The 142,808-nt window shown below is 47.5% G+C and overlaps 4 protein-coding genes and 2 pseudogenes across 7 annotated transcripts; 3 read left to right on the forward strand and 3 right to left on the reverse strand.

Annotated features, from left to right (window-relative positions):
• Positions 1-3,548: 3,548 nt before the first annotated feature.
• On the reverse strand, positions 3,549-12,679 carry NFKBIL1 (NFKB inhibitor like 1; the record flags this gene model as incomplete). The annotated part of the gene is made up of 4 exons (XM_084227748.1): positions 3,549-4,138; positions 4,297-4,518; positions 11,943-12,219; positions 12,623-12,679. The coding sequence occupies 4 exons, from the start codon at positions 12,677-12,679 to the stop codon at positions 3,549-3,551; spliced, it is 1,146 nt and encodes a 381-aa protein (XP_084083874.1).
• A 1,028-nt stretch (positions 12,680-13,707) lies between these two features.
• ATP6V1G2 (ATPase H+ transporting V1 subunit G2) lies at positions 13,708-14,919 on the forward strand (the record flags this gene model as incomplete). 2 transcript variants are annotated; one of them, XM_084227749.1, is made up of 3 exons in its annotated part: positions 13,708-13,789; positions 14,078-14,178; positions 14,677-14,919. In XM_084227749.1, the coding sequence occupies 3 exons, from the start codon at positions 13,708-13,710 to the stop codon at positions 14,848-14,850; spliced, it is 357 nt and encodes a 118-aa protein (XP_084083875.1). In that variant the 3' UTR covers positions 14,851-14,919. The 2 variants fall into 2 exon arrangements, with proteins under 2 accessions (XP_084083875.1, XP_084083876.1); XM_084227750.1 differs by lacking the exon at positions 14,078-14,178 and having other exon boundaries at positions 14,705-14,919.
• A 3,982-nt stretch (positions 14,920-18,901) lies between these two features.
• DDX39B (DExD-box helicase 39B) lies at positions 18,902-29,399 on the forward strand. The gene is made up of 10 exons (XM_084228013.1): positions 18,902-19,142; positions 20,180-20,307; positions 20,856-20,948; positions 23,178-23,361; positions 24,353-24,471; positions 26,490-26,621; positions 28,266-28,375; positions 28,476-28,620; positions 28,739-28,886; positions 29,178-29,399. The coding sequence occupies exons 1-10, from the start codon at positions 18,932-18,934 to the stop codon at positions 29,192-29,194; spliced, it is 1,287 nt and encodes a 428-aa protein (XP_084084139.1). The 5' UTR covers positions 18,902-18,931; the 3' UTR covers positions 29,195-29,399.
• A 320-nt stretch (positions 29,400-29,719) lies between these two features.
• MCCD1 (mitochondrial coiled-coil domain 1) lies at positions 29,720-30,563 on the reverse strand (the record flags this gene model as incomplete). Its single annotated transcript, XM_084228640.1, has 2 exons — positions 29,720-29,908; positions 30,390-30,563. 2 exons carry the CDS (start codon positions 30,561-30,563, stop codon positions 29,720-29,722), a joined length of 363 nt encoding a protein of 120 aa, XP_084084766.1.
• An 18,149-nt stretch (positions 30,564-48,712) lies between these two features.
• On the forward strand, positions 48,713-49,917 carry LOC311167410 (NEDD8-conjugating enzyme Ubc12-like; annotated as a pseudogene). Its single transcript has one exon. The product of its transcript is annotated as an NEDD8-conjugating enzyme Ubc12-like (transcript).
• An 11,104-nt stretch (positions 49,918-61,021) lies between these two features.
• On the reverse strand, positions 61,022-93,629 carry LOC311188214 (lathosterol oxidase-like; annotated as a pseudogene). The gene is made up of 3 exons: positions 93,453-93,629; positions 89,988-90,054; positions 61,022-61,778 (listed from the first exon to the last, which is right to left on the reverse strand). The product of its transcript is annotated as a lathosterol oxidase-like (transcript).
• Between the last annotated feature and the right edge of the window lie 49,179 nt (positions 93,630-142,808).

A 142,808-nucleotide genomic window follows, 5' to 3' on the forward strand; every position in this document is an offset into this window, starting at 1 on the left:
TCTGATCGCTACCCCAATCTTCCTCCCTTATTGGTTCCATTTTTTATTATCCTCAGGATTCTTCTGGTCACCCTTTCTTAGGCTTCCTGTCCACTTGGGCTCAACTGCCCCTGGAAGGCAGTGATGCCCAAATCCATCCCTCCAGTCCAAACTTCTCTGTGGAGCTTGACATGATTGCTGGAAATCTCCACCTGAGTGTCATGCTAACACCTCAAAGCCAGCAGGTCTTCTGGGGGCACTTTATTATTCTAAGCAGGTGCACTCCCCCCACCTCATTACTGTGGAGTTATCACTTGCATAGTCTGTTTCACTTGACTGCACGTTCTATGAGGGAAGTTATTTTATTTCATTTATACCCATTGTCTAGCAGAGTGCCAGGGTCCTGCTGAATGCTTAAATAATGCTGAACGCTTAAATTGATAATGCCTGAAATCGAACCCTTTATCTCCCCCTCAGCTATGCACCTCCTTGACTTGGGGACATCATTTTTCCAATCCCTTAGGCTCAAAACTTGGAGGCAGCTAAGATTTCTCCCACCCCCACCATCCCAATAGATGGGTTATCCTAATGACTTACCCTCTCCAAGTTTATAAAATCTGTTCTTTCCTGCAGTGCCATTTGGAGTTATTGGGACCTAAGTAGAAAGTACACAAGTTTTGAAGCAAGATGAGTTTAATGCTAATTCCACTGCTTTTCAGTTGTGTGGGCTTTGGTAAGTTACAGTACGTTTATAAGCCTCCGTTACTTTGTCTGATGATGGACATGTACCCACCCCCACAACGGACAGCTGTTGGCAGGATTACTGATGTTAGGAAAAGGATTTGATACGATTAACACATTGCAGGTGTTGAAAAAGTATGGCACACTTTCTCCTGTTCGCCCTCTTCTCCACAGCTGTCCCCAGTGTCACTGGCCACAGGATAAAGTCCAAATCCCTTACCTTGGCATTCTTGAACACATGGCAATTTCTTCAACACATGCTCACTCATACCTGTGTTTCGTGGACCGTGGGTCACTCAACAAACTCGTTTTCCAACTCCTGCCTTCTGTTCATAACATTTCATTTATGGAGTCCTACCTTTACTGGTAGGAACCTCCCATTCATCAGTGCCAGCTCAAGTGCCCATTGGCATTCACCCCCTCCTTTTCTGTATCTACTGTACTTAACCCCAACATTTACTCCGCATGCCTTGAATCTCAGTTCGATATGGGCCTGCCTCCCTTGTTGAACCGTAAACTTGAAGCAGCTGGAGTTTATCCTTGGGCTACTTCCTGCTCAGATGAACTGTATTAGGAGTCCATCCCAGACCCTTCTTCTGACTTAAATACAGCCAACCCTAATCCCCCAAGTGACTCTTCAATCTCACTAATTTCATTTCTGATCCTGTTTCTTTAATGGACCCCAGCAGAGCCCCAACTGAGAATTGATCCCTTGTTCTAGCTTGACAGCACACACATGCTTACTTGCACCTCCCTGGTGTTACACAGTAGGTACTGAGTCACCCCTTGGGGATCCCTGGGCCCCCTCCCTGCCCCTACCTCGGTGGACAGGATGCCTGCCGCCTGGCACCAAGGGGTCAGAGGAAGCCGGGGCCTCTAGGGCGCATTATTTTTATCAGCCTAGGAAATAAGAGACACAGAAGCGGAAACTGTGTGGTCAGAGAAAGTGAACAGCCTTCATCTCAGGGGAACCCCCAACAGGGCTGGGGGCCAGAGAGCAGGGAAAGGTGTTAAAGAGAGGGAGGTCTGGGGGTGGGGGACAGGTATCAGGACTTATTTTGCTTTGGTTTTATGTAACTCTTGCAATGGGGAAATCACGTGCTTTGAATCACGTGCTTTTTCTTTGGGTGAAAAAGCAAACGAACACATTTTCTGCTGCTGAACTCAACCCCAGTTTAGAGACCCCAAATCCCCCCCGACACCTAACCAGGGCTTTTTGCATGCCACTTCCGAAATCTCCAGCCTGTGAGAGGAACCGGACGCTTGGGTTGCTCACAGCTCTGGCTCTTCTCTGAATCACAGCAGCTTCCTCTCACAGGATCTTTCTCACCAGCCCTTCCTGCTTCTGCCACCAAACATCTGCCCAGCCCTTCGAGGCCTTGGGCCTCTGGGCTCTCAACCTCCTCTGAGGGTCTCACGCCCACCCCACGCTTTCAGAAGCTTCCCGCCCTGTCTGCTACACTCTGCTCCCACCCCGGAACTCCCCGGGGAGATCAGGGCTCCGGGCCTGAAAAACAGTTCCTGGTACATGAGGTTCTCTGAGGCAGACAAGGCGGACAGCCACACGCCAGTACAGGCCTGGGTTCTCCTTTCAGTCCCGCCTTTTCTTGTCACCAAGTTCCCTGCTGTGTGCTGGGCATGAGTGGGGCTTGGTAACATCTACAACTCTCCATCCAGTGCCAGCAAGTTTGAGGGGCAGCTGCATACTAACAGTGGGAGTATCGTGCCCTTCTCCCTCCTCTGTGGGACCCTCTCTGCTACCCCTTAAGACATTTTTTGTCAATCTCAGAAAGACAGATGTTTATCTGGAAAGCCAGGCCTTGGGTGTCCAGAGATAAAGGCCAGATTTGGGATGGAGGTAGAAACTGGATGAGGTGAGGAAAGACCCTCGATAGTACTGGGACCCTCGATAGTACCGAGAAGCGTGTGTGTGTGTGTGTGTGTGTGTGTGTGTTTAAGGAGGGGAGAGGGAGGGAGACACTGAGACTCTTCGGGTGTGGGAGACACTGAGACTCTTCGGATGTGGATCCCTCGTTGCCCAAGAACAGACAACCCGGGTTACATAATTTTGCTCTTTCCACCTCCCTCCTCTGCTCCTAATTTTAGCAACTGAAATTCCACACCCCCACAGGGCTCTGCTTGGTCCATTCTCTTTCTCTCTCCTGCCCTTCCACAACCTCCTCTTGGTCCCCCGGTTCCAGATGCCCCCCACTCAGATCATTCAATGACTCAGCAAAGGGAAAGCCCTGTGTGGGGGGTAGGGAGTGCTAAGTGGGGAGGAGGATGTGGTTCTGGCTGAAGAGCTGGGGAGGGGAGGGAAACCGGCCTTGTTCCCTTTTTTGCCTCTGTTCACATCTCTCTCCAGCTGCTGATGGCAGAGTGGACAGGAGCCCGGCATAGTGGAGTGTGACTGGAGGGCAAAGCGATTTTAGGGCCAACTTTGTGGGTGGGCAAGCAGGGGCTCCTCGTTTCCAGCTGAGGGCACGCATCACTGTGTTCGTGCGTGTCACAGGTGTGTAGGGGCTGTGGCTTTTGGCAGGTGGGCGGGAAAGGCGGTGTCATGGGTGATGAAAACCACAGCAATGGAAAAAGGCAGAGGAGACACCGGGAGTGAGAGATGGAACCAGGTCTTATTAGGAAATGGCGGAGTGGAGGAGCAGTGGATTGGGCCTACCCCCCACCCCTGCTCTTAAAAGTTTCTCTCCCACCTCGTATTCTCTGTCCAGCAGCATCAGCCTCTTCCTTGCCACCCCCTTCCCTGACCTTACCCTCCTGCTGCCCTGCCCCTAAGGCGGTGTTCCCTGCAGTTGCTTGCTCTTTTTCTGGGATCACTTGAGGGCCTCTGCATGGCGATTCAGGGCCTGGGAAAGAGCCGTCACAGCTCCCATCACGCGGCCCAGCTCCCAGGTCTCAATCTGGCTTCGGAATCGCTGCAGGAAGCGGTCAGGGTGCCAGCGGACCTGCTGGACCCTCAAGTACCTCCTCAGAGCCCCCTGCTCCTCCAAGGGGGGGCCCCTGGCCACCAGGGCTGCAGCCATAGCCTCCGGGTCCCCTCCCCCAGGGCAGGGCCAGGGTACATCGCCAAAGCGCCAGAGGTTGCCCCTCCCTGCACCTCTGGGTTGCTCTGCCCTGGGCCCAGCCCTGGTTGGCTCTGGCCCTCGGTCCCCACGAGCCTCCTGTGCCCTCCTGGCTCGGCTCTCACGCAGTTCTTCTTCCTTGGCCCGGGCTCTTTCTCGGAAGAGTCGCTGCTCCTCCTCCTGCTGCCGCCAGCTGTGACTGGAGCCCTCGGCCCGAGGGGGTCGGCAGGCTTCCTCTGCCTCTCGCTGCTGCTGCTGGCGCTTCTGAGCATGTTCCCGGGCCATGCGGTCTGACCAGGCTGAGAAGGACTCGGGTTCCTGGGCCTCATGGGAAGCATCATCTGTTTGGGAGGGTGGAAGAGGAGTGGGAGAAGCTATGAGAAGGTGACAGGCCAGAACGGAGCAAGGGAGCACAGGCGGCTGGTGGGAGCATTCAAGCACTGGGTCCAGGAAAAACAGCCAACGGGAAGGCAGTCGTGGATGGAGATGGATTTCTCACCTTCGAACCTCCCAATGACCTCCTGCCACTCGTCTTCCAGCTCTCCCTGTAGCTTCTGCCTCCATTTCTGTTCCTTGGAGGCCTCATCTTCGTCCTCCTCTTCAGCAGAATCCCAGGGGGGTCCCCAGCCTAGAATCTGCCCGGGGGTCTCCCCATCCTTATTCTTTATTCCCATGGCGGAGGGACAGCGACTCAGCAGTGGCAGGAAGAAGTCTGTGTAGGCTGTTGGAGGGAGAACATCGCGCAGTTGTCAGTTGGGATGCCCAAGTCTTGGCAGGGCTGCCCTCTTGAATCCTGGGTGTCCCTCACTCCCGGGGCTTAGAGCAATGCAAGGGCTGCCTCCTGGGTATTAGGAAACCACTGCCACTGACAAGTACTTACTGATAGTTGACCGCATGTGCAAGTATGGTAGTTTTAAGTATTCTGGCCTGTGCCCTGGTAGGCTAATTTAGTGTCCTGGGAGTCCTAGGACATCAAAAGGCATTTTTTGGTCTGCCTCCTGCCACTGGGCAAGGTCAAAAACATTTGATTATATATCACATTTGACTTGAAAACATAGTCACTTTATACCTTTTATTATGTTTCTCACCCACAGCTATACTGTAGACTGGCAAAATACCTGCATGCTCTTTTCTGTACCATTACAAATATACAAATATATTAATACTTATCTTTTTGCATTACTTTTTAAAGAAGATTTATTTATGCATACAAGAACTGGGGTACAGGCCAGAGGTGTGGGGTTGAGAGGATTCACCAGAGACAGAGTGGGGAGCAGAACAGGCAGACTGACTGAAATACACTGCTGAGGGGAGCAGAGGGCAAGTGAGGAAAGGCCTGCTGCACCATGTGGGTAGCTCCCTGGCTGAGGATTGAACTCATGCAGCAGTGGCTGTGGACAGCTTCATAGTTGTGTCTTAACCCCTTGCGCCACCAGGGAGGCCCTGCATTACTTTTTAATAAACTGAGTAAAATAAGTATTTTCAGAGGATGGGCTCTCAGCCAGCCTTATGCAGGGGATGCTGGGAAGGGGGGGTGGTAAGTAGAGGACCCAGAAGAACAAGTTTGAGTCACAGAAATGTTCCCAACATCAGAGCAAGCTCTTTCCAAATGATTGCTTACCTAGGATAGGAGCAAGGGGGCTGAGGGGTTGGCTGACAGGAGGCTGGGGAAAAACAGGACAGGGACTGACATTCCTGAGCTCCCCTCTTCCTGAGCCCTGACCCCACTGCATCCATTCCAGGGTCAGCTGATTACTATGCTGCTCACATCAGTGCCACCCCAGCACCCAACCCCTGGCCAGAGTCACCTGCGATGGCCACTAAGCCCCTTTTCACTCGCGGGGCAGGGAAAATGAGGCACCCTCCCTTTCTAGGGACCTATTTCCACCCCGCCCCCCAGCCCCAGAGCAGGAGGCTATGGGCTGGCAGTCTTGAAATTTTTATCTTGCAGGGCCTGGCTGGTGGCCTAGAGGTTAAGTCCCAGTACTACCACCATGAAGGCTTGAGTTCAATCTCTAGCCAGGGAGCTACCCACATGGTACAGCAGACCTTTCCTGTCTCTCCCACTGTTCCCCTCAGCAGTATATTTCAGTCAGTCTGCCTGTTCTGCTTCCCACTCAGTCTCTGTTGAATCCTCTCACCACCCTGCACCTCTGGCCTGCACCCCAGTTCTTCTACGCAAAAGTAAATAAAATCTTTTTTTTAAAGATTTATTTATTTATTTATACAAGCACTGGGTACAGTCAGAAGCGCGGGAGGGTGAAAAAATTCACCAGAGCCAGAGTGGGGAACAGAACAGGCAGAGTGATGAAATACACTGCTGAGGGGAGCAGGGGGTGCGGCAGGAGAGGTCTGTTGCGCATTTGGGACCCTTGCCAGTGGCCTGGGACCCCCGCCGGGGGCCGGGGATCGAACAGGTGCTGCGGAGGCTGCGGGCAGCTTCGCAGCCCAGCGCTCAACCGCTGCACCACTGGGGAGACCCAAAAATAAATAAAATCTTAAAAAAAAAATCTTTATCCTGCATTGTCAGAAAGTACGGGCTACCTGCCAAAAATATGGGATAGGGGCCTTCCTGGTGGTGCAAGGGGTTAAGACACAGCACTATGGAGCTGTCTGCAGCCATTGCAGCACGAGTTTGATCCCTGGCCAGGGAGGTGACCCACATGGCACAGCAGACCTCTCCTGATTCACCCACTGTTCCCCTCAGCAGTGTATTTCAGTCAGTCTGCCTGTTTTGCTCCCCACTCTGTCTCTGGTGAATCCTCTCATCCCCCACACCTCTGGCTGCACCCCAGCTCTTGTATGCTTAAATAAATAAATCTTTTAAAAAAAAATATATGGGATAGGGGATTATCCTGTCATTGATGGGAAAACAGGGAGATAGAATGTGCCCAGCCTCAGATGGCTAACACATCCCCCTCACCCCCATCTCTTGGCACACTTGAGTGCCCCCAACCCAAACCACATGAGGAAAGGAAGGAGGCACTTCTCTTTAGCAGACAGGAGGCATCACAAGCCCTCCCAACTTGCCCCACCCAGCAAGTACCTGGTCCTATCTTTCAACTGCTTATTTCCCACCAGCTTCACAGCAGGTGGTGCTTACACTTGATGGGGGCTTTTGTAATGCATAAGTTTTGAGGAAGAAGGCTTCAAATTATAAAACATGGTAAAACACAGTATAGAATATTAAACAGTTGCTAAAAAGGATGCCTGTGTGTGGAAAAACTGGACTCTAAACTATTTAAAAAAAAAAAGAGGCCAAATCTTATGGTTGAAAAAAAATCGACTGGGAGGAAATATGTAAAAATTCTAGTCTCTGGATGGAAGGTCTGTAGCTTTCTTCAGTCTTATTTAGTTGATATTTTAATGTGAAAGGATTTCTAACTAATGTGAAATTTTCCTCTTAATGAAACACAAATTTCTTCTTAATGAAACAAATAATACAGCTTTTATAGCTTTTAACATGAAACACAAAAAAGTTTGCTATGGTCTCCTCCAGTCCTGCATGTACATAAATGCATAGTTTTAATGAATTTTTTTTTTCAGAGATACAAGACTATACTACATGCGTTGTTGGGCAACTTGCTTATTTTTCACTTAATAGCTCAATCACATCTGTATCTTTCCATGGAGGCATGCAGTAGGTGTATGAAACACACAAATCTACCCGACAAACTTTGTTTCTAAAAATGATCGGCTTCACACATACGTCTTTGTGGACACTTCTGCGGGGTAGAGTCTCAAAGGTGGAATTTCTGAGTCAAAAAACGTGTGCTATTTTGCCAGCTGCTTTCAAAGAGTTTGTTCCAACGTGCTTCCCAACAAGAATGTAAGTATTTTTGTTGTCCTTTAACAAAACTGAATATCCAACCCCTTTTTATCTACTAGCCCCTTTAACTTGGCAATCTGAGAGATGAAAACATTTTACTAATTTTTTTTTCATATGCTTTTTGGCTCTTTTGTGAATGAATGGCTCATGTTTTTTGTCTACTTTCCCCCTAGAAATTACACATGTAGATAAGAGAGCACTTTATATAGTATAGATATCAACACTTTGTTACATATGCAGTACATACTGTCTTTCATCTGTCCTTCAAATATTTTACATAATTAAATTTGTATTGATATTTTCTTTTATAGCTTTTGACTTAATTTCTAATTCTTAGAAAGTTTTCTTCTGTCAAAGATTGTAAAAACATTTCTCTTGTGTTCTTTTGCTACTAGATTTTCCTTTTTAGAAATAAAAAAAATTGGGGCCTCCCTGGTGGCTCAAGAGGTTAAAACAGCACTATGAAGCTGTCTGCAGCCACTGCAGCACGAGTTCAATCGCCGGCCAGGGAGGTGACCCACATGGCCCAGCAGACTTCTCCTGACTCACCTGTTGCTCCCCTCAGCAGTGTATTTCAGTTAATCTGCCTGTTCTGTTTCCCACTCTGTTTCTGGTGAATCCTCTCACCCCCCCATACCTCTGACCTGTACCCCAGTTCTTGTATGCATAAATAAATAAATCTTTAAAAAAAAAGAAATAAAAAAAATTCAAGAAAGTACATAGTACAATAAGCATTCCTGTTCCTACCGCAGGGGTTACCGATTTATGGAAATTTTTGCAAATTATTTTAAAGGAATAAATCCATCATAGATTAAGCTAAACATTTGACATTGCCATGCCCCCAAGGGAAAACCCTGCCATGACTTTGGTGAGTATGTTTTCTGTCATATTTAGGTGTTTAGTCTGTTTAGTCAGCTATAACTTAACCTTTTGAGTCAGGACTCAATTTTTCCCCAGATGACCCAAATATCATTAATCATTTATTAAACAGTTCACTCCCCAACCAGTGATTTGTGATGGCAACTTTATCATCCATTTGGCAGGAGAGATCAACTTTTCCAATGTTCTTTCATTAACACATTTTATTTTCACATCAGGACAGATAAATATGAAAAAAAATTTTGTGTAGTAACAAGAACTTTGTTTTAGTGATAGAAGCACGCTCTTCCCCTCCCAAAATTAGGCAATTTCTACCTAAAGGGATGGATGTTCATACTTAACTGGTGAACACATTAAAAAAAAAAAGCCAATATCAGAAGCTTTTACTGAGTGACAACTGACTGAGGCAAGAAATGGTAACAGTGGGTGGGGAGGTTGGTGAGGGCTTCAAGGAGGAGGCATGGCTTATGTTGGGCTGGGAAGGAGGATAATTTAGCAAAGTGGAAATCCAGTGAACAGGAAGGCAACAGCAAAAGACAGACAGGCTTGTGAAAACATGCGTGGGGTCACTAAAGAGAGAGATACGTAGCTGGAGCTGCGGCTTTGTGGGTGTGCCGTGGGAGGCAAGGCTGGAAAGGCAAATGGAACATACACCGGATGGCTCAGCTATCTGTAAAATAGGGCCCTGGCCTACTTCTACGGTGCAGATCAAAGTGGGTAATGGGCGGAAAATGTCGGGTGCTGTGCTGGCAAAGAGCAGAAATGCAGAGAATGTTACATTAAAAATAACAACAAAAAAACACAACAGGCTGGCTTTGGACTTTATTCTTTTTGCAAAGACTGAAAAAAATGACCTGTTTCTTAACATTGTAAATTCTTGCTGTATGACTAAAGTGTGTTTATGCAGGGGTCTCTGACGGCTAAGATCATCCCTCTAGGTGATGGGTCCCCCAAAAGAATTTACCAAAAGCCACAAAGGTAGGGAGCCATTCACAGGTACCTTATTGGGTTTGACAAACCAATCCAGCCAATCCACCATGAACTGGCTTATCCCTCCAATCTGACATGGGAACTGAAGAGGAAGTCACTGGAAGATTCTGGGCCATCTCATGTGTTCAAATACATTAGCATTTTAATGCATAGTGATTTCTAAAGCAGTTACAAGCTGAATGAAGTAGGTCTTTTTACCAAGGAGACAGAAGGCCCCCTGGTGGCAGGGTTGGGGGATGGGGACAAGGAGGAAGTAAGGCCTAGGAGGACACCAGGGCTTGGGAGCCAGTCCCCCTCAGGTCCCCCTCTAGGTTTTGTCATTAATGACCTGTCAGCTGTGAGATTTCAAACAAGTTCTGACCCTTTTGGGCCCTGTTTTCCAGGTCTGGAAATCGTATAATATCAACCTCACATGCTTCTTAGAATTCAACACAATGGAGAGTCTCCTATCATACTGAGGCTTTCTTGTTTTCAAAAAAACTGACTGTAGAAAAACAAAAGACAAAAGAAATCAAAAAGTCTTAACTGAATAAAACAAGAGTCAAAATAATAATACTTATTATCTGGTGATGCACCAACTGCAACTAGCTCTTTCCTGGTCTATGCTCAGAACTTCCGTGTTTGAGAGGCAAATTAAGCTCCCTGTCACACAGTTCCTAAGAGGAAAGCTGGGCTGTGGATGTGGTCTGAGGTCACCTCAGAGTGCTATGCCCTCATGCTCCATCAGCTGTTTAGATGCCTACACTCTGGAAACCGCCTCTTTCTGTTTCTAAATTAAAAAAAAAAATCCAAATATGCCAGCTTATCTCACTACGTTAAGGGGAACTGGAAAAAAAGGAAATTTTTGACTATATGAGGAAGTTTTGGAGGTGAGAAGTGGTTCCTCATATACTTGGAGAGCTGGAGAGATGGTGACAGCCATCAAATTGAGTTCATTTTGGTTCATTCTAAAACTAGAGGATTTCCGATAATGTCCTCATTCACCTTGTTGACTGAGGTGGGCCTACATATGCAGAGCTGCCTCTATTGCCGCTACAGGACCCACACATCCTCATCTGAAACCCTCAGCATCCAAAGTTTTTCAGCACTCAGATGGTTTGGGGATTTGATAGACCTGATCTGAAAGCATTTATGCTGTATACTACTATGTACCCAGGAGGACTTGGGCCACCCCAGCAACCAACATGTGAAATTTTCTGAGGCACAGTGACTATGGACATCACTAGGATAAAAACAAATTTTTTTTTGTTTTGTTTTGATCCTCACTTTAAAGCCTTACTTTAGCTCAGGCTAGGTTTTGTCACTAAATGAGCTTGGTGGCAGACTGATGAGAAATATTTAGTTCTTAGTGTTTTTGAGTTTCAGAATCATGGGTAAAGGAGTCTGGGTTTGTTGATAGCAACAGGAGCAACCGTGGCCAGTATTTACCAAGTGCTTATCGTGTGCCAGGGGCTCTAATTACATACTCTGACAGTTGATTCTCAAAACATGTCTCAGCATGGGTGCTCCGAAGCCGGGCTCTATCCCCGCAGAAGTTTGTAACATCACACAGGATAATGCTGTTGTTAAAGAGCACAGACACGCCCTGGCTAGGCTGCTGGGGCTACTATCCCTGTGTCAATGTGGCAGATTACTTCTGTACTGTTTTTGCATCTGGGAAATGGGGGATAATAACAGTACTCAGAATTTCACAGGGCTGTTGGGAGGATTTTGTGAGAAGTGCCTGGCATATAGCAAAGTTTGTTATTTAATTTTTCTTTTTTTTTTTTTTAAAGATTTATTGTTATTTATTTATACAAGCACTGGGAACAGTCAGAAGCGTGGCAGGGTGAGAGAATTCACCAAAGCAAGAGCGGGGAGCAGAGCAGGCAGACTGAGGTACATTGCTGAGGGGAGCAGCGGGCCACAGGAGGGGTCTGGGCGCCATGTGGGACCCTCCTCCGGTGGCCGGGGAGCAGCCGGGGATCGAACTGGCGCTGCAGAAGCTGCCGGCAGCTTCGCAACCCAGCGCTCAACCGCTGCGCCGCCGGGGAGGCCCTGTTATTTAATTTTTCAAATGTACAAACTGAGCCTAAGGGAAGTTGAGTAACTTGCCCAAGAATATGCTGCTATTAAGTGTGAAGCTGAGATCTGAGCGCAGGCAATTGAACTCCAGAGCCTATAGCTCTCTATCCTACTTTTCGTGCTACTGACAAACCACTAGCGAAGAGACAAAGTAGCAACTTCTAGTAAGACGTGAAATTTGAAGACCAATTGTTTTGGGAGTTTAAGGCTGTTCAGACAATGGGAGTTCAGTAATGTAAAGACATAAACTACAGCCACATGCCAACTTGGTCCACTACCTTCCCAAGCCCGATCACCAAATAACTACCTACTTTTATGTTTGTTGGCCTCGCCTTAGATCCGGTCAGTTGCTTATAACCTTTTCCCCCACTAGGCAGACTCACCATCAGGGCCCTGGCGGGCAGCAGCATGCAGCGCAGTGTCCCCATGGCGGTCCTGGTGGGCAGGGTCAGCCCCAAGCCGAAGAAGCAGGCACAGGGCGGGGGCATCGTGGCGGGCACAGGCCCGGTGCAGTGGTGGGGGCTGCCCGGCATCTACATCAAGGCCTGGGTGTCGCTGAAGGAGGGCCTGGGCCCGGACCAGCCGTCCTGCAGACAGGTAACGACGGAAGCGACGCTCTCGGCGTTGGCGGCGGGAAGCAGAGGCCATGGAACTCTTGGGCTGAGGAAGGAAAAAAAGGCAGCAGTCAGGACCCCAGCCTTGGCTGGTCCCCACCCTCCTCCTCTGACAGTCCTTCTGGTTCCTTCCTTCAGTTCCCTGTTTTCTTCTTACTTCTTCAGCAGAGAGGCCTGTCCTAACCCTCATCCCTTATAAAATAATAAGTTTGGAAAAAAAATTGGGGGGAGGGGCTGGGGTCACTGATTTAATATTTTAATGTAAAATTTGAGAAAATGAGAAATAATTGCTTTGAGGCTCCTTAGCCCAAGTAAATTTAATTTTTACTAAAGGACTTTGAAAAAGACGAATAGAGACTGATGGGGGGAATGTTTATCAGCAGAAATTTTGAATTTTAAAAAGTCACAGATAATTGCAAAAAATGAACTAGAAATTGAATAGAATGTACCCGGCAGACAGACGTAGAGGCTTCTCCCTCTGGGACCTGGGGGGAGGGGTTACTCATCAGACCAGCCCCCCGCCCCCCTAAGTACCCCCTGAGCTGTAGGCCCGAGGCCTGTGTTTAAGACGCTCAGAGGAAGGGAGGCGGGAAGGGCGGAGACACTCCAGGCTGGCGGAAATGGCGCAAGCGGAGACGCAGGAGAAGGGCGGAAATGAATGGGGAGGCGCGTCCCCGGAAGTCGCTCTTCCCCGAGGGGGCGGGGCGCGCGTCCAAGCGCGCGTGTGTGTTTCCGGGTCTGGAGGGGCGGGGCGTGTGTGTCTTAGGTCAGGCTAAGGGAGGAGACTAAGGAAGTCGTGGGGGGCGGTTTGGAGGTTTTCCCGCCCACCACAACTGGGAGGGAAGACGAGATGGTTTAGTGATACATGAAAAGATGAGGAAACATTTCAAAGGAAAACAGGGGAGGTAAAGACGGGATAAAAGTAACAGTGATAATGGAAAACACAGACAAAAGCACAGTGAAGCCAACAACAAGGAGAGATCAAAAAGGAGACCACAGTCATGAAACACAAGGGAAAAAACCGTAGGACAAGACAAGTGAGGTGGACGCCGAAATTTGGACTTGGGAAGATGTAGAAATAGGAGATGGAAGAGGGGGAGGGAGAAAACAGAGAAGAGGAGTTGGAAGACTTCAGAGAAGCCGAGGAATGATGACTTCTTACTTCTCATCTCAGGCTCAACCCGGCGGTGCCTCCTTTCCCAAATACTCCTCGCCTCTCCGCCCCTACCTCAGAGCTGCACCTGCTGTGAGCGTAGCGGTCGCCTTTGACTGGTCTCTGCTACCCCCAAGCGGCCCTTCTGGGTACTGCCAGAGTGAGAAGTAGGAGAGGAGGACCAGCCATCAATGGGAGGATCAGTTTGGGGGAGACACCCAGCGCAGGAGGCTGAGCTAAAAGGGGAGCACTAAGACCCAGGGGTTGTGGAGTACGAGGCAACGAACTGCAGAAGGAGGGGGAGAAGTAGGCGGTAGGGGGTAGGGGTGGAAGCCATCTGGTACCTTGGTTGCATAGCAAGCATCGGCCATAGCGTCAGAAATGGCCAGTCAATCCCAGGGTATACAGCAGCTCCTGCAAGCTGAGAAGCGAGCGGCTGAGAAGGTGGCAGATGCTAGAAAGAGTGAGTCTCTTCCTCTCTCCTTTAGGAATCTGGAAAGGAATTTGGGGTGGGGAGACAGCAAACATTTTTGTCTTTCGGAAAACCTAAGGCTGGTGGAGAGAGCGAGCTGGGGGCTGGGGTGGCTGATTAGGAATGAAGAAATGGGTAGTTGTCAGAATATAGCAGTTGGTTGGCTGAGAGGAAGCAAATCACTTTCTGGAAATGACTGATCCCGACTATTACGTGTTTTTTTTTTTTCTGGGGTGGGGGGGCGCCCAAACCCACTCCCGTTCTTTCTTCTGCCTCCAGGGAAGGCCCGGCGTCTGAAGCAGGCAAAGGAGGAGGCACAGATGGAAGTGGAGCAATATCGCCGAGAGCGAGAGCAGGAATTCCAGAGCAAGCAGCAGGCGGTGAGTGGTGGGGAAGTTGGGATGGACCCCCCCACCCAGGCCCAAGTTGGGGAGTATATGAGGTCAGGTGTGTACAGGCTGATTCTACAAGAAAATAAGGTGATAGATGGCAGAAGGGGACCAAGGTGGGGGCTACGGCATTGGTCAAGCTTTGTGATAAGCATTAGCTTGGGGTTTTGAAGGACTTGTACAGCTTGTAGGGTAGTCTCTGTAGTCTAGTGGAGTGCAATGACACAGTCTAGGCTGTGTTTTATGGTCATAGGAAGTGAGGTGATGGGGTTTTACGCCTGGTATAGGGTGACTTTGCATGTCTGGTCTCAGGGAAATGGGATGGTGTTGCTCTCTTTGTTGTCTGTATATTTACGTGGGGGGGGGGGTGTTGGAGAGGGACTTTCTTTTTGTCCTTGCTCCAGGATCTTCTCTCCACATGCCTGGACCGTTCTTTCTCTGTTTCTGCCTTTTTTCTTTCTCTCTTCTACCCCTTTCCTCAACTCCCAGGCCATGGGCTCCCAGGGGAACCTGTCAGCTGAGGTGGAGCAGGCTACAAGGCGCCAGGTGCAGGGCATGCAGAGCTCCCAGCAGAGAAACCGTGAGCGTGTCCTGGCCCAGCTTCTTGGCATGGTTTGTGACGTCAGGCCCCAGGTCCATCCCAACTACCGAATTGCTGCCTAGAACTCGTCATAAGACCTGACTTCTGACAGTTTCCTCCCTCGAAGAAATCTCCAAAACAAAACAAAGTTACTTCCCACCATAATCCTCTTTTCCTCCCATTCCCCAGAAATTCTAGGAGGCAGGATCCAGTAATTCTGTGAAGTTTATAAATACCTTGCTCAGACCTTGTATACTCCCACGTTACTCCCATCCATGGCCTTTGTGAAATTCGTTGCATGCAGAAGTAGGGATGTTAAAAACATCCTCACCTCTGTCCTCCTCCCCATCCTGCCACTTGCTGGCTGCACAACTGGGACTACGTCATATGTAGCTTCAGTATCCTCCTCTGCAAGACTGTAATAATAATAAATTGATAACAATGGTGATAATGTTGCCTAACTTATGGGGTTGCTGCAATGGTTTAGGAGTCATTCTGTAAAGAGCTTAGTATGGCTTCTCGCATGTAGGAGCTGTACAACCCTGTTATTACCTCTACCTGTCGAAACCTAAACACAGATGTTTCTTCACTTCTGTCCGTGGCTCTCTAATTCTACTCATTTATTCTGTGACCCTAGTAATAGATTTGGTACTTTCCATTTTTTCCCCCAGAGACCTTATGATCCCTGACAAGATGAAATGATGGCCTCATTTAGGCTCTGTACTATGGTTCCAAGAAGATGTTGCATTTCTTTGTATCTCTTGGTCTTTCTCTTTACTGGGTTTCCCTCTTTTGCTGTTTCCCCAAAGACCCATCAGAAACTCACTGCTTCCTGAGATCTAAAATGCTGCTGTTCCCCTGTGTGCACGGCCTTCCTCTCTACATCTTCAACACCTTACTTTTCCCTTGTAACAGTAAAGAAGTGTCAATAAAATAATCATGGGTAAACCAATTGGTGTGTTGAAGCCGCCTCCTTTTGCTTCCTCATTTCTCACTTTCAGTCACTCTTTTGTTCCTTTTTAGGTATTCCCCAAACACCCAAAGGGTTGTCATTTGAACTAGTAGGAGAAACAAAAGTAAATGGTGCAGTATTATTTCTCTAAAGTGAGAAACATGTGGTTGCTTGTTTGGGAACCTGAGAAATATAGATGGCAACTGTAGAGTAAAACTGGGGTGTAGAAACAGCATTCTGCCCTTTGCTTTATTATTTTTTTCATGGCTCTTATCACTACTTGACATTTTTGTATACTTATGTGTTGTCTCCCCATAATGTGAATTCTGTGACAATTAGGCTATTCACTGCAATGCCCCCAGATCCTACCATGGGGTAAGCAATTAATACGGAACCAATTGATACTTAGAGTAGGGGAAAACTGCCCTTTTATGACACCATCCTTGGATCACTGTTATTTCTCTTGGCTACAGAAAAGAAGCCTGCTACACTAGTGAGGTAATCCATAGCTTATTTATTAACCAGACTGTACAGGGAGGCAGGATACAATAGAGAATAAGGTGTTTACAACTTGGTTCTGTCATTTTACCAGCGGTTTTACCTTTTTTTTTTTTTTTTTTTTAAAGATTTATTTATTTATTTACACAAGCACTGGGTACAGTCAGAAGCGCGGGAGGGTGAGGGAATCCACCAGAGTCAGAGCGGGGAGCAGACAGACAGACTGACCAAGTACACTGCTGAGGGGAGCAGCGGGCGGCAGGAGAGGTCTGAGAACCATGTGGGACACTCTCCCCGTGGCCGGGGATCTAACCGCCACTGCAGAGGCTGCGGGCAGCTTCGCAGCCCAGCGCTCAACCGCTGCGCCACCAGGGGAGGCCCTAGCTGTTTTACTTTGGCTACTACATTTTTTTTATTTCCCTGAATTTGTTTACTTGTCTGTAGAATGGACAAGTGTCATTTTATTCGCCTATGAAATGATTCAATCAGGAAAAGATCCAGACTGAACTGTCGGGCTACTGGAGCGGGCTAAAGAACATTCCAGTCAAATTAACAATACGGAATGTTGTGTAACCCTCAAGCCCTACGATAATCTTTAGTATCTAGGATAGAATCTACACTCCGTCTCCCACTCAGTGGTTTGAAAACATCTTGCTGACTCGCCGCCCCTGTCCACTAGCCTCAAGGTCCCTGGGGTATCTCCTACATCGGCCAACTTTATTGCGGATAAATGCCGCTTGCCGTATCCACGGGTGGTGAAAGGTTAGGGCTCAGGATTTCAGAGCCCAGCTGACTATCGCCTCTCGGCTGGGGTCAGACTTTTACGAGCTGCAGCGCCGACGCCCTCAGGTCACCTTGACTACCGGATCAAGGACCCCGTGGGAACGCGCAACCCCCCCGCCATGTATTTCCTCAAGCGCCCACTGAAGAGTGCCCAAAGAGAAGACCTGCGTGGCAAGAACCTGAAGGAAGAGGTGAGGGACTTGGAGACACGTAAGACGAGTGAAAATATATAACATTGAGAGAGGATCCTTTATGCTTTTTTGTTATTGTTAGTAACAGAGCACTTAGAAGTGGCTTAAAAAATTCCACACAGGCATTTTCTAAGGGCAACCCCACAGTGCGCGGAACTAAAGAACAGTGGAAGGCCCCCTTCCGGTCCCTCGCACCTGCGCACTGGAGGTCAAGAAGGCGGGAAGCCGGGTAGAGGGAAGCTGGGGACCGGAAGTGAAGGCAGATTCCCTCCTTCGTCCCTGTTCCCTCCGCCATACGCGCTCGCCTTGCTCAGGTAAGCTCTGGCCTGCGGTACCATCCGTCTCCATCTCCGTTGCCTCGCGGCAATCGTGCTGCGTAGGTTCTTAATATCTTTTCCGTAGGGCACGGTTCGGTCGCTGGCGCCTAGCTGGGTCGTTCTTTCAGTTGCTTGCATCACTTTCGAAAGCAAAGAACTCTTGGGGGGAGGAGGTAGGAAAGCTGGGGGGCCCAATCCAAGATGGTGGCCCCGACGCCATTGTGTTCCCTTTCCTTCCGACTCCCAGGTTGGCCTCCTAGCTTACCGGAGGCTCCCGCGGCCGTGAGAGATGGCTTTAGGCGTTCTCTCCTCCTTGGCTTTTGCAGAGGGCGGGGCTTTTCTCGTCTTCCAAGCTTTGGGTGCTCGCCCGCTCTGGGAATAGGAGAAGCCGGTTTGTAGGCCTAGTTCGACTTTTCTAATCTCTCGATCACCCGTGTGTGGAGTGTTCTCCAGATGTTTGTGAGCGATGGCATGGTGTGTTTCTTGGAAAGCAGGCTCTCCCGAGGAGTAACGCCAGAGACGTGTGGCGCTTGGTAAAGGTTCTGTAAAGGCTGGCGCGAGGGTATCTAGCTGTGTATCAATTATTAACTTCCTTGGTTGTGTGAAGTTAATGCAACCATGCATCATCTTGTATGACGAAGAGGTGAATTTTTTTTGACCGAACCATTTTCTTTAAATTCTCCATTCTCGCCCACTCCCCGGCCCCACCGTTAATTACACAGGGATTTCTTAAGCACCAGAGGAAAGGGTGCTGAGGCGTGGGGGCTGGAGAGTTGTGGGAGGTGGATGGCAGCCAAATGATGTTTCCATTTGGAGAAGTGAGCGCTTTGCGCCATGATGACCTTTATCTATCACCCTGGACTGATGGCTGCTGTGTTAGGGGGCGACACCCCGAGGGTACAGGGAAAGTTCAAGGCGCTCCTTGGAGGATTTTTCAGTACTTTTCATTTCATCATCTCCATCCTTTACTCTTTAAGTTTTTTGTCGTAATCTGTGTTTCATGATCTAGTCTTTATCTTCCCTATTGTTCTATTTGCAGATAAGGAACTTACAAGCTTTTTATTTTTTCCGGCTTCTTGGTTTCTGCTACTTTCCTTGGGAACATGTGTCTTTGTTATCTCCATTGGGAATGACCATTTCACGCTCCATTTTGTATTTGCTCTTTTCTTTTGTTTCTTTATTTTTTCTACATAAAGGTTTTGTAGTTTAGGGAAAGTGCTGAGTGTGGGGATGGAAACAAAGGTGCCTAAGGTTCTGCCCTGTGACTGATAAGTCGTCCATGTTTTTTTCCTAGCTCTTCTGCCAGAAACTTTAGTGTGTCTCTGTTCCTCTACTGTTCCTCAAGCCTCCAGTCTTCCTTGTTTTCACTTACTGAGTGACCCTGCCCAGAGACCCTTCCCCTTCTTCCCCTGCCGACTCAGTTATGGCAGAGAACGATGTGGACAATGAGCTCTTGGACTATGAAGACGATGAGGTGGAGACAGCAGCTGGGGGAGAGGGGGCTGAGGCCCCTGCCAAGAAGGATGTCAAGGGCTCCTATGTCTCCATCCACAGCTCTGGCTTCCGTGACTTTCTGCTCAAGCCAGAGTTGCTCCGAGCCATTGTAGACTGTGGCTTTGAGCATCCGTCAGAAGGTAAATTTTTTATTGTGCATAGACTGCTCATTGGACTCTTTAAGGGTACAAGAAACAGATGTGTTCATGGTTCCTTAGATGGCTGATACAGAGTCATTTTTAAGCTAGACCGGGAAATAAATACCACATAGAAATTTAGCAATAGGAGAGGTTTATATAGATGGATCTTTAATTAATCATAGCGTGAATGTGATCCAAATGCAATTTTTTTAAAAGATTTATTTATTTTTATACAAGAACTGGGGTACAGGCCAGAGGCGTGGGAGGGTGAGAGGATTCACTAGAGAAAGCAGGGAACAGACCAGGCAGACTGACTGAAATACACTGCTGAGGGGAGCAGCGGTCGAGACAGGAGAGATCCTTGGCCAGCCGGGAATCGAACCGGCACTGCAAAGGCTGCAGATTGCTTCACAACGCTGCGCCCAACCTGCTGCGCCACTGGGGAGGCCCCCAAAGGCAATTTAATTTAAAGGTCTGCTATTTGTTCTTGTGGCTGGTTTTTCTCCTCCTCTCTTTGCTTTTAATTTTGTCGCTTTAAGCTCTAGTTTTAAGTTTCCAAGGAGCTGGTTGGACTGTTAACTATTCTGCCAGCTATGGTCTCTAGAAACCTTTATGGGATGATTGGCTTCTGGGTCAGGTACCAAGTCTTTCATTTTGTCCAGGGTTGCAGGGTTATATGACCCAAAGCATGGCAAGCTAAGTAGAAGTGCATGTGGCAGACATTCAAATGTCATGGATGCTTACAGATTAAGGAAAATATAGGACAGCCAGAAGCACCAAAGGTGAGCTTTTTGGTAGGTCCAGGAGGGTTTGTTAGGATTTGGAGGGGCTGGAGCTGATGGTGGCTTAAACTGGCAAGAAATAGATCTGGTTTTGGAATAAATTGGATTGATAGAACAGATAGGTGGAAAAAGTAAAAGTGATTCTTGGACGTTGGCAAGAACTTAAGAATTGAGTGGTGAGAAATGGCTTTGGAGTAGTGAAAAACCTTGTGGGGTTACTTGGGACTGAAGTCTAATATTTTTTTTTCCTTCTAGTTCAGCATGAGTGCATCCCTCAGGCCATTCTGGGCATGGATGTCCTGTGCCAGGCTAAGTCAGGCATGGGAAAGACAGCCGTGTTTGTGCTGGCCACATTGCAACAGCTGGAGCCAGTTACGGGACAGGTACACTTGGGGAGAGTGGTGGGAAAGACTTTTTTTTAAAGATTTATTTGTGTATACAAGAACTGGTGTATAGGCCAGAGTGTGGGGGAGGGTGAGAGGATTCACCAGAGACAGAGTGGGGGCAGAACAGGTGGATCCACTGAAATACACTGCTGAGGAGGGCAGTGAGGGAGACAGGAGAGGTCTGCTGCACCATTTGGGTCAGCTCCCTGGCCGGGGATTGAACTCATGCTGCAGTTGTTGCTGATAGCTTGATAGTGCTGAGGCTTAACCCCTTGCGCCACCAGGGAGACCCCCGACATTTTGGTTAGGAATGTTCAGGAAGGGTGTTTTCTTTCTGAGTTATAAGGAACAATCAGAGTTGTGAGTGCTTATAGGTCAGATGACCTCTACTACCCTTGATTGATGACCGTGGGAAGTGTTTCATAATAGTAACAGGGTTAATGATTGAGATTTCAGGATTGAAATTATTTATAAACCACCAAGTGTGTTTTTGTGAGTCATTTCCCCAAAGTGTGTGTATATTACCATTTCTGTCTCCCCCGCAGGTGTCTGTGCTGGTGATGTGTCACACTCGGGAATTGGCTTTTCAAATCAGCAAGGAGTATGAGCGCTTCTCTAAATACATGCCCAATGTCAAGGTAAGCCGGCGTAAGGAGCCCTAGGAGAGTGAGGGTCTGGGGAGTTGGAGGCATTGAAGACTTGTGTAGATCTGCAGACTTCATTCATGCACGGATGTTAAATATCTATGCATGATCCCCCGTGTGCGCATAGTAAGCTTTTGTAAGCCTTTATGTATGAGAGATTTAATAAAATCTTGGGTTCATTTGGATATATTCTATAATTTGAGGTGTAAGTTATGTCCTGTATTTAAAGAAACTCATTTTGATTTTTAATACATCGTAGGACTAGCCTCTGCAGCATGATTGGGCTGTGGAGGGTGTGCCCATGGCCGCCTTTTTCTTGCTATAACTTACAGTGACTTTGATTACTTCACTGCTTTGGTTGACAGTCTGAGAATTTTGAGGTGTGTGCCAAGAAAATGCTGGAAGCTGAGAAACATCTCCAGTATAGTGTGAATGTTGAGGGCTCTTTTAAATGGTAGGAAATTGAAAGATGTCTGGGAGCCACAAAGAGTGCTGACTTGAGCTGTTTTCCATTATGTAACCTTGACGTCCATGGAATGGTTCCAGACCAGTATTGTCAGCATCATTTGGGAGCCTGTTGGGGACATAGATTATATATATAGCTTCCACTCTGGACCTGTCAAGTGTGGATGTGCTTTCTAACAAGGCCTTCAGGGAATGTGAGAACCACTGATTTATATAACTTACTCACCTTGTTGGGGCGTGGTGAAGAATGGTATTTTCATTCAGATTGTTATAATTTTCCTTTCTACTCATTGCTTTGTGTTTTAAAGGAAGTAGAGGTGTTTAAGTCATACCTCTAAACTAAAAGTAGTTTCTTAGAAACCAGAGTAAATGATGATGTACCTTTGTGTGGTAATATGGAAGGCCTTACAGTAAAGATTTGTGTTCTTCCAGCTAACCCTATTTCATGGAAGATAATCATTTGTTAACTGTTTAATTTTTTAAAAATTTTATGGTTCTGCGAAACCAGGCATTATGCAGTTTTTTAAAAAATTTAACTTTTTGACTTGCTTTCATGAAAGATTTAGTTTTTTTTCTTCCAATACTAAAACATTACAGTAACTCTTATTCCTTAAAAATTATTTGAATGCATTGAATGTGTGTCTATGTTGTGTATATATGTATTTCTGAATTTTTTTAGTCTGTGGGCAATTGTTTTTGCCCAGGTAGTTTTGTCTGTGGGTTGATTATAAAATTGGAAAACTAGGAAACAGTTTCCATTGTTGGATTATGGAAACATTTCTTACAAAGCTCAGTAATGAGCTAAGAGTGCGCTTCCTCCATGGTCTAACTCATCACCCTTGTGCCACTCAGTAAAAGAATGTTCTTGTGTCAGGATCAAATGCACATTTTCATGACATGCTTTTTAAAATTTTGCGCAAAATTAAGCTACAGTGATTTGTTCAAGAGGCTGAGCTAGTTCTACAGAGTATTCTGTCTCTACATTTGTTTGGTTTCCTATGGTGTTCAGCTTTTTCATGTCTCCCTGGATTCCTTATAAACTAAAATTTACATTTGAAAGCTAGTAACCTAACTCAAGTTAAACATTTTTGGTTGGAATTCGTCATAGATGATAATGTTTACTCTTGTTTTGCTCCAAATCTGGTTGTTTCACGCTTGGTAATTGTAAATTTATCATACATAGATTTTATCATAGACAGAATAAGGGTCATGACGGTCCCATCCATTGATATTTTCCTACCAGGAAACTAGAAGTTTCTGGTGTTGATCCTGTAGTAAGGCCCAGTGCTTCAGTAACCGCTCCCCTAGTGAATTTAACAGGAAGTAGTAGTAGTAGTCCTAGCCTCGGTAGTAGTACATCTAGCCTCAGTAATTTCATAGTTTGTGTGGAGGCTTTTAAAAATCTGTGTTTGCTGTGGAAATGTGAGTTGTTTGTGGTCCTTTACATTGATGATTTCTTACTGTTAACCACTCAGTTTTACAATGAATCTCCTGGCCTTAGAGTCATGGGAAAGAGTGTTGCATTAAGTCAGAAGAACTAAATGCTAGTCCTGGCTGCCCAAGTTAGCTGTGTTGCTTTGGACAAGTCACTTTTCTTACTGTAAGCTTTTGGCGGATATAATTTTAGATTAGGTTACTCATAATGTTCCTCTCAATGCTGCAATATCCTAAGAATTGGTTTGTCAGTGTGAAATAATGGGAATTGGGACGACTGGAATCTTTCTTCCTTGTGAGACTTTTTTCCTCCCCGGTTGGCAGGTCGCCGTGTTTTTTGGTGGTCTGTCTATCAAGAAGGATGAAGAGGTGCTGAAGAAGAACTGCCCGCATATCGTCGTGGGGACCCCTGGCCGCATCCTAGCCCTGGCTCGAAATAAGAGCCTCAACCTCAAACACATTAAACACTTTATCTTGGATGAGTGTGATAAGATGCTTGAACAGCTCGGTGAGTGGCACTGCTGGGGCTGGGCTGATCATCTGGGGGCGGCCCTTTGGAGCCAAATGATGTTTATTTGGTATACAGGAGCACTTCGGTGCCAGGACGACTCTTAATCTATCACCCATGACTGATGGCTCTGGCTTCCCTGCTTGGTTTTTGTTGTGCTTTTTGAACAGCTTTGGTGATTGGGGGAAGGGGTGTTACGTTCTTTTTGTGATAAATTTTTCTTTATTTTTGAGAGTAGAGATTTTGCTGATCTTGGACACCAGTCACATTCCTTCTAGATTCTATTCCGGGTATCAGGTGTCATCTAAACTGAAGGAGGAGACGGTCTTGGCATCCTCAGTTCAGCATGTATTAGAATTAATAGTTGACTAGATCTCTAGACTAGAATTCTAGGAATAGTCTGAACAGTGCGTGGTATGGAGTTATGGAAGTAAAATTTTCCGTAAGGAATCTAATTTAGAGCAAGAGTGAAAGTGAACATAATTTTATGCCAGTGGCATCGGTTATGGGGTGGGTTCCAGGTAGAGATTATCATACTTGCCTGGTGGGATAAGAAGTCCAAACCACAGGAAGTTGGAACTCTGGCAGCCAGGATGTAATAGGTGCACTATAGGAGCCGGGGCTTATGGGGAGAGGTGTAGGAAGAATGACCTCATAGAGCATTTTTCGTAGTTACCCTTGTCAGCTTCTGCAGTTGACCTTACTCCCATTTCATAGTTAAACTGGCTTTGGGTTTCATTTTTTTTTTCCTTGATTAGTTAACACCAAAAGCTGTCTGCATTACGTGTTCGTTGCTCCTTCCTGTGTGTTAACTGTTGTGGATCTGGTTTTTATGGTGGTTGGAGAAAACAGAGCCCTGAGGCAAATCTTTCCCTCTAGTAGTTTCTCTTACTCATTTCCAGTAATCCTCACCTCATTTGGGATACCTCTTTGATCTTATCAGATATGCGTTTTTCTTAGTGTATTTCTTCCCCCTCTCACTTTCTTGTAGACATGCGTCGGGATGTCCAGGAAATTTTTCGCATGACCCCCCATGAGAAGCAGGTCATGATGTTCAGTGCCACCTTGAGCAAAGAGATCCGTCCAGTCTGCCGCAAGTTCATGCAAGACGTAAATACCCTTCTACCTTCTCTCCCTCCACTCCCTGCCCGCTGCCTCCTCCCCTGCCGCGCCCTCTTCCTCCAGACTCCCTTGTCCTTCAAGCTCCAAGAAGGGGGCACGTGCCCATCTGAGAGAGATGACTCCTGGAAGAGACACACAGAGGCAGAGACAGTTAGCGTTAGGGTCTGCGCGGGCGCCAGGGAAACTCCGGAAGACTTGGTCGGGTTAACGTGAGAGCGGGTAGTGTTCGACTTTTTTTTTTTTAAATCAGCATTTTTGAACCTCTTCTCTTTGGGGGAGGGCAGGATTTTCTGCCCTACCACCCACCCATTGTCTCCTACATACCCCCTACAGCCACGCACCCTCAAGGTGGCATCAAGCATACAACTGGAGCCTTCTGTGCCCCAAAACTCATAACCTCCCGGTGGCAGGAGAGCAAGAGAGGGACAGAGAGATGGCAGGGCATGTCCAAGAAGAGCAAACAGCGCAAATGAATCCACTCCCTCCCCACCTCCAGGGGTGGGGGCCTTTGGCACCTCAATCCCCATCCCCTACTCCTTCCCATCGTACCTCCTCGCACCCATCTGGAAGCCTCGGTTGATGTGAGACGGCAGCAGAGAAGCACCATGGCGCGGCGGGGGAATGCGGACGGCACCAGCGGTGGATGGCGGCAGCGGAGGCCGCGGGGAAACCTGACCAGGAAGCTGAGGACCCAGCCAGCCTCTTTTTCCGTTCCCGGTTTTTTTCCTGAACCCAAGGCGTGCCGTGCTCCCTGTTTTCCCCAATATGTGTTGGGGGGAGGGGTGTCCTGAATGGGGTGGTAGAATTTTTTCTTTTTTTAAGCATTTTTTAAATACTCAGAAGAGAGGGATATGGAAAAGGTAAAGTGAGGAGCTCCACTTGGGCATGCTCAGGTGGGTCTTAGGGTCTGGAAATTGACAGGGCCTGCAGAGAAACGGCGGGGGTGTGTTCTCTCCCTCCTGGCTCTGTTCCTCTGGGATGAGGAGTCTTATCTTTAGCTGCACTTGGGGCTGAATTAGATGTGAAGGAGGCCATGGAACTTCTCTGGAAAGCCTTTGCTAGCCTGCCTTCTGGGGTTGGGCTGCTGGTTTTCTTCCATCACACACACACGCACACAATCTTGGACCTTGGATCTGCATGTTAACTATCCTCCAGTTAGTGAAGAGTGCTCGGAACTTTGGACTCTGGAGTTGAGTCTTACTGTTAATTTGTTGGTTTTTTTTTTTTTTTTTTTTTTAATGGTACCTTCTTCCCCTTCAAGGGTTTTGTGGGGCTTTTTTTGTTTGTTTTTAAGAGCTGAATACATATTTGTTGCTGTGAATTTGTTTTTTTTTTGTTTTTTTTAGCACTACTTAATACCTCCTTTATAATATTGTAGCTGGCTTGATTTAGGTCAGAGACTAATGTAGAAGTATTCCTTTGTGGTTTGAGGGCAAGTTAAACTCATTTTGAGTAGTTTTTGCTCTCCTATAAGATCCATTGCATTCTGACCTGAACGACATGAACATTCCTAACATGAATGTGATTCTCCTAGTCCAGAGAACCCACATGGAGCAGTCCTGGTCCTCTTCCCCATATACTTATGACCATTTCTGATGGAGTTATTCTGACCTTGAGTCACCATTTTCCAGATGTTTGGCTCATGTGCTCCCTTTGAGAAAAAGCCCCTATTATTTTGGTTCTCTGCCACTTCCATTTGCAGTTAAGGCATCTTGCTGTTGGGTGGTTTCACTGTTCCTTTTCCTATCTGCAAACTTCCTTTTCTATGACAGTTTTCAGCTGGGCAGTCTTACATCTGTGATAGGAAGGGAATTAGATCTAAGGTGGAAGAGACCACATTAAATTGTGGGTGTTTTTGGGGGGTGGGGTGGGGTTTTCAAATTTCTCTTCTCCCCATCCCCCCATGGGGTGTATTGGAGATCAACTTCCTCCACCCCCCCAGGTTTAACCCCCCCACTCTGCCCTCCTCCCGTTCCCCACCCCCTTCCTCCCCCCTCCCCCCCCAGCCAATGGAGATCTTCGTGGATGATGAGACGAAGCTGACGCTGCACGGGTTGCAGCAGTACTACGTGAAACTGAAGGACAACGAGAAGAACCGGAAGCTCTTTGACCTTCTGGATGTCCTTGAGTTCAACCAGGTCAGTTGTTGAAGGTCCAAAAGAGGAATGAGTTGTCTTCAACTGTAGCAGAAACCTATATATTAAGTACCCTTTTTTAAAGTGAAACCACGTATGTGATGTGAGAGGGGTGAAGAAATCCTTCAAGTGAAATTCTTTCAAAACATTTAAGTGTCACTTGGATAAGCACGAACAGGGTGGGAACTGCTTTACCTGGCTGACACAGGGGCTCAATTAAAAAAAACTCAAAATCCTTGAAGGGCTTTTGAATTCAAAGCAACTCATGTATCTTGGATCTGATAGGTTCTTTTTTTTTTTTTTTTTTTTATAGAGGCATGTTTTCTTTCTTTCTTTCTTTCTTTGTTTTGTTTATACATGCACTGGGTACAGTCAGAAGCGCGGGAGGGTGAGAGAATTCACCAGAGCCAGAGCGGGGAGCAGAACAGGCAGAAGGACCAAAGTACACTGCTGAGGGGAGCAGCGGGCGGCAGGAGAGGTCTGCGCGCCATGCGGGACCCTCCTTCGATGGCCGGGAAGCAGCCGGGGATCTAATCGGCGGCGCAGAGGCCGCGCGCAGCTTAGCAACCCAGCGCTCAACCGCTGCGCCACCGGGGAGGCCCCTGATAGGTTCTTTTTTTCCCTTACAGTTTTACATAATGAATTCATTGAGATTCAACTTGCAGACATATAATTCAGCCATTTAAAGTGTAAAATTCGAATGGTTTTAGTGTATTGTGCAGCTATTCACAATAATCATTTTTAGGACATTTTTATCACCTCCAAAATAGACTATGCAGTAGCAGTCACCCTCCAGATTTTCCAGCCCTAGGCAACCACCGTAAAATTTGTCTGTGGATTTGCTTGGATGCTCCATATAAATGAAATACTGCAATATTTCAGTCTTTGTGATTGGCTGGTTTCACTTGGCATAATGTTTTCAAGGTTTGTTGAATTATGTGTATTTAGTACTTCACTTTTCAAGGCCAATTAATGTCTCATTGTATGGATATGCCAGATTCTACTTAACCTATTAGTTTATAGACAGGTTCTCTCCACTTATTTGCTATTGTGAAGTGTTTCTTTGAGCATTTGTATGCACATTTTTCTGTCGACACACGTTTTATTTCTGTTGGGTGTATCCCTAAGAATGAAATTAATCTTTTGAGAAACAACCAGACTTTTTTAAAGCAGCTGTACCATTTTATATTTCCATCAATTAAGTAATAGGGTCTGGAAATTTTTTTAGTACTGAGAAGAAGCATTTCATCACTTTGCCTGTTGTATGGCTTATTTACACTATAAACTATTTTCTAGAATGTGTTGTTTATGTGTGATGTTTTGCTGTATGGGAATACTATAAAATTGACCACTACTATTTGCTATTTTTTCATGAGGTAGCCTTTTCCTTGTCTCCTAACACGTCTGATAATTTTTTTGGTTATTGTTTTGGTTATACATGTGCAGCATGTCTGCTTTCTCTGAAAGGCAGGTTATACTTAGTTACTTTTTAAGAAAGAAGAGGAAATACACAATTGAGGTTAAGAGGAATTTCTTTAGAAGAGTGTGATTATTATAAACTCCCTTTTCCTAATTTTTCTCATATATTTTCATGGACCCATATTCCTGCCAATCTGTTGCACACACGCACATACAACACACACACAGGTGGTGATCTTTGTGAAGTCTGTGCAGCGCTGCATTGCCCTGGCCCAGCTCCTAGTGGAGCAGAACTTCCCAGCCATTGCCATCCACCGTGGGATGCCCCAGGAGGAGAGGTGAGTTGGAGATGGGGAAGATATTTTGTGTCCTTGGGAGGAAAGCACCATTGAGAGAAGAGGAATCACTTACATTTCTCTAATTTCCTTTCTCATAAAGGCTTTCTCGGTATCAGCAGTTTAAAGATTTTCAACGACGAATTCTTGTGGCTACCAACCTGTTTGGTCGAGGCATGGACATTGAGCGGGTGAACATCGCTTTTAACTATGACATGCCTGAGGATTCCGACACCTACCTGCATCGGGTAAGCCCCACACCTAGAATGGTGTTGTCCGTGTCCTCCCATCCCTTCCCATCTTCATCACCTTCCCTTTTGGGAATCTTCCCTTTGGAGTCTTCATCCCTACCCTGTCTCCTTCCAGGTGGCCAGAGCTGGCCGGTTTGGTACCAAAGGCTTGGCCATCACATTTGTGTCTGATGAAAATGATGCCAAGATCCTCAATGATGTGCAGGATCGCTTTGAGGTCAATATTAGTGAGCTGCCTGATGAGATAGACATCTCCTCCTACAGTGAGTATTGGTCCCAGGAAGCTAGTTCCCCCATTTTCCTTGTTCCTTGGTATGTTTGCCTTCCGTCCTATTATACTTAATAGTCACATAGCCTCCCCCGCCAGCTTGATGCTGGTTGGGATGTTTCATTGACCTCTGTGTGGGGTCTCTTTTACTCTTGTCAAATGATTTCTCTTTCCCCATCCCCAGGTCTTATACAGCACCCCACAGACACATCTGCAGGTGTGGGCGTTTGTTTCTGCCAGCCTCCTTTCCTATGTCTTACCTAACCGTGCCTTATTTTCTCTTCAGTTGAACAGACACGGTAGAGGACTCGCCCACCAGTTCTGGAATGTGACCGTCTGTCCCTCTTCAGGAGAGGACACCAGACATGGGGATGAAGGAGACACTACTGCCACCTACCCCTGATACCCCCCAGCCCCTACCTTTGGCTTCCCTCTTTTGCATCACCACCACTCCTAAACCCTCATTTCCTGATTTGTCAAAACTTTTTTTTAACAAAACTAAAAAACACATGCGTCTGTGGTATCTGTAATCGCTTCGTCCCTTTATTGGATTTGGGGTGAGATTAATTTAGGGCATGATCCAGGGTATATTCCTTTAGGGACTGTGTGCCTTGCTGTGATTGCAGGATGATGGGGGGGGGGGGGCGGGGTGTGTGGCTGAAAAGACTGGAGGCCACGGCTCCTAACTACTATCCAGTTCCTTGCCCTCTGGAAGTGTCTTGTGTTTCTTTAGTAGCCTGGGGGACTTGGAGATGTTTCTGGTTGAAGGGCTCAGGGGATGCATGCATAGCATTTCATGTTGGAGGTTGAAATGGAAACTTGAAAAGATTAAGCATCATCTCTCAGGCTCTCACGGTGTCTCCTCATCTGCTCCTTCAGCTTCTGGATTTTGAGCACCAGGGCCTGGGCTTCCCAGGCCCCTTCTTGCCCCTCCAGCATGGCCTGGTACAGCTCCAGCTGCTGCTCCAGCAACTCCTCAGCTTGGGCCAGCTCAGCTGTGGGGCGGGGCCTGGGGCTCTGGAGGGGGGACATGGGGGAGGGAACGTCAGCCAGGGCGGGGCCAAGGCCAGAGGCTCTCCAAGTCTGTTGTACTGCTCCCCAATTTTGTACCCTATTTAAAGTTGGCCGTGCTGCTTGGACATAGGGGCAGTTGAATTTCAGGTGGGGTGGGGGAGAGGGGCTGTAACAATCCTTATACAAGGATCTGGGTCATAGGAAGGAGAGGACAGGCTGTACCTTCGCTCTAGGAAATAATTAACTGTTAAGGGAGGGAAATTCCTTTTCAAGGACTCTCTGGACTTCAGGAAGGGAGGGAGGCAGGCATGAGGGGGAAAGGGAGTCCTGAGGATTGGGATGGAGTGGGGAAGGTGCTGAAGAATTGAGTTGGAGCAAGCTTTGGGGTGTAGGGGGTGGTTTCTGCAGGCTGGTGCAGAGAGAAATTAAAGTCCGCTCCTCCCATACAACTCGTGCCCTCCACCCCGACCCTGGGGCCACTTACCGTCGTCGTCGGAGGTGATCTCATCTTCCCACTCCCTGTGGAGTCAGGTGGCTCTTCTGTGGTTGCACTGGGGCTCTGGGACCAGCACCTCCAGGATCCCTGGAGTGCCAGGGGCCAGGGAGGCTGGAGGAGGTAACGGCTGCATCGGGAGAGCCAGGGCAGAGGAAGGACCATGGCAGGTGAGGCAGAAGCTGTCTGAGCTGCCCCAGCAATCACCAGGAACTGGTTGCCTCCAGGCCTTGGCCTCGCTTCAGTGCCTGGCCCTGCCCCTCCTCTGCTCTGCTGCCCCCACCGCCCTCCCAGCTGGGCCGTGGGTTCTGGAACTCTTGTACCTGATGTGCCAGTGTTCTGGCTGCTCAGACAGGACTTGCTTTAGAGCACTGGTGCCCAGCCTGCCTACCATATGTCTTGTGTCAGTTTTTCTTAACGTGCCCTCTTGCTTCCCCTTGTTCTGCAAGGTAGGAGTTACATTGTGGGTTGTAGGTGAGGAAACTGGGTCAAAGGGTTTCGTTCAGCAGCGATGTTCAGCAAGTGTCTGTGGGGACCTGTGCTGGGCCAGATGTGTTCAAGTTTGCATAGCTGGTTGGAAAAGCCCCGGGGGCTCAGACGCAGGTCTACCTCACTTGAAATCTCGTACCATTGACCTGGCTCAGGTATTGATTTCCCCCTTTGTCTCCCTTCCCTCTTCTTGCTGGCTCAGAGTGGCCTTGTGCCTCTTGCTTGTTGTGCTGTTTGCCTAATCTGGTCCATGGGCAGCATTGAATCACTTGTATCCTGGCTCCCGACAGCATGTGACGCTATCACAGGTTTCAAGCTCTGTTGAAGCAGCGAGCTCTCCCTTCAGCTCCGGTGCTAGAACCAAGGCCCCGTCTGCACCCGCATGTGTGAGCCTTGTACACAGGGCAGGCTTCTGCAGTGTGTCCTGCAGGGGCTGGAGCGCACAGTCACACCGCTGCGGGCAGGGGTGGTGCAGAGGGGGTGGGGGGCTCCAGCTTTGATCGTCTGTGAAAAGGGTGTCATCAGAAAAGCGGGCCTCAGAAGGCAGGATTGCTGGGGCGGGGCAGCTGCTAACCAGCTCGCTGCCTGGGACACGTGCTACAGAATGGGAAGGTGGCTCCTGCCATGGGCTGTGTGTGGGGAGGGGCATCCAGGAACTCAGAGGGTGACCCTCCTGGAGGTCGGTTAGTGCTTCTGTACCCTGGGGGGGGGGGGGCTTGGGGGGGGGGGCTTGGTTTGAAGCTTGTTTAGGTGAGGCCAAGACCTTGTGTTCTCCCACTACCTGATATGTTCCTACTTTTCAGAGGAAAAAGAAGAGGCCTGTAACATTTTTATTTTTTATTTTTTAAAGATTTATCCATTTATTAATACTAGAACTGGGGTACAGCTCAGAAGCGCAGGAGGGTGAAAGAATCCACCAGAGCCAGAGCGGGGAGCAGAACAGGCAGGCGGACTGAAGACACTACTGATGGGAGCAGCGGGCATGGCAGGAGAGGTCTGCCACGCCATGTGGGGTTCTCCCTGGCTCGTGGGGAATTGAACTGGTGCTGTGAAGGCTGCGGACAGCCTTGCAGTGTGGCACTCAACTGCTGCGCCACCGGGGAGGCCCGAGGCCTGTAACATTTAAAAAAAAATTTATTTATTTTGTAGAAGAACTGGGGTATAGGCCAGAGGTGCCAGACTGGGTGGGTGAGAGGACCCACCAGAGACAGAGTGGGGAGCAGAACAGGCAGATTGACTGCTGAGGGGAGCAGTAAGGGAGACAGGAGAGGTCTGTTGTGCCATGTGGGTAGCTCCCTGGCCAGGGATCAAATTTGTGCTGCTCTGGCGGCCCATAGCTGCACAGGGCTGAGACATAAGCCCTTGCACCACCAGAGAGGTCCTCATTTCACTTTTTAAAGTTATTTTTTGAATCACATTAGATTAACAGAAATGTGAAGCTAACACAAAGATCCCTTACACCTTTTACCCAGTTTCTCTTAATGTTAATATCTAACAAAACTATGCTAAGGCCGAGAAGCTAACATGTATAACACCATTAGCTGAACTATAGACCTGTTTTGGATTTCACCCGTTTTTCTACTCATGCCCTTTTTCCATTCCAGGATCCAATCCAGCCACCTCCAGTTGTGTCCCTCTTGTCCCTACAGAAACCAATCTTCTGAGTTTCTAAGTTCTTACTTGTTTCCATGACCTTGAAAGTTGTGAAGAGTACTGGACAGGTAATTTGTACGCTGTCACTTGTTCGAGTGTGTCTGAAATCTTCTCATGATTAGATGGTGGTTGTGAGGTGTGGGGGAGAAAACCAGAGGGGAAGCGCCCTCATCCCATGCCCAGCCCCCTGCAGCGTGATAGCCCCAGGGTCCTCACGGCAGTCATCACCTCCCTGGCCACCCGAGAGAGACTGGAGACTGAGTGAGCTGCCCACCGCAGCTCTCTTCCCCTCCCCCCTCATCTTCCTCACACAGCAATGCCTTCTCCTCCCCAACCCAGGGCTTTTAAGGGCCAGAGCAAGAAGAGGTCCTCACAGCTCCCTGCAGGAGTCTGGCTAACTGAGCCCCTCCATTCCCACCGTAGCCTTAGTGTCTGCCTGGTACAGTCTTGTACACGCAGAGGCAACCCAGGAAGGCGTCCCTGCAAGTCCCTGTGTGCTTCAGTCTCTCCTGCTTCAATTTCTCTCAACTGTCACCCACTGAGGCCCGCCCTGACCACTTTATTTACAAGTGCCCCTCCCATCTGCTTGCCTTGGGTGTCCACCCTGCAGGAGTTTTCCTCTATCTCCTGTCACTTTTTTTTTTTTTTTAAAGATTTATTTATTTATACAAGAACCGGGGTACAGGCCAGATGTATGGGAGGGTGAGAGGATTCACCAGAGACAGAGTGGGGAACAGAACAGGCCGACTGACTGAAATACACTGCTGAGGGGAGCAGTGGGCGAGACAGGAGAGGACTGCTGCGACATGTGGGTATCTCCCCAGCCAGCAGGGATCGAACCCGCAATGTAGAGGCTGCGGACAGATTCACAGTGCTTGCGCTCAACTGCCTGCGCCACCAGGGAGGCCCTCTCCTGCCACTTTCTGACACACTGTACAGGGGCCTTTTCCCAAGACGGGTTCAACAACACCCACCCCACATCCCCTTCCGCAATGTGACGCCACCACCGCCTACCTAGGGGTGTGACCACCTCCCTCCCCTTGATCTTTGAACAGCTTTGGAACAGTGACACTTTTTGAATTCTGAGGTTCTGACACCAGATCCCCTGGGGGGTCTGACTTGTCCACAGGGGACACCCCCTCCTGGAGCCCAGGAGCCAAGGTGGGAACAGCCAAACCATGCAGTTAGCAGCCCCAGTGAGCCCCAGCCCACAGCTTGCACCCCCTGTTGTCCTGGGAGGGATCCTCCTGGATGTTCCAGGGCACTGCACCCCCAGCCTGTGCATGTGGAGCAGAGAAGCTGCCCACTGACCCTGTCACCCCGCAGAAGGGGGAGAATAAAGGATGCTTTTATCTGGGGGATTGTTTGTTACCAAGTGATAGACAAGAACACATATCACATTTTATTCCTCTTGCGATGTTCTCATTGGTTGTCTGTCTTCCTGTCAGATGGAAGCATCAGGAAAGCAGTTTTTTCTCTGATTTCATGAAATGATCACCAGGCCCAGAACCATGCCTGGCTCAGAACAGTCACTGAACATCATGGATGAGAATATACGCTGTGACCAGCTCCGTAAAGCTGGTACGTCTAAGACTGAAAGAGAGAGTTGCCTGGATTTTGCTTTGGAAGTCGCCTTGGTCTGCTCGGGCTGCTGTCACCAAATCCCACACACTAGGGGGCTGAGCAGAAATATGTTTTCTAGCAGTTGGAGGCCAGAAGTCCAAGATCAAAGTGCTAGGAAGTTGGTTGTTGATGAGGGTTCTCTTTCTGACTTGTAGGACTTCACAACATGGTGGTGTTTCCTGTGTGTGTGTGTGTGTGTGTGTGCATGCACACAAGTTGGGGGGAAAGAGATGTCTGATATTTCTCATAACCACCAGTCCTGTCAGATTAGGGCCCCAGGCTTATGACCTCATTTAACCTTAATTATCTTTTCAAAGGCTGTATCTCTAAGTACATTCATATTGAGGGATTCAATATATGAATTTTGGGGGACACAACTGTTCAAAATAGGTGTTTCCTGCGATTTGTGTGTGTTTGCTACTATCATTCCCTCTCCGTTTCCTTAGCCTCTCACCACACAGCAGGGAAGACAGGTGGTGGCGGCCACCAACTGCCTCTGAGGTCTCTTGGGCCAGGAAGTGTGTCCATTTGGTTGGGGGTCACGACACTGTCGTCCAGATGGCAGCTGAGGGGACCCCACAGCACATGGGACTCTGGGGAACAATCTCATGGTTTTTGAACACCTTGTCCGTGTGGGCTATGGTAACAGAATGTCGTAAACTGACATATGCATAACAGAAATATATTTCTCGCAGTCCTAGACTCTAAGAAGTCCAAGATCAAGTCCAGCAAATTCCAGCGCTCTCTTCCCTATTCATAGCCCGCTGCCCTCCCACTGCGCCCTCACATGGTGGACATGGTGAGGAGCTCTCTGGAGTGTCTCTCAAGGACATAATCCCATTCATGAGGCCTCATCACCTAATCATCCCCCAAAGTCCCAAATACCATCACATTGGGGATTCGAATTAAACCTAGGGATTTGGATGGAACACAGTTACTCTCTAGCACCACGCCCCCAAGCCCCGAGTAGGGCTGCAGAGCTCCTAAGCTCAGGGTTTGGGGGTGGCAAGGGGTTGGGGGTGGCAAAGAGTTGGGCCTGAGGACCTAGCCTGCAAGTCTGCATGCAAGGCCCTAGAGAGCAGAGGGAACCCCTTGAGCCACAGCTGTGGAGGGTGTCGGAGCTGCTGCTGGGAAGCGGCTGTGGGGCGCCTGCCCGCTTCTGTCGCTGATGTCTGTAGCCTCAGTGGGGTCAGCGGCTGCTGCAGGTGGGCACAGGTTCTCGGGTCCCTGGCCTGGTTATCACAGAGGAGGAAGGGAAAACTGAGACCATGACAACTAGTTACTGGCGAGGTCTTCCACAGGGCGTGGGACCAGGAGACCCCTGGAATTTGGGCCCTGGGCTGGTCCCTATAAGGGTGGCACAGAATCTCCCCTTTTCTTTCTAGGCCCCAGAACCTGGAGTCCCTCTTCAGACTGCCCACAACTGTCTCCCAGGCGGGCAGTTCTCTTCCCTGACTCCTCCTTTCCCTTCCCGTGACCTCTGCTCCTTTCATGTCCTGATTTCTGTTCTATCCTTACTTTCCCTGGGGTGTCCCCAGGTCGCCCAGGACCTAACACCCTGGGTGGGGGCAGTTCCTCCTTTCCCCATCCATGGTTAGAGACATACTAGACTGAGTCCAACTCCAGAGGCAGCGGCAGGAACAAGGAACAGGGTCTCAGGCGTCTTATGTTCCATCCCAGGTGACTGAGGGCACCCAGTTTGTTTGTGGGGTTCCCCACCTGGACCCAGCTGTAATGACAGATGATCTTATTGCCCTGAGGCAGTCCATGGTGACTCAGTGGGGAGGAAACACTGATATAAGTGTGGGGTTTTGGGAAACACTTTCTACTTCATACCTGACATGGAGTGGGGGCTCCTCTTGTGTTCAAAGCCCTTTTTGTGCTGCTGGGAGCCCAGGGAGCCTGGGGAGGGCCTGGCTGAGCAGGAGAAAGAGCAGCTCTGGTCGCCTGTGCTCAGCCCTGTGGCCACACGGGGGCGCTGCTGCACTGCTCTGGGATTATAATTGAGCAGTTGGGAGGGTCTGGGCTGTGCTTAGTGGGAGGAGGCTGACATGGAGGATGGGCCCGCCATGTGAGGATTCTAGGGAGTCTTGGACTGGTTGTGTCAGAGTGAGGGTGTTACCGAACGCCGGCCTCAGTTTCCCTCAGCCAATAAAAGGAAACTGAGTTTGAGGAAAAGGAAAGCGGTTTTATTTGTCGACAAATGAGGAGGGCGGCAGACTCACGTCCGAAAAACCACCGTCCTGCTCTTTGGCAGTGGGCAGGGGTATTTATACAGGGGGAGATGGGTAGGGGTCTGCGAAGGGGAGGGGGAAGGGGCCGAGGCACAGAGACGGGTGATCGCCAGCTTGTTTTCCTTAGGACGAGGGGGAAGGGTCTGCAGGGAAACCGGTGGGCTCCAGCTTGTTTTTTTTTCTTCCCAAGGGGAGGGGAAGCTGCAACAAATGGGAAAGACAAGTCATCAATCCTGTCAATGCTAAATAAGGGGAATCGCAAGGAATGGGGGAAAGACAAACTTGTTAACTGTATCACAGAGACAAGTGGGCGCCAGCTCAACAGGGAGATGGATGGGTGTCAGCTCATTCATCTTAAGGGAAGGGGAAGGTGTCAAGGCACAGAGACGGGTGATCGCCAGTTTGTTTTCCTTAGGACGAGGGGGAAGGGTCTGAACAAATGGGAAAGACAAGTCATCAATCCTGTCAATGCTAGATAAGGGGAATTGCAAGGAATGGGGGAAAGACAAAGTTGTTAACTGTATCAAGGGGACTGAAGGAGAAGAGGGCTCAGAAGCCCTTGTGCCATCTCTGAGGGTTCCATGTTCTCCCCAGCCTCACCTCTCTCTAGTTCTTTAATGGCAACGTCCCAGAAAATTAAAAACATTTCTTCTACTTCCTATTTCTCAGTTTTTTAAACTCAGGGTTTGTTTTTTTTTAAATATTTATTTATGCATACAGGAATTGGGGTGTAGGCCAGAGGCACAGGGTTAGGGGGGATGAGAAGATTCACCAGAGACAGAGTGGGGAGCAGAACAGGCAGATTGACTGAAATACACTGCTGAGGGGAGCAGCGGGTGAGACAGGAGAGGTCTGCTGTGCCATGTGGGTACCTCCCTGGCTGGGGATTGAACTCAGGCCACAGTGGCTGTTGATAGCTTCATAGTGCTGAGACTTTAACCCCTGCACCACCAGGGAGGCCCTGAAACTCAATTTTTTTTTTTTTTAAGATTTATTTATTTATACAAGCACTGGGTACAGTCAGAAGCACAGGAGGGTGAGAGAATTCACCAGAGCCAAAGCTGGGAACAGAACAGGCAGACTGACGAAATACACTGCTGAGGGGAGCAGCTGGTGCGACAGGAGAGGTCTGTCGCTCCATGTGGAACCCTTGCCGGAGGCCGGGGATCAAAAAGGTGCTGCAGAGGCTGCGGGCAGCTTTGCAGCCCAGCGCTTAACCACTGCGCCACCAGGGGAGGCCCTGAAACTCAATTTTTGAATAAAATCATCTGGAGGTGGAAAGACCATCTCACTGTTTACACAACACTCCAAGGTGTGGATCTGCACACGGACACTGGGACTAAGAGCACAGGTCCCCCAGGCCCACCCTAAGCTTTCAGTTCCCTCAGCAGGGAGGAAGAGGGGCCCAGTGTCAAGGCTCACTGATTAGGGTGCCCTGATGTCACCTCCAACTGCAGGGCCAGGCCGACCTGAGCGCAGGTGTGAGTGTCTCTCTGCCCCCTGGCCTGGAGTGGACTCATGCCCGTCTCTGGGACCCCATCCTCTGTCAGGCACTCTGCCCAGGATCGGAGCCAAGAAAGGGCCCACACCCTAGACCTGACACCTGGCCACCCCAAACCTCCTCATCTCCATCGACTGAGCCCAAGGGAGGCTCCAACCCCTCTCCTCCCATCTTCATCTCTCAGACTCACCCCCACCACTTGCCTGACTAATCTCTCCATGTCCTTTTCCGTTTGTGTCTGTCACCAAGTAGCCTTCACTCTTATCTCCACCAGAGATTAGTGTGTCTGCACACCCCTGTTCTGTCTCCTCTCACACATCTCCTGAACCCCTGAAATCCCCCCCCACCCCCCCACCCCCCACCCCCCTCGCCCACTGTGGTCCCTGGAGTTCTCAGCCAAGAATCGGTAAAATCACCAAAGCCCTCCCTCAGGATGTGCCTTTACTTTGCAGCTCTGATAGAAGCCTGGTTTCCTGAGGACACGGCTCCCTGCAGGGCCTGTGCCCCTGGGTGCTTCCTCCCCCACCACCTTGTACCTGGGGGCTGGCAGGTGGGTGGGGCCTTTGCTTATCACCATCTTCAGGCCTTTCTCCCTCACACCCTCTAAGGTGTCCTCAGATCATGCCCAGCCACCCCCGCTGCTGCTGTTCTCTGGACCCCCAGCCATTCCCCTCTTTCCCGCACATTTCCAGCTTGTGGTGCACCTCACTGTCTCCGCAGTGGCATTTAAAAGCACAGGAAAGATATTTTTTTAAATAAATATGCTAACTGAATAGCCAGTTCTTGAAAAACTTTGTTCCTAGAATTGGCATTTCAGCATTCTGAGGTGACTTCCTGGCCTGTGTGGTTATATTTGTCCTTTGAACTCACAGTGCTTTCTTTTTCTTGTCAGTGTCTACAGCTATTCAGATGGGCCAGCATGTGACCTCCTGTCTTTGGTGAGCTCTCAGTATACCCTCCAACTGAACTGGGCTGTCCCAAATCCCTGGAAATAAGAATTGCTTATCTTATACCCAGAAGTTTAGAAAGCACCCAAAAGTGCAGTTGCTTTGTGCCCGGGCAGACTGCAGGAGTTCCCCTGTGACGCTCAAGTTCTTACGAGGCCGTCAAAAGTGAAAGAACACATCAGCTGGCCTATTCTGGGACTTCTGCTGTGCTGGGTGTGTCTGGACAGGACACCTGTGCTCCCCTTATGAGGAGCAGAAAATCACTGTGAAAGACCTGACAGCACAAACACAGTATCAGAAAGCTAAAAGAAAAAAAAAAAAAAGAAAAATAAGAAAACGTTTTTCAGTTAAAAAATCAGTAAAATCAAAAGGGTAAAACAATTGGCATTTTAGTCAATATTGTTCACAATCTTAACAAACTAACATTGAAATATCTATTTTTTAAAATAGATTTTATTTATTTATTTTTATGTAGAAGAATGTGGTGTAGGCCAGAGATGCAGGGGGCATGAGAGAATTTTACTAGAGACAGAGTGGGGAACAGAACAGGTGGGTTTACTGAAATATACTGCTGAGGGGAGCAGTGGGCGAGACAGGAGAGGTCTGCTGTGCCTTGTGGGTTAGCTCCCTGGCAGGGGATCCAACTCAGGCCTTAGGGGTGATAGTGCTGAGACTTAATCACCAGGCTACCAGGGAGGCCCTGAAACATCTATTTTTTTTTTAAAGATTTATTTATTTATACAAGAACTGGGGTACAGTCAGAGGTGCAGGAGGGTGAGAGGATTCACCAGAGGCAGAGCAGGGAGCAGAACAGGCAGACGGACCAAAAACACTGCTGGAGGGGAGCAGCAGGCAAGACAGGAGAGGTCTGCCGTGCCATGTGGGTATCTCCCTGGCTGGCTGGGAATTGAATCCATGCTGCAGAGGCTGCGAACAGCCTCACAGCGCTGAGCTCAACCTGCTGTGCCTCTGGGGAGGCCCTGAAACATTTATTTTTAATTACATTTTATTCACTTACTATTCCTTTACAAAATTAGATACAATTTCAGGAGCACAGTTTCACACCCCGATATGTATATATTTTCTTCACTCACCTCTTCCCCCACCAAGGTCCTAGTGCTTAACACTATCAATTCACCCCCCTCTACCTCTGCTCCCACCCCTTCCCAATCTCTGGTAACCATCATATTCCACAGAGTTTAAGAGTTCCTTTTAGTGTGTTTTTTCAGTTTGTTTGCTTTGGTTATTTATATTCTGCATATGAACAAAACCATCTGGTAATTGCCTTCCACTCGTTGACTTAAATTTGAAACTTAAGGTCATTTCCTCATGGCACAGGGCTTAAGTCTCAGCACTACGAAGATATCCGCAGTCTCTGCAGCATGAGTTTGATCTCTGGCCAGGGAGCTAACCCATATGGTGCAGCAGACCTCTCTTGTGTCACCCGCTGCTCCCCTCAGCAGTGTATTTCAGTGGATCTACCTCTTCTGCTCCCCACTCTGTCGCTGGTGAATCCTCTCATAGCCCACTACTGCTTCTCTGGCCTGCACTCCAGCTCTCGTATGCGTGAATAAATAAATCTTTTTAAAAATGTGAAACTTGGGCCTGGTGGTGCAGTGGTTGAGTGCTGGGCTGCGAAGCTGCCCGCAGCCTCTGCATTGCCGGTTCAATTCCCGGCCGGCCGCCGGCGAGGGTCCCACATGGCGTGCAGACCTCACCTGCCGCGTCTGCTGCTCCCCTCAGCAGTGTACCTCGTCAGTCTGCCTGTTCTGCTCCCCGCTCTGGCTCTGGTGAATTCTCTCACCCTCCTGCGCTTCTGACTGTACCCAGTGGTTGTATAAATAAATAAAAATCTTAAAAAAAAAGTGAAATTTAAATAAGAAAAGCAACATTATTTTTAAAATTTCTTTTATTTTTATATTCCCCATACAAATGCACCCCTGCCTTATTTTGACCCATATCCCTCCTTTCCCCGCCACCCCGAAAAGCAATATTATTTTAAGACATTATGGTTATGACATCCATGTCTTGAAACTATTTGATCTACCTAATATATGTTTCAACTTTGTGGCAACTGTTTGTAGGGAATGTTAGAGAAGGCAACTGTAAGAAAAACTTACAAGTATTATTGTATTTCCTTGCTCTGTCTCAAACTTTAATTCATTACTTTCTAAAAGTGAAATTTAAAATGTGAAAGACAAATAATTCCATAAAAGAAACATTGATTTAAAAGTCCTGAAACAGGGCCTCCCTGGAGGACAAGGGGTTAAGTCTCAGTGCTAGCACTGCTATAGCCTGAGTTCAATCCCCGGCCAGGGAGCTGACCCACATGGCGCAGCAAACCTCTCCTTGCTCACTCATTGCTCCCCTCAGCAGTGCATTTCAGTAGACCCACCTGTTCTACTCCTCATCTGTCTCTGGTGAATCCTCTCACCCCCACACCTCTGGCCTACCCCCCAGTTCTTGTATGCATAAGTAAATAAAGTAAATCTTAAAAGAAGTTAAACATGTCATTTGGTTTTAAGATATAAGAAGAATTTCCAAGGCTAATAGATGGGACACACTTTCTTGACACAATATTTTCTTGAACTTCAATTTCCAACTGTACCTCAATCAAACACAAAGGACCAACTAGACCACAGTAGGCTGATTCAGCAATAGTCCATGATACCACCCAGTTATTACCTTACTCCCTAGAGGGTAAATGGTTTGATAAATGGTTTCTCAGGCTTTTCTGCCCTCCCACCATTAGGATTGCCCTGCCTGATGGGGCACCTGCAGTTGTTATATTGTCGCAAACTGTCTTGTTTACTTCAAGACAGTGGGCCATGGGAGGAGTATCTGTGGGCCATGGGAGGAGTATTGCCATAGTCACCCAGAGAAGAAGCAGCAGGACAAGAGGCAGGAGAGAGAAGGGGAGAAAAGGAAGCCAGAGAAGCCCAGAGTGAAGACTTGCCAGGACTTGGAGGCCTGGCAGCCTCCTGGCCCCTCCAGCACCCCTGCCTGCCGTTTATCTGGTTGCTGCTCTATATGTAACAATAAAAGCCTGAGAAAACCACCGGGGGCTCCAGGACTATTTCTTTACCTGTCTGCTGGATCAGAAAACCTGCTCAGTGCCCATCCTGCCCCCACACTCCCATTAATTCGATTAAACACCAATGTGGGACACTGCTGAGAGAGGATTTTTGCAATATAAACAGATCCCCCCCCCCCAAGATTCAGATACTTATTAATCAGTGTAACCCTTCTAGCAGCAGGACAGGGACAGAGCTGGTATCTTTATGATTCGAGCATGGCAGACCTGGTAAGGAGAGTCCCGGAGCCCTCGGTGGCTTTTGCAGGCTTTTATTGAGCTGTTACATATACAGCAGCAACCAGGTACACAGCAGGCAGGGGTTCTGGGGGTCCACGAGGCCAGTAGGCCTCCCAGCCCCTGGGAATCTTCACTCTGTTCTGGGCTCTCTGACCTTCTCTCCCTTGCTTCTGCTTCTCTGGGGAATACATCAATACTACAGCCATGGCCCACAGGAGTAAATAATACAACTTACAACAATGTAACAAATGCAGAACCACCATCAGGCAGGGCCATCCTAATGGTGGGAGGGCAGAAGAGCCTGAAAATCACTTACCCTACACCCGCAACACAAAACAACAACTTCATTTTGTTCACTTAAGAGCGAAGTATCTCCTGGTTAAGTGGAAAATTGTGCAGTTGGCTTCTGGACAACTTTCCTCCTAAGTAGCTTTACAGTGAAATGTTCTTTTAGAAGTCTGGGCCTTCTTTCTTCAGGTTGCTGTCATCTACACTCCTGGGTAGAACTTGTATAGATCACTGGAACCCCATTTGTTTCTCGGTCTAGGTGGTGTTTTTTTTTTTTTTTCTGTCCCACCTTGGGTCTGGATTTGTTAGGGGGAAAGGATGACCTGAGCAAACTCCTCACAGGTTTTGTGGATGCCACTCCCATTCCATCAGGACACTGGGATCCCCAAAGGCAGGTTCTGATTATCTAAGGGCGGGGTTAAGCACCCATGTTCTCTCTGGGGATATAACCAGCCATGTGAGGGGTTCTGTAGAGGCAGCAGAGGCACAGAGCAGGTTTTCTATGATCCAGCAGATGGGTAAAGGAGAATCTTGGAGCCCTCGGTGGCTTTCTCAGGCTTTTATTGGGCTTTACATGCATTGCAGCAACCAAGTACATAGCAGTCAGGGGTGCCAGGGGGCCAGGAGGCCAAGAGGCCTCCAAACCCGAGGCCAAGTCTTCACTTTCGGTATCTCTCCTGCTTCTGCTTCTCTTTTCTGCTTCTTTCCTGCCTCTCCTGGTGACTATATCAATACCCCTCCCATGGCCCACAGAAGTAAACAACACAACAATGTAACAACTGCAGGTGCCCCATCAGGCAGGGCAATCCTAATGGTGGGAGGACAGAAAAGCCTGAAAACTATTTACCCTACAGGGTCTTTCTCTTGGCTGCTGCTGTGGGCTGGGGTGGCACTTGGTCAGGTGAGTTATTTGGGATTCCAGGTCAGTGGAAGGGGTAGGACGCATTTAAGAATTTATCTCCCTCTCTTCTCCCTGAGTTGTTCATTTCCTCATTTCCCCTTCCCTTGTAAATAAACCTTTAGTTAGTCTTTTGTGTGTGTCTGCAGTTTAAGTCCCCTTCAAGCGCCCAGGTGAAGACCCACAGTCAGCCAACCGTTTTATATGGGGGTTGCCCTGCAACAGATTGATCAAAGGCAGAGGCATGACACACAGCACTGTTCTAGCTGAAAGGTTCAGAGGTGATGGAAATACAAAGAGAGACAATGTAGGGTAAGGAAAAATGTCAGGCTTTTCTGCCCTCCCGCCATCAGGATAGATGATGGATCCTTGTGGTCCTGAATGCATGCCTGATGGCGGGCACCTGGAATAGGGTGTGGGCATAGGTAGATGGGATTCACCTGGGCTGAGACTGTGCTTTTTGAGGGCGGCGTCACGGGGACGCCAGCAGCAGCAGAAGCCGAAAGAGAAGCTGAGAGAGAAGCAGAGAAGAAGCAGCAGAAGCAGAGAACGCCAGAGAGCCCAGATAGAGTGAGGATTTGCTGGGGCTGGGAGGACTGCCAGCCTCCCGGCCCCCCAGCACTCCTGCCTGCCATATGCCTGGTGAACCCCAATAAAAGACCTGCAGAAACCCACTGAGGACTCTGACTCCTCCTTTACCCGGTCTGCATGGGATCAGGAAACCTGCACTGTGCCGGTTCCTGCCTCTACAGACAACTACCACTAAACCGAAAGCAGGTTTATTGGCTGTGCTCCCGGGTGAGGTTTACTGGTCTTTGGGCAAGGCCAGAAAAGTCGCGCCCGTTACAGGAAGAGGGTCCCCCTTTATAGGGGCCAAGAAGGCAAACAAGGGGGTTGGGTAAGCAGGCCAATATGCAGAACAAGTTGTTTTTCTGCACAGTCTGTTTTTGGCGGTTTTTTGGCTGATTGGTATCAGGTCCAGTTTTGCCAGGTGGAGACATCTGGCTCCAGGAACTGGCACACAGTCTGTTTCCTCCCCAGCGGTTTCAAGGGTCTCCTTGCCACCAGAACCCCTCAGGGCCCCCCCAGGCCGACCTTACACTAGCACCTCTGAGACGGGTCAAGCCAGGATGCTTCCTGGCCTGAGGGTCTGGTAGAGCGTGGTTTCGGGAGAGGCCGTGGGCAGGAAGATGAGAACAAACCTGCAAGGCCCTGGATGAAGTCATTACCAAAGATTTTTTGGTTGTTGCAGAATTTTATACATGTTAATATGGGATTAACCTGGGATGCGCTGCCTTAGTCAGGTTGTAACTGGGTGGCTGAAGCCAAAAGATGTTACAGGTGGTGCCCCTTGGAGGGGGTTGCTGATGAGGATAGATAGCCCCAGGGAAAATGCTAAAAATATTATATTATGGGGTGGGTTGACCGATAAGACATATAAAGGACTGCAGAAGGGGGCATGGAATCATTCAGTCTTCAGGATTTCAGCCGGTTTTGGATCTTCAGCGTTTGAGGTCAGCGGATTTTGGCCCCTACCTTGCCGATCTTCCAGAAGGCTATTGTGGGCCTCTGAAGGTGGAAACCTCCAGCAGCCAACCTCGGAGAGAAAAAGTTTAGAGGCTTTGCACTTAGCCAAGCCACTGAAACTGCTCCCTGTTTCGCTGCTGTTACAGCCTGGCAGAGAACGCAAAGACCCGGAGCTGTGTGAGAGTGACTGTTTGTGGGGTCATTTGGTCACGGAAGCTGCTGTCTTGAGTGTCGTTTGTCTGGTGCTGTGCTGGGGCATCTCGGCAGTTCAAGGAGTCTCCTGTGTGTCTTCTGCTGTCTGTGTGAGTTGGAACCTGGCCTATAGTCTGGCTGCCACATGCCGCGTGCTCGGCAAAGGCAGGAAGATGCCATCTTAGACACGTGGCCTGTTGTTCAGGAGAGGAACTTCTTGTCCTCAGTGGCGGGAAGATGCCGTTTTTGCTACTTTTGCTTAGGACTGATAAACACTGGACACTGCTTTGGGTGAGGTAAAAGCCATTTTTGGCCTCAGTAACTCTTTGTTTTTCCCTGGTTTTTTAAATAAATCCCATTATTGTTGTTCTTTGAGCTTGAGTTGTCTTGCAATTGTGCGCGCTGGTGAAGAACTCAGACAGTGACCAGTAAACTATCTGGGCAGTGTCCTTGGCCACCTTTAGTGCCCCTTGCTGCCCTGTATCAAGGTAAGCCCTTGAAAGGACTGGGTTTTTCCTGAGCAACGTGGTTCAAAGTGTGAGAGGGACTTAATGTGGGATTTTCTCCATTGTGGACTTTGAGAATGAAGGGTCAACCCAGCAAAGAATGCCGAGGCCACCAGGAGTTGGGAGCAGCCCTCCCCCGGCTCCACACTGACAGCTGGTAGGGAATCAGGGACCTCAGTCCTGCAACCACAAGAACTGAATTCACCGGACAATCTCTGCATAAGCCTGGAGGAGGACCTGAGCTCAAGATGAGAACACAACTGTGTGAAAACCTGCACAGAGACCCCACCCACACTAGACCTGGATTTATGATGAAGGAACTGCAAGTAAACAAATGGTTGTTGTTTTGAGCCACAAAGTTGTAGCAACTTGTTATGCAGTGATTGACGCATACACAGAAGCCACTGAGCAACAGATAAGCAGGTGGTATTTTTCCCACTGGAATGAATTTATGAGCTGATTTATATACTGGTTGCATGAGATAAAAATCTTTCCTAACCTTTTTTGGTGGTGTTCACTTAATGATTTTTATGTAATGCAATAATTTTTTTTAAAAAAAGATTTATTTGTGCATACAAGAACTGGGGTACAGGCCAGAGGTGTGGGGCTGGTGGTGAGAGGATTCACCAGAGACATAGTGGGGAACAGAACAGGCATATTGACTGAAATGCACTGCTGAGGCGAGTCAGGAGATGTCTGCTGCACCATGTGGGTAGCTCCATGGCTGGCCAAGGATCAAACTCGTCTGCAGAGGCTGTGGACTGCTACATAGGTTGCGTCTTACCCCTTGCACCACTAGGGAGGCCCGCAATAAAGATTTTAATAAATCATAGCTTACTCGTTCATTCAAACTATTTAATGCCTGCTATGCACTTTTCATGACTATTTATGACTTTTTATGCTGGGAATGCAACTTTGACCTCAGTAACCAACGATCCCTGAGCTTCACAATTCTAGAGCCTCACCAGGAGTGAGGTGCAGCCACTGGAGCATTTTAATGGAGGCAATGGCATGTTCTGACTCACATTAGGAGGGTTGCTGACCCCAGTGAGAGAACAGTCATTGGGTGACAGGGAGGAGGTATAGCTAGTGCCAATATTCAACTGTGAGGGGGTGGTAGAGAGTAAGGGGAGGAGAAAGCCTGGGCTGTGAGAGAGAAAGCGAAGAGCTGGAGAAGCAGGGGTGAGGAAAAGTATAATGCACACAATGAATTCTAGAGAATTCTCAGATTTAATGTATTGTTTTATTGATCTTTGAGAAATAGCATAGCACAGTACTTTTTGCATTTGTTATTTAAAATGCAAATACCAAATGTGGGGGGCCTCCCTGGTGGTGTAAGGGGTTAAGACACAAACTACGAAGCTGTCCGTGGCCACTGCAGTACAAGCTCGACCCCTAGCCAGGGAGCTACCCTCATGGTGCAGCAGACCTCGCCTGATTCACTTGCTGCTCCCCTCAGCAGTGTATTTCAGTCCATTTGCCTGTTCTGTTCCCCACTCTGTCTCTGGTGAATCCTCTCACCGCCCACACCTCTGGTCTATACCTTAGTTCTAGTATGCACAAATAAATAAATCTTAAAGTCTGTGGGACTGCTTAAAAACTAATTGCCTCTTTTGATTAATCTGTTTAAAATAATAGTGATACATTACGGATGGCAAAAATCACAGTAAAATAATGCAACATCAAATTTTCATTCAAACACCAGGAGTAGGTTTGTAGGGCAAGGAAAAATGTCAGGCTTTTCTGCCCTCCCGCCATCAGGATAGATGATGGATCCTTGCAGTCCTGAATGCATGCCTAATGGCGGGCACCTGGAATAGGGTGTGGGCATAGGTAGATGGGATTCACCTGGGCTGAGACTGTGCTTTTAAGAGCAGCGTCACGGGACGCCAGGAGAAGCTAAAAGAAAAGCCAAGAGAGAAGCAGAAGCCGAGAGAAGGCAGGGGAGCCCAGTGAAGACCTGCTGGGGGCTGGGAGGCCTGCCAGCCTATCAGCCCCCCAGCACCCCTGGGGGGGTAAACCCAATAAAAACCTGCAAAGCCACTGAGGACTCTGACTCCTCCTTTACCGGGTCTGCATGGGATCAGAAAACCTGCACTGTGTCCATTCCTGCTGTAGGGTAAAGAAAATATCTGGCTTTTCTGCCCTTCCGCCATCAGGATAGATGATGGATCCTTGTCCTGAATGCATGCCTGATGGCGGGCACCTGGAATAGGGTGTGGGCATAGGTAGATGGGATTCAGCTGAGCTAAGACTGTGCTTTTAAGGGCGGCGTCACGGGGACGCCAGCAGCAGCAGTAGCCGAAAGAGAAGCTGAAGAGAAGCCGAGAGAAAGCCGGAGAGCCCAGATAGACGAAGACCTGCTGGGGGCTGGGAGGCCTGCCAGCCTCCCGGCCCCCCAGCACCCCTGCCTGCCACATACCCGCTGAACCCCAATAAAAACCTGCAAAACCACTGAGGACTCTGACTCCTCCTTTACCTGGTCTGCATGGGATCAGAAACCTGCACTGTGTCCTGTCCTGCCCTTACACCTGCCCTTTACAAGGTGATACAACAATATTGGGGAAAAACTTGCCTAAACCTAACGTGCCCATCTGTTCTCCATCCCCGGGTACCACTTGGAGAAGGCCTAGACCTAAATTGGGTCATCTGTAGATCAACTAACCTTACAGTAAATTCTTTGTTTTCTAACTGGTCCCGAGTAATTGGGGACCTTGAAATTTAGTGGTCCAGGAAACTAACACAGCCTGGAACTGGGCCCTTCCATTCCATTCTTACGGCTACCCTGGCTGGGCCTCATTCAGAGTCAGACGTCACTCCCAGGCGACGGGCCGGGCCGCTGCGGACGTCCGCGCCGACGCCACCGCTGCCGCGAAGCCGAGCCCTGCGGGACCCGCCGCCCCTCCGCGCCGCCGCCGCCACCTCGAGCGCCCTCGCCCAGCGGCGAGAGGACCGGGCACCCCGCGGAGCCGCCGCCGGCCCGGCCGCGTACCCCGAGCGGCGAGGGACGGGCAGCGGCGAGGGGCGGGGCAGGGCCGAGCGTCCCCGAGCGCTTCCGAGCGCGCCCGAGCGGGCCAGGCCGCGGCGGACTACGGGAGCCGGCGAGGGCCGCGCGGTGGGCGCGGAGCGGCGGCGGCGGCCGGATGATCCAGCTGTTCCCGCTGAAGCAGCAGAAGGAGGAGGAGGAGTCCCGGGCGGCACCAAGGGCAGCAGCAAGAAGGCGTCGGCGGCGCAGCTGCGGATCCAGAAGGACATAAACGAGCTGAACCTGCCCAAGACGTGTGACATCAGCTTCTCAGACCCCGACGACCTCCTCAACTTCCAGCTGGTTATCTGTCCTGATGGGGCTTCTACAAGAGCGGGAAGCTTATGTTCAGTTTTAAGGGGGGCCACGGTTACCCCCATGACCTCCCCCCGAAGGTGACCTGTGGGACGATGGTGTATCACCCCAACATTGACCTCGAGGGCAACGTCTGCCTCAACATCCTGAGAGAGGACTGGAAGCCAATCCTTACGATAAACTCCATAATTTATGGCCTGTAGTATCCCTTCTTGGAGCCCAACCCTGAAGACCCACTGAACAAGAAGGCCGCCGAGGTCCTGCAGAACAATCGGCGGCTGTTTGAGCAGAACGTGCAGCGCTCCATGCGGGGCGGCTATATCGGCTCCACCTACTTCGAGCATTGCCTGAATAGGGTTGGCGCACACCCGCCCCTGCCAGGGCCAGCAGCCTGGCATCCCCTGCAAATATCGGGGGCCACAGGTGGGGGGCATGGGGCAGCCGATGGGGGAAGCCCATGCCCTGGCCTGGCCGCCTCTCCTTGCCACCGGCTCATAGTTATTTTTTTTTTTTTTAACCACCATGTGATTAAGGTCGAAGCTGCCTTCCCCAACCCGCTCAGCAATGGGAAATGAATTGGCTTGTCTAGCCCCCTGCTGGGTGCTGTCCAGTCCCCCACTCTGGGCTCTGGGGTGCGGGACTCAGGGGACTGGGTGGCCAGGGCCCCGGCACCACACCCCTCCATCACCACTGGAGGTCCCACCAGGCTATTAAAGGGGAATGTTACTGCAAAAAAAAAAAAAGAAGAAGAAGAAGAAGAATCAGACATCATTCTCAAATGCCTCCCTTAAAATATCATTTTTAGTGCATCGCCTTAAACGTTTCTACCCCCACCCCCAGTGATCCGTTAAGGATCTTATTAAGGCTGGAAGCTTTGTATGGACCAGTAATGACACTATAGCTCAGGTCATGATCTGTGCTTCTAAACCCTAGATTTTTATTATGACCTTCAGAACACCTAACATTACTGTGACTACTTATTCTGCTTCTAGCCAACAAAATGTTAAAGGTTTTAATGTCCCCTTTCATGCCCATGCCACACAGTTAACCCCTTGCATCACTCATCGTAATATCACTAGTCTTAACATTACTCATATGTTCGTTTCAAAACAAAGAGCTGAGGTCTGGCTGCCAGGTAATCTTACCCATGAGGGGACTGGAGAATCTGCTCTTGAACAAATTACAAATGCTTTAGAACATACTCTTTTTGGGTGACCTCATAGCTGCTACTATTGCTGCCACTGCTACGGCCACGGCTGCTGCTACTGCTATAATCGCCCTATCTCACTCCATTCACACTGCACAGCAAATGAATCGATATTTTCAAAATGTTTCCTCTGAACTCCTGACTCAAACCACCATTGATCAGGAAATCTTACAACAATTACATACCCTTGAGGCTGCAGTGTCCTGGTTTGGAGAACATCAACAAGCCCTCAGGACACACACCAGATTTAGTTGTGATGCCCAGTACCACTCAATGCACATTACTCCTGTTCCTTTTACCACCACCTCCCCTTGGGAAGACATCCAATGGCTCCTTCACGGTGCCTTCCGCAATCATCTTGGACGAAATACTCTAGATCTCAGAAACAAACTTCAGCAACAAATGGCTCAACTCTAACAAGAGGCAAAAAATGCCAGCTTCAGCCATCTAAATGATCTAACCCGCTGGGTAAATCCAACAAACTGGTTTTCAGGTCTCAATATCAGAATATGGGTTATGGCCAGAGTGGGTATATTATGTGTTTCATGTTTTCTTTAGTGCTCAGGGCCCACTGTCCCTTGTTCTGGTGGACCGGAAAAGCCGAGGCCAGGCTGACCCTTCAACCATCACATTATCAACCCCTGTCTGTGCCTTCTGCTGCCTCCTCTCCTGATTCTGAACCCCCATAAAACAAAAGGAGAGGAGGGCCTCCCTGGTGGCACAGCGGTTGATTGCTGGGTTGCGAAGCTGCCCGCAGGCTCTGCAGCACCGGTTCAATCCCTGGCCACCAAGGCAAGGGTCCCACATGGTGCGCAGACCTCTCCTGCCACCGCTGCTCCCCTCAGCAGTATATTTGTCAGTCTGCCTGTTCTGCTCCCCAGTCTGTCTTTGGTGAATTCTCTCACCCTCCCATGCTTCTGACTGTACCCAGCGCTTGTATAAAATAAATAAATAAATCTTAAAAAAAAAAACTCATTAAAAAAAAAAGGAGAGGAAACAAGGGAGTTTGGATTATTCTTTGTTCTGACTCATTTGTGCTTCGAAGAGTATGAACAGGGAGAGTTTGAGATAAGGAAACTCTCAGGGCAAAAGTCCGAAGAGTCCTGTTGCAGCAAATGCTGAAAACAGCAGTAGATGTTGTGCTTAGAGTAGCAAACCCCTGACTCTCCCTGATATCCCAGGCTTGGATGGGCCATATGGTTACGAGTCCCCCACACACTTGTGCATTCCCCATTTGCCTGCTGCTTCTTTGGTCTTTTTTTTTTTTTAATTTTTTGTTTGATTCTAATACAAATGAGACTGCCCCGTGAGCTGGGCTGCACCTTCGTGGTGTGGTCCCTCCAGGCTTCTCATTGTCCTACACATGGACTCTGAGCAATCCTTTTTCATGTCACCAGCACGAGTCGTAATGAGACATGAATTCCCTGCTCAGTCTGTGGTATTTGATGAATATTTTCAAGCACACAGAAAAATTGAAGTAACCGTGCAGAACACACCACCTAGATCCCAGCATTAGCATTTGCCACATTTGCTTTATCCCTTATCTTTACCCATGGATCCGTCTCTCTATTCATCCATCTTATTATTCTGATGCATTTCAAAGTTAATTACACATGTCAGTTTCATTTCTCAACATTTGAGCATTCCAATTAACAACTAGAGTTCAAATTGGGTCAAGATTTTTCTTTGAGATAAAACTTTGTTTGGAGAAATGCACAAATCTTCAGCATACAATTAGAGGGGTTTTGACCCATTTCAAGAATATTATGATATATTATTCTTTTCTTCTCTTGGAAACAATGAACATCTAAATAATTGAATGATGTGTCACACTTAATATAATTTTCTCGGTCCCCCCACCTTTTGAGTAATTGTCACAGTCCAGTCTGAAGCCTCCCTGGCCCCTCCGTTCTCAACACATCCCTGTGACCACACTCTCCTTGGAACAGACTCCATGCCTGATTCATCTTCATAGTTATTTATTTTTATTATATTTATTTGGATAACTTTGATTTTTCCACCATATGTACATTTGTAGGGGTTATAGATACAAAACTCCAAAATACATGTTATCACCCCATATAAATATGATGCGTTATTCACCTTTGATCTTTCAACACATAACTTAATCTAATTCTCCTTTTTCCTTTCATCCACAAGATTATTAGTCAATCATAACAGCAGCTTAGCTGTTTTCATACCTTCACAGCCAAATATTACCATATATAGCTATGGTAAATATTTTTATTATCAGTTTCATTAGACAAACTCATATTTACACACAATGCCTGAAGCATCATTTCATTAGAGCAAGAGATGGTCATTTCTTCTAGAAAAATGAATGTCTGAAGTTAGATGAAAGAGAAGGAAATAGGGCCTCCCTCGTGGCCCAGGAGTTAAAGTCTCAGCACTATCAAGCTATCACCAGCCACTGTGGCATGAATTGGATCCCCTGCCAGGGAGCTGATCCACAAGGCACAGGAGACCTCTCCAATCTCACCTGCTGCTCCCCTCAGCAGTGTATTTCAATAGATGCACCTGTTCAGCTCCCCACTCTGTCTCTGGTGAATCTTGTCACCCCCGCCACACACACACACCTCTGGCCTACACCCCAGTTCTTGTTTGCATAAATAAATAAAAATAAATCTTTTTTAAAAGGAGAAGGAAATAATTTCAGTTTATAATTAACCTGTATGCAGTCACCCAAATCACACCAATTCCTTTCTATGAGTACTACTTTAACATTATATAACAAGTTATTAACAGAAAATACACAAGCCAGAAACTTATAGTCTTAAACTTCAAATCATCAACTTTTTTAATATTTGAAGACATAAAAACACAAATCATTTCATATAAGAGCATGCAAACTACATACATTTGTAGAGTGGTGGGACAGTCAAACTATTTCCTAGGTTTTAGCTAAAATGACCATCAAAAGTATGCAGACTGTATCCACCTTGTTTTGGGGCATTTTGCCTTCTTGAGCCTAAGCAGAGGACACTATTAAAATCCATGAATGATCCCCACTGACACTGCAGTGCAAATGGGGATCTGGCTCTTTGGGCCTCAAATGGAAACAAAACACCCTGTGACAATGAGTGATCTCCTTAATCCAATGTTCTCCCTGCAATGTGGGGTCAATCTCCACGAAGTGGGAGGTTCCTCCTTTCTTTTCATGGTTTATTTCTAGTTTGATGCCTTTATGATCGGAGAAGATTGTTGGAATGCTTTTGATCATAATGTTTCTGTTGATGTTTATCTTGTGGACCAATATGTGATTGATTCTAGAGAATGATCCAAGCACACTTGAGAAATATGTGTATTAGGATTATTTGGGGTACAGTGTCCTATAGATGTCTGTTAAACCCATGAGGTCTAGATCTTTATTTAGGGCTCTAGTGTCCTTGTTAATTTTTGTCTCGTTGATCTGTCCATTGGTGAGAGTGGGGTGTTGAAGTCTCCTACTACATATGTATTTTCTCTAATGTCTATTTACAGAGCTGATAATAATTGTCTTATATATGTTGATGCTCCTTCATTTGGTGAGAATACCTGCACCTCTACGTTTATTGCAGCATTATTTACAATAGGTAAGATTTTGAAACAACCCAAATGCCCAAATATAGATGGCTGGACGAAGAAGATGTGGTATATATCCACAATGGAATGCTAGTCAGCAATCCAAAAAGATAAACTCATGCCATTCCCAGCAACATGGATGAAACTAGAAAGGATTACGCTCAGTGAAATAAGTCAGAAGGAAAAAGAAAAATATCGGATGGTTTCACTTATAGGAGGAAAATAGGAGAATCAAATAAGGGATCGGGAAAAAATAACAATGAAAAAATAAAATAAAATAAACAGTCAACTATAAATCCAAGACATTCTGCGGGTGGCGGGGGGGGGGAAGGAGAGGGATCAAAACAAGGGAGGGAAGAGCACAAGGGACTATGGTGATGGTGCACAGGAGAATTGGTGGTGGGAATTCTATGGGGACCAGACCTGAGAAAAGAAAGCAAACATTGCACAAAAATGAACAATGATGCAAAATATATATAAATAAATAACTGATTAAAAATAAACAAACCATTAAGGTGGAGCCTTCCTGGTGGCGCAAGAGTTAAATCTCAGCACTATCAAGCTATGGCCAGCCCTGCAGCAAGAGTTTGATCCCAGGCCAGGGAGCTACCCACATGGTGCTGCAGACCTCTCCTGTCTCACCCACTGCTCCCCTCAGCAGTGTATTTCTGTCACTCTGACTGTTCTGCTCTGCATTCTGTCTCTGGTGAATCCTCTCAGGCCCTGAACCTCTGGCCTGCACCCCAGTTCTTTTATATATAAAAAAAAATAAATCTTTAAAAATAAAAATTACAATAATAATGGTATATCCTGGGTGCCAGAGAAGAAACTGAGGCACAGATCACTGACATGATCTGCTCTAAGTCTACCCTGGGGTAGGCCCTGGGGCTCCTGTTTCTGTCAGTAACTCTCTGACCTCAGTCTCGTCTCTACGGGGAGAGGTCCAGGCAGGAATGCACTTCACTCAAAGCTCTGGGTACCCACAGATGGGAACTGTGGGAGTCTCTCTACTGAGTCACGTGCCCCTCCCGAGGACTGGACAGCAAGACCCTGTGCTGGGGAGAGGCTACTCCCTGGACACACCACTGCTGGGGACACTGTCTTATGGGGACACTGCACGCTGGGGTGGCTGGAGAGTCCTTGAGTGAAAGGGATGACTTTTCCTCTGCAGGAGGAAGCATCTGGGCTGTGAGGGTCACCAGGGGCCAGTTCTGGGCTCTCACATGCCAGAAACCAAACTGACCCTGCATAAAAAAATCCCAAAGATAGAGGTGACCTTGGATTTCAAAAAGGACAGATGACATCACTAGTGCAGAAAAACAGAGCATTATACTTTTTCTTTTAAAAATTTTAAAGGGAAAACAGCCCCGATCTCTGGTTTCTGAGGACATGGGCAGAGCTGACCTTGTCTCCACCAGGGACAGCTTTCCCACAATTGCTCATTAGAGCCTACTTGGAATTGAGAGTCAGGGGCCCTATCATATTAATCCAATGTTGGCATCAGTAAAGGAACAGGTGTGTCAGCCTCCCCACATCACATGTGTGGGTCATGAGGGTAGAAGGTCTCTGTTACCTGCAGGCCCCTGGATCTTCCCACTGATGCCAGTAGGAGCCATGGCAGGTGCTCCAGGTCCTAATCACCATTCATTTCCAGCCACAGCTCCCGCCCAGACACTGGCCATGCAGGGTGTCCTCACATAAGCAGCCTGGGTCCCTGAGAAGGGCCTATGAGCACTTTGAACCCCCAACAAAAACCTGAGCGCATGATGCTGTGCTGGGAAAAGGACTTCCCTTCTCACAGACCCAAGAACAGATGGAAACCCTGAGCTCAGGGAAAGGACTAGGCCAGGGCCTGGCCAGGCTAAGGAAGCTGCCAGATCATGTGAGCCAGCCCGTCTGAGTCTCAGCTGTCACCAGAGCTAGAACTTGGGCTCTCGGCAGAGGCAGCTCAGTGCTGTTTTATGCTCTTCTTTCCAATTATATTTCAAGTTCCTTGCCACAAAGGCCCTAGGAGCCCTCAGCGTCAAGCACACCCTGTGCTGGATCCCGTGCTGTCTGCACACGTGCTTGGGGGCCCACTCCCCACATTCATCCCCAGGAGGGAAGACGTGACAGGGCAGGTCTCCCTCCCCCATGACATCAGCCCTCTGCTCACTAGAGGAGGCAGCAGAGGACCCTGAGAAGACACTCGGGGATTCTCCTTGGGCCGGGCTGTGAGGGAAGGGCCTGCAGGGACACCACAGCCTTTCCATGACACGTTCCCTCCAATTTCTTAAGATACAGCAGAAAATAATCCAAATCCAAGTTCCAAATTTTCCAAAAACAAAAACACATGCTTTCAAACCATTGTGCTTTCTGATACTCTGGGTTGAGCTGAGCTGCTGGAGGCGCTGATTTTCATACCCACTCCGTAGCCAGGCAAACTGCCCTCCCTCCCCATCATCACACCCAGTGACTCCTCAGGACGGAGGCCCAGACCCAGGTCCCCATGAAGAACAGACCTGTGCCTGCTTGTGACCCTGTCGCCCTCAGTGTGAACAGGTGTCCCTGAGAAGCCTCAGGACACACTACATTGTCCCCAAGGAGTCGAGGTTCCCCCCCATAAGCCCCTGGCCTGATCTGTCTGCTTGTTCAGTTCACCTGAAGGTCAGTCCCCCCCCCAGCCCTGACCTGCCAGGGCCAAGGACAAGGTCCTGCCCCAAACACAACAGGACTTGGGTCAGACCCCCACTAAGGGTTTCGTCCTCATACACTCTACCTCTGGGGGGGATTTCTGCTTCGGGGTGAGGGACCCAGTGGAGACAGAGCAGCAGAGAAGGGGAAATAGGTCTTGGTCAGAGAAAATACCCAGAGTCTGTAACAGGCAGAGTGAGTAGCACCTCAGAGCCCCCAAACCTGCATACTCTAAATGGCTTCTGCCATCTGCCGCATAAAAGCAGAGCACACTCTGAGTGTGAAAGGACACAGGAGAGTGGCGCGCAGAGAGGAAGGGAAGGAAGAAGAGTTCCCCAACAAAACACCCAGTTTCCTGTCCCCTCGTGGGTAAATACCCAACCACACAGGGTTAACCCAAAGTGGGGCCACTGCAGTCTGAAATTTGCCACAAGTCTCAGGCACCATCGAGGGGGGACCCACAGAAGCCAATGGAAGGGGCCAGGCCAGTCTGGGGCAGAAGGAGCAAAATGAAAGCACAAACCACGGTCAAGGCTGGTGTCCCCGCAGGTCTCTCCCAAGTGTCTCCTTCCACGACCTCCTGTCCCTGGGGCAAGCCCAGCGCTGAGAAGCAAGGGGGCTTCTCCACACGCCCCTCACCTGTGTCGTCCCCGCATCTCTCTCCAGGTGCTCTCTCCCCCACACGCCTATGTCTTATGGCAGATGCTCCTAAAGGGCCCTGACATAGGGGGTCTCTGTCCAGAGAGGCCGTGTGACCCCACGTCTTACTCAGAGAAAAGGCAAAGCCCTTCCAAAATCCTCAACATCTGCATGATGTGGGTGCCCAAAACCCATCTCAGTCACCCCTGCCCCAGCCGCAGCCTCTGACACACAGACATCCCCGTCCTGGGGCGTCTGGGCTGAGGTCGCCCTGCCTGGACAGAGCTTCCGCAGACACCCTGTGGGCATGGAGTGTCCAGCAGGTCTTTTCTAAAAGGTGCCGTCCTAGTAGGGCCCACCTATCCATGCTAGGAGAGTAGCCCCTTCCTTGTCCCCACACGCTTTCTCTGGGTCACTTTCCCCACAATTCTTACCCACACCAGGATGCGTCTGAAAATTCACCTCTAACACTAGACTCCTGTGAGCAGGAGCAGCCCTGGGCCTTGTGGGGACATGGCAGTGCCTAAGCCTGATCCCTGAACATGAAAAAGAACAGGTGTGCTCAAAGAAAAACCCAAAGAAACAAAATATAAACACATTGAGGCCTGAGGGTCCAGCCCTGTCTGAGCATAGCCTGATCCAGCCACCCGCAGCCTCCACCCACATCCTGGAGACAGGACAGGCCCAGGTGGGGTCTGAATCCCTGTGATCACAGGCCCTGCTGGGACAGGTACTCCTGAAGGACAAGGACAAAAGAGCAGAAAGATGACCCCCGAGGAATGATCACATCTAAGTCTACAACACACTGAGCACCGACTGGACACAGGTCCCGTCCCCTTGGCTCTTCACAGCCTTTCCCGCCCCCACCTGCACAGACTCAGCACAGCAAACCTGCAGTTCTGGCTGGTCCTCTGACCTCCTACTAATTTCCAGTCAAATTTTAGGCATCTTTTCAATTAACACATCAAAAACACAACCCAGAAAAAAATATTTTCATGTCTGGGTATCTATTTTCAGTAGGGAAGTGGACATTATTCCTCAGGAAAACACAAAGTCCAGGCGGGGGTGGAGTGAGCCCTGCCTCTGCTGGAGCAGGAAAGTCATCAGGGAGAGACACAGGTCAGTGTGGGGAGGGGCCTGGTGGGCAGGGCTGGGCCAGTCTCCCCACCTCCTCACGTTATGCTAATGTGACCCCAGACACATGAGGACGCCTTTTTTTTTTTTTTAAAGATTGATTGATTTATTGATTCATACAAGCACTGGGTACAGTCAGATGTGTGGGAGGGTGAGAGAATTCACCAGAGCCAGAACGGGGAGCAGAGCAGGCAGAAGGACGGAAGTACACTGCTGAGGGGAGCAGCGGGCGGCAGGAGAGGTCTGCGCGCCATGTGGGACCCTCCTCTGGTGGCCGGGGAGCAGCAGGGAATTGAACCAGCGCTGCAGAGGCTGCGGGCAGCTTCGCAACCCAGCACTCAACCGCTGCGCCACCGGGGATGCCCTGAGGATGCCTTTTGCAACAAGAGAGACCAGAGGATCTTTATTGAAGGAGTGCTGGTCACATCACTGCTTACACTGTAGAAGGGCAGGGTCCCCACATAAGTGCTGTCACTGTAGCACACCCACCCCTGAGCCCTCGGGCCTCCAGTAGAGTTCACTGTGCCCCTCCCTGCTCTGTGGTCACACTTCCCATGCCCCTCGGGTAGCCGCTGCTCTACATGCAGCTTTCAAGGGTCACTGTGTGTGAGCGTATGTTTTTTACAGTCATAATCACCTTTTACTGGTTTCACATAAATAGCTAATAGTTTGCAAACCATGTTTCTCCAATACATTTATGTTTAAACACGTGAACGTATTAGATTTTTTGGCAGAGGAGGTAGAGAAAAAAAGCGGGAAGATGACAATTTCAACGCTAATCTTCAGTGACAGGGCTAAATACTTGGCAATGGTTTCCCTTCAGTGAAAGTTATAGATTTATAACGTCGAAACGTATCAATACTGCAGTGCCTCAGTTTACTTTAAAAACAATATGAAGGCCCTCCCTGGTGGTGCCAGGGGTTAAGATGCAGCACTATGAGGCTAACTGCAGACACTGCAGCATGAATTCAATCCCCAGCCAGGGAGGTGACCCACATGGTGCAGCAGACCTCTCTTGACTCTCCCACTGCTCCCCTCAACAGTGTATTTCAGTCAGTCCACCTGATCTGTTCCCCACTGGTCTCTGTCTCTGGTGAATCCTCTTAACCCCCACACCTCTGGCCTGTAACCCAGTTCTTCCATGCATAAATAAATAAATCTTTTTTAAAAAGTGAAATATATTACTTGGGCATCACATTTCCCTTTCTAAATATATTTACATTCACATAATTTTACACTTATTATAAAATGGTTTTTAAAAATAAAGATCAAAATGTTAAATTAAATAATCCCACATTTGATAAATCACAGTAGTATCATTTTTTTTAAATTCCAGTTTATTTATTCATCAGTAAAATGTAACATTTAACAGTGTCCCAGAGAACAGGGGAACATATGAAATATGAAAAGGTCATTCACAGAGTCACTACCGTTTCTATCAGACCTGCTGTCACATTGGGGCTCCCCCTTAAACAAAGTACTACAGGTGGTCATTGCCAGGCCAGCAGGGAAGATGGAGCTCATTCCTGACACCAGGCACCACCTGTCACTGTACCCATGTTCCTTGTTATGGCGCTGAGCCTTGGTGCTATTAGCACAATGAGTTTTTCTTAACAAATGTGGTGGGTTAAGGCAAAAGGACATAACATGGTCTCCTCAATCATTTATTTTCTCTTCACCTTTTTAAAAATTATTGATGAGACAATATAAGTTACAGATTCACTGGCTAGAAAGACACAGTTACCACTTAGGTCAATCCCTGGTATTTACACAGGAGGTTGGTTTCTCTTGGTCTATCAGCACGACCATCCCTCAGCAGGGCTCTCAATGAGGAGTTTCAAATGCTACCATTGCTGTCTCCTGGCTGGATGTAGATTATTTTTCTGTGGACTTCTAGTGAGTCCGAACCTCAACCGCGTCGGTGAAGGAAATCAGGCATGGGGGACTGTCATGTCCAGCATGCAGCAAATGTTTATTGTCTTAATGCTCATTATATACTATTTTAATTGTAGCAGGTATAACATCAAAGCATACCACATAATGATAACATGCATAAATGATTAGTCTATTTTCTTACTATTATCTATTTACTTCAGACAGTAGGGTACCGGGCAGTTAGTTCTCACACACACAATCTTATCACCTCCTAGCCAGAGCCTGGGAAGTTCGCTCATTATTTTGTTGTTGTCAAACTGTGGAGATGTATGCAGGTCACTTCCAGGCTCTCAACACCAAGTCCTGTCACCCAGAGGTTTTCCTCCGAGACGCATGTGTTTTCACATGCCTTAGGGACTCAGGTCAAGGCCCTTCTGCTCACTGCGCAGGATCTCTCCATTTTGTTATTCTCAGACTGTGGAGATGTAGAAGCCCGACTCCACACAGGTCACTTTCCAGGCTCTCAACACCAAGTCCTGTCACTCAGAGGTTTTCCTCTGAGACGCATGTGTTTTCACATGCCTTAGGGACTCGGGTCAAGGCCCTTTTGCTCACTACGCAGGGTAGCCGCCTCCAACATTTTTCTATCATTAAAAATATTTAATAATTGGCCTCCCTGGTGGTACAGGAGGTTGAGCACAGCGCTATGAAGTTGTCCACAGCTTCTGCAGCATGGGTTCAATCCTGGCCAGCCAGGGAGATACCCACATGGTGCAGCAGACCTCTCCTGTCTTCCTGCTGCTCCCCTCAGCAGTGTATTTCAGTAAGTCTGCCTGTTCATTCCCCACTCTGTCTGTGGTGAATCCTCTTATCCTCCCGCACATCTGGCCTGTACCCCTGTTCTTGTATGCAGGAATAAATAAATCTTTAAAAATATATTTAATAATTGGGCAATAATCTGCTCAGATTTTGTAAACTCTCCATTGAATAATTTCTTATTTTTTACAACTTTCTGCTGGCTTCTGTGCTTTTTTCTGTCACCTTCTTCCCTTCAAAGGAGGAAGGGTTATTGAATGAGCCTCCAACTCTACCCCGCAATGTAAAATATTGTCCACAGTTTTAGTTAGAGAATAGGCAATGGTCTGTATGATGAGCTGAGTCATTAATAAATGGCCTTAAGATTTGAGGAGACAGAAATCATTGTCATGAATGGAAATTGTGCAGACATTGACAGAGATGTACAGCCTAAATAAACCAGCTGATGTAATGGAAAGATTAAAGGTAGAGATGATAAGGTAGACTCTGAAGAAAACCATCCACAGGGTGAAAACCATGACTTTCTGGTGAAGAAGGGATCTTCCAGAGATGAGGTTCATGGATTCGCTTATTTGTAAGTCTATGGTGAAGGCCTCTGTGAATCCAGTAGATCAGCATGTTGAGAAAGAGGAAGGACCATACAGGAACAGTGAGTTGAATCCAGCTGTTTGGAAACTCTCCTATGTTGTCATATAATTTGCTGCATCCTCTCAGCTCCACAGAAACAGTGAGATGGTGGGAATACTTAATCCATGATAATGACCTAACAGTAAACATGATTCTCAGTAGACTTGATTCTATAAATATTGTGGGTGGTTCATTAGGGAATGACTATAGACAAAATAACAGCTCATTGTCACAAAGAAGAAATAAAGAATAAAAGCACCAAGATTTTTTATAACCAGGAGAATGATAGTTTGTTGGAAGATGTCATACTCTGGCCCTGTGGTTCAATATAGAAATGGTATAAAAAATAATTATCAGCAGCGAGTACAAGATTCATCTTAGCTCCAGCAAATAGGGGAGGCTGGAGGATCCAGGGGTGGTGTAGGTGCAACAAGACACAATGGGGGACTCAGTCAGTGGGAGTCAGGCTTTGTCATCAAATGAGTCTGATGCCAAACTACAGAGGGTCCGTCCACCATCCAGCACTGCCGAGCCAGGAAGCCTGGGCTGGTCTGCAGCCCTGGTCAGCAATAGGCGCAACCTGAGGGGTTCAAGGGTTAGTTTTTAAGTTTGTTAGACTTCTCTATACCATAGAGGAGTGACATAGTTGTCTTTCTCCTTTGGACTTATTTCAATTAGCTCCATCCATGTTGCCCCAGATGGCATGAGTTTATGTTTTTCTGTTAAGTAGTATTCTATTATCTGCATACCACTTCTTGAATTCTCATCTGCTTTCAGGCATTTTGGTTGTTTCCATAGCTTGGATATAGTAATTAGTGCTGCAGTGATCATGGATGTGCAAGATGTCCTTCACAGTAGTGTATTTGTGTTCTGTGGGTAGATACATAGGAGTGGGGACTGCTGAGTCCTATGGCAGATAATCTTTTTTTTTTTTTTTTTTTTTTTTTATAAATTTTATTGTTATATTCCCCATACAATTGCAGCCCCCCATTCTGACCCCAATCCCTCCCCTCCCGCCCCCGCCCCCCTAAAAGTGTCTCTGGTTCATAGTTTTTTGTTGATTTTGATTTTCACTTTCTTATAGTTATTCATTTTCCTGGTCCATTATTTAAGTTTTCTAGATTCCTGCTATGAGTGAGACCATCCGGTATTTTTCTTTTTCTTTTTGGCTTATTTCGCTGAGCATGATCCCTTCCAGCGCCATCCATGTTGCAGCAAATTGCATGTGTTTATCTTTTTTGAATGCTGAGTAATATTCCATGGTATATATGTACCACATCTTCTTGATCCAGTCATCTATTTTTGGGCATTTGGGTTGTTTCCAAAGCTTAGCTATTGTAAACAGTGCTGCTATAAACATAGGGGTGCAGGTGTTCTTTGGAATTGATGTTTCTGTGTCCTTTGGGTAAATACCTAGGAGTGGAATTGCTGGGTCATATGGAAGCTCTATGTTTAGTAGGTCCAGAAATCTCCACACAGCTTTCCACAGTGGTTGGACCAGTTTGCACTCCCACCAACAGTGCAGAAGAGTTCCTTTTTCTCCACACCCTCGCCAACATTTGTTGTTGCTAGTTTTTTTAATATGTGCCATTCTCACTGGTGTAAGATGGTATCTCATGGTAGTTTTGATTTGCATTTCCCTGATGACAAGTGATGTTGAACATTTTTTCATATGCCTGTTGGCCATTTGCATTTCCTCTTCAGAGAAGTTTCTTTTAAGCTCTTCTGCCCATTTTTTGACTGGATTATTTTCTTTGTTGTTGTTGAGTCTCATCAGCTCTTTGCAGATTTTTGTGATCAGTCCTTTATCATTAGTGTTGGGTGCAAAAATGTTCTCCCAGTTGGTGGGGTTTCTCTTTGTTTTTGTTATTGTCTCTTTTGCTGTGCAAAAGCTCTTTAATTTGATATAGTCCCAGCTGTTTATCTTTGTATGGCAGATAATCTTTTAATCTTCTATGAAATCTCAATACTGTTTTATATACATATAATGTTTTATATATATATATATATATAATGTCATTGTTCATTTTTGTACAATGTCTGGGTTGTATGCTTTCTCCTCAGGTGTATTCCCCATAAAATTCCCAGCACCAATTCACCCATGAACCATCACCATAGTCCCTTTGCTCTTCTCCCCTGTTTTGATTCTTCTACCTTCCCTCCCTTGCAAAATGTCTCTGATTTATAGTTTTCTGCTAATTTTGGTTTCTTATTTATTATTACTGTTGTTTATTTTCCTGGTCCCTTATTTCATTCCCCTATATTCCTCCTATAAGTGAAATCAACCAATATTTTTCTTCATATCTCTGGCTTATTTCACTGAACATAATCCCCTCTAGCTCCATCCATGTTGAGAATGGCATGTGCTGATTTTTTTGATTGCTGAATAGTATTTTATTTTATATATACCACATCCTCTGGAGCCAGTTATCTATTTTTGAGCATTTGGATTGTTTCCACATCTTACCTATCATAAATAGTACTGAAATAAACATAGGGGACAGATATCCTTTTGAATTAATGCTTTTGTATCCTTTGGGTAGATTCCTAGGAGTGGAATTTCTGGGTCATATGGCAGCTCCATTTTAGTAGTTTGAGGAAACTCCACGAAGTTTTCCATAATGGTTGGACTAGTTTATTTTCCCACCGGTCGTGTAGGAGAGTTCCTTGTTCTCCACATCCTTGTGAACATTTGTTGTTGCCTGTTTTTTTAATATTTTATTTTATTTTATATAAAGATTTAAAGATTTATTTATTCATTTTACACAAGAACCGTGGTACAGGCCAGATCCGTTGGAGGGTGAGAGGATTCACCAGACACAGAGAGGGGAACAGAACAGGCAGACTGACAAAATACACTGCTGAGGGAAGCAGCAGTGCGACAGGAGAGGTCTGCTGCACCATGTGGGATCCTCACCAGTCAGGATCGAACCTGAGCTGCAGAGGCAGCAGACAGCTTCACAGCACGGTTCTCAACCACCTGCACCACCAGGGAAGGCCCTAATTTATATATATTTTACATCATTTTTTCATTTTTTCACAATGTATGCATTTTCATCTTGGTTATATTCCCCATGCAATTCCCATCCCCCTTATGTTTCCTGTTTTCTTAACATGTGCCATTCTCACTAATGTAAGGCGGTATCTCATTGTGGTTTTGATTTGCATTTCCCTGATTTAAGTGATGTTGAACAATTTTTCATATACCTGTTGGCCATTTGCATTTCCTCTTTGAAGAAGTCTTTTTAGCTCTTCTTCCCATTTTTTGACTGGATTGTTTATTTTTGTTGAGTCCTGTGAGCTCTTTGTAGATCTTTGTGATCAGTCTCTTACCAGTTGTACTGTGTGCAAAAATTTTCACCAAATCAAAAGGGTCTCTTTGTTTTAGTTAATATCTCTTTTGCTGTGCAAAAGGTTTTAGTTTGATGTAATCCCAGCTGTTTATCTTTTCCTTCACTTTCTTTGCTTTTGGGGTTTTGTCTTTAAAGATGTTATGGATATTTATATCATGTAGTGTTTCGCCTATATTTTCTTCTGTATATTTTATGGTTTCAGGTCTTACGTTGAATTATTTTATCAATTTTCAGTTGGTTTTTGGGCATGGTGTGAGGTAATAGTCTAGCTTCATATTTTGCATGTAGCAGTTCAGTTTTCCCAGCACTATTTATCGAACTGAACAAACTGTCCTTATTCCATTGCCTATAATTTGCTCCTTTGTCAAAGATTAGTTGTCCATAAATATGTGGGTTTATTTCTGGGTTTTCTATTCAATGCCATTGGTCTGTGTGTTTGTTTTTGTTCTAGTATCATAGTGTTTTAATTATTATGGCTTTAGAGTACAGTTTGAAGTCTGGGAGTGTGATGCCTCCATTCTCCTCCTCTTAGTCAGGAGAGCTTTGGCTATTTGCGGAAAACTTGATACTGTTTCCATCAAAACCCAACCAGTCTACATTCCCATAAACAATGTAGGACTGTTCCCTATTCTCCATGTCTTTGCCAGCACTTGTTACTGTCTGGCCTTTATGATATAGGCCATTCTCACAGACATGAAGTGGTTTTGTTACGGCAATTTTCCCAGAGAAATCAGATGGCACTCAGAGAGGTGGAGAGAGAGAGATTTAATGTCACACCAGCCAGCTCAGTGAGATCACTCCTCAAAGGGCTGAGCACCCAAGAACAAGAATGGCAAGGCTTTATGCAGTTTGTATGAGGAAACTTGCTATCCCATCCATCACAGCATACGCATTCTTCATTGTTCAGGAAGGGGGTTCAAGGAAGTCACGGCTACCACCACAGACAAGCAGTGCAGCACACCCAGCAACTTCTTCGCTTCAGCAAGCAGCAGAATCAAAGCGGTAGACTCCCCCAAGCAGCAGCCTTGGGAAGCTTTCTGTTTCATTTTCCCCCTTTTGATACCCCTACTATGTGCTAGGGAGTATCAAGGTCTGGACTCAAAGCAAGCAGCGGGAAAGGAGCCTAAGGGCGCATATTGTCTAGTTAACATTTGGAGTTTAGTAACATTTGGAGTTTAGTAGCCTCCAAACAGAACTGGATAAACTGTGTGGCCAGATTAAAAGACACAGCCCAAGGGCAAGAATGGAGACCAGTGCACCAAGGACAGGCGTGAGCCAAGGCACAGTGTGGTGATGCTGTCCCACCAAGAGAAACAAGGGAAGCAGCCAACACTGGGTCCAACCCAGCAGCCCATAAGCATTCCTCCTGTGATGCTCCCCGAGCTTCCGCCGTGCGCAGGCCAACCAGCTTCCGGGATGTGGTTGGAGCAGGGCTGCAGCAGGTCACGGTGTTTGGTCGGAGTCTCTCCGCAGGGTCAGTCTGACCTGGTGTGCAGGGTCTGGGCAGGCCATCCACTGTGCCGACGTCTCGCGCGAGCTGGTGTATCTGGGGAGTGTTGTTCCCTCGGAATAACACCTGCAACTTTGACAGCAGTATGGTGGTAAGGATGACAGTACAGGGCCCCACCCAGACAGGTTTGAGTGGCTCTTTTCCAGTCCTTTACCCAGACTCGGTCCCCAGGTTTGAGCTCGGTATGCCAGACAAGCAGGGCCCTCTGGATGACAGTTTCATGAATCTTGTGTAGGACATTACTAAGGAGCTGCAGCTGCCAATTTAGTCCCAGTTGGCCAGTGTGTCTGAGGTCTCCCCTCACCACAGACACAACAGGGGAGGCCGGCCAAACAAAATCTCAGAGGGGGTGTAGCCACTGGCACCTGGAGTGCACTGGATTCTGAGCAGCACTAAGGGGAGAAGGTCCAACCAGGACAAACCTGTGTCTTGGCAAAATTTTCCCAGAGTCGTTTTAATGGTTCGGGTGACACGCTCTACTGTGCCTGAACTCTGTGGCCGATAGGTGGGAAGATTCCATGTAATGTGAAGTAAGCGAGTCAGGTGACTGGTGATTTCAGCAGGAAAGGCTGGGCCAGTATCACTGCCAATGGTCAAGGGGACCCTGTATCTAGGAATTATTTCTCTTACAAGAGCTTTGCGGACTTCTCGGGCCTTCTCCAATCTGGAGGGGATGCCTCTCCCCACCCAGAGAAGGTACAGATCAGAATAAGTAAATATTTGTAGCTTCTGCAAGGCTTGATTTTTGTGAAGTCCTTAAAAGGGGAGGAACCCGTGCGCTGTACACAAATCTGGCACCTGAAGAAGCAAACAGAAGGAACAAAAGTTTATCCGCCTGGCAGGAGCCATCACTCCTCTGGTGTTTTCGCTTTTATTTTTTTTTTTATTTGATACTTTATTTATTTTTTAATTATTATTTTAAAATTATTTATTTTTTACATCATTGTTCATTTTTAAACAATATTTGCTTCCCCACCCCTCAGGTGTAGTCCCCATAGAGTTTCCTTCACCAATGCACCCATGCACCATCACCTCACTCCCCTGTGCTCCTCCCTCCCTCCCTCTGATCCCTCTCCCTCCTCCTCCCCTGCAGGATGTCTCTGCTTTATAATTGTCTGTTTTTCTTTTGTTGTGTTTTGTATTGTTATTATATTTTTACACTGAGGTCTCATTTGGTTCCCCTACATTCCTGCTATAAGTGAAACCATCCGATATTTTTCTTTTCCTTCTGGCTTATTTCACTGAGCATAATTCCTTCTAGCTCCATCCACATTGCTGCAAATGGCATGAGTTTATCTTTTTTGATCGCTGAGAAATATTAAAATGGCACATATTAAAAATCTGGCAACAACAAATGTTGGCGAGGATGTGGTAAAAACACGACCTCTCCTACATTGTTAGTGTGAGTGCAAACTGGTCCAACCTTTATGGAAAACTGTGTGGAGCTTCCTCAGTCTACTAAAAATGGAACTTCCATATGACCCAGCAATTCCACTCCTAGGGATCTACCCAAAAGACATAGAAACATTGATTCAAAAGAACACCTGTACCCCTATGTTTATTGCAGCACTATTTATAATAGGTAAAACCTAGAAACAACCCAAATGCCCAAAAATAGGTGACTGGATCAAGAAGATATTGAATATACATACAATAGTAGTGGAATACTACTCAGTAATCAAAAACATAAACTCAGGCCATTTGGGAAATATGGATGGGGCAGACGGGATAATAAGCTTGATAAGTCAGAGGGAAAAATAAATATCAGGTGGTTTCCCTTATATGTGGGATATACATTAATCAAACAAAGGGTCAGAATAAAAGGCCTCCCCGGTAGCACAGCGGTTGAGCGCTGGGCTGCGAAGCTGACCGCAGCCTCTGCAGCACCGGTTCGATCCCTGGCCTCTGGGTGAGGATCCCACATGGCGCACAGATCTCTCCTATTGCCCGCTGCTCTCCCCAGCAGTGTATTTCATCAGTCTGCCTGTTCTATTCTCCGCTCTGGCTCTGGTGAATTCTCTCACCCTCCCACGCTTCTGACTGTACCCAGTGCTTGTATAAATAAATATATATATTTTTTTAAAAAGTGTCAGAATAAAGACAAAACTTACAACCAGATCCCAGATCTGAGGCATACAGAAGGGGAAAGGGAGAGAGATGGTTCTGAACAGGGGAGGGAAGAGGATAAGGGACTGGAGTTATGGATCATGGGCGCTATGGTGGTGAGAGAACTATAAAGACTGCACCTGAGAGAGAAATCAAATATTATACAAAAATTAACAATGATGTAAAAGAACAAATAGATTTAATAAAAAAATTTATATCAATCCCTGACAGCTAGAAAACAAATAAAATTAAATAAAGCAGAGGATCCTGAAGTTACAAAACAGGGGGAGAGAAATCCTATAACATTCAGTCCCAAACAAGGCAGAGCTCTCATTCTATGACAGAAAATAATATTGAAGAAATTCAGGTGAGTTACATTAAGTGATAACAATCCTAATAGTCCACTGCATCCTAAGACTGTCCCACTCACAGCTCCCTACAGCCTGGCCCCGTCCTCTAGGGTGTCCCAGGGGTGAGAGACATCCCAGAGTCCTGGGGACTGTTGCTGCCTGAGGAAGTACAAAAAAGACCTAGTCAGAGCCCAGAGATGAGACCCTCAGAGGAACTGATGAGGGTGACTCTCCCTAGAGCTCCTTCTACACTGTCCTCAGGGGCTCAGGATCCAGCCCCTGATCCACATTTACCTACACCCTGACTATAGCTGACTGCTTGTCCACCTGTGGGAAGAAACATCATGTGAGACAAGGGAGGAATCAGGTGACAAGTCCTAAAGGAATCCCGTATGGGCCACAGGGAAGTTTCTAGAACTGTGACTGAAGACCAGGTCAGGACTGGGATATATGAAGAACGGATATGAAAGGGAATTGGAGTCTTTCCTCAGCAGGGTCCTTCCCCTATGACATTTACTGGGAAACAGATCCCCATCACCACAGTTATAAGGGGAACAATTGGTGATTCATTTTCATAAGTGCTTTACAAAGAGTGAGTGTTTACAATCAGCTCCAGACTGGGCAACACACGTGTGTGGATCATACTCCCTAGTAACCAGGAAGGGCAAGTTCTCCCTGGGACATGAAAGCCCCCAGTGGATAAGATCCCACTCCTTTCCTTATCTGAGCACTTCTTCCTCCACATCACAGCTGCAGCCACCACAGCTCCAGTGAGCACAGCTCCAAGGACAACCAGGCCAGCAATGATGCCCCCGGTGGGGATGAAGGACTGAGAAGGGGGCACTGGAAGGGAAGGGAAGGGAAGGGAAGACCCTGAGCCTCAGGTCTCCACCGGATGCACTAAAGGTCTCCACAAGGGCTCCTGATTCCTCTGAGCAGAAGCTCAGTGCCCACATCTCACTCCTTACCCCATCTCAGGAGGGGCTCCAAAAGCCCCTCATGCTGCACATGGCACATGTATCTCTGCTCCTCTCCAGAAGGCACCACCACAGCTGCCCATTTCTGGAAGATTACATCCCCCCGAGGCCTGGTCTCCACCAGCTCTGTGTCCTGGGTCAGGTCCTCCCCATCTCGCTGCCAGGTTAGGGTGATGTCTGCAGGGTAGAAGCCCAGGGCCCAGCACTTCAGGGTGACCTCACGGTCAGAGGTGAGGTGGAGGGTCAGGTGTGTTTTGGGGGATCTGAGGAGAAGAGTCAAAAAATTCACACTTTGGGTTTTTCCTTCCTGGACACTGAGGCAGCCTCACTGACCATCCTCAGAATGGACATGACAATTGTTTGGAAGGAGGAAGCACAAAGCTCAGACCAGCCTAGTCTGGGGAATCTGGGATAATCAGGTGAGAGCCCAGGGTAGGAGGATGCAGGTCTCTAAGGAGAACACAGACTTTTGCTCTTGACCTGGTGGAGGGTGCATGACACAGAAAGGCAGGAGTCAGATCCAGAAATGTTCTCAGACCAAAAACAAGACCTTGAAAGAGAAACTCATGGTTCCCAGGATGGCTGCCAGGTCAAAAAGATCCAGGGAAGAGTTATTTCAGGATGGCTTCCACTCCCTGGGGAGAGACTGGACTCCTTAACTGTCCAGAAAAGTGGTGTCTTCTGGGCGAGTCTCTCTCTAGCACAGAACATGAAACCCAGGGGGCTCCTTCCTCTCTGCCCAGAAAGCAGGTGCTGTTCTGCCCATTATTCCATTTCCCTGTGGGGAGCCAGGGGAGGTCCGAGGCCTTGTGGCCCCTTTTACCTGCGCGCTGCAGCACCTCCTTCCCCAAAAACAGGAGTCTGTGGAGCCGCAGGAAGCACCTGCTCTGCACACTGTGCCTGACACGCTCGGCCCTGCCCTGAGCCTCTCACGCGCGCTGGGTGATCTGAGCCCCCGAGTCCGCGGGGTCCAGGAGCGCAGGTCCTCGCTCAGGGTGATGAAATCCGCGCCGCATAGGCGAACTTTTCATACCCGCCGAGGAGGCTCAGGTCTGGCCCCGCTTCACAGCCAAACATCCTCTGGAGGGTGTGAGACCCTGACACCCACCCAGTGGTCAGCCCTGAGGTCACCCACCCCGCAGTCACTCCACCCTCTCACCCTGAATAACCCTAAACTGAAATGAAAGGCCGGCAGGACAGTCCCTTCCCGGGGGAGGGGCCTGGCAGATCCACCAGCCTCGAGGGGTCAGTGGACCCTGAGACTCGGGACACCCCGGCCTTAGGGTGGGAATGGGGGTGACCTGACCCTGGCCCCGCTCCGCGAAGCTCACCGTCCTCGCTCAGGTTGTAGCAGCCGCGCAGGTCCCTCAGGAGCGCTTGGAACCACTGTGCGCTGTTCCTTTGGTTCCGAGTCTCCTCATCCTGCTCCTCCTGCCCCACCTGCCCCGCCCAGGGCGCCCGCGGCTCCACACTCTGGCCCGGAGAGTCGCTGTCAAACCGCCCGAACTGCGTGTCGTCCACGTAGCCCACGGCCATGAAGCGGGGCTCCCCGGGGCGGAGCCAGGACATGGTGGTGCAGAAACACCTCAGGGAGTGGGAGCCTGGGGGCGGGAGGGGAGACCCAGGCTGACCCTCCTCTCTGCGCGGGCCCAGGGCCCAGGGAGATGGGCCTGGAGGGGAGAAAGGGGCGGGGCCGTGAGAGTGAAAAGGGGGGTGGGCCAAGAAGGGCCCAGACTCAGGGGACCAGAGCACTCAGGGGAGGCGGGAGGGACAGAAGGGGCCAGAACACAACGGGCCTGAAGGGAAACAAGAGGTTGAGGGGAAATGAGCCTTTCCTGGGGTCCTGCACCCACAGGGGGCTCCTTGCTCCTCCCTCCTGGAGCAACAATGTCCAGCTGGACACACACTCACCCGCCCGGGTCTCCATCAGGGCCAGGGGCCCCCAGAGCAGCAGCAGGAGGGTGAGGGGCATCACACCCACATCCAGGGGTTTGGGAAGAAGGAGTCCAGGAGCGTCCTTGGAGACTGTGTAACTGGAGCAGGATGATGCTGATTGTCTTCCCTGGACACCCCCAGGAGATGGGGAGAGAGAATGGGGGTGAGTGTGGGGTCATCAAGGCTGCATCTCCCCAGAGAGCCTGTGGGAAGGAGACATGATGCTGTAACAGGGTGACATCCACAGAAAGGGGAGGTTTCAAATTCCCTTCCCCACCTTAGGGAGGAGTGGATTTGGGCTGGGAGAAACAGCAGCCTGGAGGAATGAAGAAGCTAGCAGTATTTTCAGATAATTGTGAATATCCATTTTGATACTGAATTAAAATTATACAGGTGGTGGTTTCTCAAAGGTTATTTGCAAAATGAAACCTGAATTAATATCAGGGAATATTTCCTATTCTGTGTCATTTCCATAGGCCTCTCTTGCATATTGGTTGGAACTCGTGCTAATGTGTGACTTTTTTAAGGTGATACATTATTTCACTAAGTTACATAGATTTCAGTGTTAATTACACTGGAATCAAATAATCAAAAAATATGTTTTAGTTTTAACCACAAATCCCAAAGAAAAGTTGGTACTGTACATTGTCAAGTAGTGATGCACTCAATTTTTCATAATTCTGGTTTGATCTGAGAGCTTATATTTTATCAGGCAAAATTACTGTCATTTTTCAATTGTTGATTTCCTTCAAGAGACAGACATTCATTTTGAGGAAAGTGTCTGCTAATTAACCAAATATAAATGACCTTAGTTTTTGTCATTCATTCTTCAGGTAAGATTGGTGTTGCCCACAAATCAAAAGAGTCTCATTCATCGCATACAAATATTTTCCTTGGGACACAGGGCTTGGGGATGCCACAGAAGTGCTCTGTGTGTCCTTCCAGGTCAGCACACCAGATATTTTAAAATGTGGAGTTGAGATGATGCTATAATGAAGATAACTTTTAATGCTTTTCTCAGGACATTTTCTAGTGAAACTGGCTTTGATTTTTGTTTCTGCAGGTGAGTGCTGGTGAAGGATTACTGCTTCTGAAATTGGTCCTATAATCTCCACTCTTACAAAGCTCATTTCTGGTAATAACCCTAATTTTGGGTAAGACCACCAATTTTCATACCAGGTAGTTATAGAAGTGGCAAATGTTTAAGATGAACCCCTGATGAACCTCAGATGGAAATAATTCACATGCACAGAAATTCACTTATAAAATTTTACCTCAGCAAATGCCAAAATAGTGAAAAGACAAATGGTGTCTATGTGATGTTTTGAAAATAGTTTTACCTCATGGATCCCATGAAACGTTCTGGGTGACTTCAAGGGCTCCACAGACCACACTTTGAGAAATGCTTTTCTCAGGAAACCAGGGAGCATCTCCCAAGTGTTCTCTGCCTTTGCCTCCTCTTCACTTCCCAGCATCCCTCTCTCTGGCTGGCTCCTGCCTCCCCAAGCTGCCTCCCCTGCAGACACAATGGGGAGCAGAGAGAGGCCCCTGGAGACGTGGAGCTTGTACTGTCAGGAGAGATGGACACTGAGTAAAGGTGACAAAGACACATGTAAACCCGACCTGAGCCCTGTGCTGGGGAAGGAGTGGGTTTGTTGAGAAAGCAGAGAAGCAGGAGCCCTAACAGGACCCAACCACTGTTGTCAATAGTATCAAAAGATGAAAAAAAAAAAAAGCAAATTAAAAACAAATTAAGCATAAGGAAAACAGATTTTATCTCATCCCATAACTATCATTTCTACCCCTGACACACGTGCTCTTGCCCCATAGAACCAGCCTGTCCCCTCTGCCCTCAGCCCCCCTCCACATCCTGCGCCAGGACCCAACCACACTGAGGAGACCTGTAGCCTGGTCCTGGCCCCATCCTCACCCTCAACTGCTCTTCCCCTCATTTATTATGTGCTGAAGGACAGGCCTCCCCAAGATGTTCAGAAAGGTGTCCCCAAGACAGACCACATTGACATGTGAATTATTTCCATCTGAGGTTCATCAGGGGTTCATCTTAAGAAATGTTTACCACTTCTAGAACTACCTGGTATGAAAATTGGTGGTCTTACCCAAAATTAGGGTTATTACCAGAAACGAGCATTGTACCTGAGAAACCAACCTATATGTCAGGGCAAACATAATTGTAGAACATTCGGTCTTCATCATATGAGCAACCCTGTCCTTGCCATGTGACCCCATCCTCTCTCCTGGAGGTCCCAGACCCCATCTCACTCCTTAGCTCAGGAGACACAACCCTATATCCGGCATGGGTGTCAGACACTGGTTTAGATGTAGATTCTCTCTGCAATTATAGGTAAATTTGGGTTATTTTCTTGCACTGAAAAAAAGAAAAAAGAAAAAAAGGTTTTATAAAATTTCATGTGCTTGGAATATGAGTTCTTGAAAATTAGAGATTTAATCACAGAAATGAATAAATCAGTAGATGAACTGGAATATTAAAGTCTCACTCCCACTAAATAATGTTAATGGAAAAGAAATGACAAGCAGAGAGAAGACCTACAAGAAACTGAGAATATCGACCAGGAGATTCCAACTAGTTAATAGTACAAGTGTCTAAAAAATGGAGAGTGGAAATGATGAAAAAAATTCAAGAAAATCGCTGAGCACTCACAGATAAAATGTGCACGCTGAGTGTCCTACCCGGGTTCCTCCTACAGTGGATGAGCAGCCCCACACCATGACCCACCTCAGGAACTTTCAGAAAGAGGCTGGAGAAGGACAGACCTTGGGGCCCTCAAGAGACAACTCAGGCCTGGAGGCCAGAAGACCCTGGAGCCAGGCCTTTCCTGTCCTCAGGGGAATCCAGCCCAGACCCCATGTCAGGTCCAGGTGAGGGAGGTACTGGGGGCACAGACATTCACTTCAGCTGCATGGTCTCAGGGGTGACTTTCCATGTCCCTCCTCTAGTGGGCAAAGGACACTAGTGGGCAAAGGGGAGACAAAGATGATGGACACAGAGAACAGGACACAGGAAAATCAGCCACAGGGGAGTGGGGACAGGAGAGAGGCCAAGGGTGAGATGAGGGATCTGGGCCTTCAGGCCTGCCCAGGGGAGCAGGCCCCAGGCCCCCGGAGGCAGGACTGAGGCTGTGGGACAGGGGTCTGCCCAGGATGAAGTGGGCAGAATAGCTGTGATATGTCCATGGAGATTCTGACCCTGGGGAGGGTTTGGGTATGATTAAGATTAAGCAAAACAGGAACTAAGGTCATGAGGGAACAAGATAATTATAACTCAAGAGAAGAAAAGCAACCTGGTCTACTCACTGCTCAGCTGTGACTGGCTCACAAGGTCATAACAGTACAAACCGTGGATCCTGGTGTGTACCTCAACAACCTGGCAGAGGGGCCTCCTTGCCACCCAGCCAGCTCTCAAGGCCTGGTCAAGAGGCCTGGGAGGTGTGGGCAGGGACTTCTCCAAGATCCTGATTGAAGATTTCAATGTGAAGTAGAACAAGAGGCCCCAGGAGGGCTATGGGGAAGAAAGTGACTGGTCACTCTGAGAAGGAAGCCACAGTTGTATCCAAAAGAGAAAACACAAAAAGGAAGCAAGTCACCAGGCCCTTTAGAACAGACCCCACATGCTCTGTGGTGCCCCAGCCCTGAAACAGGAACCATCTCTTCTGAAAAAAACACAACGACTCTGGGGAAGGACATTAAAAATGTTCGACAGAACACATCTCAACTGATGCTGGTGTTGGTAGAAATGGACCAGGCCATCCCTACCAGTGTCTACTCAGATGCTGGCCACCTTGTTCCTAGTGTTCCCAAATATCCAAATGCATGGCTAGCCACACATTTGATTTCTCAATTCAGTGAGATTTTTATTTTTTGCTTCTGACTTATGAGGTCATAATGATGCAAAACTTGGATCCTGGTGTGTATTTCAACAACTTGCCAGAGGGGCCTCAGGGGCAAATGCCTGTGCTGTGGATCTGAGGGGTCACATCCAAGGCCTCCTTACCACTCAGCCAGCTCTCAAGGCCTGGACAAGAGGCATGGGCGGTGTAGACAGGGATTTCTCCAAGGTCCTGGCTGAAAGATTCCATGTGAAGGAGCAGAGAGCAGGTGACCATCAGGGGCCCTAGAAAGGCTGCAGGGAAGACAGTGACAAGCCATCCTGGGGAGGAGCTGAAGCACCAAGAGGAAGCAAGTCACCAGGCCCTTTAGATCATGTCCCCATGCTCTGTGGTGCCCCAGCCCTGACACAGGAGACAAGTTTTCTGAAACAGCATAATTCAGGGTAAGGAGGACATTAAAAAATTCTAACAGGACACATCTCAATCGATGCAGGTGTCAGTAGAGACAGACCAGGCCAAGTGCAGAGAGCAGCTGCTACAGAACCTCCAAGAAACAGACGCATGAGCATGTCGGCAGCTGACACTGAGGAGACACTGAAAACTCAGACAGAGCCATGATTTCTGCCAGACTAAGAGGTACGTAGAACAACTTAGTGGTGGTCTCCATCCTCCAGGCAACTCAGGAAAATGGGTGCACTCAGAGGCTTTGTAAGACAGGCTGGAGGCCTTGACCTGCCCTCAGAGTGTGGCCACACTTGCGGGAACTTGGATTACTGTGTGCCTCAGCTGTTCTGTGTCTTTGCCTTGATTATTCTTTGCTTTGACTATTCTGTGCCTCTCATTGTGCAGAAACAGGGAAAGTCTGAGATAAGGAACCTCTCAGGGCAAAAGTCCTGGTGTGAGCATCTATACATGCTGGAAACAGTGTGTGCAGAAACAGTAACAGGTGTGATGGTGAGAGCAGCATAAACACCGAGACTTTCCTTGTTTCTCCCTATTTCCCAGCCATGGCTGGGCCAGCTGGTGACGCGTCCCCCACACACTTGTGCATTCCCCGTGTGCCTGCTGCTGCTTTGATCTTTTCTGTTTTCTCTTTAGTTCTAAATAAAAACGAGACTGCCCTTGGAGCTGGGCTCTGCCTTCGTGGTGTAGTTCCTCTCAGCTTCTCATTGTTCTGCACATGGACTCTCAGTAATCCTTTTTCATCCTACCACCACACGTCATAAGGAGACAATTGATGCCCCATGTGGGGAACCCGGACTGACCTAAGGGAAGCCCCTCAAGGGGGAAGGAAGTCCGACTGCATACCTGCAGGGAACACGGGCAGCAAAGGGCTATCGTGTCTTGGAAGCCTGAGGGGAGGCCAAGTTAGGTATTTCACCTGGAGGTTTACTTTCTTTTCTCTGCTTGTTTAATTGAGTTTTGCTTTTGCTTTTAAACTATGGGGAAGGCACTTACAAGTGAAGAGAAACAGAATAAATTACAATTACAGAGTCTTTTAAAAGCAGGAGGAGACACAGGGCGGAGCAACATGGCGGCGAGGAGACGCTGCGAGTAAGATCTCCCATTAAAAAAAGTTAATAGGGAGGAAAAGCGGCAGGTCCCAGTGAGAACTGGGACACGGAAGATAAACGGGTGACGCCAGCGAACTGCTCGAAGAAGAAAGTGGCCATAAAAGAGGACCAGAAGGGAGGGAAGCGCAGAACCCTGCTCCCCTCCCCCGCCCACAGAGTCGGCACTCTCCGACCGGCAGAGAGGAGGGAAACAACAAACCAAAACGACCAACAAGAACAAACGATGCAGCAAGCGGGACTGTGAGTGGAAAGGAACTATTGCAGCCACCACACCCCATGAACGGGAGCTGTGGAGAACCCTGCAGGATTCGCCGCGGCGGTGAGCGAACGGCTCCGGGAGCCATTAGAGAAGAACAAAGACCCGGGGAGACCGGCACACAGCCCGGGCTGCCGGTAAGCTTGCACGGAAGAGTGGCGCGCTTGAAAAGCAGACGCGGATCGTGGCTGCCCAGGTCCCCGCGCCTGCGACCTAGGCTTGCGGGGAGACGCGCGCAGGGGCCCCTCACTGAGGTGAAAGTCCCTCACTGAGTAATCAGAAACCAGGCACCCAGGCACGGGAGCGGGGTGCAAAAGGCGCCATTCCTACGGCCACTGAACTGGGCTACAGCCCGCGTCCTGGACCTGAGGGCTTTGGAACTGAGACCCGGGGCACAAAATTCGGGGCGTGGGTCCTCCACGTCGGTGAGGCACAAGGCAGACACAGCACCCCAAAGCCATTGAGGTTTTCCCTACCATTGCCACTCGGTTCCCTGTCCCAGGGGGAAAAAAAGGCAGCTCCCCAAGAACAACAGGAGAGAACTCTGGCGCCACCTAGCGACCAGAAAAAAAGTCACTAACAACTTTCTTCAGAAAAGACTGCTTGAAAGCAGCGTGGCCAGCTGGGAAGTTAGCCCACCCCAGGCCCCTTAGACCAGCAGTCTGAGCCCACAGGGGGAGCGGGAACCCACGGCCAGGGCAGAACGGGTGCACAGAAGAGTGTACCTGAGACCAGACGCACAGGGAGTGTGTCCCGCATCACCACTTTAGAACAGGGACATTTCTTCAGTAAAGACTGCCTACAGAAGGCTCCCTCAGGAACCAGAGGTGAGCGGGGAAGCTCGCCCACGGCTGGCCCCTTCTGGCCTGCAGTCCAAACCCAGAGGGGGAGCGGGAACCCACCGCCGGGGCAGACCAAGCACAGAGGGGAGTGTGTCCCCACACCGGCATTTTAGAACAGGGACCTTTCTTCAGTAAAGACTGCTTGAAACCGACAGATGACTCCTGAAGGAGCCAGAGGGGAGCGGAGAAGCTCACCCAAGATGCCGGCCAGTCCCAGCAACATTGTGTCCCAATGCATACTACAAATTAGAAAACAGACAGTAGGGAGTAGAAGAACCACACGCAACCTAACAACTCCTCAGGAAAAAAGCACACCACAAAAAGAAAACCACCCCCCAGAATGCAATGACAGTAACTTGGAAGAACTTCTGAACCTTCCAGAAAGAGAATTTAAAATTGCCGAGATCAAAAAAATGACAGAACTCATAAAGGAAAACAATGATCAGAAGAAGGAAATTGAATCCCTAAAAAGGGAAAACAATGGTCAGAAGAATGAAATTGAGTCCCTAAAGAGGGAAGCAAAAGAAACGCAGGAGATCAAAGAATTAATGGAGGAACTAAAGAACTCTGGGAAAAGCAATGAAAGCAGAATAGATGAAATGGAAGAATGAATAAGTACTCTTGAAGACACAGAAATAAAAAGATCCAAAACAGAAAAGGAAAGAGAAGCACAAAGGAAAAAGACCAAAGAAAGACTTCGGGAACTATCTGACTCCATGAGGAAAGGAAATATAAGAGTTAAAGGAATACCAGAAGGAGAGGAGAAAGATGTAGGAACAGAGAAAATATTCAAAGAGATAATTGAGAGAACTTCCCAAATGTGAAGAAGGAGCTGAAAATTGATATACAAGAAGCAAGAAGAACACCAAAATTCCACGACGAAAGGAAAAATACAGCAAGACACATAATAGTAAAGCTCCCAAGAATCCAGGACAAGGAAAAAATAATGAAGCTGACAAGAGGGAAGAAACAGATAACATTCAAAGGAAAACCAATCAGGCTGACATCAGACTTCTCTGAAGAAACACTACGGGCAAGGAGAGAGTGGAGGGACATAGTCAACAGACTCCAAGAAAACAGATGTCAACCAAGAATACTCTATCCTGCAAAACTCTCCTTCCTCTACGAAGAAAGAATAAGGACCTTCCCAGACAAACAGAAACTCTGGAATTTCATTACGACTAAACCCCCACTCCAAAAAATATTACAAGGAGTCCCAAAGCCAGAACATCAGAGGGACGAATAACAACGAAAGAAGGCCAAAAAAAAAAAAAAGTTATTAAAATAATAAAAAAATAAAATCGAAGGAAAGACAAACACAGTGGCAAATACAGATGCTAACATATCAATATTAACTCTAAATGTAAATGGACTAAACTCTTCAATAAAAAGACACAGAGTTGCAGCCTGGATTAAGAAACAAAACCCAACCTTTTGCTGTCTCCAGGAAAAACATTTAGCTACAAAAGATAAAAATAGACTCAAAGTTAAAGGATGGAAAACAATCCTACAAGCAAATGGACCAAAAAAGAAAGCAGGAACAGCTATACTTATATCAGATAAAACAGATTTCAAACTCAAAAAAATAAAAAGAGACCCCAATGGTCACTACATTATGATCAAGGGGACAATACTTCAAGAAGAAATAACACTCATTAACATATACTCACCAAACGAAGGAGCACCAAAATATATCAGACAACTGTTGTCATCTCTGAAAACAGACATCAGAGAAAACACATACGTAGTGGGAGACTTCAACACACCACTATCAACAATGGATAGATCAACAAGACAAAAAATAAGCAAAGAAACTAAAGCTCTAAATAAGGACCTAGAGCATTTGGGCTTAACAGACCTCTATAGAACACTAAACACCAAAAAAATAGAGTACACATTTTTCTCAAGCGCACACGGATCATTCTCCATGATCGATCACATACTGGGGCACAAGACAAACATCAACAGATACACCAAGATTGAAATCATACCAACCATCTTTACTGACCATGAAGGCATCAAACTAGAAATAAACCATAAAAAGAAGGCAAGGAACTTTCCTACCTCATGGAGATTAAAAACCACACTACTGGAAGACCACTGGACTAATGAGGAGATCAAAGAAGAAATTAAAAAATTATTTGAATTGAATGTCAAGGAGGACACCAATATCCTAAATGTATGGGATGCAGCAAAAGCAGTAATAAGAGGAAAATATATAGCAATAGAAGCTCACATCAAGAAACAAGAAAGAACTCAAAGAAACAACCTAATCTCGAAGCTCAAAGATCTAGAAAAAGAACAACAAAAAACCCCAAAACCAGTACAAGACAGCAAATAATAGAAACCAAAGCAGAAATAAATGAAATTGAAACTAAAAAAACAATCCAAAAGATCAATGAAACCAAGAGCTGGTTCTTCGAAAAAATCAATAAAATAGACAAACCCCTAGCCAGGCTCACAAAGGAAAAAAGGGAGAAAGCACAAATAAACAGGATCATCAATGAAAGAGGAGAAATCACAATAGACACAGCAGAAATCAAAAGAATTACCAGTAACTACTATGAAAATTATATGGAAACAAGTTCAACAATCTAGAGGAGAGGGACAAATTCCTACAACTCTACAATCACCCAAAGCTAGATAAAGAAGAAATAGAACACCTAAACAGACCAATTACAAGCAGCTAAATTGAAATGGTAATCAAAAACTTCCCCAAAAACAAAAGCCCAGGACCTGATGGATTTACAAATGAATTCTACCAAACATTCAGAGACGAATTAGTGCCTATCCTTCACAAACTCTTCCAAAAAATTGAGAAGGAAGGGACAATACCAAACACATTCTATGAAGCCAACATTACACTAATACCAAAACCAAACAAGGACAACACAAAAAAGGAAAACTACAGGCCAATCTCCCTAATGAACACGGATGCAAAAATCCTCAATAAAATTTTAGCTATCAGAATCCAACAATGTATCCATAAGATAATTCACCACGACCAAGTAGGATTCATGCCAGGGACACAAGGATGGTTTAACATCCGAAAATCAATCAACGTTATTCAACACATCAACAAAAAGAAATATAAAAACCAAATGATAATATCAATAGATGCTGAGAAAGCTTTCGACAAAGTGCAACACCCATTCATGATAAAAGCCCTTGAAATTCTTGGGATACAAGGAACGTACCTCAACATCATAAAGGCCATCTATGACAAGCCAACAGCCAGTATCATTCTCAATGGTGAAAAGGTGAAAGCAATTCCATTAAGATCTGGAACAAGACAAGGATGTCCACTCTCACCACTGCTTTTCAATATAATACTGGAAGTCCTAGCCAGAGCAATAAGACAAGAGAAAGACATCCAAGGAATCCAAATAGGAAAAGAAGAAGTCAAACTATCACTATTTGCAGATGATATGATGATAATATACATAGAGAACCCCAAAAACTCCACAGAAAAACTAATAACTCATCAATCAGTTCAGTAAAGTGGCAGGATACAAAATCAACACGCAAAAGTCAGGAACCTTTCTATACATAAACAATAAATCTGAAGAAGAAGAAATAAAAAAAAACATCCCTTTTATTATTGAAACAAAAAAAAAATCAAATATTTGGGAATAAATCTAACAAAAGAGGTAAAGGACCTATACAAAGAAAACTAAAAAACACTGTTAAAAGAAATAGAAGAAGACACAAAGAAATGGAAAGACAGGGCCTCCCCGGTGGCGCAGCGGTTGAGCGCTGGGTTGCGAAGCTCCCCGCGGCCTCTGCGGCGCCGGTTCGATCCCCGGCTGCTCCCCGGCCACCGGAGGAGGGTCCCACATGGCGCGCAGACCTCTCCTGCCGCCCGCTGCTCCCCTCAGCAGTGTACTTCGGTCCTTCTGCCTGCTCTGCTCCCCGCTCTGGCTCTGGTGAATTCTCTCACCCTCCCGCACTTCTGACTGTACCCAGTGCTTGTATAAACAAAACACACAAATAAATAAATAAATAAAATATGTGCCGCTTTAAAAAAAAATTGTTAAAAAAAAAAAAAAAAGAAATGGAAAGACAGCCCCTGCTCATGGATTGGAAGAATAAACATTATAAAAATGGCCATCCTACCAAAAGCAATATACAGATTCAATGCTATTCCAATCAAAATTTCAATGTCATTCTTCAAAGAAATAGAACAATTATTGATGAAATTCATATGGAATCACAGAAAACCCCGAATAGCTAAAGCTCTCCTGAAAAAAAAAGAAGGGAATGGAGGCATCACACTCCCAGATTTCAAACTATACTACAAAGCCGTAATCATCAAAACTGCATGGTATTGGAACAAGAACAGACATACAGACCAATGGAATCGAATAGAAAATCCAGAAATAAACCCACAGATTTATGGTCAACTAATCTTTGACAAAGGAGCAAAGACCATGCATTGGAGCAAAGAAAGTCTGTTCAATAAATGGTGCTGGGAAAACTGGGTCGCTACATGCAAAAGAATGAAGCTTGACCACTACCTCACACCATACACAAAAATCAACTCAAAATGGATTAAAGAACTAGACATAAGACCTGAAACCATAAAACATATAGAAGGAAATATAGGCGAAACACTACGTGATTTGCACATCAAAGACATCTTTACAGACACATCACCCAAAGCAGTGATAGTGAAGGAAAAGATAAACAGCTGGGACTACATCAAATTAAAGAGCTTCTGCACAGCAAAAGAGACAATAACAAAAACAAAGAGAAACCCCACCGACTGGGAGAACATTTTTGCACACAACACTAATGATAAAGGACTGATCACAAAAATCTGCAAAGAGCTGATGAGACTCAACAACAACAAAGAAAATAATCCTGTCAAACAATGGGCAGAAGAGCTAAAAAGAAAATTCTCTGAAGAGGAAATGCAAATGGCCAACAGGCATATGAAAAAATGTTCAACATCACTTGTCATCAGAAATGCAAATCAAAACTACCATGAGATACCATCTTACACCAGTGAGAATGGCACATATTAAAAAAACTAGCAACAACAAATGTTGGCGAGGGTGTGGAGAAAAAGGAACTCTTCTGCACTGTTGGTGGGAGTGCAAACTGGTCCAACCACTGTGAAAAGCTGTGTGGAGATTTCTGGACCTACTAAACATAGAGCTTCCATATGATCCAGCAATTCCACTCCTAGGTATTTACCCAAAGGACACAGAAACATCAATTCCAAAGAACACCTGCACCCCTATGTTTATAGCAGCACTGTTTACAATAGCTAAGCTTTGGAAACAACCCAAATGCCCAAAAATAGATGACTGGATCAAGAAGATGTGGTACATATATACCATGGAATATTACTCAGCATTCAAAAAAGATAAACACATGCAATTTGCAGCAACATGGATGGCGCTGGAAGGGATCATGCTCAGCGAAATAAGCCAAAAAGAAAAAGAAAAATACCGGATGGTCTCACTCATAGCAGGAATCTAGAAAACTTAAATAAGGGACCAGGAAAATGAATAACTATAAGAAAGTGAAAATCAAAATCAACAAAAAACTATGAACCAGAGACACTTTTAGGGGGGTGGGGGCGGGAGGGGAGGGATTGGGGTCAGAATGGGGGGGCTGCAATTGTATGGGGAATATAACAATAAAATTTATTATTAAAAAAATAAATGAACTGGAAATTTAAGCCTCCATTTTCAAGAGTTATGTAAAAACTATTTTCTTCTTACCTGGAAATAGCTTAGGTTTACAGTAATGAAAAGCATTGAAAATTCACCATTCAGCTAAAAAGATGAATCAGCGCTAAACTCGCTAAATGTAATATTTAATGACTCTATTTATCCTCAAATCTAATGAAATTTAACCCTCAGGAGGTACAATATCAGACTTATTATTCTAGAACAATTACTAGAATTAAATGAAACAATGATCCTTCAAACTATTCCTAATTTGATTATTGATTAAAATGATATTGAGCATGTAGTATAGTTTCTGCTGTGTTTAAAACAAGAGCTATAGACCAGATAATTTCATTCATGTGTAATATAAAGAATATAAAGAGGCCTCCCTGGTGGCGCAGCGGTTGAGCGCTGGGTTGCGAAGCTGCCCGCGACCTCTGCGGCGCCAGTTCGATCCCTGGCTGCTCCATGGCCACCAGAGGAGGGTCCCACATGGCGCGCAGACCTCTCCTGCTGCCCGCTGCTCCCCTCAGCAGTGTACTTCGGTCCTTCTGCCTGTTCTGCTCCCTACTCTGACTCTGGTGAATTCTCTCACCCTCTTGCACTTCTGACTGTACCCAGTGATTGAATAAATAAATAAAAAAAAATACATCTTTAAAAAAAAAAAGAATATAAAGAGACAAAATCAAACTCTAGAAATCTGACTGTAAAATTGAGGCAACTAGAGGGGGTAGGAGTGAGTGGAGAACAAATGGTAGAGAGGGCCCAATAGACAATGATAGATGACTACGGGTGCCTTGGTAGTGTGGTTGTCTTCTAACTTACATCTGAAGATGTGTGATCCTATACCTGAATCATATACAGTATTGTAAACCAATTATATGTCAATAAAAAAAGTTATGACCCTTTTTGCTAGAAACAAATATATATTCTTTCAAATACTCAAAAAAAAAAAATAAAAACTAGATTCTTTGCCTTTCCTGTACTGTTTCCTAATTGCATTAAAGTTCCTTCCCATTAAAGTCTCATATGTTTTGTGTTGATGCGGCGGATGGCAGAACCTATCTAGAATAGGCATGTTTGCGGGGTTTGGGCTGCCCCTCTCCCTGCCCTGTAACAGTTTCACAGCCTGGGAGTCCCACTTCATTTCTCTTCCTTTTCTCCTCAATAAGCTTTTTATTTCTCTAAAGAAACCTGCCTCTTCTCCTTGCTTGCCTGAGTGTCCCCAAGTTCCTACTGTGGCTTCGTGAGACCCCAGCCCATGAGGGTCTAGTGGCTGGGCCTCAGCGCTGCCCCTGCAGCCTGGGATCATCCCTGGTGGGAGACGGGGCCTGAGAACCTGCAATTCCCGTATCGTTACCGTAAGGCCTTGAGATTTTATGGGGATGGGAGCTCGCATTGAGAGGAACAGATTTTCTGGGGTCTCAGGCGTCCCGTGACCTTTAAGTCTTTTCTGCTTCACGCCTTAACTGTTTTAGATCAGCCAGGGCGGTGGAGCAGATGCTGCTCGGAGCCCACAAGATCCGCCTCCCTCCTCACACCCGGGTGGCGGCCGTGAGGGCAAGTGTTTGAAACCCTGAACCTCAGCGGATCAACATGGCCGCAAAGAAACGCTGGAGTGAGCTCTCCCATAAAAACAATCAATAGGGAGAAAAAGCGGCAGGTCCCTGCGAGAACCGGGACAGGTAAGATAAGCCCGCGACGCGGCAAACTGCCGGGAGAGGGAAGTTGCGGTAACAGGACGCGAAGAGGGGGCAGCAGAACCTGCGCCCCTGCCCCACCCGTGACACCGGCTCCCTCCACCTACATAAGGGAGAAAAAAACAAAAACAAACTAGGGAGCGCAGGATGGTGAGGAGAAAGCAACTGCTGCAGGCGCCACGCCCTGCGGCCAGGAAGCTTGGGGGTCCCCACCCAAACCGCCTAGGTGGTGAGGGTCGGGCCCTGGGTAATAAAAGACTCAGCGCATCAGAGGCAGGTATGGACCCCGCGGAGACCCGCCAACAGCCAAGCTCAGCCGGGAGCGCAGGAAGCACCGGCGGGTGCGGCTGCCCAGGTCCCCGCCCGCGCCCTGGGGCTGTGAGGAGACGCGGGAGCCGGCGCTGGGTGAGTCTCCGGAGCGGGGTTCACCCCTGGTGGACCCAACTCCTGGTCAGGGCGCCCAGCCCGTGCCTGCGGGGACAGACAGCAGCGCCCCCATCCCGGGTCAGGGGTGGGACAGGCCCGGCCAGTCTGGTCCTGGCGGCGGGGTCGGTGCAAACCGCAGGTCTAGACTCACAGCAGGAGTGAGATGCCTGCACAGCTGTTAGGGCGGAGGGGTTGCGATTTAGGAAGTTTACAGTAAATAGAGCTTTATATATTTGTTCCCGTGGGGACAACTTGCTCTCTAGAGTCCCACTTTTTGTTTAATAAGGTGTGTTTTAAGAAGCCTATTGGCTCTTCTAACCGAGGTTTGTCCTGTAGGCGCATGTTAAATATTCCAAACTAGCAGAAAAGAGTTAAAGGCTTTGGAGATATAAGCAGGGCCATTATTAGTTGTGGGTTTTTTTTTTTTTTTTTTAAGATTTATTTATTTATTAATGAAGAACTAGGTCCAGGCCAGAGGACTCACCAGAGACAGAGTGGGGAGCAGAACAGGGGCAGAATTGATACCGGAATTGTCAGGCCTAGTCTCCCAGCCAGGAACGGATCCCAGGCTGCAGGGGCAGCGCTGAGCCCCAGCCACTAGACCCCCACGGGTTAGTGTCTCACAAAGCCGCAGCAGGAACTTTGCAGACGCTCAGGCAAGCAAGCTAGAAGAGGCAAGTTTGTTTATAGAAAGAAAAAAGTTTATTGAGGAGAAAAAGAGCAGAAATAAAGTGGGACTCCCAGCCCAGGGAACCAGGCCTGGGAGGGGCAAGGAAGCCAAAGTGGAGTCGTGTCTCAGGGAATATAGCCCTTTTTTCCCTCATTATTCTAAAGCTCCACCAGTCTCTTTGTGATTGGTTAGTTCTCAGCTGTCTCACTTAATTTGCTACTGAGTGGGGGATCTTCACATTCCTTATCTAACAACTTTGTCTTTCCCCATTTGTTGCATCTTTATCTTTATGGCCCAGTCCTCTGTATGGACATCCCTGCATTGAAGTTAAACAGCTGCCCTTCTAATGTGTCCATAAATTAAACCACTCTCCATTTCTCCAATCTCTGCCTCCCTTTACCACCTGAAGGAAACCAGGACCAGCGTTAACAATGTTGTCCTTGGTCCTGGGATGTTTGTTTTTCCTAGTGGAATTGGTTACTTTCCCTTGGTTGTCCTTATCTCCGAAGCCTCCCTAAATTCTTCAGAGGTCCCCTCCTACACTGTCCCTAAAACTGCCTAATTTCTAGCTTGCCCTGTGTCTCAGAATGACTGAAATACAATGCTGAGGGGAGCAGCGGGCAAGTCAGTGGAGATCTGCTGGGCCATCTGGCCAGGGATAGAGCTTGTGCTGCAGTGGCTGCAGACAGCTTCATTGGTTGTGCCTTAACTCCTACCAGGGAGGCCCTCTATTATCACTTAAAAAACACCTTTTATCTGCCATTGTAGCGATGGGAATCCCATCACAAATGAAAACTGGTAATGGATCAAGTTTTTTTGACATGTTTACCAGATTACCCTGTTTGGGCCAGGCTTGAATTAATGCAGAATAGGTGTTTTTAGAGACATGAATATAAGGTCTATTTGTCAAATAGACAAACTGGGGCTTCTGTATTATTTCTACCTTTTGTAGCACTGGCTAGAAGAGCCAATGGACTGTTAGTTTGGAATTTGGTTATGATGTCTTGTCCCCATAGAGGAAATACTCAGGAAGACTAAAATTTAATGTGTTATATGTATTTTTATCAATATACCCAGATTGACCCAATTTGTTTTTACAAGGAAAACACTTTTATTGGCTCTTAATGTTACAGGGCAACCCTGATATAAAACGGATTGCCTGACTGTGGTCCTCATGCGCGCTTTAAAGGGACTTATTAATACTCAACTGCAGGCACACACAAAAGGTTAATAAAAGGTTTATTTACAAAGGAAAGGGAAAATGAAGAAATGGAAAACTCAGGGAGAAAAAGAGGGAGATAAACTCATGAATGTGTCCTACCCATTCTGCTGACCTGAAATCCCAATGGAATCCTAGTGGCACGCTGAGAGCTGGTGAAGAGCCAAGAGCCCTGAAGCCAGGAGAGAGACCCCCAAGGCCCACATGTCTGCTTTTCTACCAAACCTGGCTGCTTAACTCCGCCCTCAGGTCCCAGGAACCCTCCCTTTGGTGGTGATGGGATTTGGCTCTCCCAGTGTCTTGATGGCTTTGGTCTGGAGTGAGGATGGAGTCCACAAAGCCTGTATGGAATTTATTCAGGACATCCTTTCCCCCTAACATTAGGAGTCCTTTTAGGACAAAGACTTTAATATTATTTTTATTGAATTTATTTATTTTTTGTTTTTATATATATATATTTTATTTTTTAAATCATTGATTATTTTTAAACAATATTTGCTTCCCCCACCCCCAGGTGTAGTCCCCATAGAGTTTCCTTCCCCAGTGCACCCATGCACCATCACCTCAGTCCCCTGTGCTCCTCCCTCCCGCTCTCTGATCCCTCCCCCACTTCCTGCAGGATGTCTAAAGACTTTCATATTTTAGAATTTTTTGGTCTCAAGGAAGTTGTCATAGGATTAACAAACTTATAGATTTTTATAAAATAGTTAATTACTTAGAGTGATAAGGATTTTTAAGAATAGAGCTATTTCTTTGACGAGGCTCAGCAATGCTGATGGGAAAAGATTTTGAGCACCTAACATTTTTTTCAGATACCTCTCAGACCTTCAACACTTTGTTTTGCCTTCCTATTTTTATACCATTTCTTTTTAAAGAGTCATTTTATTTTAACACTCAATGTTTCCCAATACCTTCACCATATCCATTTCAAATACATTCCTTAACACAACTCACTTTATTTACATTTAGAGTTATGACATCGTAGTTTTTAATTTTTAGATTGGAAGGCATTGTAAGAGCTATTATGCTATCATTCCCTTGTACTGGTGTTACAGGGCAGGGAGAGGGGCCTCTAGAACCCCCAAATCTGCCTGCTCTAAATAGGTTCTGCCATCCATCACATCAGGACAAACCATAGAAGACCTTTAATGGAAAGGAACTTTAATACAATTAGAGAAAAATACAGAAAAGACAAAGAATATAGTTTCTAAATCAAGCACCCAGAGTTACGTGGCCCCTCATGAATAAAAGCCCACCCAGATGGGATTGGCCCAGAGCAAGGCCCGAAAGCTGCCACAAGTCTAAAGCGACTTCTAGTGGGGACCCACAGAAAAGGATCAGAAACAACCAGACAAGTCTGGGAGGAAAAGAGCAAAATCAAAACCAAGGTAAAAGCTGCCATTGTCACCTCCCCCCGGGCCTCTCACCCATATCTTTGTCACCCAGTCCATGACCAAAAGGCAAGTGCAGTTTCTTCATGTGTCTCTCTGCTCCATGTGTCTCCTCCAGGTCTCCTTCTGGCTCCATCCTACTACCTTCCTTCCTCAGTCTCCTCTGCAACTTCTTCTCTCCTGCTCAGCTCCACCCTCCCTTGGGTGAGGCAGGAAACCTGGAACCTCCCCTTTTCCTGGGGACCACCCTGTTACCCTGGATAACTCATACATAAACGCATGTTTTAATTGGTTTAATTTTTTTTTTGGTGAGATGACGTTAAATTTTAGTTTTCTTATAATAAGAAGTAAAAAGTAAACCTGAAAGCTCAATGGTTTTAGAGAAAGTGATTTTAATTATTTAACAAATTCTCATTGTTAAACTAGGTAAAACCTTAGTTTTATATGAAATTTGGCCACCATTTAAATAATGACAAAAGAACAAATTTAAGAGAGACATACCAGTTGTAGCTGCTAGTTTTTCTTAGGACTGGAATTTTAAATTAATTCCAGAGTTGATAATTGTAATAATCCCATAAACCAACTTTCTTTCTTAGGCAAGCACTAGATAGATTGATGAAAAACAAGAAAAATCAGAGATACTTAATATCATATACATTTCCTACATACCTGTGAGGAACTCAGTACTGCTATGTAACTTGCCCATAAGGCGGTAGACGTCATCTTGAAATTTTTGCTAGGACAAGGGGAGAGAAGTCAATTGGGGCTTTTTCTGGAAAAGAATTGTATTGAGAGAAGTTTAGGTATAATCATCAAAATGCAAACTTATCTTTTTTGATGTAGACTAGGTCAATTACTCTTTTTTTTTCTGAATACTGTGAGCTTCCCTTTTAAAATAAAGACATTGAAACATAAAGTATTGATACCCAATATTATAACCATAAGGCATGATGCTTCAAATTCAACCATTAAGTTTTTTTAAAATTTATATTATATAAATTTATATTATATATTTTTTATTTTATATAATTCTTACATCATTTTTCATTTTTGCACAATGTATGCATTTTCATTTTGGTTATATTCCCCATACAATTGCCCGCCCCCCCTTATTTTGACTTTAAGCCTTCCTCTCCCTGCCCCACCCCCCGCAGTGTGTCACTTGTCCATAGTTGCTTGTTTATTTTGATTTTTTAAAAAATATTTTATATAATTCTTACATCAGTTTTCATCTTTGCACAATGTACGCATTTTCAATTTGGTTATATTCCCCATATTGCACCCGCCCTTATTTTGACTCTAGTTCTTCCTCTCCCTGACCCTCCCTCCCCCCCCAACCCATAGTGTGTCTCTGGTTTATAGTAGCTTGTTGATTTTGATTTTTACTTTGTATTGATTAATCTTTTTCCTGGTCTCTTATTTTGGTTTTCTAAATTCCTGCTATGAGTGATTCCATCCGGTGTTTTTCTTTTTCTTTCTGACTTATTTCACTGAGCATGATCCCTTCTAGCTCCATCCATGTTGCTGCAAACTGCATGTATTTATCTTTTTTGATTGCTGAGTAATATTCCATGGTGTATATGTACCACATCTTCTTGATCCAGTCATCTATTTTTGGGCATTTGGGTTGTTTCCATAGCTTAGCTATTGTAAATAGTGCTGCAATAAACATAGGGGTGCAGGTGCCCTTCGGAATTAATGTTTCTGTGTCCTTTGGGTAAATACCTAGGAGTGGAATTGCTGGATCATATGGAAGCTCTATGTTTAGTAGGTCCAGAAATCTCCACACAGCTCTCCATAGTGGTTGGACCAGTTTGCACTCTCACCAGCAGTGCAGGAGAGTTCCTTTTTCTCCACAACCTTGCCAACATTTGTTGTTACTAGTTTTTTTTTTTTTTATTATGTGCCATTCTCACTGGTGTAAGATGGAACCTCATTGTAGTTTTGATTTGCATTTCCCTGATTACAAGTGTCAACCATTAAGTTTTTTTTTTTTTTTAATAGAGGCATGTTTTATTTATTTATTTATTTGTTTGGTTTTTTTTTTTTGTTTATACATGCACTGGGTACAGTCAGAAGCGCGGGAGGGCGAGAGAATTCACCAGAGCCAGAGCGGGGAGCAGAGCAGGCAGAAGGACCGAAATACACTGCTGAGGGGAGCAGCGGGCGGCAGGAGAGGTCTGCGCACCATGTGGGACCCTCACCTGGTGGCCAGGGAGCAGCCGGGGATCGAACCGGCGTCGCAGAGGCCGCGGGCAGCTTTGCAACCCAGCGCTTAACCGCTGCGCCACCGGGGAGGCGCTCAGCCATTAAGTTTTGAACTAGTTTTTGATTGCCAAAATTTTAGATTGTGATCTCAAAATTGGGGACTTTTTATTAGAATTTATATAGGCGCTATTTATAATTTATCCTCTGGAGGCATAAGACAGTGATGGACACAGATTTTTTGATTCTCATGTTATTGTATTATTTTTTAAAAAAGATTTATTTATTTATGCATATAAGAACTTGGGTATAGGCCAGAGGTGTGGGTGGTGAGAGGATTCACCAGAGATAGAGTGGGGAACAGAACAGGCAGACTGACTGAAATACACTGCTGAGGGGAGCAGCGGGCGAGACAGGAGAGGTGGGCTGTGCCATGTAGGTAGTTCCCTGGCTGGGGATTGAACTTGTGCTGCAGTGGCTGTGGTTAGTCTCATAGTGCTGAGGCTTAACCCCTTGCGCCATCAGGGAGGGACCTCACTAATGTCTTTTAAAGTAAACTGAGGCACCGTAGTTTTGAGATGTTTTGAAATTATAAATCTGTGTCTCTGAAGGGAGACGATGGCCAAGTGTTTCCCCTGTCACTGAAGATTAGCTTTGACATTGTCATCTTCCCCTCACTTTTTCCCACCTCCTCTGCCAAAAATTTAATAAATACGTTCATATGTTTTAACAAATATGTGTTGGAAAAACATGGTTTGCAAAGGCAAACTATTCACTATTCATGTGAAACCACTAAAAGTTGATCATGACTATTAACACACACTCACACATACTGACCCTTGGAGTCTGCATGCAGGTTGAGGCTGGCAGAGGGGCAGGGGGAGGGTGACTCCAGAGCGGGGTGGGGGGGCAGTGGGCTCTGCTGGAGGTCCGTGGGCTCGGGGGTGGGTGTGCTACAGTGACAGCACCAGGGACCTGCCCTTCTACAGTGTAAGCAGTGATGTGACCAACACCCCCTCAGTAAGACCCTCTGGTTCCTCTGGCTGCAAAATGCATCCTCATGTGTCTGGGGTCACATTTGCATAATGTGAGGAGGTGGGGAGACTGGCCCAGCCCTGCCCACCAGGGCCCTCCCCACACTGACCTGTGTCTCTCCCTGATGACTTTCCTGCTCCAGCAGAGGTGGGGCTGACTCCATCCCTGCCCGTACTTTGTGTTTTCCTGAGGAATAATGTCCACTTCCCTACTGAAAATAGACACCCATTCATGAAAATATTTTTTTTCTGGGTTGTTTTTTTGATGTGTTAATTGAAAAGATGCCTAAAATTCGACTGGAAATAAGTAGGAGCCCTAAGGACCAGCCAGAACTGCAGGCTTGCTGTGCTGTATCTGTGCAGGTGGGGGCGGGAGAGGCTGTGAGGAGCCGATGGGGACGGGGCCTGTGTCCAGTTAGTGCTCAGTATGTCGTGAGCTTTGATGTGGTCATTCCTCGGGAGTCATCTGTCTGCTTCTTTGTCCTTGTCCTTCAGGAGCACCTGTCCCAGCAGGGCCTGTGGTCACTGAGACTCAGAATGTCTCAGTGGGTGTCTCCAGGATGTGGCTGTCTCCAGGATGTGGGTGGAGGCTGCGGGTGGCTGGATCAGGCTATGCTCAGACAGGGCTGGGCCCTCAGGCCTCACTGTGTTTATATTTTGCTTCTTTGGGTTTTTCTTCAAGCACACCTGTTCTTTTTCATGTTCAGGGATCAGGTGCAGGCACCCGCTATTGTCCCAAGGCCCAGGGCTATCCCTGCTCACAGGCATCTGGTATTAGAGATGAATTTTCAGACGCACCCTGGTGTGGGTAAGAATTGTGGGGAAGGTGACCCAGAGAAAGCATGTGGGGACAAGGAAGAGGGCTACTCTCCTAGCATGGGCAGGTGGGCCTTACCGGGATGGTGCCTTTGAGAGAAGACTTGATGGACACTCTATGCCCACAGGTGTCTGTGTAAGCTCTGTCCAGGCAGGGCGACCTCAGCCCAGACACCCCAGGATCGGGTTGTCTGTTGTCTGTTATCTTGTGGCTGGAGCAGGGGTCACTGAGACGGGGTCTGTGCACCCACTTCATGCAGACATTGAGGATGTTGGAAGGATTTTGCCTTTTCTCTGAATAAGGCGTGGGGTTACACGACCTCTCTGGACAGAGACCACCTATGTCAGGGTCCTTTAGGTGCATCCACCATAAGACACAGGCATGTGGGGGAGAGAGCACCTGGAGAGAGACGCGGGGATGACACAGGAGAGAGGTGTGTGGAGAATCCCCCCTTGCTTCTCAGCGCTGAGGACGTGGAAGGAGACACTTGGGGGAGGCCCATGGGGACACCAGCCTTGACCGTGGTTTGTGCTTTCATTTGGTCCCGTTGTCACAGACTGGCCTGGCCCCTTTCATCGCCTTCTGTGGGTCCCCACCTGACTGTGCCTGAGACTTGTGGCAAATTTCAGGCTGCAATGGCCCCACTTTGGGGCAACCCTGTTTGGTTGGGCGTTACCCATAAGGGGACAGGAAACTGGGTATTTTGTTGAGAAACTCTTCTCCTCCCTTCCCTTCCTCTCTGGGCGACTCTCCTGTGTCCTTTCACACTCAGAGTGTGCTCTGCCTTTGTGCGGCAGATGGCAGAAGCCATTTAGAGTGTGCAGGTTTTGGGGGTCCTGGGGTGCCCCTTATTCTGCCTGTTAATAGACAGGGGGTATTTTCTCTCATCAGGGCTCATTTCACTTCTCTGCTGCTCTGTCCCACTGGGCCCCTCACCCCAAGGCAGGTCAGAGAGGATGAGGATGAATCCCTCAGTGGGGATCTGACCTGGCTCCTGCTGTTTTTGGGGTAGGACCTTGTCCTTGTCCCTGGCAGATCGGTGCTGGGGAGGGCCTGTCCTTGGGGTGAGCTGAAAAAGCAGACAGAGCAGGACAGGGGCCTGTGGGGGAACCCTGACTCCCTGGGGACAGTGTCGTGTGTCCTGAGGCTTCTCAAGTACACCTGAGGTAGGTAGAACCACAAGCAGGTGCTGGCCTGTCCTTCACGGGGTACCTGGGTCTGGGCCTCTGTTCTGGGAGTCACTGGGTGATGATGGGGAGGGGAGGGCAATTTGCACTCTGGGCCCGGGTGCTGGGCCCAAGTTCTCTGAGCAGAAAATGTCTGGGGTTTGGGTTCCACGGGGTGAGAAGGGAAGGGAGGATATTTTTCTCCAATAAAGCTCATGGTCTCTAGCAGCACAGAGGCTCAGAAGCCCTGAGAGGAGCCAGGTCTGTCCTTGGTCTCAGGGCCTAAGGGGTCATCAGAAAGGGCCCTGCTCCTGCTGGTGAGGGTCCCTGGGCCCTGCTTCCTCCTGAGCCCAGAGCTCCTGGCTGCCCTGCTCCTCTGTGTGGTCCTGGCTGCCTCCTGCCCTGTCTCTCCCCATCCCTGAGGAGATGGCGCCCTGCTCCTGTGACAACTCTGCTCTGCCTCCTCCTCCAGCTGCCCCCTGGGGCATCCCCAAGTGAGTGTGTCCCTTTCTGTTCCTGTGTCTCCCTTGGGTGGGTGGGGCCCAGGGGCTCTGGGAGCTCTTCCTTCAGGAAGGATGGCTGTGTGGGGGCCGTGGCTCTAGAAAGATAGGGGTGCTCCCCAACCACTCATGTGATGACACAGTTCAGAGCAGTCACTGAGCTATGAAGTGAGGGGGAGGGATGGCAATTGCTCAGTCAGGGCTTTATGGATTTTAAAAAGTCAACTGTCCAAAATGTGAAAACACCTTTCTCCTCATTTTTGGCTTTTGATTTATTTGTATCAGAAACACTTGTCGGTAATTAATTCATTTCACTCCACTAGTATTTATATATTATATGCTATGTGCTGTGTACAAAAAAGAGAGATTCCCCATCCTCAGAGAACTGCTTTCATGCAGAAGACAAGGAACCCACCCCACTCCCACCTGTAGAGGGGCGAGAGGAGGGACAGGCAGGGAGCATGTTGGGCAGCAGGGGAGGGAGGGGTGTGTGGGGGCAGCTGCATCCATCAAGGGGTCAGTGTAGATGATGGCATGGGAGCAAAGCCCTGGGGTGGGGGTTGGGGGTGAGGGCCCATGGAGGGAACAGCCTCTAGGGGGCTGGCTGGTGCCTATGTGCATGGACAGAGGGGGTGAAGGTCAGCTGGAGCAGAGGGAGAGGGAGGGACACAGGAGTGGGTGTCAGAGCTCTGGGGAGGGGTCACTCTGTGGGACTGCAGGTGACTGGGGCTGGGGAGCCCCTCTCAGGCTGTGAACAGAGCAGGACCTGGTTCAGCTCCCAGGTGAAAGGGGCCCAGACTGGGGGTGGCAGGAGAGACTAGTCTGTGTGTGTCCAGGTGAGAGAGGAGGGGCTCAGGCCAAGCTGGGGCAGCACAGGTGAGAAGTGGCTCTTTGGAGGTACAGGGGGCTCCTGAGGACAGCACAGTCCTGTCCTGTCCTTCCCAGGCCTCCTCAGGTCAAGGGTGCTGACTGAGGAGCAGACTGGGGGAAACTTTTTATTCTTTTCATTTTTTAAATTAAAGTAACAATTTACGCACTCATAGATGTTAGATGTACAGGTTCTTCTTCCCTGATAACTGTAAATTTCTCACACACCCAGTACTAAAAGTCCAATCATAATCCTCCACCAAGCTATTCTCTCCACCCATTTCCCTCTGGTGACTGCCATTTTGTTCCTTTTTGATTGCTTTTTCCCCCTTCATAATCCGCAAATGAGTACAATTCTTTGGTATCTGTCTTTCTCAGTTTGACTTGGCATAATTCCCTCAAATTCTATCCATAGTGTTGAAAATGACAAAATTTAATCTTTTTAAATATCTGAATAGTATTCCATTGTGTGTATCTCATATATATATATATATATATATCTCACATTTTGTTAATCCATTCATCTGTTCAGGACTTGGGTTGTTTCAATCGTTGGCTATTATAAATAGTCCTGCAGTGAAAATAGGGGCCATGTCTTGTTTTGAAGAAGTGTTTTCATATTCTTCAGGTCAATATCCAGAAGTGGAAATACTGGATCATTTTGTAATTCTATTTGATATTTTTTGCAAACCCACCATATTGTTTTCCAAAATGGCCACACCAGTTATTCAATACATTGCACAGGGTTTTATATTCCCTATTTCTCACCAAAATTTATTATTTCTTGACTTTTTGATAATAGACATTCTAACTGGTGTGAGCTGAAATCTCACTCATTGATTTTCAAATGTTGAACCATCCTTGTGTAGCTGAGATAAATCCCACTCAGTCATGATGTGTGATCCTTTTTTTTAAAGATTTATTTTTTTATGCGTACAAGAATTGGGGTAAAAGCCAGAGGTATGGGGCGTGAGAGGATTTACCAGAGACAGAATGGGGAGCATAACATGCAGATGGACTGAAACACACAGCTGAGGGGAGCAGCGGGCAAGGTAGGAGAGGTCTGCTGCGCCTTGTGGGTCACCTCCCTGGCCAAGGATTGAACTGGTGTTGCGGTGTCTGCGGATTGCTTCATAGTGCTGTGCTTTAACACCAGGGAGGCACCTGTGTGATCCTTTTTAATGTATATTGGATTTTGGTTTGGTAAGGTCTTGTTGAGGATTTTTGCATCTATGTTCATCAGGGATATTGGTCTGCATAGATGTTAGGTGTATAGCTTTCTTTTTTTGTGTGATGTCCTTCTCTGCTTTTGGTATCACAGGAATGTTGGCCTCATGAGATGTGTTTGGCAGCATTCCCTCTTCCTCTACTTTTTTGAAGAGCTGAGAAGTCAGGTATTAGTTCATCTTTAAAGATTTTGTAGAAGTCACTGAAAATGTCTGTTCCTGGACTTTGTTTTTTGGGAAACTTTTGATGCGTGTTTCAATGTCTTTGCTTGTAGTTGTTTTGTTCTGAATCTTCCTGATTCAGTCTCAGAAGGTTGTATACTTCTAAGAATGTGTCAGTTTCTTCTAGGCTATTTGAGGTTATTCAATTTATTGACATATAGATATTTAGTGTTATCTTATGATCCTCTCTATTCCTGATATGTCTGTTGTGGCGTCTACCCTTCATTTCTTATTCTATTTATTAGAGTTGTTTTTTCCTTTTTTCCTCCTTGAGAGCCTAGCAAGAGATTTGTCTATTTTTTTCAAGAACCAGTTTTTGGTTTCATTGATTTTTCAGTCTGTCTTTGATTTCTGTGTCATTTATTTCTGCTTTAGAGTTATTCCTTCTCTGTCTCTTGGTTTCATTTGTTCTTTTTTTAGCTGTTTTAGGTGTAAGGTTAGATTCTTGAGCTGTCTTGCTCTATAATCCCCCCTTAGTGCTGTGTGTGCTGTGCCCACTGATAGGTTGTCATTTGTCTCAAGGTATTTTTAATTTTTTTCTTTGATTTCCTACTTAACCCAATAGTCATTTGGTAGTGTGTTCAGTCATTATGAATTTATTGACACTTGTTCTGTGACCCAACAAATGGTTTATTCTGGAGACTCTTCCATGTGCACTTGAGAAGACTGTGGCGTGCGCTGCCCTGTAGGTATCTATTTAGCCCTTGGGGTCTAATGCCTCACTTAGAGCAACAGTTTCCTTGTCGATTTTCTGTCAGGTGATGTGTCTTTGATGAATGTGGGGTGTTGAATTCCTTTACCACTATAATGTTGCTGCCAATATCTGTTTTCAGATTTGTTAATAGTTGTCTTATAGGGCCTCCCCGGTGGCGCAGCGGTTGAGCGCTGGGTTGCGAAGCTGCCCGCGGCCTCTGCGGTGCCGGTTCGATCCCCGGCTGCTCCCCGGTCACCGGAGGAGGGTCCCACATGGCGCGCAGACCTCTCCTGCCGCCCGCTGCTCCCCTCAGCAGTGTACTTCAGTCCTTCTGCCTGCTCTGCTCCCCACTCTGGCTCTGGTGAATTCTCTCACCCTCCCGCGCTTCTGACTGTACCCAGTTCATGTATAAACAAAAAACAAACAAACAAATTAAATAAATAATAAATAAATAAAAACATGCCTCTATTAAAAAAAAAATAGTTGTCTTATATATTTTGATGCTCCTTTATTTGGTGCATGTATAGTGGTTAGTGCTATGTCTTCCTGATGTAGGATTCCTTAATCATATGATGTTCATCCCTGTCTTTTGTTACTTTTTTTTTTAGCTGGAAGTTTATTTTATCTTTTATGGCATTTGGAGGTGCCCCCTTTTCTTGTGTTTTTCCCCAAGAACTTTTATGATCCTGTCTCCTGGAGACAGCATAAAGTTGGGTTTTGTTTTTTGGTATAACCAGTCACTCTGTGTCTTCTTCTTTGGTGAGTTCAATTCATTTACATAAAGGGTGATTATATGATGATTTATTACTGTCCTTTTGTCTTTAGTTAAATCCAGCCAAGAAATACGTAGCATCTGGGGAGGGTGGTAACGTCTCTAGGGTCAAAGCCTCATAGGTCTCCTGGTCAGTTTGCAGGATGGTGTAAGGCAGGAGGCCCAGACATTAGCCAGGTGGTTGGAGTTCAGACCTAAGCACTGCTATAACCACCCAGTCTCCATGTCCTTGTTTCTGAAGGAGAATGTGAGGGTGGGCGTATCAGGACAGTATCCATACTCAATTCTCAGTCATGGGAAGGCATCTCCGAGGTCACACAGAGAAAGTAACTGCTGAAGGCACGTAGTCTGCCTGCCATCAGCTCCCTGAGCCAATTCTGTTCCTGTGCCCTAATCTGGCTTTCAAGACCCAGCTCCCATGTCCCCTTCCTGCTGATGGAGGAACCTCCCAGCTCTGCCTTCGCCCCCTCTGAGGCAGGCTACTGTAGCCCTTCTCTCCTCATGCACCCCAGGCTGCAGGTCCTCCTGGCGGGGTCATGTGGCTTTCTGTGACCTTAGCACCCTGTGGAGTATGTTCCTGGGCAACAGCATGCATTAGGCTAGGGGACCCAAAATGCCCGCTGCAGGTCTGTGTTAGCAGAGTCACCTTAGATGTGTTTAGAGAGAAGTTCACTGGCCTGTCCCCAGAGGCAGAGAGTGGACTCCTGCTGCCCAGGGCTGAGGAAGGGAAGGTGGGGGTGGTGCCCATGGGCCCAGACCCAGGAAACAAGGTTGTTGTGGTGATGGAGATGTTCTCAAGTTAGATTATGGGATGGTTGCCCTGCTCTGTGCTTACCAAAAGGACATGAGAGGTGAGCCTTCAACAAGTGACTTAATGGTCCTAAGTTATATCTCAATAAATATGCTTTAAAAATATATTAAAAAATGGGTCTACAAGTTGCCCTGTGTCTGTCCTCCACTGTATCCACATGAAGGGCTTGTGGGGCAGGAAACTGCCTCAACCCACTAGGAGCTGAGCACAGTCGGCTTCACTGCACAGATGCTCTCAAAGAGCCTCCTCTGCGTGGTCCTGAGTCACGTGATGAGATGCTGACGTCATGCTGCTTCTGTGATGGAAGAGACTTTTAGGGGCCTTGGGTGGGAGGCAATTTAATTTTCATGTGGGCAGAATGGGAATAATTAGTGTCCACATGGTCTTCTGTGTTGGTTTTCAATTTTCCACCAAATCTGTGATACACAGGAGGGGAGACAGTTCCCCCTGTGAGTGCGTCTGACTGGCTGGCTCTACCTCGTGAGGAGAATGAAGCAGAAGGGACGCGCCACGTCACAGAGTCAGGCTCACAGGGGCTGAGACTTCCCACCCGGGCTCCCCTCCTGGTCCCTCTCTGGGGTGACTCCCTGCACATGGTGACACTCAGCTAAGGGGACGCCCACAGGACAAGGACCTGAGGGGTTTTCTCCAGGAGCCACATGCATGAGCTCTGAGTCAGGTCCTTCCACACTGATCACGGCCGTTCAGATCTGCCAACATCTCGTCCCCATCGTAGCCTTGTGGGACCCAGAGCTGGAGCCTCTGAGTGAGGCCCCTCCTGCTGCCTCCCCCCAGAGACTGTGCCAGATGCCAAGTCTTTGTGGTTTAGCTTCTAAGTTTGGAGTGATTTTTTACAAACTGTTACTGGAATGTAGCCATGTCAGCGGTCGGAGCGGCAGGACAGTGGTGTTTTCCACCTGCTGCACCACCACAAGGCAGTTGTGGCTGTTGCTCCTCAGAGCTCAGTCACTGCCGTTTGTAATGGGCCAATCAGGTGTCACCTGATTGGTGCTAAATGGTCCCATCAGACTTCTGGGTGAAAGAGGATAAAAGCCAGGGTTGGAGGGAGCTGAGGAGCTCCCTGAGAGAAAGGAGACCACGACTCAAGCCCTGACCCAAGCCCGCAGAGGAGAGATGACGCTAACCCCTGGAGAAAAGATGGGTCCAGCCTCCGAAGAAAGAAGAAAAGATGCATCCAGCAGCCGCCCTATGAGGAAGGAGAGAAGCCGAAGGACTCTGTCATAGGCTGGGCCTTGGTTCTGTCCCTGACCTCGCCTGACAGGAGCCCAAATGGCCCTAGGCCTGGCTTCTCAAAGAGCTGTGTGTTGCTGGTGTAACCCACCCACTTACAAAGAGCCTTTAACACTGGGCGTCTCTGACATCGCCTCTGCGGGACCAGTCGTGGCCATTACTACTGGCCAACGCTGTGCAGCATCCCAGTGACCTGTGGCGACCATCACTGATGCTCCCTGGGTGAGGCAGCTGCCACTTGTGGGTACAGTGAGCTCTTTGTTTCCCCTGTTTTATAAATAAATCCCACAGTGGTTGTTCCTGGAGCCTGAGGTCTTCTGCAATTGTGCGTGCGGGTGAGACTCATAGACAGTGGACTGTCCTCTTACCGGGCACTGTCCTTTGTTGGTCTGTAGCTCTTGGTTTTGGTTTTGGGCCTTTTGGCCTTTTAGGGCCTTTTAGTGGATGTCTGGTCTCAGAGTCTGGGCAGGGAGTGGCCGTTCCTTCCATCTGGCCTCCTGCCCTGTGGCCTCTTCGTGGCCCTCTCTGCCCCTGCTTCAAACCACTAGAAAATTCAGGCAATAAAGTGATCAGTGGCTGTTTTCTCACAAGAAACAGTGGAGGCCAGAGCAGCTGGAGTGACAGTTAAGGACCTGCTAGAAATAAGGTGTCAGCTAGAATTTTATGTCTCCTGGAAGTTTCCTTCAAAATAAAGTTGATTAAAAATTATTTTTACTGTTTTTAGATTCCATTTAATGTTGCTGTTCATTTCCTTTTCTTCACCCGATCTCCAGAGCAGTGTCTGCAGGGTCATAGCACAGAGGGGCTATCAATTGCCTGGAGCTGTTAGCAGGGCTGGCTCTGACCCGCCTGCAGGGAGTGGGGCCCTGGAGCCCCAGAATCAGCCCCCAGGGCTAGTCCTCCAGGGCAGCCCAGGCCTTGCTCTGCCCTCTTCTTGGCTCCCTGAATCTCCCTGACACCCCAGCATTGGGGAACTGAGGGGGGATGTTCTGTAACAGGAGGGGGACTCCCCTTAACCATCTGTCCCCCACTCTCTCTGCTGCATCAAGAGCTTTAATAGAAAGGAACTTTAATACAATTAGTATGCAACAAAGAAAAGGGAAAAAATAAATTTCCAAACCAAGCATCCAAAGTTACTCATCCCTTCGTGGGTAAATGTTCAGCCAAACAGGGTTGGCCCAGAGCAGGGCATGAAGGCTTGTTACAGTCTAGAGCACTTTCCCGTGGGGACCCTTAGAAAAGGGTCAGAGACAGGCAAGCCTGGAAGGAAAAGAGGAAAACCAAGATAAATCTGCCATTGTCACCTCGCTGCAGTCTCTCACCCACGTCTGTGTCACCCAGTCCAGGACCAAGAAGCAAGTGCAGCTTCTTCATGTGTCTCTCTGCTCCACGGGCCTCTTCCAGGTCTCCTCTTGGCTCTTGCCTTCCTCCAGTCTCCTCTCCAGCTTCTCCTCCTCCCTGCTCAGCTCCACCCTCCCTTGGGTGGAACAGGGAACCTGAATCCTCCCCTGGGACCCCCTGTTATAGTCCTCTCCATCATCAGCATGTGCATGTGTGTGAGTGACACCAGCCCTGCAAGGACTGGCAAGGCCCCGGATGTGTGCAGTTCCCTGGGCAGTCACAGGCCAGCACTGCTGCATCCCCCCAGGTGAGACAGACACTCCAGCCCCTCAGTGAGAGCCTGTGTCACCCACACAGACCTTCCCCCCACAGTGTCCCCTGTGCTGCCTTTTCCCTGCCCAGTCCTCTCTGGCTCCCCACTGCACCCCTTCCCATCTCTGTCCCATAAAGTCCCCATTTCCATCCTCTGCTCTCTTTTCCAGGAGTCTCCCCATCTTCCTAACCAGTGTCCGAGGAGCAGCCTCTCCCCCAGCATAGGGACCTGCTGTCCAGGCTCTAGGCAGCAGCACGTGACTCAGTAGAGGGACTCCCATAGTTCCCATCTATGGGGACCCAGAGCTTCGAGTGAGGTGTGTCCCTGCCAGGGCCTCTCCCCCTGCTAGAGACAAGACTGAGGTCAGACCGTCACTGACAGAAACAGGAGCTGCAGGGCCTATACCTGGGGAGACTCAGAACAGATCACGTCATCAATCTGTGCCTCAGTTTCTCCTCTGGCACCCGGGATATGCCATTGTTATAATTATTTTTATTTATTCATTTATTTTTATTCTTTAATTTTTTTTATTTTTAAACAATAGCTGCTTCCCCCTACCCCCTCAGATTGAGTCCCCATAGATTTCCTTCCCCAATGCACCCATGTACTATCACCACAGTCCCCTGTGCTCCTCCCTCCCTTCCTCTGATCCCTCTCCCTCCTCCTCCCCTGCAGGATGTCTCTGATTTATAATTGTCTGTTTTTGCTTTGTTGTGTTTTGTACTGTTATTTTTTTACACTGATGTCTTATTTGGTTTCCTTATGTTCTTGCTATAAGTGACACCATCCGATATTTTTCTTTTTTCTTCTGGCTTATTTCATTGAGCATAATTCCCTCTAGCTCCATCCACGTTGCTGCAAATGGCATGAGTTTATCTTTTTTCATTGCTGAATAACATTCCATTGTTTATATATATCACATCTTCTTGATCCAGTCATCTATTTTTGGGCATTTCGGTTGTTTCCAGGTTTTACCTATTGCAAACAGTGCTGTAATATACATAGGTGTACAGGTGTTCTTTGGAATCAATGTGTTTGTATCCTTTGGGTAGATCCCTAGGAGTGGCATTGCTGGGTCATATGGTAACTCCATTTTTAGTAGACTGAGGAACCTCCAGACAGCTTTCCACAATGGTTGGACCAGTTTGCACTCCCACCAGCAATGGAGGAGAGTTCCTTTTTCACCGCATCCTCACCAACATTTGTTGTTGCTTGTTTTTTTGATATGTGCCATTCTCACTGGTGTAAGATGGTATCTCAGTGTGGTTTTGATTTGCATTTCCCCGATGATAAGGGATGTTGAACATTTTTTCATATGCCGGTTGGTCATGTGCATTTCCTCTTTGGAGAACTGTCTTTTAAGTTCTTCTGCCCATTTCTTGACTGGATTGTTTATTTTGTTTTTGTTGAGCCATGTGAGTTCTTTGTAAATCTTTGTGATCAGTCCGTTATCAGTTGGATGGAGCGCAAAGATTTTTTCCCAATCAGTGGGGTGTCTATTTTGGTTAATATCTCTTTTGCTGTGCAGAAGCTTTTCAGTTTGGTGTAATTCCAGGTGTTTATCTTTGCCTTCACTATCCCTGCTTTGAGTGATGAGTCTTTAAAGATGTTTCTGAGATGTATGTCTTGTATTGTTTTACCTATGTTTTCTTCTATATATTTTATGGTTTCATCTTACATCCAGTTCTTTTATCCATTTTGAGTTGATTTTTGTGCACTGTGAGAGGTACTGATCTAGTTTCATTTTTTTGCATGTGGAGGTCCAGTTTTCCAAACACCATTCATTGAACAAACTGTCCATGTTCCATTGCATATTCTTTGCTCCTTTGTCAAAGATTAGTTGTTCGTGTAAGTGTGGCTTTATTTGTGGGCTCTCTATTCAGTTCCATTGGTCTGTGTGTCTGTTTTTGTTCCGATACAAAAGTGTTTTAATTGTTATGGCTTTGTAGTATAGCTTGCAGTTTGGAAGTGTGATACCTCCTTTCTCCTTTGTTTTCATCCATAGGGCTTTGGCTATTCGTGTTTTTTTGTGGTTCCATATGAATTTCATCAGTATTTGTTCTGTTTATTTGAAGAATGTCATTGGGATTTTGACTGGAATAGCATTGAATCTGTATATTGCTTTTGGGAGGATGGCCATTTTAATAATGTTGATTCTTCTAATCCATGAGCAGAGGATGTCTTTCCATTTCTTTGTGTCTTCTTCAATTTCTTTTAACAGTGTTTTATGATTTTCTTTGTATAGGTCTTTCACCTCTTTTGTTAGGTTTATTCCCTAGTATTTGATTTTTTTGGTTTCAATTATAAAAGGGATGGTTTTCTTGATTTCTTCTTCTTCCAATTGATTGTATATAAGAGGGCTACTGATTTTTGAGTGTTGATTTTGTATCCTGCTACTTTACTGAACTGGTTGATTATTTTGAGTAGTTTTTCTGTGGAATTTTTAGGGTTCTCTATGTATATTGTCATATCATCTGCAAATAGTGATAGTTTTACTTCTTCTTTCCCTGTTTGGATTCTTTGTATGTCCTTCTCTTGTCTTAATGCCCTGGCTAGGCTCTCTAGTATTATATTGAAGAGCAGTGGTGAGAGAGGACATCCTTGTCTTGTTCCTGATCTTAAAGGAAAGGCCTTCAGCTTTTCACCATTGAGAATAATGTTGGCAGTGGGTTTGTCGTAAATGGCTTTTTTCATTTTAAGGTATGTTCCTTTTATCCTGAGAATTTCAAGGGCCTTCATCATAAATGGATGTTGGACTTTTTTGAATGCTTACTCAGCATCTATTGATTTGATCATATGGTTTTTATTTTTCTTTTTGTTGATGTGTTGGCTTACACTGATCGATTTTCGTATGTTGAACCATCCTGGTGCCCCTGGGATGAATCCCACTTGATTGTGGTGTACTAGCCCTTTGATGCATTGTTCGATTCTGTTGGCAAGGATTTTGTTGAGGATTTTTGCATCAGTGTTCATTAGGGAGATTGGCCTGTAATTTTTTTTGTGCTTTGTTTGGTTTTGGTATTAGTGTAATGTTGGCTTCTTAGAACATATTTGGTAGTATTCCTTCTTTTTCAATTTTTTGAAATAGTTTGTGTAGGATAGGTACTAATTCACTGCTGACCATTTGGTAGAATTAATTTGTGAAGCTGTCTGGGCCTAAACTTTTGTTTTTGGGGAGTGCTTTGATTACTGCCTCAATTTCGCTGCTTGTAATTGGTGTGTTTAATTTAGTTGTTCTATTTCTTCTTTGTCCATCTTTGGATGATTGTATTATTCCAGGAATTTGTCCATTTCTTCTAGGTTGTTGAATTTGTTTGCATACAAGTGTGCATAGTAATCTCTGGTTACTCTTTTGATTTCTACTGAGTCTTTTGTGATTTTGCCTCTTTCATTTATAATCCTATTTATATGTGTTTTCTCCTATTTTTTCCTTTGTGACCCTGGCTAGAGTTTTGTCTGTTTTGTTTATTTTTTCAAAGAACCAACTTTTCATTTTATTGATCTTTTGGATTGTTTTTTTTAATTTCCATTTCATTTATTTCTGCTTTGATTTTTATTATTTCCTTTCCTCTACTGTCTTTAGGGTTTTTTTTTTTTTGTTGTTGTTCTTTTTCTAGCTCTTTGAGATGTGAGATTAGGTTGTTTCTTTGAGTTCTTTCTGATTTGTTGATGTGAGCCTGTATTGCTATATATTTTCCTCTTATTACTGCTTTTGCTGCATCCCATACATTCTGGAAAGTGGTGTCCTCCTTGTCGTTCAACTCAAAGCATGTTTAAATTTCTTCTTTGATCTCCTCATTAGTCCAGTGGTCTTCCAGTAGTGTGGATTTCAATCTCCTTGAAGTGGGAGGGTTCCTTGTTTTCTATTCATGATCTATTTCTAACTTGATGCCTTTATGATTGGAGAAGATAGTTGGAATGATTTTGATCTTCATGTATCTGTTTTGTCTTGTGGCCCAGTATGTGATCAATTCTGGAGAATGATCCATGTGCTCCTGAGAAAAATGTGTACTCGGATTTTTTTGGGTGCAGTGTCCTATAAATGTCTGCTAAGTACACGAGTTCTATGTCTTTATTTAGGGCTCTAGTCGTTGTTTATTTTTTGCCCTGTTGATCTGTCCATTGGTGAGAGTGGGGTGTTGAAGTCTTCCACTATATATGTATTTTCTTTAATGTCTGTTTTCAGAGCTGATAATAATTGTCTGATATATTTTGTTGCGCCTTCATTTGGTGAGTATATGTTGATGAGTGTTATATCTTCCTGATGTATTTTCCTCTTGACCATAATGTAGTGTCCGGGTATGTCTCTTTTTACCTTTTTTAATTTGAAGTCTATTTCATCTAAGTATGGCTGTTCCTGCCTTCTTTTTTGGTCCATTTGCTTGTAGGATTGTTTTCTAACCTTTTGCTTTCAGTCTATGTTTATTTTTTTGTGGTAAAATGTGTTTCCTGGAGACAGCAGAAGGTTGGGTTTTGTTTTTTAATCCAGTCTACTACTCTGTCTTTTTATTGATGAGTTTAATCCATTTACATTTAGAGTTAATATTGATATGTTGGCATCTGTATTTGCCATTTTTTTGTGATTTTATTCCTTGCTTTATTCTGTTCTTCTTGTTCATTCCTCCGTTGGTTTTGGCTTTAGAACTTCTTGTAGAATATTTTGGCATGGGGGTTTAGTTGTAATGAATTTCTGGAGTTTCTGTTTGTCTGAGAAGGTCCATATTTTTTCTTTGTAGAGGAAGGAGAGCTTTGCAGGGTAAAGTATTGTTGGTTGGCATTTGCTGTGTTGAAGTTTGCTGAATATGTTACTCCATTCTCTTCTTGCCCTTAATGTTCTTTTGAGAAGTCTGAAGTTTACCTGATTGGTTTTCCCTTGTAAGTTACCTGTTTCTTTCCCCTTGCCAGTTTCATTATTTTTTCCTTGTCTTGGAGTCTTGCAAGCTTTACTATTAGGTGTCTTGCTGTAGTTTTCTTTTCATTGTAGTAATTGGGAGTTCTTCTCGCTTCTTGTATGTGTATATTTGTCTCCTTTTTCATGCTTGGGAAGTTTTCTTCAATTATCTCCTGGAATAATTTCTCTGTTCCTTTGTCTGTCTCCTCACTTTCTGGAATGCCTATAACTCTTTCATTTCCTCTCTTCATGAAGTCTGATAATTGTCTAAGAGTCTCCTCACACTGCTTCATTTGCCTTCTCTCTCCTTTTCTCTTTTGGCTCTTTATATTTCTGTATCTTCGATAGTACTGATCCATTCTTCCATTTCATAGATTCTGTTTTCATTGCTTTCCCCAGAGTTCTTTATCTCCTCTAGTAATCTTTTAATCTCCTGTTTCTTTTCTTTCCTTTCTTAAGGTCTTTATTTCATTCTTCAGTTCAGTGATTATTTGTCTCAAATCATTTTTTTCCTTTTTATTTTCTTTCTGTTTTCTAATCACGATGAACATTAATTCTCTATCTGATAGGCTGAGAAATTCTTCCATGTCATTGTTGAGCTCTGGTGACTATATTTCTTTTTCTGGTGTGTCCTTCTCCTGTGGGCTTGCTTGGTTATTTGTATTTTTTCTTCTCCCTCTTGTTTGCTTTCTAATCAGTTCTATGCATTGGGACATTGTGTCACTGGTGTTGGTGGGCATCTCTTTGGAGTGCTCCTATAGGAGTGTCAGAAACTGTTTACCAGACTGAGACTGGCATTGGTAGACTAAAAATCCACCAGGGTGTTGATGCTGTGTTGCTGGGCACTGTCCCTTACAGTTCCCTCCCTCTGTATTTACTCAGTTCCATCAGGGAATCAGCTAGTTGGTGATTTTGTTCTGGTCACGAGGTGGTGTCAGAGACCCGTACTTGCTGACCTGTGTGTTTTCCCAGTGGTTCTCTGAGAAATGGAGGAGGGGCGGAGGGGAGCACCTCAACACAGGGGCTCTTATTCAAGCTGGGTGCTGTGTCTGCCCAGTGTTCACCCGGTGCTGTGCGCACAGCTGTATGGATCCTGCGCCCTGAATTTTGCACTCTAGGTCTCAGTTCCAGCGCTATCAGGTCCTAAACTCTGGCTGACACCCTGTGCAGTGCCAGCTGCTATGGTGAGTCCCATGCCCCAGATCCTGTGCCTCTCTCTCAGCTCCAGAATGGAGTCCTGCTCCACGCCTTATTTCCCTTCTTACCCAGTTTGCGTGGCCCACCTTCTCGTAGAGCCTGAGGGTGTTTTTGGGATCCCTGGTTTCCTACTATCAGGATGTTAGTGATTTTGTTCTGGTCACTAGGTGGCGCCAGAGATCTTTCCTAGTGTCCTTCCAGAACTGTTTTTTACCCCCGTGGGTCTGGGGAACAGAGTGGGGGTGGCATGGAGTGCCTCAGTGGCATGGGGGTGCTGTGTGTGCCCTGTGCCCAGCTGTCAGGGGATCCCATGCCCCAAATTTCGTGCCCCAGGTCTCAGTTCTGAAACCCTCAAGTCCAGGACGCGGGCTGTAGCCCAGTTCAGTGTTCGCAGAAATGGCACCTTTAGCACCCCGCTCCCATGTCTGGCCGCCTGGTTTCTGATTACTCAGTGAGGTACATTCACTTCAGTGAGGGCTCCAGCACGTCTCCCTACAAACCTAGGTCGCAGGCACAGGGACCTGTGTGGCCGCAATCCGTGTATGCTTTTCGAGTGCGCCACTTTTCCGCACAGGCTTACCAGCTGGGCTTGGACTATTTGTAGGTCTCTGTGGAGTCCTTGTTTTCCTCTAATGGGATAAGGAGTAGTTCGCTCATATTTGCAGCGATTCCCGCCAGGTTCTCCACAGTTCCCGTTAGCGGGGTGCAGTGACTGCAATAGTTCCCTTCCACTCACAGTCCCGCTTGATGTGTAGTTTCTTCTCGTTGTTTTTTTCTTTCTGTTGGGCAGAGTGGACCAGAGTTGTGGGTTGGGGAGGGTAGCCAGGTTCTGAGCTTTCCTGTCTTCTCTGTCTTTTTTTATGGCAACTTTCCTCTTCGGGAAGTTTGGCAGAGTCGTCTGTTTATCTTCCGTGTCCCAGTTCTCACAGGGACCTGCCACTTTTCCTATTAACTTTTTCTTTATGGGAGCACGTCCTTGCAGTGTTTCCCTGTCACCATGTTGGCCCCAACTCTGTTATTATTTTTTAAAGATTTATTTTTATTTATTTATGCATATAAGAACTGGGATGTAGGCCAGAGGTGCAGGGGGTGAGATAATTCACCAGGGACAGAGTGGGGAGCAGAACAGGCAGACTGACTGAAATACACTGCTGAGGGGAGCAGTGTATGAGACAGGAGAGGTAGCTGCGCCACGTGGGTCAGCTCCCTGGCCGGGGATTGATCGCGTTGCAGTGGTTGGCAATAGCTTGATAGCACTGAGACTTGAACCCCTGCTCCACCAGGGAGGCCCATGCCATTATCATTCATAAGTATTATTGAAACAATTTATCACTATAGGGTAAATGGTTTTCAGGCTTTTCTGCCCTCCTGGGATTAGGATTGCCCTGCTTGATGGGCACCTGCATTTGTTACATTGTTATAGTTGTCTTATTTACTTCTGTGGGCCTTGACTGCAGTATGGAGGTATTTCCTCAGGAGAAGCAGAAGCAGGAGAGAGGCAGGAGAGAGAAGGGGAGAAAGATCGCCTGAGAAGCCCAGAGTGTAGACTTGCAGGGGTCTTGGAGGCCTACTGGCGTCCTGGCCTCCTGGCACTCCTGCCTGCCATGTACCTGGTTGCTGCACTACACGTAAAACTCAGTAAAAGCCTGAGAAAGCCACCGAGGGCTCCAGGACTCCTCCTTTACCCAGTCTGCTTGGATCATAGATGAACCAGCACTGTGGCCATCCTGCCACTACAATCACCATCTTGCAATGCGCACAGAGCAACTTTATTGCTCACAGCAACCCTGGAGGCAAAGGGGAAAGTGTGACTTCTCTTCCCCAGCAGAGAAGTGGGTCTCAGGAGGGCGTGGTCTGTGGGTCATTTGCTTCCTCTGGTAGAAGAGCAGCCCTAATCGTGCCCTGGAGTTGACCTTCCCCCTGCAGCGTCCACGTGGGGAGAGGCATCTTTAGGCATCTCTGCCCTTATTTGTTGTCCATCCTCACTGTCTGTGGCTGTAAAGTGCATGTCTGCCTGATGTGGACGCTGACTGTGGAGACGACTGATTGGAGGCTGGCTTGGAATGTGGTTATGTGATCTTGCCCCAGGAATGGGACAGGAAGGCAAGACCAACCATCAGTGTATAACATTGGCCTTGCAGTGAGCAAGGCAGGGCACTGTAAATTAGCCTGACTTGGGTTGGCATTGATGCCAGTGAGGAGGACAGTGAGGAGGACAGTTGGGGTGGAAAATCAGAGCAAGGCTGAGCAAGTGACCCCTGTATTCACCAGGAAGGTAATCTCTCTCTTTGTTATTTATGGGGTCACTGAGGCTTGTCCTTAGAAATAGTATATGGGGGATCCTGTTTTACCTCTGGGCTCCTTTAGAGAAGGTCTTTTCCTCTTGCACTGGGGTCTTCATAGCCAGAGCTTATGGTCTGTTTGTCTTCCAGTCTGGCATGTGGTTTGGGCTGCGCCTACCTCTGTAGAGAGTGGGACAGTCCCTCTTCCAGCTCCCTGTGGGATGGCACAGAGGGCATGGTCCTGGGCAGTCTCTTTGGACACTTATGGCTGAAATGTTCCAGTTCCTTGATGCCCTTTTAGAGAGACAGAAGATTGACATTAGTTTCCCAAAGTCCTTGTGTTTCACTTGGTCTAATGAGAACAAAGGCAGCTTCCCCATCAGCTGCTGTGAGTCTCTCACTTTAGTTTCCAGCATTTTCCCTCCTCCCTCAGTTGTGGCATAGGAATTGAAATTTATACTCCCAACTTCGGCCAGGAGTTCTTTGTTCTCTAGTTTATGAGCTGGCCAGGCAGGAGTTCAGAAGATCAAGGACACAGTCCAGGGATGAGCAGGCAGTGGAGGCCTCATTACCCACCTTTAGGAGAATGACAGGAAAAGCACACCCTTTTTTGTTATCTCTGGCCTGTAGTCAAAAGGCATCCCTTTTGGGTCTTGGAATTGTGGGGGGAAGGTGACCTGCCCCCACATGTTGGAGGGGAGAGATCCCGTGGATTAGTCACCCTCACCCATGACCAGCAGAGTCTCGTCCTGCCCCTACTCCTTTCCACAAGTCTGACATGTAGTCGGGCACCTGCCTGGAGGGCGGGTTTCAGGGCCTGGTGAGACGCCAGGACACGGAGGAGGAGCCTTTCCCAGCTTCCAGGACAATATCTGTGGGTGCCTGAATGGGGGAGCAGGGAAACAAGGAGAGGATCCAGGGGCCAGTCCAGGGGGGACAGGGAAGCTGTGAAGACAGACTCTGAGGTGGACTGGTACAACGCAGCAGTTTCACCTGTTACCTTCTCAGTTTGTGTGGGGAAATGTGACCACAGACCAACATTTTGTGCAATGCTGTGGTAACAGTAACAAACTATAACTGAAATTTTCTGTTAAGTTCATTTCCTCAGTGTTCATGGGGAGATTCTAACCCCCACCCCTCCATGGGAAGATTCTTCGTCTCTATTTGATTCACAAGAAAACAGACACCCACTTACAACACAGTGTCAGTGGGGATCATTCATATGTTTTAATATTGTCCTCTGCTTAGGCTCAAGGAGGCAAATTACCCAAAAACAAGCTGGATACAATCTGAGCACTTTTGATGGTTATTTCAGCTAACACCTGGGAAATAATTTGACTGTCCCACCACTTTACAAAGGTATGGAATTTTCATGCTGTTATATGAAATGATTTTTATTTTCATGTCTTCAGAAATTAAGAAAAGTTGATGGTTGATTTGATGTTTAAGGCTCTAAGGTTTCTGGCTTGTGTATTTTCTGTTAATAACTTGTTATATAATGTTAAGACAGTACTCATATAAAGGAATTGATGTGATTTGGGTGACTGCATCCAGGATAATTATGAAGTGAAATCATTATTTCCTTGTCTTTCTTTTTTTATTGAAGATTTATTTTTATTTATTTATGCATGCAAGAACTGGGGTATAGGCCAGAAGTGTGGGGGTGACAAGAATCACTGGATACAGAGTGGGGAGCAGAGCAGGCAGATCTACTGAAATGCACTGCTGAAGGGAGAAGCAGGTGAGAAAGGAGAGGTCTGCTGTGCCTTGTGGACCAACTCCCTGGTTGGGGATCAAATGCATGCCATAGTGTCTGGTGATAGCTTGATAGTGCTGCGGCTTAACCCCTGTGCTACCAGTGTGCCCTATTCCCTTGTCTTTCATCTAACTTCAGACATTTGTTTTTCTAGAAGAAATGATCATCTATTGTTTTAATGAAATTATACTTCAGACATTGTCTGTAAATACAAATTTGTCTAATAAAACTGATAATTAGAATATTTACCATAGATATAAATGGTAATATATGGCTGTGAAGGTATGAAAACAGCTAAGCTGCTGCTTATGATTGACTAATAGCCTTGTGGATGACAGGAAAAGGGAGAGTTAGATAAACTTATTTGTTGAAAGGTCAAAGATGAATAACCTATTATATATTGATAGATCACATTTATATGGGACAATAAGATATATTTTGGAGGTTTACACCTTTAACCCCACAAAAATATATGGTCGAAAAATCAAAGTTATCTGAATAAATATAATAAAATAAATAACTATGAAGATGACTCAGGCCTGGGCTCTGTCCCAAGGAGAGTGTGGTCACAGGAATGCGATGAGAATGGAGGGGCCAGGGAGGCTTTAGATTAGACTGTGGTAGTTACTCAAAAGGAGGGAGGGCAGATAAATTGTATTGTTAAGTGAGACACATCATTAAATTATTTAAATGTTCATTGTTTCCAAGAGAAGAAAAGAACAATATATATAATGTTCTTGACAAGGGTCACAACTCTAGTAGTGTACTTAAGATTTGTGCATTTCTCCAGATAGAGTTTTATCTCAAAAAAATATTCTTTTTTTTAAAAAAGATTTTATTTATTTATAAAAGAACTGGGGTACAGGTCAGAGGCCCAGGAGGGTTAGAGAATTCACCAGAGACAGAGTGGGGAGCAGAACAGGCAGACAGACCTAAGACACTGCTGAGGGGAGCAGCGGGCAAGGCAGGAGAGATCTGCCATACTATATGGGTTTCTTCCTGGCTGGCCGGGAATTGAGCCTGCACTGCAGAGGCTGCAGACAGCTTCACAGCTCAGTGCTCAAACTGCTGCATCACCAGGGAGGCCCTCAAAAAATATTCTTATCCCAAGTGTTGAAAATGAAATGTGGGGAGTCCCTAGTGACATAAGGGGTTAAGTCTCAGCACTGTGAAGCTATTGACAGCTATTGCGGTAAGAGTTTCAACCCAGGCCAGGGAGCTGACCCACATGGCACAGCAGACCTCTCCTGTTTCGCCCGCTGCTCCCCTCAGCAGTGTATTTTGGTGGATCCACTTGCTCTGCTCTCTACTCTGTCTCTGCTGAATCCTCTTACCCACACACCTCTGGCCTTCACTCCAGCTCTTGTATGCATAAATAAATAAAACAAATCTTTTAAAAAAATCAAAGAAAGATGGGTACTGACATCGGCAACTAACTTTGAAATGCATCAGAAAAATAAGATGGATGAATAGAGAGACCGATCCATGGATAAAGATGAGTGATAAAGCAAATGTGGCAAATGCTAATGCTGGGTTCAAGATGGTGTGCTCTGCACTATTATTTCAATTATTCTGTGTGCTTGAAAATGTTCATAAAATACCACAGACTGAGTGGTGAATGTGGCCACACTCTGGGGGCAGGGCAAGGTCTCCAGCCTGTCCTTCAAGCCTTTGAGTGCACCCATTTTTCTGAATTATCTGGAGGATGGAGACCACCACTAATCTGTTCTGCGAGGCTGTCAGCCCGACTGAAATCTCAGCTCTGTCTGAGTTTTCATTGTCTCCTCAGTGTCAGCTCCCAACATGCTCAAGCGTCTGCTTCTAGGAGGTTCTGCAGCAGCTGCTCCCTGGACTTGGCCTTGTCCATCTCTACCGACACCTGCATTGATTGAGATGTGTCTTGTTAGAATTTTTTAATGTGCCCCTTGCTCAGAATCATGCGTTCTTTCAGAAAAGTTGTTTCCTGTGTCAGGGCTTGGGCACCACAGAGCATGGGGGCATGTTCTGAAGGGCCTGGTGACTTGCTTCCTCCTTTGTGCTTTAGCTCTTGGGTGAACAGCTGCAGCCTCCTCCCCAGGAAGGCTTGTCACTGCCTTCCTGGCAACCTTCTTAGGGCCCCTGATGATTGCTCTGCTCTCTGCTCCTTCACATTCAAGTTTTCAGCAAGCATCTTGGGAAGTCCCTGCCCACACCACCCAGGCCTCTTGCCCAGGCCGTGAGAGCTGGCTCTGAGTGGCAAGAAGCCTCAAGGTGATCCCTGAGATCCACAGCACAGGCATTTGCCCCTGGCGGCCCCTCTGGCAGGTTGTTGAGATACACCAGGATCCAGAGTTTGCATCATTATGACCTCATGAGAGCCAGTAACAGCTTAGCAGTGAGTAGACCAGGATGCTTTTCTTAGATTGATTTTTTTTTTACTGGCCCTGGAGTTATAATTATCTTGTTCCCTCATGAGCTTAGTTCCTGTTGTGCTCATTCCTAATCAACCCCAAGACCACCCCAGGGTCAGAATCTCCATGGACATATCACACACACCAGCTATTCTGCCTGCTTCCCCCTGGGCAGATCCCTTTCCCACAGCCTCAGTCCTGCCTCCCAGGGCCTGGGGCCTGCTCACCTGGGCAGGGCTGAAGGCCCGGATCCCTCACCTCACCCTTGGCATCTCACCTGTCCCCACTCCCCTCTGGTTGATTTTCCCACGTCCTGTTCTCTGTGTCCATTATCTTTGTCTCCCCTTTGCCCACTAGAGGGGGGACATGGAAAGTAACCCCTGAGACCACTAACAGCTAAAGTGAATGTCTGTGCCCCCAGCGCCTCCCTCACCTGGGCCTGACATGGGGTCCGGGCTGGATTCCCCTGAGGACTGGCAGGCCTGGCTCCAGGGTCTTCTGGCCTCCAGGCCTGAGTTGTCTCTCGAGGGCACCAAGGTCTGTCCTTCTCCAGCCTCTTTCTGAAATTCCCTGGGGTGGGTCATGTTGTGGGGCTGCTCATCCTCTGTAGGAGGAACCCGGTAGGACACTCAGCATGCACATTTTATCTGTGAGTGCTCAGGGATTTTCTTGAATTTTTTTTCATCATTTCCACTCTCCATTCTTTTAGACACTTGTATTATTAAGTAGTTGGAATCTCCTGGTCGATAGACTCAGTTTCTTGTAGGTCTTCTCTCTGCTTCTCATTTCTTTTCCATTCACATTATTTAGCAGGAGTGAGACTTTAATATTCCAGTTCATCTACTGATTTATTCATTTCTGTGATTAAATCTCTAATTTTCAAGAACTCTTATTCTGAGCACATGAAATTTTATAACATCTTTTTTTTTTTTTTTTTTTTTTTTTTAGTACTGGAATATAACCAACTTTCCCTATATATGCATAGGGAATCTACCTCTCAATGAGTGTCTGAAATCTGTGTGGGAAACAGGGGTGTGTCTCCTGAGCTAAGGAGTGAGGTGGGGCCTAGGAACCCGGGAGAGAGGAGGGGGTCACATGGCAAGGACAGGTTGGCTCATATGATGAAGACCGGATATTCTACGATTCTGTTTGCCCTGACATATAGGTAGGTTTCTTGGATATAAAGCTCATTTCTGGTAATAACCCTTATTTTGGGTAAGACCACCCATTTTCATACCAGGTAGTTATAGAAGTGGTAACTGTTTCCTAAGATGAACCCCTGATGACCCTCGGATGGAAACAATTTATATGTCAAAGTGGTCTGTCTTGGGGACACCTTTCTGAACATTTTGGGGAGGCCTGTCCTTCAGCACATAATAAATGAGGGAAAAGCAAATGAGGGTGAGGATGGGGCCAGGACCAGAAGGCAGTTTAGGCTACAGGTCTCTTCAATATGATTGCATCCTGGGGCAGGACGTGGAGGGGGGCTGAGGTCAGAGGGGACAGGCTGAGGGCAGATGGGACAGGCTGGCAGAGGGGCCAGAGCACGTGTGTCAGGGGTGGGAGTGACAGCTGTGGGAAGATAAAAAATCAAATTATGCTTAATTTGTTTTTAATATTTTTTTTCAGCTCTTGACACTATTGATAATAGAGTTAGGGCTCCTGCTTCTCCGCTTTCACAACAAACACGCTCCTTCCTCCCAGCACGGGGCTCAGGTGGGGTTTACACGTGTCTTTGTCATCTTTACTCAGTGTCCAACTCTCACGACAGTGCAAGCTCCACGTCTCCAGGGTCCTCCCTCTGCTCCCCATTATATCTGCAGGGGAGGCAGCTTGGGGAGGCAGGAGCCAGCCAGGGAGAGGGATGCTGGGAAGTGAAGAGGAGGCAAAGGCAGAGAACACTTGGGAGATGCTCCCTGGTTTCCTGAGAAAAGCATTTCTCAAAGTGTGGTCTGTGGAGCCCTTGAAGTCACCCAGAGCCTTTCATGGGATCCATGAAGTAAAACTATTTTCAAAACATCACTTAGACACCATTTGTCTTTTCACTATTTGGCATTTGCTGGTAAAATTTAGTAATAGTGGAGCTTATAGCACCATGCAGAAGTAGTGATTCTTCACCAGCACTTACCTGTGAGACAAACATTAAAGCCAGTTTCACTTGAAAATGTCCTGGGAAAAGCATTAGAAGTTATCTTCATTATTGCGTCATCCTGAACTCCACATTTTAAAATATCTGGTGTGCAGACCTGGAAGGACACACAGAGCACTTCTGTGGCATCCCCAAGCACTGAGTCTCGAGGAAAATGTTTGTATGAGATGAATTAGCGCTGGTGGCCAGCCTTGGCAAAAGGTTGTGTCAGGGGTTCCAGAAAGGATGAGACGGCCTAGGCGACACGTTAAGGGCTGAAGGGAAGGGGATGAGGCAGACCCGCACTTTTCTTTTTGGTGCAATTCTCTCCTGCTGAGGGGCTCAGCAAGTCTTTATTTATTCATTTTTTTGCAAGCAGAAAAATCACATCATCATGTATAAAACAGAGACAATCAGAGTATTCTATTCCCATGGACTACTCGCTCCTCCGGGACTCAGCTAGACGGTAGCCTTCAAGGTTAATAGGTAAAAAACTAAGCCTTACACTAAAACTCATTATTTCAGCTAGACAATTACCTAAGACAGTTGACAGCCGTCGGTACACCCCTATCAGCTAAAGCCTAAGCATCCAAAGATTCTTCTTATTCGCGTGGCCTTCAGCCGGAGACCAGCTGCTTCTCAGCTATCAGAACTTTTTCTACCTAGAAACTCCTTAACACAAATAACTTCATTTAAAAACTTTCCCAAGAAACTTTTGGAAAAAAGGAAACTTCTTACAAAAGCAAAAGAAGGACTTACTATAATTATTGTGCTGGATTGCTTGTCAGGCATGTACAATAGATTGTCTCCCATTGTCAAGTGGGCCAAATTGTCTAATAACTACTTTCTAAACAGATACTTTTCCGTGCCATTTATTTACAGTATGCTGATATGTATAATTTATTGCCCAATGTACTTTCTGATAAATTTTTCTCTTTTTATGACCAAGAACAAAAAACGAAGGGGTGTTAAATCTTCAGCCCCATGGTGTGAGGCAAAGGAATCTTTAGCCCCATGGTGTAAGGCTCTTTGAGCTTCGGCCCCATGGTGTGAGGCCTCTTTTCTTAGCTGCTTGCCAGTGTTTTACCTGGCTGGGGCAGCAAGGCCCCATGCAGCAAATTAGACTCTTTATTTGTGGGCAACACCAATCTTACCTGAGGGATGAATGACAAAAACTAAGGTCTTTTAAATTTGGTTAATTAGCAGATACTTCTCAAAATGATTGTCTGTTTCTTTTTTTTTTTTTTAAAGGTTTTTAAAAATCATTTATACAATAGCTGGGGTACAGGCCAGAGGCACAGGAGGGTGAGAGGCTTTACCAGAGACAGAGTGGGGAGCAGAACAGGCAGACAGACTGAAAGCAATGCTGAGGGGAGCAGGTGGTGGGACAGGAGAGGTCTGCAGCGCCATGTGGGAATCTCCCTGGCCCAATAACCAGCTCTGCAGAGGCTGGGGACAGCTTCACAGCGCTGTGCTCAACCTGCTGTGCTACCGGAGAGGCTGAATGTGTGTTTCTTGTAGAAAATCAACAATTGGCAACTGACAGTAATTTTTGCCTGATAAAATATAAGCTCTCAGATAAAACCAGAATTATGAAAAAATGAGGGCATCACTACTTGACAATTTACAGTACAAATTTTTCTTTTGGGATTTGTGATTAAAAATAAAACTTTTTTTAATCATTTGATTCCAGTGTAATTAACACTAAAAATCTATGTAACTTAGTGAAACAATGTTTCACCTTAAAAAATCATACATTAGCACAAGTTCCACCCAATATGCAAGAGAGGCCTATGGAAATGTAACAGAATAGGAAATAGTCCCTGATATTATTTCAGGTTTCACTTTGCAAGTAACCTTTGAGAAACTACCATCTATACATTTTAATTCATGCTGGAATATTCACAATTATCTGAAAATACTCCTAGTTTCTTCATTCCTCCAGGCTGCTGCTTCTCCCAGCCCAAATCCACTCCTCCCTAAGGTGGGGAAGGGAATTTGGAGCCTCCCCTTTCTGTGGATGTCACCCTGTCACAGCATCATGTCTCCCTCTCACAGGCTCTGTGGGGTGGTGCAGCCTTGATGACCCCACACTCACCCCCATTCTCTCTCCCCATCTCCTGGGGGTGTCCAGGGAAGACAATCAGCATCATCCTGCTCCAGTGACAAAGTCTCCAAGGACCCTCCTGGACTCCTGCTCCCCAGACCCCTGGATGGGGGCGTGATGCCCCTCACCCTCCTGCTGCTGCTCTGGGGGCCCCTGGCCCTGATGGAGACCCGGGCAGGTGAGTGCGTGTCCAGCTGGACATTGTTGCTCCAGGAGGGAGGAGCCAGGAACCCCCTGCGGGTGCAGCACCCCAGGAAAGGCTCATCTCCCCCCAACCTCTTGTACCCCCTACAGGCCCATTGTGTTCTGGCCCCTTCTGTCCCTCCCGCCTCCCCTGAGTGCTCTGGGCCCCTGAGTCTGGGCCCTTCTTGGCCCACCCCCCTTTTCACTCTCCCGGCCCCGCCCCTTCTCCCCTCCAGGCCCATCTCCCTGGGCCCTGGGCCCGCGCTGAGAGGAGGGTCAGCCCGGGTCTCCCCTCCCGCCCCCAGGCTCCCACTCCCTGAGGCTTTTCTACACCGCGATGTTCAACGGCAACAACAACGGCAACAATGGCAACAAAGTCAACATCGGCAACTGCAAAGTCAATGTGTCCTGCTACATCGCGGTGGGCTACGTGGACGACTCGCAGTTCCTGAGGTTCGACTTCAGCTCTCCAAACCGGAGTGTGGAGCCGCGGGCGCCCTGGGCGGGGCAGGTTGGGCAGAAGGAGCGGGACGAGGAGACTCGGAACCAAAGGAACAGCGCGCAGTGGTTCGAAGCGCTCCTGAGGGACCTGCGCGGCCGCTACAGCCAGAGCGAGGACGGTGAGCTTCGCGGGGCGGTGCCAGCGTCAGGTCACCCCCCATTCCCACCCTAAGGCCGGGGTGTCCCGAGTCTCAGGGTCCACTGACCTCTCGAGGCTGGTGGATCTGCAGGACCCTCCCCCGGGAAGGGACTGTCCTGCCGGCACTTTCATTTCAGTTTAGGTTTATTCAGGGTGCGGGGGGCGGGGGGTGAATTGCGAGTGACCTCTAGACTGACTGCTGGGCGGGGCGCAGTGTTTCACACTCTCCAGAGCATGTGTGGCTGTGAAGTGGGGCCAGACCTGAGTCTCCTCGGCGGGTATGAAAAGTTCGCCTACGACGGCGCGGATTTCATCTCCCTGAGCGAGGACCTGCGCTCCTGGACCCCTGCGGACCCGGTGGCTCAGATCACCCAGCGCGAGTGGGAGACATCGGGGAGGGCTGAGCGCGTCAGGAACAATATACAGGGCAGGTGCTTCCAGTGGCTCCTCAGATTCCTTATTTTGGGGAAGGAGGTGCTGCAGCGCACAGGTAAGAGGGGCCACAAGGCCTCAGACCTCCCCTCATCTGGCGCCCCACGGGGAAAATGGAGTAATGGGCAGAACAGCACCTGCTTTCTGGGCAGAGGGAGGAGCCCCCTGGGTTTCATGTTCTGTGCTAGAGAGAGACTCGCCCAGAAGACACCACTTTTCTGGACCGTTAAGGAATCTAGTCTCTCCTGAGGGAGGGAGGCCATCCTGAAATAACTCTTCCCTGGATCCTTGTGACCCGGCAGCCATCCTGGGAACCATGAGTTTCTCTTCAAGGTCTTGTTTTTGGTCTGAGAACATTTCTGGATCTGACTCCTGCCTTTCTGTGTCATTCACCCTCCACCCAGGTCAGGAGCAAAAGTCTATGTTCTCCTCAGAGACCTGCATCCTCCTACTCTGGGCTCTCACCCGATTATTCCAGATTCTCCAGACTAGGCTGGTTTTTGGGCGTTGTGTTTTCTGCCTCCAAAGCAATTGTCATGTCCATTCTGAGGATGGTCAGTGAGGCTGCTTCAGTGTCCAGGAAGGAAAAACCCAAAGGGTGAATTTTTTGTCCCTTCTCCTCAGATCCCCCAAAGACACAGGTGACCCTCAACCGCACCTCTGAGCATGAGGTCACCCTGAAGTGCTGGGCCCTGGGCTTCTACCCTGCGGCCATCACCCTGACCTGGCAGCGAGATGGGGAGAACCTGACCCAGGCCACGGATCTGGTGGAGACCAGGCCTGGGGGGGATGGAACCTTCCAGAAGTGGGCGGCTGTGGTGGTGCCTTCTGGAGAGGAGCAGAGATACACGTGCCATGTGCAGCATGAGGGGCTGTTGGAGCCTACAGTCCTGACTTGGGGTAAGGAGAGAACATGGGCACTGAGCTTCTGCTCAGGGTCATCAGGAGCCCTTCTGGAGACCTTCAGAGGGTCACGATGAAGCCTGGGGCTCAGTATCTCACCTTCCTGTCCCTTCCAGTGCCCCCTTCTCAGCCCACCATCCCCAACGCGGGCCTCATTGCTGGCCTGGTTGTCCTTGGAGCTGTGCTCACTGGAGCTGCGGTGGCTGCAGCTGTGTGGTGGAGGAATAGGCGCTCAGGTAGGGAAGGGATTGGGGGATCTTGTCCACTGGGGGCTTTCATGTCCCAGGGAGAACTTGCCCTTCCTGGTTACTCGGGAGTATGATCCACACACATGTGTTGCCCAGTCTGGAGCTGATTGTAAACACTCACTCTTTCGTAAAGCACTTGTGAAAATGAATCACCAATTGTTCCCCTTATAACTGTGGTGATGGGGATCTGTTTCCCAGTAAATGTCGTAGGGGAAGGACCTTGCTGAGGAAAGAATCCAATTCCCTTTCATATCCATTCTTCATATATCCCAGTCCTGACCTGGGTCTTCAGTCACAGTTCTAGAAACTTCCCTGTGACTCAGACTTGGGGATTTCTTTAGGGTTCCATGGGCTGACTCCTCCCTTTTCTCACATGATGTTTCTTCCCACAGGGGGACACGCTGTCAGCTACAGTCAGGCTGCAGGTAAGTGTGGATCAGGGGCTGGATCCTGAGCCCCTGAGGACAGTGTAGAGGGAACTCTAGGGAGAGTCACCCTCATCAGTTCCTCTGAGGGTCTCATCTCTGGGCTCTGACAAGGTCTCTTTTGTGCTTCCTCGGGCAGCAACAGGTCCCAGGACTCTGGGATGTCTCTCACCCCCTGGGACACCCCAAAGGATGGGGCCAGGTTGTGGGGAGCTGTGAGTGGGACAGTCTTAGGATGCAGTGGACTATTGAGAATGTTATCACTTAATGTAATTCACCCGAATTTCTTCAATATTATTTTCCATCATAGAATGAGAGCTCAGCCTGTGTGGGGCTGAATGTTATAGGATTTCTCTACCCCCATTTTGTAACTTCAGAATCCTCTGCTTTATTTAATTTTATTTGTTTTCTAGCTGTCAGTGATTGATATAAAAATTTTTATTAAATCTATTTGTTCTCTTACATCATTGTTAATTTTTGTATAATATTTGATTTCTCTCTCAGGTGTAGTCCTTGTAGTTCTCGCACCACCATAGCACCCATGATCCATCACTACAGTCCCTTGTGCTCTTCTCTCCCCTGTTTGGAACCATCTCTCTCCCTTCCCCTGCTGTGTGCCTCAGATCTAGGATCAGGCTGCAAGTTTTGTCATTATCTGACCCTTTGTTTGATTTCTGTATATCCCACATATAAGGGTAATCATCTGATATTTATTTTTCCTTCTGACTTATCAAACTTAGTATCCCTTCCTGCCCCATTCATATTTCCCAAATGGCATGAGTTTATGTTTTTGATCACTGAGTAGTATTCCACTGTGTACATGTACCACACCTTCGTAATCCAGTCACGACCCCCTGATTTAGAACACAATGATAACCTGAAGCAGGATGTTTCCCAAACCTCCTGCTTGGGGGAGTCTGATGCTTAGTTTCTGTCACCTTCCAAAATCTGCTGCTTGGGGGAGTCTACCGCTTTGGTTCTGCTGCTTGCTGGAGGAGTTGCTGGGTGTACCGCAATGCTTGTCTGAGGTGGTTGCCATGACACCCTTGAACCCCCTTCCCGAACAATAAAGAACGCTTATGCCATGAGAGATGGGATAGCAAGTTTCTCATACAAACTGTATAAAACCTTGCCATTCTTGTTCCTTGGTGCTCAGCCCTTTGGGGAGCGATCCCACTGAGCCTGGCAGTGTGACAATTAAATCTCTCTCTCTCCACCTGTCTGAGTGCCATCTGAATTCTCTGGGAAACTGCCAAAACACTTTTGTTTCCCTGGTTCTAGTTCATCCTGTCCCAAGGGACTGAAGGAGAGCCTGGTCACCTCTCACGCCCTCTCACAGGGCCAGGCAGAGTTGTCTGGTGGGTGGAATGCATAGCCAGATGCCAGATTGTACCTGTTGTTTTAGGTACAAAGTAGGAAGTGATTTTGTACAAACCATTAATAAATTAAGGCGATAAATTGATCAGTGGCTGTTTTCTCACAATGAACAGGTGCTCCAGTGTAACTCAGACAGTCAAGGTCAGGATAACAATGAGCTGTCAGACAAGGATTCCATGTCCCTTGAAGTGTCTTTCAAAATAAACATGATTAAAAAAAATTATGTCTACCTTTTTTAGATTCCATTTAATTTTCTGTTCATTTCTTTTTCTTCATGCTATCCTGAGCGGTGTCTGCAGGGTCATGGCACGAGGGGCTGTCAGTGGCCTGGAGCTGTGTGCAGGGCTGAGTCTGACCTCCCTGCAGCGAGTGGGGCCCTGGAGCCCCCCAGAATCAGCCCCCGGGGCTGGTCCTCCAGGGCGCCTCAGGCCTTGCTCTGCCCTCCTCTTGGCCCCCTGAATTTCCCTGACACCCCAGCATTGGGGAACTAGGGAGATGTTCTGGGTAAGGATGGGTTAAGGACTCCCCTTATCCATCTATCTCCTCCATACTCTGCCATCTGCTGCATCAAGACAAAACATGTAAGACCTTTAATGGAAAGGAACTTTAATACAATTAGTGTGCAACAAAGAAAAAGCAAAGAATAGTTTCCAAATCAAACATTCAAAGTCACCTGTCCCCTTGTGGGTAAATATTCAGCCAACATGGTTGGCCCAAGCAGGACCTGAATGCCACCTAAAGCACCTTCTGGCGGGGGCCCATAGAGAAAGGGTGGACGGGACTGACAAGTCTGGAAGGAAAAGAGCAAAATCAAGATAGAAGCTGCCATTGTAACCTCCCTACGGGTCTCTTACCCACATCTGTGCCACCCAGTCCAAGGCCAAGAAGCAAGTGCAGCTTCTTCACGTGTCTCTCTGCTCCATGTGCCTCCTCCAGGTCTCCTTGTGGCTCATCCTGCTTCCTTCCTTCTCCACTCTCCTCTTCAACTGCTGCTTCTCCCTGCTCAGTTCCACCCTCCTTGGGTGGGGCAGGGAAACTGGATCCTCCCCTGGGGACCCCCCTGTTACAGTCCTCTCCGTTACCAGCATGTGTGTGTGTGGGTGACACCAGCCCTGCAACGACAGGAGGGCCCCGGATGTGTGCAGTTCCCTGGGCAGTTACAGGCCAGCACTGCTGCATTCAACCAGGTGGGACAGATGCTGCTAGCCCCCCAGTGAGAGCACATGTCACCCACACAGACCTTCCCCCCACAGTGTCCCCTATGCTGCCCCTTCCCTGCCATGTCCTCTCTGGTTCCCCACTGCACCCCTTTACACCTCTGATCCCTAAGTCCCCATTTTCTCTGCTCTTTTCCAGGAGTCTCCCCATCTTCCTAGCCATTGCCCTGGGGGCTCTCCTAGGCCCTTCCAGTCCTCCAAAGGATGGAGAATGTGAGGTGATTCCCAGGAGCAGGGGCTTTTGTCCTTGGAAGCAGAAGCAGAAACAAATTACAGGGACCCTGGGATCTAAGTTTCTATCCCAACGGACTGAGGTAGCCTATATATTTGGGGATTTGCCCAGAACCTAGGGACAAGTTGTTATGTCCCAGAGACCACTGGAGAGTAAAATAAGGATAAACTGACACATACTTGGGCGCCTCCTTGTGTGCAGATCCCTGTCCTGCAGCTGGGGGCCTAGGGAGCCTGGGGAGGGCCTGGCTGAGCAGGAGAAAGGGCAGCTTTGGTCTCCTGTGCTTAGCCTGGGGTCACACTGGGGCAATGCCGCGCTGTTCTGGAGTCTGGGAAAGACATAATGCACACAGAGAATTCTAAAGAATTCTCAGAGTTGGGTGTCCTGGAGGGAGGCATCCTGGGGGCTGAGATGCTCTGTGTGGAGCAAGAAAACCAGGGCTCAGAGGAGAGGACACTCCAGAGCCCTGCCCTGTTTGTGAGGTTTCCGTCTTTCCTTCTCAGAACACCTAGGAAAACTGGAAATTAGACAGATTTTTTCCTTCTACAACCTGTAAAATTTGGAGGGCATTAAAAAAACCCCAAAACATTTAGGGCCTCCCTGGTGGCGCAAGGGGTTAAGAGGCAACCTTTGAAACTATCTGCAGCCTCTGCAGCGCAAGTTCGATCTCCGGCCAGGGAGGTACCCACATGCACAGCAGACCTCTCCTGACTCTCCTGCTGCTCCCCTCAGCAGTGTATTTCAGTCAATTTACCTGTTCTGCTCCCCACTCTGTCTCTGGTGAATCCTCTCACCCCCCACACCTCTGGTCTGTACCCCAGTTCTTGTATGCATAAATAAATAAATCTTTAAAAAAATAAAATGTAAAGACTAATGTGAGACTTACAGAAAAGTTGCAAAGGTTGTACAGTTCTTATTTATCCCACAGCATTTCTAATTTTGTTAACATCCTACATGAGTAAAGTTTTTTTTACAACTAATGAAGCAGTGTTGACATAATTACTAAGCGCCACACTTCCATTAGTTTTTGCTAATGTCCATTTTATGCTCCATAATCCCACCCAGTTTGCCTGAATGATAGTTTCTCTCACAGCTGAGTCATTCTTAGATCCACCGAGGGGCCATGTGCTGTCCACGCTGCCAGGAGCCAACCAAGAGGGGACAGCCCTGGTGGGTTTGTCCTGGGGGGTGGTGGTGGATTGTCCTCTAGGGTAGAATTATACAATGGTCATTTTTCAGTAACTACATTAAATGAGGATCCCTGCAACCTGGTGTAATCAGTGGGGTGTGATGGACTTTGCTGAGGCCCGCTTCAGCAGCGAGGTTTGACATAAGCCACAAGGAGAGAGGCCCATGGTGTGCCAGCCCCCAAGCTTAGTGTGCGGCTTGTGGCCATCCCTGAGGTCTGGCAACACTGACCTGGCCTGTGCTGTGGCAGGTGGGAGACCAGCCTGATGAGCTGTGGTAGAGGGGTGTCTGGGTGCTCAGGTAAGTACCTGGCCCTGCTGAAGCCCACTCCCACTGTGATTCCTGATGCCCTGGGGAGAGGGGATCTTACTGTGTGCAGTAAGTGACAGTGGCCTGCTCTCCAGGGTGAGACTACCTGCCTCAGGCATCTGGACACACTGGCTGGTGTTTCATTATGAATACAGTGCCAGAATTGTAAATGGACCAGTCAGAATTGAGCTCTCACAGGTACCACTGAAGGTTTATGAGACCATTCAGGGCTCTAAGCAGACCAATTAGATTGGAGCTCAACTGACACCAACCAAACAAGTGGAATTATAAAGGGACTGATCAAGCTTGAAGAGTTTATAAGCCAGAGCAGCAGCCAGCTTGAGCCACGTGACAGACGGCTGCAGGTCAGATTTGTAAGTACTCCTAGAAAGATCTTTGTAAAGACCTCTGCAGACTTCGAGACCTCAATATACCTTTGAGACCTTTCGGGAGACATGATCTCTACAACTCCCTCTGGCCCTGCCTCTGACATCGCCTGCAGAGAGCACCGTCAGGCTGTCCCTGGTGTTTCTAAAGGAGCTGTTTGCTGGTGGCTTATGCCCAGCCTCTCTAAGGCTGTTTGTTGTTGGTACGAATGGCATCTCTATGAGCTGTGACACTGGCATCTCTGACACCCATGCCTGCTGACCATCACTGCTGGCCTGTATGCGGCCTCCCCTGAGAGCTATGCACCAGGTCTGATCCTCCGGGACCATCTCCTGGTGCTGTGGCTTCTGGCACAAGCTTTGTTGAAGCAGCGAGCTCTCCCTTCAGCTCCGGTGCTAGACCCAAAGCCCTGTCTGCACCCGCATGTGTGAGCCTGTGCACAGGGCAGACTTCTGCAGCGTGTCCTGCAGGGGCTGGAGTGCACAGTCACACTGCTGCGGGCAGGGGTGTTGCAGAGCGAGTGGAGGATTCCAGCTTTGATCGTCAGGGAAAAGGCAGTCATCAGAGAAGTGGGCCTCAGAAGCAGGATTGCTGGGGCCGGGCAGCTGCTAACCAGCTCGCTTGCCTGGGACATGTGCTACAGAATGGGAAGATGGCTCCTGCGATGAGGGGGTGTGTGGGGAGGGGCATCCAGGAACTCAGAGGGTGACCCTCCTGGAGGTCAGTCGGTGCTTCTGTACCTGGGGGAGGGGGCATTGAAGCTTGTTTAGGTGAGGCCAAGACCTTGTGTTCTCCCATTACCTGTTCCTACTTTGCAGAGAAAAAAGAAGACCCTGTAACATTTTTAAAAATTTTATTTATTTTGTAGAAGAATAAGTATAGGCCAGATGGGGTATAGGCCAGGGGTGCCGGGTAGGGTGGGTGAGAGGACCCAGCACAGAGAGAGTAGGGAGCAGAACAGGCAGATTCACAGCTGAGGGAAGTAGCAGATGAGACAGGAGAGGTCTGCTGCGCCATGTGGGTAGCTCCCTGGCCCCAAGCTCAGCATGCAGCCCTGAGCTCTGGCAGTGTTGACCTGGGCTATGGATCAAACTCGTGCTGCCGTGGCGGTCCATAGCTGCACAGTGCTGAGACAAAAGCCCTTGCGCCACCAGGGAGGCCCTCATTGCACTTTTTAAAGTTATTTTTTGAATCACGTTAGATTTGCAGAAATGCTGTGAAGCTAGCACAGAGGTCGCTTACACCTTTCACCCAGTTTCTCTTAATGTTAATATCTAACAAAGCTATGCTGAGACCGAGAAGCTGACATGTATAACACCATTAGCTGAACTGTAGACCTGTTTTGGATTTCACCCGTTTTTCTACTTATGCCCTTTTTCCATTCCAGGATCCAATCCAGCCACCTCAAGTTGTGTCCCTCTTGTCTCTGTCTCTATGGAAACCAGTCTTCTGAGTTTCTAAGTTCTTACCTGTTTCCATGACCTTGAAAGTTGTGAAGAGTACTGGACAGATACTTTGTACAATGTCACTCTTCGAGTGTGTCTGAAATCTTCTCATGATTAGATGGTGGTTGTGAGGTGTGGGGGAGAAAACCAGAGGGAAAGATCCCTCATCACATGCCCAGCCCCCCACAGCGTGATAGCCCCAGGGTCCTCACGGCAGTCACCACCACCCTGGCCACAAGAGAGAGACTGGAGACTGAGTGAGCTGCCCACCGCAGCTCTCTTCCCCTCCCCCCTCATCTGCCCCCCACCGCAATGCCTTCTCCTCCCCAGCCCAGGGCTTCTGAGGGCCAGAGCAGGAAGGGGGTCCCCACAGTTCCCTGCAGGAGTCTGGCTAACTGAGTCCCTCTATTTCCACGCAACATTAATGCCTGCCCCGTGCAGCCTTGTACATGCAGAGGCAACCCAAGAAGGCGTCCCTGCAAGTCCCTGTGCCTCAGTCTCTCCTGCTTCAATTTTGCTCAACTGTCACCCACTGAGGCCCGCCCTGACCACCTTCTTTACAAGTGCCCCTCCCATCTGCTTGCCTTGGGTGTTCACTCTGCGGTTTTTCTCTATCTCCTGTCACTTTTTTTAAAAAAAAGATTTATTTATTTATACAAGAACCGGGGTACGGGAAAGATGTAAGGAAGGGTGAGAGGATTCACCAGAGACAGAGTGGGGAACAGAACAGGCAGACTGACAGAAATACACTGCTGAGGGGAGCAGCTGACTAGACAGGAGAGGTCTGCTGCGCCATGTGGGTATCTCCCCTGCTGGCAGGGATTGAATCTGCAATGCAGAGGCTGCGGACAGCTTCACAGTGCTGTGCTCAACTGCCTGTGCCACCAGGGAGGCCCTCTCCTGTCACTTTCTGACACACTGTACAGGGGCCTTTTCCCAAGATGGGCTCAACAATACTCACCCACATCCCCTTCTGCAGTGTGACGCCCCCACTGCCTACCTAGGGGTGTGACCACCTCCCTCCCCTTCATCTTTGAAGAGTTTTGGGACAGTGATGCTTTTTGAATTCTGAGGTTCTGACACCAGATCCCCTTTGGGGTCTGACTTGTCCACAGGGGACACTCCCTCCTGGAGCCCAGGAGCCGAGCTGGGAACAGCCAAACCATGCAGTTAGCAGCCCCAGTGAGCCCCAGCCCACAGCCTGCACCCCCTGTCATCCTGGGAGGGATCCTCCTGGATGTTCCGGGGCACTGCACCCCCAGCCTGTGCATGTGGAGCAGAGAAGCTGCTCACTGACCCTGTCACCCCTCAGGAGGGGGAGAATAAAAGATGCTTTTATCTGGGGGATTGTTTGTTACCAAGTGATAGACAAGAACACGTATCACACTCGAGCTCTTGCGATGTTCTCATTGGTTGTCTGTCTTCCTGTCAGATGGAAGCATCAGGAAAGCAGTTTTTTCTCTGATTTCATGACATGATCACCAGGCCCAGGACCATGCCTGGCACAGAACAGTCAGTGAACATCAAGGATGAGAATATAGGCTGTGACCAGCCCCATAAAGCTGGTACGTCTGAAACTGAAAGGGAGAGTTGCCTGGAGTTTGGTTTGGAAGTTGCCTTGGTCTGCTTGGGCTGCTGTCACCAAATCCCACACACTAGGGGGCTGAACAGAAATATGTTTTCTAGCAGTTGGAGGCCAGAAGTCCAAGATCAAAGTGCTAGGAAGTTGGTTGCTGATGAGGGTTCTCTTCCTGACTTGTGGCTGGGACTTCACAACATGGCCTCACATGGTGCTTCTGTGTGTGTGTGTGTGTGTGTGTGTGTGCATGCATGCAAGTTTAGGGGGAGAGAGATGTCTGATATTTCTCATAACCACCAGTCCTGTCAGATTAGGGCCCCAGGCTTATGACCTCATTTAACCTTAATTATCTTTTCAAAGGCTGTATCTCTAAGTACAATCATATTGAGGGATTCAATATGTGAATTTCGGGGGACACAACTGTTCAAAATAAGCATTTCCTGCGATTTGTGTGTGTTTGCTGCTATCATTTCACCTCAATTTCCTTAGCCTCCCCCTACACAGCAGGGAAGACAGGTGGTGCCGGCCACCAACTGCCTCTGAGGTCTCTTGGTCCAGGAAGTATGTCCATCTGGTTGGGGGTCACAGAAACTGTCACCCAGATGGCAGCTGAGGGGACCCCGCAGCATGTAGGACTCTGGGGAACAATCTCCTGGCTTTTGGGCTACGGTATCAGAATGTCATAAACTGACACATGCACAACAGAAACATATTTCTCTCAGTCTTAGAGTCTGAGAAGTCCAAGATCAAGGTGCCAGCAAATTCCAGCGGTCTCTTCCCTATTCATAGCTGGCTGCCCTCCCACGGTGCCCTCACATGGTGGACATGGTGAGGAGCTCTCTGGAGTGTCTCACAGGGACATAATCCCGTTCATGAGGCCTCATCACCTAATCATCCCCCAAGGTCCCAAATACCATCACATTGGGGGTTAGAATTCAGCATATGGATTTTATGGAACACACTCTCCAGCACCCCCAAGCCCTGGGTGATTCATCAAGGTAGAAAAGACACTGGGGTGGGGCTGCGGAGCTCCTAAGCTCAGGGGGTGGGGATGGCAAAGATTTGGGCCTGATGACCCAGCCTCGCAGGCCCCCAGCGAGAGGAATCCCTTGAGCTGCAGCTGAGGAGGGTGTCGGAGCTGCTGCTGGGAAGCAGCTGTGGGGCACCTGCCTGCACTGTCGTTGATGCCTGTAGCCTCAGTGAGGTCAGTGGCTGCTGCAGGTCGGCACAGGCCCTTGGGTCCCTGGCCTGGTTGTCACAGGGGAGGAAGGGACAACTGACACTGTGACAACCAGTTACTGGAGAGGTCATCCACAAGGGGTGGGGTCCTGGAGACCCCAGCAATTTGGGGCCGGGGCTGGTGCCTACAGGGTGGCACAGCATCTCCCCTTTGCTCTCTAGGGCCCAGAACCTGGAGACCCTCTCCAGATGCCCACAGCTCTCTCCCAGGCTGGGCAGTTCTCGTCCCTGGCTCCTCCTCTCCCCTCCTGTGACCTCTGCTCCTTTCACGTCCTGATTTCTGTTCTATCCTTACTTTCCCTGGGGTGTCCCCAGGTTGCCCCAGGACCTAACACCCCAGGCGGCTCCTCCCCTCCCCACCCTATGGTTAGAGACACATTAGACTGAGTCCAACTCCAAAGGCAGTGGTAGGAGCAAGGAACAGGGTCTCAGGCGTCTTATGTTCCATCCCGGGTGACTGAGGGCACCCAGTTTGTTTGTGGGGTTCCCCACCTGGACCCAGCTGTAATGACAGGAGGTCTTACTGCCCCGAGGCAGTCCATGGTGACTCAGCGGGGAGGAAACACTGATGTAAATGTGGGGTTTTGGGAAACACCTGCTACTTCATACCTGACACGGAGTGGGGGCTCCTCTTGTGTTCAAGCCCTTTTTGTGCTGCTGGGACCCCAGGGAGCCCCGGGAGGGCCTGGCTGAGCAGCAGAAAGGGCAGCTCTGGTCTCCTGTGCTCAGCCCTGTGGCCACCTGGGGGCGCTACTGCGCTGCTCTGGGATTCTGGTTGAGCAGGTGGGAGGGTCTGGGCTGTTCTTGGTGGGAGGCAGCTGACCTGGAGGATGGGCAGCAATTGGGGGCAGATGAGGATCCTGGCGAGTCTTGCTGCTTGTGTCAAGGTGAGGGATGGGACAGAGACTGCAGGAGAAGAGTGCCAGAAGCCCTTGTGCCATCTCTGCGGGTTCCTTGTTCTCCCCAGCCCCACCTCTCTCTAGTTTTTTAATGGCAACACCCCAGAAAATTAAAACCATTTCTTCTACTTCCTGTTAGTTTTTTGAAACTCGGTTTTTGAGTAAAATCATATGGAGGTGGAAATAACCTCTCTCTGTTTACACAACACTCCACGGTGTGGATCTGCCCACGGACTACTGGCACTAAGAGCACAGGTCCCCCCAGGCCCACTCCGGGCTTTTCTGTTCCCTCAGCAAAGAGGAAGAGGGGCCCCTGTTCCAGGGCTCACACCTGGTTCTCCAAGGAACCTCCAACAGCAGGGCCAGGCCGATCTGAGAGCAGGTGTGAGCGTCTTCCCGCCATCAGGGCTGGAGTGGACTCATACTCAGTCCTTTGAGACCCCGTCCTCTGTCAGGCACTCTGCCCAGGATCGGGGCCAAGAAAGGGTCCACACCCTAGACCTGACACCTGGTCACCCCAAACCTCCTCATCTCCATTAATAGAGCCCAAGGGAGGCTCCCAGTCCCTTTCCTCCGACCTTCATCTCTCAGACTCACCGCCATCACCTGCCTGACTAATTTCACCATGTCCTTTTCCGTGTTTGTGTCTGTCACCAAGTATCTTTCACTCCTATCTCCACAAGGGATGAGCATGTCTGCACACCTCTATTCTGTCTCCTCTTACTCCCCTCCTGGAACCCTAAAGCCTTCCCACTGTGGTCCCTGGTGTTCTCAGCCCAGGATCAGCAAAATCACCAAAGTCCTCCCTCAGGATGTCCCTTCATCTCAAGCAAAGCTCAGGCAGAAACCCGGTCTCCTGAGGACATGGCTCCCTGCGAGGTCCTGTTCCCCGGGGTGCTTCCTCCCCCACCAACCTTGTACCTGGGGACTGGCAGGTGGGTGGGGTCTTTGCTCACCACTATCTATCTTCAGGCCTTTCTCCCTCACACCCCCTAAGGTGTCCTCAGATCAGGCCCCGCCGTCCTTGCTGCTGTTGTTCTCTGGATCCCCAGCTATTCCCCTCTTTCCCCCACATTTCCAGCTTGTGGTGCACCTCACTGGTCCCAGCATGAGTTGGATCTCAGGGCAGGGAGCTACCCACATAGTGTAGACCTCTCCTGTCTCACCTGCTGCTCAACAGTGTATTTCAGTGGATCTGCCTCTTCTGCTTCCAACTCTGTTTCTGGTGAACCCTCTCAACCCCACCCCTCTGGCCTACACCACAATTCTTGTATGCATAAATAAATAAAATAAATCATAAAAAAAGTAAAACATGTCATTTGGTTTTAAGATATAAGAAGAATTTCCAAGGCTAATAGACGGGACACACTTTCTTGACACTCACAACAATACTTACTTGAACTTCAATTTCCAGCTGTGACTGATTCAAGCACAAAGGACCAACTAGACCATAGCAGGCCGATTGAGCAATGGTCCATGATGCCACCCAGTTATTACCTTCCTCCCATTTATTCAATTAAACACCAATGTGGATGCTGCTGTGAGGTGATTTTTGCAGTATAAACAGATTCCTCCCGTCCCAGGATTCAGACATTTATTAATTAGTGTAACCCCCAACAGAAAACACCAACATGATTTTGTTCACTGCGAGGGAAGTATCTCCTGGTTAAGTGGAGAATTGTGCGATGGCTTCTGGACAATCTTCCTCTTAAGTAGCTTTACAGTAAAATATTCATTTAGAAGCCTGGGCCTTCTTTCTTCAGGTTGCTGCCATCTATACTCCTGGGTATAGAACTTGTATTGATCACTGGAACCCCATTTGTTTCCAAGTCTAGGTTATTTTTTTCTGTCCCACCTGAGGTCTGGATTTGCCAAAGGCAGACGCATGACACGCAGCACTGCTCCAACATCTCCGACCCCCGTAAACACAGGTGGGAGGTCAAGTCCTGCCTGCTCTGCACCTGGTTGCCTCACTGCAAATGGTGTAGAAAGATCATTAAAAGGCTGCAAAAGCCACCCAGGGCTCCAGGACTCCTCCTTTCCCCGTCAGCCTGGATACTAGAAAATCTACTCTGTAACTTGCTAGTGCTACAATAGCTTAGTTGGCAGGATGATGGGATGCAGATGGGTATGTGGCCCTCTGAAGACCTCTGGAGGGACTGAGGGGTGCAGACCGTGAGCCTGTGACAGCGCTGGACGTGCCGTGGCAGCACAGGAGGTGACCAAAGTGCAGAAGCTGTGGGAAGAGCTAAAGATGCTGCAGGAGCGCAGGAGGTGGGCGAGATCCGCGAGCTGCAAGACAAGACCTCAAGTGGAGGAGGAGACGGCCCGCAACGACCACCCCAAGACCCCTGAGGCAGCAGACTTGTCGGGGAAAAAAGAGAACCAGGATTAGTCATCCAGAGCTTGCCCTGTGCCAAAGCAAGGAAAAAAACCAATGGACTTGGACTAACAATCCCGCCAGAAGGCTGGGGACACTGGCAGGTGGATGTTATGTTTATGGGCCCTGGGGTGGATGGGGTTATGTGTACATCCCAGGAGATGAAAATCAAGGCATGGCCTGTGGGCCTTGGTGGCCCAAAGCAGCCTTGTGTGAGGTTCTCTGCAGGCAGGCAGAGGAGATGGATCAAAAAGCCAACTTAGACAAGGCAAAGGCTGGTGCTAAGGTTGGGAAGATCTGAACAGTTGTTAAGCAGCTAACAGGACGCTAAAGAAGGCAGGGGACCCTCTTTAATCACTTGTGGGTGATTCCCTGTTTGTTTTGAATAAGGGAGAGGAGCTGAGGAACCATCCTTGGGGGATGGGTGGGGAATGTGGCTGTGGTGGAGCCCACAGGAGAGAACTGTGGCCCCGAGAGAGGCCACATGTGGAGCTTGTGTCCATGGATCCCCGACCCATGTGCATGTGCCAAGGGCTGGCCTGAATGCAGGGTCTGCATGTCACACTGGTGACTGTGAAGGCGGAGTGTTGGGTGACAGCAGTGAGTACCCTGGGGATTGCGGGGTTACCCCCAAAAGAGTATGGATTGTGTCACCAGTCTCAGAATAGGTGCATCCTGGGAGTGGATGTGGTGTGTGGGCTTGTGACTGAGACCTGCAATGAACATATAAAGCTTACAGGCAATATAAATACATTGGCTAAAAGTGAAACTAAAAATATATTAAGATGTCTGCAAGTGCCGTGAGTGAAAGTGGCCGCGTCCACATCCTGATTGTTAAAGACTCATAAAAACAGATGGTGCCTGAGCCTAAGCCTGGTAAGGATGTATAAAAGGAGCAGGTTCATGAAGCAGACTCAGAGCAGTCCCCAAACTGGCTTTGAGGAAAGCCTTGCTGGAGGCTACTCTTCTGGGGTCCGACTCACTGCACCCTTTGGACTCAGACTGCTCTCCAGCCCGCACCTCTCCTGGCTCCTTGGTGAGGCACCCCGCCAACAGAGCCCCACTCCCGGGCTCTTCCTCCCCTGAACCGGCGGCTGCTCTCTGACAGCAGCTGCAGACCAGCTCAACATCCTGCATGACCATCAGATTTCAGGCCCTCGAGCCTAAAGACTCCCACGGCCGGAGGACTCCACCTGGGGGCAGGTCCTGCTAACATACGTTGTAGCTACTGTCTCCAGGCAGAGGTCCTCTGGAAACTTGGGGTTGCTGCCTACATGAACATAAGTGTGTGTGTGGCTAATAAAGTAATAAAATTCTCTTTGTGAGCCAACTTCCCATTGAAGCCAATTAATCACGCCTGCAGCAAGACCATAGTCGGAGGAGGCCAAGAATCGATGGAGGCCAGATGCGATGCGGTGAGTGAAGAGTGGATCTCCCTCGCATAAGCAGCACCTTTGGTAGCAGAATTGGTGGATCATCTGCTGCAACAGTAATCTTCTTTTTATCCCTAGGTTGGTGCCCTCCCTGGGCTTAGTTGCATTCTGTTGTATTTTGGTGCATTGCTATATTCAGTTGTACTGTTTACTTTTGTGGGTCATGGCGGCAGGGTGCATATTCGCCAAGGGAAACTATTGTGTAGACTGTATAGTGGAAAACCTTGAGGGGGTGGAAAGTAGGGTGAATGGAAGTGATCAGGTTTTTTCTGCCCTCTTGCCATTAGCATCCATGATCAACACTTGTGGGCTTACACGCGTGCCTGAGCCACGACTGGGCATATAAGGGCAGCATCACAGAGGACGGGGAGACCAGCAGGGAGTCCACGAGAGAACGCCAGAGAGAGCCCAGAAAGAGTAAAGATTCACCCTACGCTGGGACACCTGCCAGTTGCCTGCTCCCCCGGGCTCCCCTGCCTGCCCTGCACCTGGTCACCTCACTACAAATGGTGTAGAAAGATCAGTAAAAGCCTGAGAAAGCCACCGAGGGCTCCAGACTCCTCTACCCGTCTGCCCGAATCATAGAGAAACTGCTCTTTGCCTTCCTGGCGCTACAGTATTCATCAGGATCCTGACCCATGTGATTAGGCAGTCACTTCTGAAAATGCCTGTACTCCTCAGAGGTGGAGGGATCCCTATTCAAGAGGCCCAGAACCCATGAGTAATGGGGGTTCTCGCTGTCAGAGCCCAGCAGCATCTGTCAGATTGTTGAGACGCCTGCGATTTCATGGTTTGGGGAGGATGAGACTAATGCAGGGAGTGTTTCAGATGTGAGCTAACCATGTCCAGTTCTCCTTCCAAATCTGACTGTATTTCTGGTGACTTAGACAATGCAGGAGCATCCTCGGTCTGTAGGTGCTGCCTCCAAACTACAGTAAGGCCAGAGGGACCGTCCTCCATTGTCGTGCTGGCTGTGCAGTCACTGGTTCCTGAGGGGGTTCTGTGCTTCCCAGACCCTGGTCTAATCTCATGTCAGTTTGAGAATCTGAGTAGGGATCCTGGGGCCTGGGTGCGCATTAGTTTCACATGATCAAATAATGGGCTGAAACTGCCGATGGCCAGCCTCGGCAAAATGTCGTGTCAGGAGTCCCTGAAAAAGATGAGACGGGGTTGGCGAAACTTAGGGGCTGAGAGGAAGGGGAGTGAGGCAGACACCAACACTCTTTTTTGGTGCAAGTATCTCCTCCTGAGGGACTCAGTGGGTCTTATTTTATTCATTTTTTGCAATCAGTGAGATGACATCATCATATGCATAGAAGCAAAGCAGAAACAATCAGTGCATTATTTTCCCATAGACTACTGGCTCCCACGGGTCTCAACAAGACGGTAGCCTTCAAGGTTAATAGATTAAAAAACTAAACCTTACCCTAAAATTCATTATTTCAGTTTAGACAATTACCTAAGACAGCCGATAGCTGCCAGTACACCCCTACCAGCTAAAGCTTAAGCATCAAAGGACTCTTCTTAATATATGGTGCCGGGGACCAGCCTCTGGCAAAATGTCGCGTCAGGGGTTCCTGAAAGGATGAGACGGCGTAGGCGAAAACGAAAGGACTGAGGGGAAGGGGATGAGGTAGAATGAGGAGACACTGACACTTGGTGAAGTGCTAGTATCTTCTGCCGAGAGAATCAGCAGGCCTTTATTTATTCATTTTTAGTAAGCAGAAAAAAATACATTGTCATGTGTAAAGCAGAAACAATTAGTGTATTATGTTCCCATGGACTACTGGCTCCTACGGGTCCCAGTTAGACGGTAGCCTTCAAGGTTAATAGATAAAAAACCAGACCTAACACTAAAACTTATTATTTCAGCTAGACAATTACCTAAGACAGTGGATAGCCACCAGTAAATCCCTATCAGCTAAAGCCTAAGCATCAAAAGACCATTCTATTCACATGACCTTCAGCCGGAGACCAGCTGCTGCTCAGCTATCAGAACTTTTTCTACCTACAAACTTCTTAATACAGTCAACTTCATTCAAAAACTTTCCCAAGAAACTTCAAGAGAAGGCAAAAGAGGAACCCACTGTAATTATTGAATTGTAATGCTTGTCAGGCATGTTCAACAAACCATCTCCCATTGTCAAGTGGGCCAAACTGCCCAACAACTAATTTTTAAACAGACAATTTTTTGTGCTATTTACTTACAGTATGCTGATACATATAATTTATTGCTTAATATACTTTTTGATAAATTTTTCTCTCTCTATGACCAAGAACAAAAAGCAAAGGGATGCCAGATCTTCAGCCCCACGGTGTGAGGCCTTTTCTCTTAGCTGCTTGTCAGTATCCTATCTGGCTGGGGCAACAAGGCCTCCTGCAGCAATATGGCCTTCAGCCGGAGACCAGCTGCTTTCTGGTTATCAGCTAACAGGGTTTTCTACCTAGAAACTTCTTAACACAATTAGCTTCATTTAAAAACTTCCCTAAGAAACTTCTAAAAAAAAGCAAAAAAAGGACTTAGTATAATTGTTGTCCTGGATTGCTTGTCAGGCATGTATAACAAATTGTTTCCCATTATCAAGTGGGCCAAATTATTTAGTGATTAATTTTTAAACAGGTAATTTTCCATGCCATGTGCTTATAATATTCTTATACATATACTTTATTACCCAATGTATTTTCTGATAGGTATTTTCTCTTTTTATGACCAAGAACAAAAAACAATGGGATGCTTATAGGTTATAGATTAATCTTCAGGCTCAGGGTGTGAGGCTCTTTGGACATCTTCGGCCCCACGGTGTGAGGCCCTTTAAAAATCTTTGGCCCCACGGTGTGAGACCCTTTTCTTAACTGCTTGCCAGCATCTTATCTGGCTGAGGCAGCAAGGCCCCTGCATGTAACCTTCTCCCCCAAATCCTCTGTCAGTTCCATTGGTCTGTGTGTCTGTTTTTGTTCCAATACAAAACTGTTTTAATTATTATGGCTTTGTAGTATAGCTTGAAGTTTGGAAGTGTGATCCCTCCTTTCTCCTTTGTTTTCATCAGGAGGGCTTTAGCTATTAGGGTTTTTTGTAGTTCTGTATGAATTTCATCAGTATTTGTTCTATTTCTTTGAAGAATGTCATTGATATTTTTATTGGAATAGCGTTGAATCTGTATATTGCTTTTGGTAGGATGGACATTTTAATAATGTCAGTTCTTCCAATATATGAGCAGGAGATGTCTTCCCATTTCTTTGTGTCTTCTTCTATTTCTTTTAACAGTGTTTTATAATTTTCTTTGTATAGGTCTTTCACCTCTTTTGTTAGGCTTATTCCCAAGTATTTGATTTTTTTGGTTTCAATTATAAAAGGAATGGTTTTCTTGATTTCCTCTTCTTCAGATTGATTGAGATACCCTCTTACACCAGTAAGAATGGCACATATAAAAAAAAAAGCAACAACAATTGTTGGCGAGGATGTGGTGAAAAGGAACTCTCCTACATTGCTGGTGGGAGTGCAAACTAGTCCAACAACTGTGGAAAGCTGTCTGGAGGTTCCTCAGTCTACTAAAAATGGAGTTATGACATAATCCAGCAATTCCACTACTAGTGATATACCCAAAGGACACAAAAACATTGATTCCAAAGAACACCTGTACACCTATGTTTATTGCAGCACTTTTTACAATAGGTAAAACCTGGAAACAACCAAATGCCCAAAAACAGATGATAAGGAAGATGTGGCATATATACACAATGGAATATTATTCAGCAATCAAAAAAGATAAACTCATGCCATTCACAGCAATATGGATAGAGCTAGAAGGAATTATGCTCAGTGAAATAAGCCAAAAGGAAAAAGAAAAATATCAGATGGTTTCACTTAAAGCAGGAATATAGGAGAACCAAATAAGACTTCAGTGTAAAAAATAATAACAGTACAAAACATAACAAAGCAAAAACAGACAATTATAAATCAGAGACATAATGCAGGGGAGGAGGAGGGAGAGGGAAAAGAGGGAGGGAGGGAAGAACACAGGGGACTGTGGTGATGGTGCACGGGTGCATTGGTGAAGGAAACTCTATGGGGACTACACTCGAGGGGGTGGGGGGAAGCAAATATTGTTTAACAATGAAAAATGATGTAAAAAAATAAAAAATCCTCTGTCTGGTGGGACTGCTGATGGCAGGGTGGAGAGGTTCAGCAAGTGTGAGAATTTAAACTGGTGCAGCAACTACAGAAAACTGTGTGGAGTTTCCTCCAAACACTAAAAATTGATCTACCATATGATCCAGCAATTCCACTCTTAGCAATTTACCCTAATACCTAGGGAACACTAATTTGAAAGGAAACCTGCACTCCTATATTTATTTCAGCACTACTTAAAATAGCCAAGATATGGAAACAATTCAAATGCCCCAAGCAGATGAGTGGATCAAAAAGGTGTGGTATATATACACAATGGAGTATTACTCAGCAATTAAAAATGATAAACACATGTCATTTGAGGCAAAATGGATGACCCTGGAAGGGATTATGCTAGGAAAAATAAGTGAAAAGGACAAAGATAAATGTAAGATGGCTCCACTTATATGTGGCATACAGAGAAACTGAACAAAATGTCAAGAACAAGACAAAAGTTGCAACTGACTATAGATCAGAGTCATACAGCAGGGGAGGGAAGGGAAAGGGTTCAAAACAGGGGGAAGGAAGATCACACGGCTATGGTGAGCGTTCCCAGGTGCTGGGGTGGTGGTGGAGAGCTATGGGAAATACACCTGAGGGGAGAAGCTGCACAAAAATGAACAACAATATATGAAAATAAATTTAAAAAATTGATGTGTTAAAGTACAAAACTATAGCTTGAGCAAGTCTTTGGCAGAAGATAATTACAATAATTGAACAAAAGTATAAAAACAAATATTTGAAGCAACCGGAAAAATAAACCAAGGCAGCAGAAATATGGGAAGAAATTTCATTTTGAAGAGCTCCTGTAATGAGTAGAAATGCAATGCTCAGCCTTCTCACCGGAGGGTGCTCTCCTCCCCCGCAGACACTGCAGCCCATTGTTTCAGGGGCAGAGCAGAGCTGCTGGAGAGTCCACGGGAAATATAAACCTGAGAGAGCAGAAGGGTTGCAACCAAATCTGAATACAAACTGTGCCCAGGTGTGGGGCACTCAAGAAAACTGCTAGAAAAGCCACAAGGACCTAGAGGTACTTTTCCCTTGAAAGAGACAGACTGATCCTGGTGAAATCGGTGAGTCTCCACCTTTCACTGATGACTTGTCCACTCCCCGCAAAGCTCAGGCTGTCCAACACAAAAATCTTACTGGATTGAGATGTTGAGGGTGGGACTTTGTGGCTGGACAGACACTTGGAAATTTGGGGTAAAAGCCCAAATTTGGGGTAAAAGCCTTGCTCGGTGGAGCAAGGCAACCACCGAGAGAGTGAGCCACGCAATTGGAGTAGAAACTGCCCAAACCTTGGTTGACCTTTCAATCTCACAGATGCAGGTTAAATCCTTCAAACCCAGGATGAAAGCGCAGCATGTGGACGCTGGAGGAGAGAACACTGCAGCTGCGCACACTGCAGGCTTCCCTGGGGTCCAGGCAATGGTCCATGGGGGGTTGGTGGGGGAGAGGGAAAGGTACCCCAGGAAAGTAACATAGATTCCAGATGTACTCAATTTTTTATCTTTCATCTATTTGGAATTAAACCTAATTTCTCCACCGGGCTCATTGGAACAAGTCGAGGCTTATCCTTAGAGATACTATGTGGGGGAGCCTGTCTCGCCTCTGAGCTCCTTTAGAGAAGGTCTTTTCCTCCTGCACTGGGGTCTTCACAGCCAGAGGCAGCCTATGGTCTGTTTGTCCTGCAGTCTGGCCTGTGGTTTGGGCTGTGCCTCCCTCTGTAGAGAGTGCGACAGTCCTCCTTCCAATGCCCTGTGTGATGGCACAGAGGGCATGGCCCTGGGGCGATCTCTTTGGACGCTTGTGGCTGAAATGTTCCGGTTGCTCTAGACCCTTTAAGTGGTTGAAGTCCTGAATGCCCTCGGCACACCTGGGGTCTCGGATGTCTAAGGCACTGCCAATGGCTGCCGACATATACCGGGTATAGGGTAAATGTTCGTTAGGCTTTTCTGGCCTCCCACCATTAGGATTGATGATGAATCCTGCAGTCCTGACTGCATGCCTGGAGGCGGACACCTGGAGTAGGGTGTGGGCATACATACCTGGGCTGAGCCTGGGCTTATAAGGGTGGCATCATAGAACCACGAGAAGGGGAACAAGCGAGAGAGAAGAGAACCAGCAGAGACAGAGGCTGTGAGAGAACGCCAGAGAGCCCAGAAAGAGTGAAGAATCACCAGCCCCCGAACCCCCAGCACCCCAGCCTGCCATGTACCTGGTAATGCACAATAAATCCCTGAAAAAGTCACTGAGGGCTCCAGGACTCTCCTTTACCCGTCTGCTAGGATCATAGAGATCCTGCTCCATCGCTTCCTGTCACTACACTGGGTCTTTCTTCCTCTTCTCTTGTAGTCTGGCAGGTCTCCCTGTCACTGTTGACCCTGAAGGTCATACCCAAAAGTGTGAGAAAGGGGTTTGAGGCTTTTGGTCCAAGGGCAAGGCTGGCTAATGAAGGGGCTGCTAGAATGGCTTCATTTTTTACAGTCCCTGGGTCCAGATTAGAATATATTTTATGGCCTCAGCAAGTCTAGCCTGAAATAATGCAGGATTTTTATCGGGCTCCTGAGTGACCTTCCTCAGTTTGTTACAGCTGAAGGGCTTAATAATTGTTTTTTGAGAGCCCTGAAGGAGGCAGGTGATCACATGGGCGCTGTTGTAAGGCCAGTTCCAGGGACCACCCACCAGAACGTATGACGTTTTCAGAACTCAGAAATTTGAGAACACTCCTATTAGTTTATTTTTATGCTGAAAAGGTGTAACCACTTTTTTAATGGCAATTTTTGTACTATCATCTCTTTGGACTGAAGTCTTAGACTTAAGCGTATGTTTTAAT

Source organism: Talpa europaea (genome assembly GCF_964194135.1).
Source record: "Talpa europaea genome assembly, chromosome: 2".
NCBI classification, from domain to species: Eukaryota; Metazoa; Chordata; class Mammalia; order Eulipotyphla; family Talpidae; genus Talpa; species Talpa europaea.

What these genes read in the sequence shown, in the direction of transcription:
- DDX39B (XM_084228013.1), top strand. Translation starts at nt 18,932, where the DNA reads ATGGCAGAGAACGATGTGGACAATGAGCTCTTGGACTATGAAGACGAT. An exon ending in GCCGCAAGTTCATGCAAGAC is followed by an intron (nt 24,472 to 26,489) that starts GTAAATACCCTT and finishes CTCCCCCCCCAG; the next exon opens with CCAATGGAGATCTTCGTGGA. An exon ending in CCGACACCTACCTGCATCGG is followed by an intron (nt 28,621 to 28,738) that starts GTAAGCCCCACA and finishes GTCTCCTTCCAG; the next exon opens with GTGGCCAGAGCTGGCCGGTT.